The following is a 141,323-nucleotide window of genomic DNA, read 5'->3' as shown; positions in this document are numbered from 1 at the left end:
CACTTCACGTCCATCTTGTACAACTACTCCTTATGTGCCAAAACAATAAAAACATCCATCAATGTCCTCCCTTGTCTATGTAGGGCGGGTATGACTGATGATGTGTACGGCACATTGATGCACTTGAGGGGCAGGGGACTGTGTGAATGTTTGTTTATGTCAAGTGAGGATTTGTCAAAAGGTTTATGTCATTGCTGGCATCAGTCTCCTCGAGCTTGTACTGGGTGGTCTTTGTCTGTTTGCATCCGTAAAAAGCTTCGTTCTCACTCTCATTTGTCCCCTATTGATTCTCCAAATTAGGTTGATGAGAGGCCCTCCTATCAGGTGGCATATTAATTGGGTCAGGCTGGATCTTATATGACATCCAAATAATGGCAACCCGGACCCCAACACTAAACCGTTGTCCTCTGAACGCTCTCTTTCACCAATTAGCCTCGCGGTGAATCTGCTTCCTGCCACCTCTGCTGCCTGTTACTGTTTTCCAAGAATCGGGATGCCACCGGTGGTTTAATTGTGTGTAGGCTGTGCATGTGTGCTTCTTAAGGTATGAAATCAACCTGGGGCGAGTTTACATTCTCAAAATAAAAACTTGATTGTATTTCAGTGACTCAACACGTTTAAATGTTACATCCTCCTTGAGAAATTGATTTGCTGTTTTAAAACACTAATAAAGTTGATTGATTATAGAGCATAACCGCACATTTGATAGACAAAAACAAAAAAAACCTAATAAATTTCTTTCGATACTTCTGGCTTCATGTTCATTTCTTTGAGTGGCGGATTCTAAAATCCTCACTATGGCCGGTTAGACTACAACCTGATCACCAAACACATCACCAAATTACATTGGATTGCACTTCACAATCTAGTTCTTACAAAATCACTATGACAAAATCTTAACACTCAATAATTTCCAGGTGTAACTGGGCCTGGTTTGCACCTGGTATTTGTAAATCCATTGCTAAATGTGTACATAAAATCCAAATTAATAGTTGTTACTAGTTGTTTGTTTAAAACGACCAGTCACACAATTAAAACTTAAGTAAGTCTTGAAGCATAAAGACTTTTAAAAACGTAATTTAGATGCCAGTTTACATCAAATACTTGGGTCAGATTTGTCGAAGATATATTATGAATCTTCATTTTAAAGAAGTCATATGTAGCAGGCTAATTTTAGCTTATCAGTTGGTTCACTTAGCTTTGCAGCCTGTAGCCTACAGCTAGCAAGTAGTAGGAGCAAATAATTAAAAATTATCAATAACATTATGTCGGAAATGATTTAACAATAATTTTGGTATCCATTCTAAACTCATTATAATAAAACTATGTTTGGCCTGAAAGAGCCGAAGCTAGCTAAACTGGTAAAGCTAACCGTAGCTTGCTAACCTGCTCAAACCAAAGAGTAAAGCATTTGCTAGCATTGAACACTTTATCAAAAATAATTGCAATTATATTTCACAAAAATAAAAATAGACCTTAATTAGAAAATGTCATACCAATAACTAATAGGATCTAATAAGATCTGGGCTATAAGAGCAAAATGACATCAGGTTAGGTTGGGTTAGCGTAAGATAGAAGAAGAAGTGTCACCTCATTCTGCTGCATGTCTGGTTGCTTTTGACCAGAGAACTACAGACATTTCCTACCAGTCTGTACTTGCTAAGACTTTCCTTAAACCATTAGTAACTGAATGAATTTTTCGGCCACTTGAGAGTATCAGAGCCAAGCTGTGAACACACACATACTCACATTTTAAGTTGATATGGCAAAAACTTCCAGCAGAGTAGCATGTATTCTGGCTTGTGTCTCTGGCCTTCTGTCGACCCTTCTCGTACTGAAGCTTGTTTTTTCACTTACCCCTAATGGGACATTTCTCTTTGGCCTGCTCCACGTTGGTCACTAGCTGATCGCTAACTTTGTCAATCAACCGTTTGTGGCAGTCGGCAGGTGGTGAACAAAGAGTTCATAATTACTTTTTTGCTGAAAAATCTGATTGAGGATCTGAAAAAGCATCACAGTCTTCAGAGTTTTGGCAGAGGCAGTTCACAATTCACTCTGTTCATTCCCAGGAGCAACCGCTTTGACGTACAAGCAGTGAAGCGATTCATTGTAGTTACTAGGAACTTAAAGCAACATTGTGTAGAAATTGGCATTTTGTTCGACTTAGCGCCCTCCACAGTTTGAGTGCAACACCGCGGTTGTCAATGATAATCCCAGGTCTGTAACAAGTTGTCAGACGTAATGTAGGTGTACACTACAAACAGAACTCTTTGCGCCATAACAGTGTTGTGTGTCGATCTTGCAGTAAACATGTATGTAACACTGATTGTGTGCAGAAACAAGTGACACAGACACCACTCGTCCGATCACAAGACACTGTACCATCAACATGATTTTTAAGCTGTTCTTATAAGGTAAAACAGTTACATAATGTTGCTTTGGGAAGGACTTTACACACAAACATTTGGATTCAATGAACAGCTGGAGCAACTCGGGTTGAGTTAAACATGTGCACTACATGCAGCAAACAAACAACAACTCCTTTAAGCTAAATAAATGATTTATTGTACAAAAGAAAAATGACAGTAAATAAACAACAAAAAGGCAAAAATAACAATTGAACAGTTATTCATATGCACAACCATTAAACTACAAAGTTGGGGTGATTTTTCTTTTTAAACTACACAAAGAACGGAGGAATGAAGGGGGAAAGTGAGAAAAACATGAGAAGCGGTGAACCTGTCCAAAACATCATAAAGGTCAACATTTGGGTAGGTATTTACATAGAGATTTCTTACTCTCATATATTTATATGAAAACACTCTCACACATACCAGTATACAAACACTAAAATTCAAAATGCAACTTCTCAACAAGCCATAGCAGTGGGCACAGCTAATTATTTCTTTTTGACCACACATTACCAGAGCCGCTACCATCAGTCACTCTGTCAATAAGTCAATCTGAACCTGAGAGCAAGGGGACCCTGTGGTTTTCATCTACATTTTTTGGGGGGTTGGGTGGGGTTCTTATGGGTTAAATGTTTGCACAGATTAATCGATGACAATTGTTTTTTAAAAAAGCAAGGTTTTTAGAAGGCTAAAGTGAGGTAGACAGACTTTGAAATGCATTGTAATTAATATTAATAAATAGACAATTGACCAGTTGTATTATTTCCAACCACTGCCCCTAAACCAGCTTATTCCTCCCTTTGAAATGTTCTAGCATAATTTCCTGCGATCACAAAAGTTACAGCACACAACATGTCATCCTCTACTTTGGCTAACAATCCCTGGATACTCCTCCCATACTTACATGGGTGCTTTCACTTAAAATACACATAAAGGCAAAAACATGTCTACGCAAGACAGTCGACACATTGTTTAAGTCAAAAGGACGTAGTCTCTCTCTAACATGGTAACAGATTAAAGTTGGTGGGCGGGCCATTTCCAGTTAAAGCATTCTATGTTTATTGATCCAGACACTTATTATACACATGACTTATCACCCAAAGTGGGAAAGGAGGCCTTTCAGGCCGCTGGTACAGCACGTCCAGGTTCCAGATTGGATACAAGTGTGTGAGTGTATGGACAGGCCCCCGCTTCGGACAAAAGTCAGGAAAGCGTGATGGTAACAAAACGAGGTGATAACCTCTCTAGTTTATGGTTGCTCACCAGAAGCTTGAATAGTTTTTTTTTTTTTTTTTTTTATCCTATACTGTACAAGCTCTCTTGTGCTTGGTAAAACACAAACAACACTTTACCTCCTCACGCCATGAACGTCCCATAGTGCAAAATTTATTGTTGGTAAGGTAGAGTGCCCCAAAAAAAGGTTTTTGTACCCCTTTTTTTTAATATATACATATATCATTTATATATAATGTCAGAAGGCTCTTCCTTTATCCAACAGCATAGTGCTTTCGTTTACAACAAAAGGATATCTTTGCTTTGACATCCAGGAGACAAAGACAGACTTCAAGCGAACTAATCTACTCTGTGTTCAAGCACTAACAATATTTTCTCCGTTACGATGATGACGATATGAGGTGGAGGTGGATGGGGGGCATTTCAAAACGCAATCAAACATGTTCTCTACACTAAAGTCAGTGGTTGAGTTACATTCTCTTGATTTACTCTGCATGTTACGTGGTTTGTTGTGATGTATAAAAGCTATTCATTCTGAGCACAGTACTGCATTTAAAAAAAATCTTTCCTGAAACTAGCTTTGAGAAAAGACGAATGAACTGTCCTGACACGAGTTCTGAAGCTACTGCTCTTTAACTTACACGTGTTTTTCAACACAGACGTGAACACTGTATGTGTTAGTGTGTCGACTTATAGTGTTAATACTGTAATCATGTTTTGTGCTGCGGGTGAGCGTTTGAGCCACCCTTGAGTGTTTTTATTTCAGGGCATGGATTCTGCTTTCTGTTTGCTCATTCCCAGGCCTCTTCAAGTTATGAAACAGTGCATCTTCTGCTAATGCAAAGGTTGAAGGAGTCAAAGTGTATCTTCCTTTGTTACACAGAAGAAAGGAAATCTGTCAGGTTCTCGTCATCCCGCAGGACCCTCCTCCTCCTCCTCCTCCTCCTCCTCCTCCGCCTCCTCCGCCTCCTCCTCCTCCTCTGACAGCTGAATGACTTCAGAGTGCATCTACTTTACAGTACTGTTTTAGACTTTAGTGTGCAACTGAAACCTAAATCTGTATTATCTACTTTTTGCAGAATGGCAGAAACAGCTATACTGGCTTTATATATGCGCTCTTAACACTGGAGTTAAAATAGTATAACCTCTTCTCTCCCTTTTTACATTTTTGAGTTTTACAGGACTACAAATAAAAAAAGATCAAAGTAGCTGTGAAAGGTTTCGTAGATACTCGAGAATGTCACACTGGGGTGTTATACATTAATAGAGGGTACAGGTTTGGTTTTGGATCTCCTCAACACTTTACATCTCTAGAGCACATCTCTAAACATCTGTAAACAAGATTTTGGATTTATACTAACAGTCTTCCTAACAGTAAACCCTCCTTACATTAGCATGGATTTTGTTCTGTTTTTGTTAAAGTGAAAGATTGCAGAATAGTTCTGATTATGCCCCCTTGCAAACCTTTTTTCTTTCCGTGGATCAAATCTCACCCGTAAGTAAGTATATCTGTGACTTTCCAAACTCACCTTAGGACTGAAAATGCTTTTTAAAAAATATTGTAAATGCTCATGTCTCCTGTCATCTCAATCCACTAACCCGGACATTTCACAAAGATGCCATTTAAAAAACAAAATCTTTAAAAACCCACAAAACTAACACGCACTCTATAACATAGTTTTGTCTCATTTACCGTTTTTCTTCTGAAGCTGCTCCACCAGGACAAGCTCTTTAAATCATTCATAATGTACTGTATTCCCATCAGTCACTCCTTTTAGTCTTTTTTTTTGATTCATGTTTCATTTATAACTTTTTCTTTTACAGTTAGAATCAGTTTAATTACTGGAAATATGGAAACCCAGTGGGGTGATTTTTGTGGCTGAGCAAAAGTGAAATCTGGTGCAGAGGAGTGGGTTCTGGTGCCAGGGGAGAGCTCCGTAAGGGTTTTGGGTGGTTCGATGCGATGGTGGCTGTACACAAGTGTGCGTCTCCCCTGCAGCCTAAGAGCAGCCACATCTGTCCACCACCATCCCAGGGATTTTGCCGTGAATGATCTGCTGCTTGTCATTGAAGTAGAGCATGTTAATGGGGGACATCTTGGTTGGTGTACAGCAGGGCCCTGCAGAGCCACGGGGGTTGGCGTGCTGCACCAAGTGGGTGTGCGGGTATTTCTGCATGAACATGTACTCGCACTGGCCAGAGCAATAGTTGGCTTTGTAGCGTTTGGGAGCAATGATCCAGTCCCAGCCGAACGCCTCGAAATCCACAGTCAGAGGGTAGCGACAGCAGCGAGACTCGGTGGAGTGCTCGTCGCAGTCCAGGCCGAGGTTTCTCCGAGAACGTTTGGTCGTCTCAAGAACCTTCACTTCCAGGAACGGCTGCTGGAATCAGGGGGAGGAGGGGCAGGACAGAGAGAAAGAGGTGGTTATAAGAGAACAACAGCAGCAACATGGCTGACACATCAGAAACACAAATATTTGAAGGAGCAAATTCATTTTTTTTGGTCATTCTGTCATCACTTAATGTCACTAGTGTTTTAAAGGGCATCAACTTTTTGGGGTATGCGCTTTTTTTGCAGAGAGTTGATGTGATAAATGTGATCATACTGTTTGTAAGGGTTCGTATGTTGCTTAACCTTATGGTCCACAGTACTGTATTGAAAAACGAAAAGAAAAAGGAAATAGACATTTTGTGTGTTTTTACATGGCTTACTATATCTTGTCTTATTTGAAGCCAAACTAATATCCAGACTTTTCACACACTGTTGTTTTGAATTAGTATTATCTGAAGTAGACAAAAGCTCCTTGAAAAAACAAAGTCCTAATAGAGCTAAACTCTTTGGCGTCACGCCAACAACAACAACTATCAATTCCAGCATGTTGAGTCATTTTGTAAAATTTGTACTGTAACATTTAAAGATATGTAGTTAAACAAGGTGGTCCGACGTATCTGACGGATTAGCTGCTTATTTCATGAACTGTGTTGATTTGCTAGCACCTTTGATATCTCAGACATAAGACAAACCTTCTTCTCAATATTAGGCTGCTTCTGATAATATATATTCAACCATACCAACTTGGTGCGTTGAGACTGTTCTTTAAACATACCTCCTGGGAAATTACACACAACTGATGACACAACTAACACAAACTGATGATCCACTATGAACAGTCACAACAGCGGCCCAGTGAGCCTCAAAGACATTCTCACAGTCACAGCAGCAAGAGCACAGGTGAAAATAATAACAGTATTGATGGCTGAATTCTACTGAGTTGCTTCAGTTTCACTAGTGTTCACGGTGGCTCACTGTCACACTGTCATGTCTGAACCATCCGTAATGTTATCAGTCTCACCTGTGCTTCTCCTGCTGGGAAAAATATCTGCTTTGAAAAAGGCTCTTTCAAAAATCAAGCAGTAGTTACACGAGCACAGTTTAGTTTTCAGTCCCGGGTCATCAGCGCCTGTCTGACACACCACATGTTAATTAAATCTAGATTACATTTAAAGCACTTTACTACTCCTGAGACCAGAACTAATAATCCTAACCTGCTTCATGCAGTTTGTCACACACACAGTTATGTTTTTTATCTTACAGAAAATAGCCATTCGGTCAGCTCCACCGCTGAGCGCTTTGTAATGCCCGAACTTGATTTGATCTGTAACCATGACAACAGTATGGACCTTTTTTCGAGGCGGACATTTTGGCCCGTCATAGCAGGAAGATCACAGGCGTAATTGATTACATTATTGCATTTATGTGAGCCAGGCATAGAAGGCCTGGCTTTCTGGCTTTCACTAATGTAAAGGTAAATACGTCATGTACACTTTCATTTCTATTCATTGGTATATCTCTGTGCCCCAAGTTTTTCAATATCTAATCTCCTAAATCAGGTCTTGTTATTATTTCCACTAAGTGAATCTGAGGTCCAGCAAAAGCTCAGTTTAGAGAATATATCATGTTGATGAAACAAAAAACAAAAGGAATGAAAAGCAGAGCAACTCTCGGCATAACTAACAGTTGCTAATAGCTACCAATTTTTTCTCCAAACCAATACATTGACACCTGGACGACCTGAAAGGACCCAAGGTGACAACTGAAATTTCACAAAAAATATGAATTGTCATTTCTTAAAGCAGCAACACAATTTGGTATCCAAGCACCGGTCAAAGAGCGCTGATAGAAACTGGGCTTTTCTGACGTCGCTGGCGGACTCTGTTTGCTCGGTTTGATCCCTGACCCACGAGGTCATCTGCAGGCTACCATAACCTTGACCTTTGGGCAAGGCAAGCGGATCAAATATTTTACTCCATCATGTTTGTTTTACAAAGCCTTCCTCTCCCCACAGTGATTCCAGCTGGGCTCGAGCACAGTTTTTTGTGACGCATTCAAAAGAGGAAATAAGCTGAAAGGCCGTCGGGGTGAGACCATGTCAGCTTGGGCTTTAGGGCTTTTGTTGTAGAAAAAAAGACACAGAGGATCAGGGAGAAGCGGAGTTTGACTCTTTCTTTGCTTGTTGTGTTTTGTTTTATTTTGCTACACTTGCCTGTGTTTTTGATCTTTTCCCAATTTTGTTCAAGAATAATACTGCACACTGCTGTGTGCTCAGAGGGCAGCGATTTATTGGCCAAGACACCAGAGCTGACCTCTGATATGGGTTGTGAAGATCTGACCCAAATGACCACTTTGTAAATATTTGGTGTTGCTTAACTGGGATGAGTGACCTACATAATTCAGAATCAGAATCAGAATCAGAATCCTTTTTATTATCATTGCACAAGTGTACAACGAAATTCTAGCATCATCCGAGTATACACACAACATAAATAAGGTAAAAATTCAACATAGATGTGGTGTGTTTACTGTCAGAGGCGGTGACTCTCAGCTTTCTAACTAGATCGATGGTTCACAGATGGTTTTGCTTTCCCACTGAAGTTTGAATTCATCCGTGCAAAGCCATCCATGACATTAGACACAAACGCAGCACATTTTTCAACTCCTGTTCGCAGAGGCGAGGCCCAGGAGCGTCCATCAGGCTAAAAAACTCAGGGACTACTCAGAGGAACATAAGGTTAGGAACCATTCACATTTGGCAAAAGTACTACGTTATCTTTGAAGGAATAATTTCAGTTTGTGTGCACAGAAGGCGGACATTGTCTCTGGAAGAATGTGTGACATCACACATATGATGCAGATACTTTTTGGTAGTATTGGTAAGCACCGGACTTGAAGATGAGGATTTGGCTAGTAGCAGAGGATGTGGTGGTGAAGACTGGTCCAAACAAAGCAGCTGTGTTGTCTCTGGTCTGAACTAAATATAGTGGGGTCAAGGCTGACATTGTTCAAACAGAGAGCTGCACTGACGGTATTGAAGGTCAAATACATACAAATACATGTGGTGCATCAATGCGTGACTGGTTGTATTTTATCTTTTCTTCCAAATCTACAATTTGGTTAAAATAAAGGACAGAGCTACAACTTAAAGGACACAGAATAAAGCGCTTCTTGTGTTCCTACATGTTTAAAACACTGCTGTTTCATATCACCTGTCTGTGCCGAGATATACAATAAGTCTCTTTAAACAAATAAAACTTACAGTTAGTGTTTAAGGCGAGAAAAGTCAGATGGAAGCTGCTCTCTTTACAGTGTGACTATGTGACTTAAGCTGTTAGAATAAAGGCAGATTTACAAAAACATTGTGTTGGCTGCAGGTTTGTGCTGTAAGCACGATATTACCTATCACTATTATTGTTAACACTCACAAAAAATGCTATTCTTAGCATTCATAATGCAGAATGATCCACTGAAAATCTGTTTCACATTTTTTAGTTCAGCTGTGAATGTGTTTCCTTTCCTTCCCTGCTGCCGCTGATTCAGATTAATTTCACTGCAATATGACAACTTTAACTTGCTCGATCATTTACTGTGAAAATTTCAAAAGAAAAAAAATGTTCTAATCACTAAAACTCAAATTAATGATCCACTATAAACAGCTACAACAGAAGCCTCTTCCACTGAAGACATTTTGACATGCCACAGTAGGAAAAGCACAGATGTAAATGACAACATCGGTAATGGTTCCTTCAGTTTCAGGGTGCTGCTGTGCGTGACGACTCACTGTCACAGTGTCCTGACTTACTGATACACTTGAATAGAAAAAAGTCATAGTTCAAATTATGAGTAACACCTGTGTTACAAACGTAGTGGAAAAAAATGCACCAAAAATAATTAAATGAAAATGAAATAACAATGGCTGCCCAGAGGGTAGAACACACTATTCAGAAATCTAAAACAACAGCATGCTTAAGAATGTTTTTTAAAATCTGCACTGAAAAAGATATATAAAATATAAAGGACTCAAGATAAAATATTGTTGGACAACATCCAGTCTGAAAACTTTGATGAAAACAGAAGACCTCTTATGCATCAGTTCAGCAGCCTGTGATGCGGTCACACTAAATAGCAACTAGTGAGAATGTTGTTCCAATATTTAATTTGTCTAAGTTAACATCATTTCTCCTCGAATCACGTTTTATTCCACTAATACGATTTGTCTGCTCTCCTTTGATTGATTTTGTATTTGCATATCTCTGAGCTATAATGAAAGTGATCCCCCCCTGCCCCAGGGACAGGTCTGAGGGTCCTTACCAGCCCCTCCTCCCCGGGTCGCAGTGAGGTAACAGCCAGGTCATTGCCGCTCTCATCAAAGGCGTTAATGTCGATCCCCCAGTTGGTGTGGGGCTGCTTGAACCAGTTCTGCAACACGTGCTTAAAGTCAATACTTTGCCAGTGGCCAACCCTGGAGTTGAGCTCTATCTTCAGGGAGCGGATGCGGATGTGGCGGCTGCCCTGCTCTGTGACGGGCTTCAGCCGGAGGATCTGCAGGTAGACGGTGGAGGTCTGCTGCAGCGGTCGTAGGTACACCCACAGCTGGGCCTTCAGCACCTTTGTGAACATCAGTTTGGGGCTGAACTTGAAGAAGCAGCAGCTCGGCTTCCCATTCACCTGCACCAGGGGCTCCGCTGTGGAAAACAGGACAGTTACATTTATATGCAGTGGACATTATACATATAAACAGTGTTTGATGACCCACAACATTAAAAATGTGTTGCGTATTATTCTCATCTTCTTCATTCATCGAACAAATAAAAGCATCACAAATACCATTAACACCTCTACCCCAACATGCATTGTACCTCAATCAATTTGCCTAACAGTTTTTTTTTGTCTCGATCTTTGGTGATAAACATGTTTTTTTTAAACCTCAATTAATGACATTTTGGGTTCTGCAGGTGGTGCCCCGTTCTGTATTAGTTCCTGCGTCACCGGCTCCAAACACATCTCTTTCTGTGCAGCTGATCTGATTTTATCAGCAAAGTCCAGTTGAAAACAGAATATTTGGACAAGGAAATGTCTCCAAACTTTAAATGAAAAAAGGAACAAGGAGGGATTCAAAAACACACACACAAATAAAGTAATCCAGCAAAGAATCATTCAGTGACAACAGTTAAATGTATTATTTACCTCAATAACAATGATTACAGTGGTCCATCAGCTGGAGGAGATCTTCTCTCTCTCAGCAGTTCCCTGAGTCACTACGCTTAGTTTAGTTTATTATATTCATGTTTGTATTCATGTATTATTGAAGTGCAAAGTTTTTCCTCTGTAATACCCACAAAAGCTATACAGGGCTCCAGGGTGCAACTATTTGGTTGCCCCCAAAAATCTGTTTACAATCATTTATGTAATGTGTTAAGACTGTAAGTTAAAATGCATTGTCGGGTGCAACAGTGCAACCAGTGTGAGAAAATTAGTCAGCATATATTGCTATATTCATATATGCCTGTAGCATCATTGGTCATCGCAGGTGCAGTTATTATAAGTCAGGACAGTCACACTGACTCCTCATCATCAATCATCAACCTCATCACAGTGATGGACAGCTGCAGATGATGATCTTTTTGTGATGTAAGTTTTAAAGGGAGTAGATAAAAGTGCCGAAATCAAAGTTGCAGTTGTTTTGAAGCAGAGCCTCCACTCATCAAAGGAGTTGATCAAGAAGCCAGAGATGACCACAGATCTTGATGTCAGTGAGAAACGTTGGCACATTTGTTTGTAGCTCATTAAAACACTGCTGTCAACACACAGGATGTTGCTTGCTTTCGAAATGCAATCCAATGCTCCGCGATGAATATTAAAATTGAACACACACCCTGAGTGCATGTAATTCTCAGAAACAGCACAATGCTAATTCAGAGAAGATATCAGTATTTCCTTCTTGATATGATATTATGAAACAGTCGTACCTACACAGACTCACTGCTTTTATTTTGGTAAACTGCCTTTCTCTGTCCGATTGCTCCTTTTAGTCGCATCTGCATGAAGGCTGTCCATTATCAAATGCACATGGTCCTGTTGTTTGGTCCCTTCAGTCAGGTTACATTTGTGATTACATCAAGGTTGGACAAACAGACACATTTGCATATTAAAACAAAGATCAGTAATGGTGGCCAGTGGCCAGATGGTAACCTTAGATTCCCCTGGGTCAATCATAATGAAATGGTCTGTCCCTACATTACAACTAGCAAAATTAAAACAACTCAAGTTTTTTTTTTAGTGGCTTGCCCCGGTTGGAAATATATTTGGGGTGTGGATTAAGGGTTACGTCAAACAACACCAGCCGTCTCCTAAAATAGGCAGATTTATTCCTGTCATGATCCTTCGGCTCTGGTGTTTCTGTGATTTGCACCACATGTCAAATCTGCACATGGTTCATTTACATAGACCTCCATCTGATATAATGACATCCATCCATTGCATTCATACATTCATTTCCATGTAAAGCGTTCATTTATTAAGGGAAATTTATTCTGAATCTATCTGGCATAATAATGTGCCAACTGAGTACAATAGAATATCTAATCTGCCCATTTTCTCTGAGCATATTTGACATATTAAATCTCAAGATTGTAGCAAATAAACCGTTGTATTCTCTCATTCATCTCGCAGAGGAGGGTTGTTGTTCCTTCGTGTGAAAAAGAAGAAGGCAGATAAAAAAAAACTGTATGCAGCTGTCAATCACTGCTAAATCTGAGGTTGCTCAGGCAACCTGAAAATGCTTCCTGGGTCAAAAGGTTATTTGGCACCTCAGCCTAGTTAAGAAATGGGATCAGGGGTCAAAACCGTCAGCCTCTTTACATCTCAGGGGTGCTGGGGAGGGGCTGCCCTAATAGCCAGATTGAGTTTGAAGGTCAAGGTCGACCCTATGGCAATGGTAATATGTCTTTATTCACAACAGAAACCGAGAGAATCATTTAAAATCTCAGAGACACAACAGCGCCGAATCAGCCACAGTTTGTTTTTGTTTTGATTAGGGTGGAGACTCTCCAGCCAATAGTGAACTGTTTATCAAACCTCAACTGACCAGGAGAACACTGCAGCAGGCTGTTTTTCTTTTTTTACACCAAACAAGTGTTGTAATTGAATTACGGGCATGCATTGAGGGATATGAATTCACCGAGGTACAGATGGACTATCCATTAGACCAGTCCAGGGCGAAAAATTGAATTAGGGCCAAGCGAGGGACAGACGTGGTCCTTCAGCCTGTATTTCCATGGACAGTCATTAGTGAGTGTAAATTATACAGTGTCTCACGCTGGACAAACAATATGTCAATGTTCCTTTTGGTGGGTTGCTGGGGTCACAGCAATTAACGTGGGTGGTGTTGTGTTTGCTCATCAGCACAAAACTGGGAATGAATGATTCTGCAGTTTGCTTGGGGTTTACTTGTGATTACTACTTTTTGTTGTTTTTAATCACTGCAGATGGGCGCCGACACACAACCAGCTCTTCCTTTGCAAACAGTTTTTGTTGAGCTCTTGGGAGAGAGAGAGAGAGAGAGAGAGAGAGAGAGAGAGAGAGAGAGACGAAGAAGAAGCAAACCATCAAACACTGCAGAGCAGAAATGGTTCAGTTTATGGAGCAGAGGCCTTTCTTGAGGAGGAGTAATCCGAGAAGCAGAGCCCATGCGTACACAGTGATCCAGTTAGGACCCCGCTTATTAAACACACATGCACAACACATGAGCTACGTCATGTTAAACAATGACTGCATTGATAGGTGAAATCAATTTGTGCCTTTATAGATCCTGTATGTGCACGAGCACGAAGGATGAATGCCTGCAGCTTAATTACACCCAACATCTTGGCAGAGCGTTCCACGAGTGCAGGGCTAGCTTGTAAAGATCAGAAAACCAATGAGACATTTAATCCTCTACCTGCACTAACATTGCTCATGCTGCCATAACACATTAATGTTATTAGGAGAGCCCATAATGTTACTGCAGGACTATTTTATGGCTTAATTTCCTGATTTGCTCAGTTATAGCTCATTCTCTGATTTGCTGTAGTAAGGGTATGAATTCTTATTTTGCATTCAGCACCACCTACTGGAGCAATAACACCTCACTGCTGAAAGATGAAGAGAATCCGTATTCAATCATAACACTGCTTATTTTACTTTAAAAAGTCAAACTTACACAAGTAAGTATGGACAGAGGCTGTGTTTTTCCAGAGGAAACAGGCTTGTTTGCTTTCCCTCCTCATGTTTCCAGCCTACTTCATTATTACAGCAGCTTATTTCCCTGTGGTATAATTGCAGCATATGCAACGCATGAATTTTACTGCCAGCACACAGCAGGCCTGCAGGTGAGCCTATCAAACATCTGGCGGACTCCCCGGGTACCTGTGTCCCATACATAGCCCACAGCCTCCTATACGTGCATGTTAGGGGAGACGTATAGAATATAAGGGTTTATTCACCATGCCATCTGTCCTATTTAATACGACCGTAGCCTGTTTCAAAGTTAAATGCTTTTAATAACCAAATGCTGTACAGGAGCAGGAGCCAGTTAAACTGTTGAAAACAGATGGAGAGGAGACGTTAAGGTGCCCTTACACAATGAATAGTTAACATGTGTTTGCAGTGAGAGGGATTAAATGTTGGTAGTATGGCTAAAATTGTAGATTCTTAATCAGTCAAACTATCTTTGATTTCCACAAGGAAAATAGGAAAAATAAAAATGGCAGAGGGATCCCCAAGATCTCTACTTTTTTGATAAACATTAAAGCCTGACGATACTGGGTTTTTTAGGGCTTTTATCAATAATAAGGTGTCGAAAATTTAGATTTATCAGCAGAATTTAGTAGAAGCAAGATATTGTACAGTTTAACAATAAACATCATTGTCCAAAATGTCATCATTGCTCTGAATCAAGAAACTTCACTCGGGATTTAATAGTTATAAACTACCCCGAGCATCTTTTTCTGCATTAAGTTCTGTCAAAAGAAGTTATTGAACACATAAGCCGACTGTGACAGGCCAATATTAGCCAGCTGTTATATTGGTCGAGGTCAAAGTCCCAGATTAGCGTCCAACTTTAGCAATGAAGAGTAACCTCACTATGTTTACTGTGTTTATAAGATCCCCAGCCAATGATCTTGACAGGATAAATCACATAACAAAGCATATTGTGTTAGTTTTGGAGTTAAAAACCAATTACTGTTTCATGTCCAAATCTATTTTAGATTTCTTTGTTAAATATCAGGTATCAAAGTATAAAGTAAACAACAAAATGCTCTCCACGTTTCAGTTTTACATCACAACTTTTGAAAGGCGATAGCGAGCATATCGTGTACACGTGCCGTAACTCGTCCCAATCAGGTGAAAATCTGCAGCTGAAGCGGTGTGGCGAGAGAAATGGTCACTTATTGTTAAAGTCCAAATGGATAATGCATAATGGCATAAACCTAGATAGGAGTTTCATTTGCATATATATCTATATTTTCTTTTCTTAATGGGAAATGCAAATGTGCCATTTTGTGGTGAGTGTGTGTTTGGGAGCCTTCATGTTGAATAAATGTGACTCTAGGGTATCCCCACGCACCTCGGCATATTAATCATCGTGACACGTTCACGACCCTTCTAATAAGACAGGGGCCACAGTGCACCCCCTCAAACATCCCATCCCACCCCAGCCGCACTCCCTCTTTGTCTCTCGGCCAGTCCCAAGGGACGGGAGAGGGTGGTGGGGGAGGCCAGGCTCGAGCTGGGGATGGAGGAGGAAGGGGGGTGTGTGTGAAGTTAGACCCCCTCATTCAGAAGCCCTCCCCTGGGACAACGGCAGGCACAAGACTCCTATTAGGACTGAGCACAGTAGCCCCCCAGGAGCAACAAAAGACACCTCCTAATGCTCCCTGTTCTAGCTCAGTGAACACACACACACACGCACGCAAAAATGCACGCATGCACACACACACACACACACACACACACACACACACACAAACACAAACACACACACACAGAAACATGCAACCACACATAAACACACAAGCTCCAAACTGACCATCTCCAGCAAACAGCTCATTGTTTTTAGTGTTGGAGTTATATATGTTTGTATCATAAGGGGAACAACTCCAGCAGGACAGAGGATGAAAAGAGCGAGCGTGCAGTGAAGTGCAATAAGGTGGACAGCTGGACAGCAGGAAGCATGCTGGGGTCTCAGCGCTTGTGTCTGTGTGCATCCACACATGCATGCAAGACGTTAACGTCAGAGGACAATGTTCGGCTGCTGTTTTCAAAAGTTAAACACAAAACTTTTGACATGACCAGATATCTGAGCAAAATCATGAATGAATACTGAAGATATATTAATTCAGTGCGCCCATCAGATTATTTTCTTTAAAGGAGAAAACACTGCAAGATGACTCACTTTTAATTGCATCAGTCCTCTAAAATATCCTCAAATATCTGTCAGCTACATCTTCAGCCATTTGAAAGGCAGCATCCAAAAAAGGATTGCATGATTTGTCAACATCATAACCGATATCATTAAAAGTATGTTCTAGACCTGCTCTTTAAAGAATTGCCATTTGATAACTTCTATTTGGCACTATTTTCACAAATAAAATTGACCTTACAGCCAAAACTTACCACAAACTACAATTCAGTTGTTGGGAAGTTTAATTTCTTAGTCTGGGACTCTGATCTGAAATGTGCTGCAGTGTGTTAGTTTACCAAAGTGTCTCTGGCATTCAATTTGGCAGTGACCCTCTTGTGAGATAATCGCTGGCTGAAGCCTCGAGGCAAAGGCTTCAGCAGGGGTGTAGCACGGAGGTGACTGATGGAAAACAGAAGGAAGAGAATAAACACTTGAGAGGCGATTGAGTAATTAAATGGCTAGAATTCCAGCCATTATTTAGATGATAGAAATGTAAAACTCATACAGATGTATCATCTCTTGATTTGCAGGCTGACCATATGTCACTGAATAAGGTGATAATGTGATACATCTCTATAAAACTTACACCATTATCAAATTGCACTCTACTGTTGGTCATCAGTTCACTGGACTGTAGAATAATGCGACCAGGTTACATACAAAAACATGCCAACGGACACCTGGTTGGTCTATGGGATGACAAAAGCCATGATTTAATCATCAAATGTAATGATTTATCGTCTGTCTTTTATGGACTGTTGCTCAGTGTAACAAGCAAATCTAACCTAACAAACTGACTCAGAGAGAAACATCTCCACAATACAAAACAATGACAGAGTTTTAGTTTTTACTGGACGCAGAACACCAAAAAGTTGTTTGATTTTGATATCGCCTGTTTGAACAAGCACATTTCCAATCCTGCTGCCTACCTATATGCCCGTTCCACATGCTACAAGTGACCTACAACAACACGAACTGTACAACCAGTGCCAAGAAAAAAAATTGTTTTTCTGCAATGAGACATGGTCACTGATATTTTTTTACATTATCGGTGCAAAACAACAGTTTATTCAAAATTAATTTTTAATGCAAGATTTCATGAACAAAATCATTTATTAAAAGAGAGACTCACACTAATGCAGATCAATGAAACCAGGAACAGGAATAAGATCTGACTCTCCAACAACCATCTGACATCTGCCAGCTCTATCAATTTAAATGACAGTGTATCTGTGACACTGAGCCTGCTGTAATAAATGAAATTACAATTTACTATGATGAAAATTAAATATCTTTAACCTTATGATTAATTTACCAGTGACACCTAATATCTATTTGTCAAATGTTTAACATCATTTACTTAATTTCCTCATATTGCACGCTGCCTCAGTCTGTTGTACATGACCATTAAGTTGTTTTTTATTAGTGGTGCATGTAGACTGGATAAAATATTGACAGAGCTTTCAGGGTCTGAAAAGTGAAGCCAATATGGAAGTCCCTTAAACCTTAATTTTTCTTATGGCCAGCAGTCAGATTGTATGTAAGCTTATGAAAACATGACCCTACTTTTCACTTGATTTGTTACCTCTGTGAACGGTTTCCTGGTGAGTTTATGGTCTCAATCACTAGTTAAGTCTTCTTCAATAAAACATGGCGTTCATTTTAAAAGTTATGGTTTCATTTAGATTCAAATAGATCATAAAGCGGGGTATGCTTCAGGGCTTCTCATTGAAATCCACCCTCACATTCAGATATGGTCACGTCTGTCTCCAGAAAAAAGATGTTAAGTATTTAAGTGCAAAACTGGTGATGTCACAGTGGCTTGGTCCACTGTGACATCATACAGTCTGTGATAGTTCATAGACAAGGGCATGATCCCTCACTGGCTTCCCAGCCAACTCTGTTAAAAACACCTATCCTAATTAGTTTTTTTAAGTGATAGTGCTTGCTAAGTCCAGTTTATTCACCAAATAAACAAATCAGATTATACAAATACAAACAAAACTTTTATCATTCTCTCCTCTCTGTCTCATGTCTCTCTGGTAGGAGTCTGATAGCTGGAACAAACTTCCAGTACACAGTAAGACGACGATGATCTCTTCTAAAGGCAGCTCAAAAACTAAACTCAAAATCCCTGTTATTCAATGTCTCTTATTCATTAACTGTGTTAATTGTGTCTAAGTAAACACACATGAACTTCTAACCTGCTCCCATGGCATTACAAACATACATGTCATGAAAGCATGGGGAGACTGATCCACACTGATGTACTTTTAGTCACACACACCATTTCATCACCTTCAAGCTACATTATGTAACTGTTTTAACTGATAATCATTTGGGTGGTACACTATTGTAAGAGAGAAAATGGAACCTGTGGCAGTCTCTCTTAGCACCCCAATTGCTGATAAATCAGGAGTACGATCTCCAGTGAGAAGTGCATGAAGCTTTATGGCACTACATAATTTACCACCATTGGATAATATTTTATGCAGAAAATGTTTTCTGGTTTTCTTTCTGATGTCTTTCGGCTGCTCGGCCCTTAACTCTTTTATGGTCTTACAGACTCTCCTGCCAAATACAGCTGCTGTTAGCAAGTTAGCTCGTTTAGCCATGCAGCTAGCTGATTCTGCCCAGACCAGACAGGGAACTCAGAGCACCAGGTGACTGTTGGGTGTTAAACAGGTTTTCAGGCTGGGAATGCAGGAGAGGGGTGGCAATGGATTGGGCCAGAACCGTAGCAGGGCGAGTGGGCAACCGAACCAGGAAAAGACAGAAGAGGACCTTGGAGCAATGAGCTATGAAGAGAAAAGGACAAAGTGACAGAGCAAGGTAAACCTTGGACTGGCTATTCGGCATTAGCGTGAGCTTCATGAAATAAAAGTCTGCAAAACAGCCATCGAGCTGTCCTTCTTGCTATTGCACTGGTAAGTAATGCTAGCGTATTATGTCTTGTGTTGTTGCACCTGCTCAGTGTTTGGCTGGGTTAGCAAAGCTATCAGCTAGCGTGTTTTGGATCAAAACAAATGCACATATTCAGTTTCATCTGTATTTACAATCCTGGTGTTTAAGTGAACTCAGCCGAATTGCAGAAACACCAGTTCTTATAAAACGTTGCTTTGAAGGCTCAAAAATGTGGTATATTTCTCTTTCTGTCTGAGCGCACTCAGCTACGAAAAACAATCCCTGAAGCCACCCAAATCTGTCAGAGTCTCAGCCAAGAGTTTTCTCTACAGACAAAGTTAGTGTGACCAGACCGTGCCAACCCTCCCTCCAGGCAGCATTTTCTGCGTATGCAGTTTCCCCGAGAATTTCAAAAGCAACATAAAAGTTCCCTTTATGAGAATCTCTTCATCCATCCGTGCTGTACATTAAAATCAACTGTGGCTCTCATCCCTAAAGAAATCACTTCAACTGTGCATTTTCATAACCCCCATAATGAACTTCCTGGGGGTGGTGTGGGTATGGCAAGCAGAAATACAACCACAGGTGATAAATACAGCGAGAAGCTGCTCTCCTTTGCAGCAGAAAGGAGGCTAATTAAATTTTCATGTAGATAATCGTGAGGTAATCCACCGTTAATTGTGCTTCTTTCCAACACAGTGGCTCCCTCATGGGATCCAGCATTATGCACATGCAGCATTTCCCTTGCTTAAACGCCTCTTAGATTTAATGGACTCTTCCATAAACTGACCCTTAGCAGCTCCTCGCACACGACCACACAGAGCCTGAACGCATCCATCAACAATAATCCCCTCAATGATCTCCATTTTATCTTTTCACTCTCCTCCTCCTCCTCCTCCTCCTCCTCCTCACTCATGTCCCTACACAGGGCTTAATTACTGGTGTGAAGTAATTATTTCCTTTATTAGTGAAACGTAACATCTGTTTCAGGTCTTTTTAATTGTACCTATAAAACCCTTCCATGATTTCTGTCCCTTTAGGATAGGACTGGGCTGCTTGTTGCTCCCCGTGGACTCACTCCCTTCTTCCCTCCACCCCCCTTCATACCCACGACATGAGCCGCGGCGCACCTAACTCAATCATGCTCTCTGAAATCCTTCAAAGATGCAACAAGGAGCTCACCACAAGCAGAGCTCATCTTTATTTATAAGGGAGACAACAGATGCCGCTGCATTGACATAAACGCCGTCTTACATCCATTCTCACAACTTCTCACTGTTGTATTTTTGGGAAAGCATGCATTAAATTCCAAAGCAACATATTCCCAAATGCCAATAGGAAAGAGCGTCTGCAGGGCCTGGTACACGGGAGCGTGGGAAGAGGGGAAGGAGGGTGGAAGGAGTGAGATTCCTGAGGTCCGGGGGAAATTTTGTCCCCGTATTAATAGACTTTGGTCCCTTTGAAATTTTATTACCCATAAAGTTGACAGTATGTTGTGCAATTTCTACAGTCCCACAGACCTTTCTTTCTTAGGTTTTTACTTCTTTTCAAACAAACCGGTCGTGCCCCCCGGCGTCCAAACAATTCAACACCAAAGTTTATCTTTCCCTTAACTGATGCCAGCAACTACACAGGGAGAACAGGTGTCATCGTCAAACTGAGACCTCCATGGAATAAATAAATCTATAAAAACCTCACATAGTCATCAAATTCCAGCAAACACTGGCCAGTGAGCTGAAGACAGTCCGACTTCTGCTGCTCTGTCCTTTTAGCGCTCTCCCTCTTAATTTTTATGGTTCCTGCACCTTCAGGAAATGACCCTTTTATAGGGTCAACACTATAAAAGACTTGTTTTTTTGTGGGAGTGGTTAGTAGATGAGTGTGTGTGTGTGTGAGCGTGTGTGTGTGTGTGTGTGTGTGTGTGGTGGGGGATAAGTGTTCAAGTTACTACCGGTTCGTCTTTGCTGCCAAAGAAAGAGACCCGATGAGGTTAATAGTCTCCTCTTCCAATATATCACATAGCTGTGAACTCTGTGACCCTTTTTGTCAATAGGAGAACTTTTCTCTGGAGTGTGTGTGTGACTGTGTGAGTGTGTGTGGGTGTGTGTGCGTGAGCATCCTCATGTGTCTACACAAGTGTGCACATGTGGAAAATTTGTATAGATTTGTGCACGTGTGTGGATGGTCATTTGTATGTACTGTATGAGTTGTGTAAGCCTGTGCTTGAATTGAATGTGCCTCATCTTAACAGGATTACATAATAATACCAATAGCATTTTACTAACATTAGCCTACTGTACACACAATCGTGACGGATGGGACAAAATGCGGGTATAGAATAGTTTAACAAAGTGAAGTGTCTCGAGAGTGGCTTAGTGGTAATCAGAGTTGTTTAAAATTTGATCTAAATCTCCGTTTTCAATTTTAAAGATGATGATTTTCCGTGATGGTTAGAAGTCAATCTCTGTTCATTGGAATAAACATTGAATCAATGTGAAGGGAGAGACAGCAAGTGATGCTTGCTGCTGGAGTCTTGGCGGCAGGACAATATTAAAATTACTCAAAATTTCACAGCAAAGAAAAATTGTTTAAAGACAGAAGGCAATTCAAGCACTCCAAACAAAAAGCATCAAAACAAGGAAGGAAATATTTGAAAGCATTCACTATAGTGGCTAAAGCATTAAACAAAAGTCAAAATATTTGGACTGTGGCTGTCCTGAACACCATTTTTTGGGCTCCGGCGCTTCGGTGGTAATCAACAACGGATATAGGAAGCTCCAGTTGAGGGAGTGTTGAGCATGACTTGTGAAGAGCTAAGCAGAACATGTCGCTGTCTTTCAATTTGATTAAAGGGATTACTTTATTTCCTGCATGTTGATAGCCTACAATTAACAGAAAAACAATTATGCAAATATCTGAATTCCAAAATTGAAAATATTGTTGTCTTAAGGGGGAAGATGACTAGAAATACTAAAAGCTTTTCACAAACAACCTGAACTAAGTTGTTGTGCAACAATACACACTACAACCATGAGTATTCTTGGTCTACAGAGGTGCCACTTCTCTTTGAATCCTTTTGCCTGATGCTCTCGAGCAGAATAGTTAGTTTTTTTAGTGCATTATCCAACAATGACTGAATGAATAGTGTGGGGTTAATCAGCATCACAACGTCCAAACAGACACACGGAGAGAAAGAATGATTGAAAGAAAGAAAAAGAGGAGAGGGTCAGTGACGGCCGAGGAAGGTCTGGCCTAAATGTCTTGGACAGGTGACAAATGGGTTACTAGTGGGGTCAAATCCTCACCCCACCTCGGGCAAAACAAACTGAGCTCCAAAATACACACTTTGCACGCACGCTCGCGCACAATTACACACATAAATCAATCAATATACCAACAGATCAGCTCTCGTGTGAATGCGGATGGATTTGTTGATAGGAGCTCATTCACAGTGCTGCACGGAGAAATGACCCTGATAAAACCCAAAAATGTTCCTTTTGCATGAACAGCGAGCGGAGCGGTTACCTACACAACACACTGTATGGAGGGAGATGTTTTAGTGCCGCACTATGATATAAATAGATGTACTTTTCCATGAAATTTCATAGTAATTAGAGACCAGGAAGCATGGACCCTCTCAACCCCCACTGCGGCACCCACGTACCTTGAGTGAATACTAAGAAGCAACTCTGGCACGGGTCCAGTTCAGTATGTACTGTGTGAACCCACATGGCCCATCAAAGGCAGTGTGCACGACCGTGAAAGGGTGATTGGGTTCGAGGTGCGCAGGGAATAGTGTTTGAAGTCCTCCTTCTATCAGAGAGACAGAAAAAGGCACTTTTAATCCTGTGGGATCACTAAGGCGCCACAGGCGAAAAAGAGATGCACTCATTCTCTCAACTCTTCCATGAGTACCGGAGAGAAGAAGAGGAAGGAGAGAGGGGGCTAACAGGGAGGAAGGTGGGGGGTAGGAGGGGGTGAGGGAGGGGGTGAGGGGTGGGAGAGAGAGAGAGAGAGAGAGAGAGAGAGAGAGAGAGAGAAGGAGCAGATGATAAAAACTGCAGCTGACGTAAAGAGATGAGGCAAACAGAACGGAGAGGAAGTGCTGTAACATGACAGATAGAGCAGTAATGTCAGTCATTAGATCCTCTGGCTGGCATGAGGCCGGTAGAGAGACGCAATTATCCAGCGTCATGCACAATGCCTTCTTCTTCTGGCCCGAGAAGGTATCGGATCGCTTTGCATTGTGTGAACGTGCGTGTGGCAGTGCGAATGACGGGAGGAAAACAGTCAGGAATATAGTTTGAGGATTTTGTTCATGTGCAGATGAGGGGGGATTCATCTGGTTCGTACAAACAGGTGGAGAGGGGATAATCCAATAGTGTCAGATTAGATTGTCAGCAAGTATCGCCTACTTTCTATTCGCGTTTGTGTGACACAAATAGAAACACAGGGAGGCAGAGAGATAGGGCACACAGGGATCAGCACTCGAAATGTCCCAAAAATAACGGCCACAAAACGCAAAAAAAACGCTCGACAGATGACACATCAAATGCTCGATGACGCCTCCTTAAAATTAACCTGTGAGATACAAGATATCAGCTGTGCAGCGTTTCTCCTTTAGGACGAACCGAGCTGCATCGCTCACGTCAGTCCTGAGCAGAAACAACAGTCAGAGGAAACTATTTTTAACAGACGCGCAGAGGGAGATGTTTGCGAGAAGTCATTGGAAAGAAGAAGAAAAAAAAAGGTTAATACATTTGTGCCTATGACATGTCAAGTGAAGGCTGATTTGTTATCATCAATCTATCAATCAATCTATAATCAGGACAGGTGAGGAAGAAGTGTTTTTAAACTACAAGATATTAAAATATACACCAACTTGTTTGTTCAAAAGAGAAGATAGATAGATAGATAGATAGATAGATAGATAGATAGATAGATAGATAGATAGATAGATAGATAGATAGATAGACAGATAGATCTCCTGCACACAGGCCTATCTTTGTTCCCTCTGATTATCTGGAGTGTGTTTTATCCGCCTTGTGCAGAATATATTACGTGTGTAAATGTTGTTGAACCCCGCGATTCGCCAGGAAAAGGTCACACACTCCCCTCGACCCCAAGTGATTCTCTGTCTTTGTGTACTCGTGGTGGAAAAAAAAACGAGCTGCGCCCATAAACTTCGCATTTAAAAGGCAAGTGCGGCCGAGGGGGGCCGCTGCATGAGGGGAACAATAGCAGCTTTTTGGACACACTTTTTCTCACTGCGATGAACAGCAGGGAGACCGGTAGAGCCTCCTATAAAAGACCGATAGAGCACAGCTGCCAGGGTTCAACAGTAATTTTATAAAATGTCTCCGAGGGGCCTGCCTGCGGTTTATCCGTGGATTTATGGGAAACTATAAGAGAGCCGAGCAAATTGTTAGGGGGGCAATAATCAGAGGGCCCCACGGCGCGATCATAACTCCAGATTTTTTTTTTTTAGGGGCCTTTTATGCAAAAGAATAAGACATAAATGATATAGTGGTGCGACTGCCGGCCGAATGCAGTTCGCATTATCATTAATAATGCACTTGACATTCACGCGGCTCTGTCATGCGTTTACTTCCTGTCAGACACATACACACACACACAAAAAAAAAACATCTGAAAGTTTGAGCGTGACAGCAGGTGGACCGGGGGAGTCTAAAAGCTGCTCCGCCAGGCCTCGGCCCTCCATCCTCATCATCATAATCATCATCACCATGAAAACAAAAGTTCATCGGACCATATTGGAGCTGTCTGCCTCCGAGTGACGAGGCTCTTTCTTCTGATGATTATCGATTTATCAGCTTCACGCGTAATCCCTAGCCTATTTTGACAGCCTTGGCCAGCAGCTGACCACAGACGTTTGTCCGATTTATTATTATTTTTTCTTTATCAGTCAGACGCATAGAGAGGACCCCCAAATCTGACTGTCAAAAAAAAAAACACAAAGTAGGTTAGGTCAGTGGCTTTAATGAGCCTCGGCGGCTCCACTGTCCACGCAGCAGGGCCCGAGCCGCTGGAACCTTTTCTGCTCCGCAATTACGCGCATGACGCATTTGGAGACAATATTGTTGGGTTGTAAACTATTACTCACGCTCAGAGGCCATGGTGATCACGGACTCCGTGGTGGCGTGGTACTCATCCTCCTCCATAAACTCATCCTGGGACGACGCGTCTCCCTGGAAGTCGTGATGGTCCAGGAGCTGCTGGAGCGGAGGCGCCTTGGGCAGCAGCTGATTGACCACTTCCCGGCTGATGTTGGGCGCCTGCTTCAGACGCAACTTGCTCAGGATCTGGGACTTGATGGTCTCCAGTCTCAGCACTTTGCTCTGCTCCCTCCAAACACAGGCGGAGCACTCGTGGGAACCGGCGTCCTCGTCCAGCAGGGACAGCCCGGCATCCGTGGGCGTCTCGCTGGCAGAAGGCAGCAGCAGATTGGGCTCATCGCTCCCCGACTGTCCCAGGGAGATGAGCACCATCAAGCACAGTAAGAAGTTGTACCTCGGCATGACGACGCGTGGACACCAAGCAATGCAACTTTTTTTTTTTTTTTTTGCTTTCTTTCTCTTGTCTTTTTACTCGTTTTATCCCGTTATAACCCCTCTCTCGGATGTGCGCCGCTCCTTGCCTTATCCTACAACAGGCAGGGAATCAGTGACATGCATCTAATCCACAACGATCACCCCGAAGTTGCCTCTTTTTGGAGCAGCAGCAGCAGCAGTAACAGCAGGAGCTTTTGCAATAAATTGTCAAAAAGAAAAAGTACGTTCCAGTGTGTCTCGGTACGGGCTGCTGTGATTGAAAGTTAAATTATCTGTCTGATGCATGCATAGCCCGCTCACGTGTAGTACAATGGTTGTTTTTGGGGCTCTTCTGTACAATTTAGTCCATGGAGGTGTGTGAATGTTCAGAAGTGTCACTGAAAAATGTGCAAGTGCGGTCAAAAAGGGGCTCTTTATATATCTCAGCTGCCCGGTGTCGTAATCCGTCTCCATTGGCTAAGATTGCAACAAAAGGCTTTTAGGTCTGTCACCAAGTCAAGAGGGACAGAGCGAAGGGAGGGTGCGCGCACTGTTATGAGACTATAAATGTTTTTACAGTGCACACACAACGTCTCACATTAGAGATACAGCCCAATTGGGTTATTATGATGATGACATAAACCGTGGCCGCTGTTAGAAATAGTTTATTATGGTTTAAATTGAAAAAAAAAAAAAAAAAAAAAAAAAAACGCTTAATGGATTCCTAACGAATCCTCCACGCCACCTCCAAAAACCACACACATCTGAGTGTCTGTGGTGCATTTTATCAAGAAAACACACTGATTGGGGAAATGTTCGTGATTTGATGCAGATTATTTAGAAGTTGCACGAGCGTGCCCGACGAAGAAGAAATGAGCGTCAAAGTGTCCAAAGTGCTGGCCTCTGCATTTCAAATCAAACCAAGGGTTCTCACTAAATGCACTCATGCTCTTTAAAGAGACTGCATCCTATAGTAACACTTTACATTTACAATACTAAACATTGTTAAGTTAATAGCCTATATTAATAGATTAAGTGAAATCATGCAGTATAGCAGCAGGTCTATTCTGTTATTTATAGTGTATGTGGGCCTGCTTGTGATTTGAATCCTTACTAATTAAACTATAAGCACGAGCCTTATGGAAATGCAACACATTTTTAAACAATCTTTCCATTAATTTATAAGAATTCTCTAATTTCAAAGTCCTCACATTTGATCCATGAGCCCACACTTCGTCAAAAAAAAAAAATGTCACAGGATCTGTCCTAACTGTAGCCCCGATCACACACCACGGTCAGCTGCTGCATTTATGACTCTACTCTATGTGCTCAATAAAAAAAGTTGTCATATTTTCTGGAGCAGATTTCTTCATGTACAAACAATGAGTCGCCTGCTCTCAGTCAGTTCATCACTGACTCACTGGTGACATCTGCTGGAGGAAAACACAGCTGCAGAACAGTTCTCAGTTTTCATGTGTACTCTCACTTCTCTCAGACCCCATATTAAAAACAACAGGGCTGTCAGTCATTATATATATATATATATATATATATATATATATATATATATATATATATATATATATATATATATATATATATATATATATATATATGTATATATACACACACACACACACATATATATGACAAAAGAGTTAGTGATCCAGGGGTTTTGTAAACATATGAGCTTTGGACCTGTTTCCCTTCAGTGTGTCATCCAGGACAGTCACAGTCCAGAGCACCTGGTCCACACTGTGAAATAGATGCTTTTTTAAAAATATATATTTATGACCTTTATTTATTCATGGTTTGTGCTATAAATGCTGAACAGATCCAGGAGCACTATATAGTTTTGTAGAAAAAAATTCAACTCAGAATTTCAATATTTACAGAATTAATGAGGTATACAAATGAACAAGCTGTTCTCAGAGATAAATGAGGCCTCTAGAACACTCTTTGAAGCTAGAAATGTGGCAGGGTCCACCAGATATAAACAAAGTAAAACCGTATGAAATTGTTTGTCCTTTAAGGTCAGTATGTTTATTAATCTTACATGATAAGAAAGAGAGCTTGGATTTAGTTTGTTTAGGCATAAAACATCTTTCTCCTAATCTCCCAACTACATAGTGCACCTTAAATTGTGTGCAAAGAAATCTGAACCCTAAATCAAGATGTAACAGTGTGATGAGTGTTTCTCTCAGCATTTAAAGGACACACCCTTTCAGCTAATCACCCTATAGGAGCACTCCAGAGACTAAATATATCTGTAATATGCTGTAATGATGTGTGATTAATGGACCGAACACTCACCACAGTCTCTTCAGCACATAAACAAGTCCTGAGTCTGCAGCATTAACACCTTTTTCCCAGAAAGGAGAGTCCCACTTTTGAGTCTGAGATAAAGGATTTAGGACTTTTGGCTGGACTTTTTGACCTTCAATCCAAACTTCTGACGCTAAGCTTTTATCCTCCATGATTATCAGGAAAGTCAGAGTGCTTCAGCAATCCACCGGCTTCAGGTGGTGATAACACTATATGGAAGAAGCCAGGGTAGAGCTGTAAAGGTGGCTTATCTGCACTCCTTCATGAACAAAATGTCCAATGCACACTAAAATATTTAAATTGGGGCGGCTGTGGCTCAGGGGGTAGAGCCAGCATCTCTTTATTGGAAGGTCACTGGTTTTATTCCCCTGGTCTGCATGTCTTAGTGTCCTTGGGCAAGATACTGAACCCCAAACTGCTCCTGATGTGCTGGTCAGCACCTCACATGGCAGTCACCACCATCAATGTTTGAATTACTGTAAGTTGCTATGGACTTTAGCATCTGCTAAATGTGAATCAGATGAATTTGACTTGTTGTTTTGGCCTCAGTACAGACAGTTCTTTACACAAACACCTGTAGCAAATATCTAATAAAAAGTCAACTTCAGATTAAACCTTGGATGAAACTGTGAGTAAAAGGACTTTAAAGAATCCTGGATAGTTTATGTTTCCCCAATGAAAGAGGAAGAGGATGTGGTCGAAACAATTCAATCTGCTGACCGATTATTACCATGTTTAAGGAAGTTCAAAGTAGTTTTGCATTGTTCACGCGTTATCCCATTGCTGACAATGCCGCTTTCAAAATTAATGTTTTATTTTTTTTTTTTCTTAAAAGTGTCCCACACTGACAGCAGTACATAGCCTGTATATTTGCATCTGCTTCTACCAAATCGTCTTAGCAGCTATACGATGCTGAAAGTAAAATACAAATCCACAGTGGGGACAGGACAAAATATTGGTGCAGCAATGTATTGTGTCACTTCTCTTGGGATGTGATTCTTGATATACTGGTGCCAAATCCTGATATTTTTATTCAAACATGCAGGCGCTCTGAAGAGATTCCCCCGACAGTTTGACTTACGGTAATAAGTAATTCAGGATAGTTGTATCCTTCCTTTAAACATGTTTTACCTCCTGGACCATTCTGCTCTCTGCCAGAGGCCAGTCTGTTTATTTTACATTGTAATGGTGACACACGTGGACATGGACAAGTTGTACTCTGTGTGTGTGATAAAAAGCCACACAGCTAAGACTTCATGCATTTTTTTTATACTTTGTTTCATATGGTTCATTTCAAATTCTGCCAAACCAGTGGCGGTTCTAGACCAGTTTTAATAGGGGGGCCAGGTTGGGGCTGGCTTTTTTGTTAGGGGGCACATACAACCCGGAAAAAAGGATAAATCCCTCATTCAGACAAAGCAGTGTTTACAATTTCAGCAATTGTGATTGGGTAGTAAACTGCTGAGACACTTTATTTCTGCCTTTCCCTTCAGAACAAAATCATTGCAAGAAATCTGTCATTGTATTATTGATGCAGACTCCCTGTCAGGGGGGCCACAGGGGGGTCCAGACTCAGAGTTACGGGGGCACTGGCCCCTGTTGCGCCCCCCCCCCAGAACCGCCACTGTGCCAAACTGACACCAAGGTGCATTGAATAAATACATAATTCCTGCACTTTGTCATTTTAGGAGGCGTTGTATTCTTCAGATAGATACTGTGATGTTAGATGATTGAATTGCAATGTATCAGTTATCACATAATTGGGACATTATTGTCATCAAGGGAAGCATAAGCTATCGTAAATCTTATTGTGAGTTACTTTGTGACTTCACAGTAAGTTTCTACCATTATATCAAAAAGCAAAGTTAACAAATCGTGTGTTTAATTTTTGAGTCACTTCCCCCTTATTAAGCCTTTGGTATCTCTGGGATTGTGGCCAAAACAACTAGTTTTTCGGGGTTTGAACAGTTCCTTTCTGTCTCACATCCTTGTGTGACATTTTGTGTATTTGTCTTTTGTAGTTTAGTGTATTAAGAAGCTTTCCATTACACTCCAACAGACACAGAAACCATCATGCTCACCTGAACATACCTGGCAGGCCTTGTTGTCATCGACGAGTTTTGCCACGTGGGACATGATTCGTTATCTTTATCTTAACTTTATACACACACGAATTCATTTATTTTTGACTCTCCACGAGGCAGAATTGACTGTAAAGGGCTGATCTTTGACTCCTCTCCGTGAGTGTGGGTGGAGTGAGGGCGGTGTAAAAGGCAGTTTGGTCCCCGTGGCTTTCCGTAGATCACGGCCTGGGCGTCGACAGTTCACTCACTGCTGCTGGTACAGCTGCGTAGGAAACAAACACCAAACACTTCACACTGAGGGCTCGGAGGTGTCTCTTACGTAAACAAAAGCTTAATATAAAACATTTAAAAAAATGCATTCAGTCACTCTGGACAGCAGTGGTTCGCCCAAGAAACGGACGTTATCTCGGGGAGTTAGCGAGGACGAGTCCCTCCGCAGCCTTATAAAAGAGGTGAGAGGAGGAATCACAGCGTCATTAGTCAGTGGGTGTTTGGGGCTAAAGCTAAAGCTAACGTTACGTGTATGTTACCTTTAATAATCGGATTTTTAAACCGCTAACGCTAGAAAATGTTGTCAGTTTTAAGTTCCGCCATTGTGTTAATTGTTTTAAGAATTAACAACGGCTCAGATCAGCTGGTTTCATCAGGCGTGTAGCTTCAGCTCAGTGCACTTCCCTGTTTTTGTAGCTAGCTTGTTGTGTTTGTGCTCTTGACTGTGTGTGATGCTAGGCTCTCTACCTGAGCTGTGGTTTTGTCTCCCCATCAGAGCGAGACTGCGTCCAGGCGTCCGGCACGAAGCGACAGCCGAACAGGAACCCTGAAAAGGAGGACTGACAGTCAGGTAGGAGCCAGGGCTGGACAGAAACATTTAAACCTCTGTAAGATAGCAAATAAAACCTGTCAAATGTCTCTCATTTCATTACATTGCAGCATAATGACAATACATTATACGTATATTTAGTAAGTAGTTACTAAGTATCGTTTTGAGGTACGTATTTCCATTTTATGCCACTTTATTCTCCTATTCTACATTATTTCAGAGAAGATATTATACCTGTGACTTTACTAACCACACTAAACTGACTTGCATGAAAAGATAAGTGATGAGTTTGCAAAATACAGTGCATTATAACAAATAATAAGCAGGGATTCCCAAACATTTGGGCCTGTGACTTATGAGATTTTTATGGCATAACATAAAATATCATGGTGTATAGGGGTACTATGTAGTTCCAGAGAAGATTTTAAACCCTGAAATTTGATATTTACATCATTAATGATGTACAATACAGACTCAGATATATTAATTGCTTCCATAACTTGATAAACAAGCTGTTCTCAAATTAAATCAAGGTCCCCAGAACAATGTTTGAAGCTAGAAAAGTGGCAGAGCCGAATATAAACAAAGTAAATATCTCCTTTAAGGTCAGTTTGTTTTTTTTTTCAATCAGGAAAACAAAGAGAGTTTGTTTATATAGTTTATTTAGGCATAAAGGGTCAGTCAATGAAGATCTTTCTCTTCTGTTATAATATCTTCCCCAAAACAACGTGCACCTTTAAAGGTATCATGATAGAAATACTGCATTATTTTTTATTATTATCAATTACAATGACCTTTAAAGTAAAGAAAACAGAAGGTTTTCATCAGACTGATTTCAGTCTGATCATTTTGTTTGAATAACAAAGAGATCAAATTATTATATCACTGACAAGGTGTAAAGCAGAGCTTTGTTCTTCGTTCTTTCTTCCCTCAATTATCATGTCACATCCCTCAGGTTTATCTTATAACTCTTTGGAGGGACCCATAGGTTTGGAACCACTGGTCTAAACTAGCAAAAAGCTTCACCAGTCCAGCTAAAACAGTAAAATGTTGTAGTCATAGGGTTGCACAGTGAATCGAAACGTAAGCACAAATCATAATATGGCTAAGTCCAATATCCAAACACAAACAGTGAACTTGTTATGTTGGAAAGGATGATACCCAGATTCATACCTGCTTGGTCTCCCATATCACAAAGACTGTTTTTAAAGGTTTATTTACAGAAAATCCAAACTTACATTCTGTCAACTTGTGGGGACAAAGTGTGTTTCTATCCGGATGTTGGATCAAAAGCTTGAAAATGGATTTCCTATCCTATCCTTGTGTTTAATTGATGTAATGCTACTTGCTGTATTACATTCTTTTTTTCTCAATGTGAAACTAGTGACTGATGTAAAAAAGGGAAAAATGTGGAAGGGCAGAAAGACTGGTGAAAAGAAAGCTTCGTAAGCTCGTGTTGCACCAATTCATTCATACATGACCTAATAGAATGTGACCTCAGAATGTCAGCGATACCGCCACTGCTAATGCGTTTATCATACTTAAACACAACTGTGTTTTGAGAGCTGTTATCAAACATGGTGCCTGCATGGTACAGTATTTAGACAAGGTCACGCATTTTGATAGCTGCGATTTCGGTGTACCTACATCTGTGATGCATCAACAGTTCTTTGGTCATACACAGACTTACACATCACAGTTCCTGCTACTTCAGTTGTCAAATTCTTGGTCATTTTTTTTTTTTTTAATGGTACACTTTTCCTGTAATGTGTTGTTCAAAAGTTAGTCTTATATTTACTCTGTGTAAATGAAAGACCAAATGCAAAAGACTTTTATGGCCTTTTAGGACATGTTTTCATCTTGATTTAAGTATTCTTTACAAAAAAATTTTTCTCCTCATCAGTCTGAGCAGGACCTCTTCATGGGACTTCCAGAGATGGTGAGTATTTCTTACTGTTTTGATAATTATGACTATTATTACTATTGAAAGTCTTGCTCACAGTCCTGTCAGTAGATCACTGCAGTGATAGCTTCCTTTACATATGGAGGGATTGTCATGGTTCCAGATGAAGCCTCCCACTGATGCCTCTGAGAGCTTACTAAACACGTGCCCACCCACTGACTGGCATGCGTTCCTCTGAAGTTGCCCACGCTGATTTGTATCTGTGTTTATGGTGTAGCTGGAGCTGCAGGCCAGCTATGACGAGGTGGTGCAGGAGCTGCGTGGGCTGGAGGTCGAGCGAGAGGCTCTGTTGTTCCAGGTGGACGTCCTGCAGGACACGCTGGAGGGTGTAGAGGAGCTGCTGGCGGAGGCCCAGAGGGAAGCTGGACAAGCTAGTTTGGTACGTCAAAGCCTTATCATCACTTTACATCAGCCACATATGGAATAACGAGAGATTTGTTCTAATAAATTATTTCACTAACAAGCTGTTAGTTCTGTCATTATGTCAACGTTTTTTCTGCGTTTGTAGGAGTTGGAGCGAGAGAGGCAGGACAAGAGGAAACTGGAGAGCATGGTTTCCTCTCTGATGCAAGAGGTGGAGAGATTAAGAGAGGTAATGTGACAACTGGGATGAGAGCATAACATAATACGAGAGAGTCACCAGGATTTAGAATTAATGTAAAAAAAAAAAAAAAAAAAGGAAAAAAGTCTTATGGAAGATGTTATGTAACAGTAATGTTATCACTCCTTATTGAGGGTGAATAATAGACATGGGGTATGTTTTTTTCTAATCCTAACCTCTCTCTTCCAATTTATACTAATAAGTAACTATCACTAGATGTGGCAGTACATCTTGTACTGAAAAATTACTTTCACTTCCTTGTGGTGTATTGCTAGTCTGTTGACTGTATGTAACTAGATTTTGTTTGATCTAAAAAAAAATAATAATAATTATAATTTCCTTATGGTCAATTTTATTTATCTCTGCAGGAAAGGAACAACAAACCAACGAACGCACATGAAAGTGTGGACGAGGTAACAAAACAGGGACACCAAATGAAAAATGCCACACGCAGAGAAGAGCAAGATTTGTTGATGTGTGAAAGCAGAGGCACAGCGTCAGAGAAAGTGGGACAGAGTGAAGAGGAAGAAGGAGGTGTCCTGACGAAGCTGCGGAAGTTCGTCAGTAAGCCCCAGAACCAAGTGCCCTCTCTTGCACTGGACAACCCAATCTCTGAAGATGGGGTCCTGCGGAGGCCTTATGAAAACTGTGTCGTGGATGGACGAGATCCTTCTCCGGACAGGAACGACTCAGACAGCATAAGTGCCTACGAGGATGCATCTGCTGAGACTCCAGAGCAGGACAGGCTGTTTGCAGGTGACGCAGACAGTTTGGAGCTGCCATATGATTCGGAGAATAAAGAGAAAAGTTCAGCTAACAACGGCCAGGTCAACAATGGTGATAGCCAGGATCCCAAAAACCCAGAAGGGTGTGTTGTGTCTTAACTAAGCTGTTTTAACTACATGTGGGGAAAAGGTCAAAGATAATTATTGCTCATTTGGTTAATTGCATAGCTTTTTGATTTGCAGTTTACACGCATCTGATGTTTATGTTCTTAGAAAACTAGGAGGCTGACAAAAACACTCAGAGGTTTAGTCAGCGGTCCAAAAAGTAGCTAGAAGTTAATTGAATAATGGATTGATAGAAAAATGTTTTGTTTTATACATTTTCAAGCAAAAATACCAAAAGATAGTTTCAGCTTCTCAAATGTGAGCATTTTAGACTGCTGTTGTGACACAGCAAATAACTTGACAATGTCACTTTGGGCGCTAGGAAATAGGATAATGATCGCCTACATTAATTGACTTTTTATACGTAAATGATTTGAGATAATTATCAGCAGCTTAATTGATAATGAAGTTAATGGCTAGTTTCAGATCTAGTTGTAATACACTGTAGCAGAGTTGTAAGTTTCAGTTTTAAATTCACAGCAAAGGAACTCAGGATCCAGATGGTTACCTGCTGGAATTCCACTAATGACTACTTAATATTGATGCCAATCATTTCTTTTTAATATCTTAAATTGTTTGATTTTTTTTAAATACGTGGTTTTGACATGGAACATACTCCATGCTGCTTTGACTGCTTACCTCTTTGGTAATCTTTTAAGAAGTCAGGATTTACCTGTAGTCAAAACAGAGTGGCTCTGAAAGTATTCAGACTGTTGATGTTTTGGCTATACATGTTAGAAAGTCAGGAATTTAGAGAGGCAGGCTGAAGATTTCAGACATTCAACACTGTACAAAAGGACATGTTGGACTTCAGTCTTCAGAGGATTAAATTAGATAATCGATGGCAGTTAAGGTTATTAGATACAGTTTTTTAAATAAGGGACAATGCCAACTATTTACTGCCTTGCTTACCTTCAAATGAACATTTATCTTTTTTAATATTTCATATCGGCCCTTTATCCTGTTTTATTTTTAATTGAGGAGAAAGGATTCAGCTGCATTTGCACTTTTTAAAAGTTCTTGTATTGTGGCATAAATTTGTCAGATTACATTAGAAACAACATTCCCTTTACGACCAAACACGTCGGAGAGAAACAATCAGCTGACCTGCTGCAGGCTGTCTTCTCTCCGCCCGCATGGTGATACTGTATGTTTGCACATTTGCAGTGAAACTTGCTCAAGTTAGTCTCTTTGGATGTGTCTGATTGCTTTATACAGTTTGTATTTAATCGCAATTTTTAATGTTTATTTTTTACAATGTTACAATTCTTTTTTATGCTTCAGGCAAGAATAGATCCTTTCACCTTATTTAAGATGGTTTGCATGAGCACATAAGAATGTATATTGATTTCCAAACTGCACACAAACTGATCTCTCATTCATGAGTACTTTTGCACGCAGTACTTTTAAACATATATTAAACAATACTTTAATCAAAGTTATTTACTGAGAAAATTTGTTTCAAGGGACTTTCAATTGTAGCTTTCTTTTGCAAATGATGTGCCACTCTGTCGATCCATGTTTTAAAGAAGGATCTTTAAGCTAAATCAACTATTTCAGTTTTGAGGGAACATATCATGTGACACTAACATTTTCTCAAAATGAAAATAAGTTTTGACAACTAAAATGGACCAATTTGAATACATGTATTAGTTATTTCTTGTTTAGGGGTTAAATGCAACATATTAATGTTTGTTTTGACTTATTTGTCTTTTATCACACAGTCGTCCTGTTTCAACGTCATGCTGGCTCACATGCAAATACTTGCTTATCTGGTGTGCTGTTTGTCATTGATGCACAAGCAGTTCACATGACATGCTTTCCCTCCACAAAATGAGCTGATAGGAGTGCTCTTACTGTAGTAATGCTACTTTAGTGCTGTTACCGTAGTACTGCTACTGTAGTATTGTTACTGTAGTACTGCTACTGTTGTGCTGTTACTGTCTCTCCTGCTGTGTGGTGGTACTGTGGTCAGTTCTTGAACAATCAGGTCATTTCTACGTGGCACAATCAGTTGCTTATGTTGTTGTCATCAACATTTCTTTATAGTTTCTGGTCGGGTCAAAGGGTTTGGTTTGTTGTAACGAACCAGTAAAGTTATGACAGTCTTTGACATCAAAAGTTTATCCGATTAAACATCAAATTTGAGTGCACATCAGTGACTTATTGAGCAATTTGATTGTTGTTCTGTTTTATTTTTTACACAACAATGCAAAAAATATGTTCATACTGTAATCTGGTGCGTTTTATGGGTCTTAAACTTTTTGACTTGTCCTGAGATTTGTATTAAATGTTCAGATGTAACAGTAAATTACATGAATTTATACTTGTAACTGAAAATACATTCCATACATATCAAAATAAAAGGAGTGACTATTGCTTGTTTCTTGATCAGTGTTCTGACTTACTGTATATTTCAAAATGTCATGGCTGTCATATTAAAAGATCACCCTCAGATGCAGATTTACTTTAGCACCACATTTAAAACTAATTATCTGTACTGTGTACAGTGCAGCTACACTGCAGTCCTCAATGAACTTTGAAATCAGCTCAAAGTTTTCATTTTATGACTTGAGAAGTGTTGTGACCTGACATGTTACATTATTTGTCCAGCAGATGGCAACGTTGATCCCTATAGTGTGCTGAATTAATTAAGTTAATGCATTTTACCTATTTAGTTTTTAAATGATGGTCATTTGTTTTGATGTGTTTGTATCTTATTTGATTTTGTATTCACTTTTGTGTCATGTCATCCATGATGTGATGCCTCAGTAAAAATAAGATGCGTTACCATTTCAGTAGAGAGAAGAAGAAATGCCTTGAAAACAAACAAACCAAAAAAGGAATGCACTTTATAATTTTCTTCATACACAGTTTTAAATATTGGTTTCATAAGTGTTACTTGTACAAAATTAGCACAGGTTAAAAAATAAAGTGTTACAATGATTTGAAACACTGAAAACCAGGGGATGGAAAGGTACATGATCTAAAAAGGTTCACAAAACGATTGAGCTAAAGAGAAAAGTCAATTATCGTAGGAAAAGAAAATCCTCCTTTTAAAAAAAAAGAAGTTAGAGCTTATTTCAAATACAGAAAAAATCTGATCAAAACATCCCCTTCTCTTTCTTCAACTTCAGTTGTTTCCACTGCGAAAGGCTCACAAAGTCGTCTTTGGTGATCCCAAATACGTCATTAAAGTCAGAGTCGGAGAGGTGTTTCTGAAAACAAGTGTAAACAAATTAAGTCCTAACAAGAGAGAAAAAACTTGAGAAAAATAATGATAAAGTTTTATTTTATGGTTTTGTAATTTCCAAATCATCTCCCATTAATTTCCCAGGTAGTTTCTTAGAAAGAAACTATGAAACTCATGATAATTTTAGCGGAAAAAGGGACAGCAGGTCAGCTAACCTCACAAAAAAGTGACATTTTATCTCACAATCCAACATATCCACATAATCCAGAAAGTCATTTCAATATACAATGACATCATTACTAATTAAAGTGGCATTTGGAGGCACTTGCGTTGTATTTTTTAATTGCTTGTAAATCACATAGTAAAGATGTAAAACTGCCACATAAAGCTTCAGTTTTAATAAGACTGCGTCCTCTCTAAGATGTGTAATGTATCACTCTCTGATATCACTTTCTGCAGATTCCCTCTATAAAATAATGTCAATGGTTTATAAGGCAGTTGTTTGGCACACACACACACACACACACACACACACAGGTTACCTCTTTCTCAGTTGGGTCAACACCTTCAGGCAGCTCGCTGGCGAGCTTGTTGACCAGATCATCTGGTGGAAAACACTGATAGCTTTTCACACTTTCAACACAGTTCTGCACCTAAAAAGTCACATCAAGGTTCAGGTCAAGATTATAATTCTCAGTGTCTTAATCAATGTGTAATAAATCAGTACTGCTGTTGTTTTAATTACACATTTGAAATGTTTGGAAAGATGATGGTATATAAGATTAATGACTCCAGTCCCTGACTTTTTGTTACAACTTCTATGTCTTACACATATTGAATGTTAGCAAGCCAGAAATAAATAGGTTAAAAAAACATCCTATAGGTTTTTTGTCATGGTACAGGATGTTGACCATGTAATTGTCATCCCCAATGTCTTGCCCCTCATGTCCTCTCACCTTTACATGTCGACTATCAAGAAAAAGGAAAAAATCCGGAAAACGTTGTCGTTTGTAGTCCAAAAGTTACCCTGAATACCATTCTTAGAAACTTAATCAAAAATGTAACACATGCATATAGAATGTTAACATTCTGGTAACCATTATATCAGATAAATATTCATTTCTGCTGCCTAAACAGCTTGAAAAGGATATTTTTAAAAAAGATTTTACATACAGATGTAACAGTAACAGGTGATGCTAAGTCTCCCAGCTCCTTTTTCAACTCCTCGTAGCTCTTTCCTCCCTTGAAGAAAAAATGTTTGTCAACATTTATTTATTTTTCACATCAATATAAATGGTGATGCTCTATTTGGAAAACAAACCACTCACGCTCCACTTGGACGGGTCCCAGGCTGTGAACCACCCAGTGAAGGTAGGTGGCTCAAATCCCTGCTTGATCAAGACGGTGGGGGTGTCGGGGTCCCTGTCGCCTGGGTGGGTGCGCAGGTACTCGTGGCTCGTGACCATGGCTTCCTTGCGCTCCACCTCATTGGCCTCTTTACCGATCCAGAGAAACACCTGAGGGAAACAACGAGAAAAGGCAGAATGGGATCGAACTGATTTAAGATTTAAGTAACGTGACAGTTTCTCAGCTTTGTTTGGTCATGCTGACAAAAACATTTTATCAAGTGTAGCTTCTTACCTGGTCCCACGTGTCCAGCAGCATGACATCATCCTCATTGAGGTCGTCCTGTGTGAACTGAGTCACCTCGGTCACGATGAAGCGACCGGTCTTATTGGAGCATTCGAACAGGCGTGGCTGGTGGTCTGAAACCGTCTGCTGTAACCTGTCAGTCAACAGGTGTGTTACCTTCGCTGCGACACTCAGGAAGCTCATTCGCAAATACTGGTATTACATTTGTGTCATCACCTCTTGTCACTGGCATAGGGAGCTTTCCCTCCGAGCATATCCCAGAATTCAACAGACTCTTGACCCTCAGCCACAATCTCCTCAGAGTCTTTCTTGCCAATCACAGAGACGACCTCCTTCGCCATGGCTCTCTCATCCCCACTCGACCCCTGGGGACATAAAGTCAGAGACAACCTTTTAATATTTGAACTATACTATCAGGGATCATTTGACATTATGATTTAATTTGATCAAGTGCAATCTGGAGCAAAAGTGTGTAGAGGCCTCATTCAGACTAAATCAGACAGCGCAGTGATAAGTGCGCGGTTGTACAGCGGTGTGGGATATTGTGACAGCTCTAATGTGAACATATATACAAAATACATACAAGTATTACAAGAGCAAGTATGATAAGTAATGCGTTAAAAAAGTATCACATTGTATCTTGACTGGTGCTGCAGTTCTGCGGATTATCAGTATCTGATTTGACCACCATCGTATTTACCTTTCCACACCACAGGTAAATTCCTGCTTGGCTCTTTAGTAAAAACACATCATTTGAGTTGAGAGAGGAGGCCAGGGCTGTAACCTCAACGGCTTTAGTGTTGAATGGGTCAGAACCACGGACCTGGAACAACCTTATCGGTGGTTCTGGGTCAGAGGATCCTTTTCTAGACGTGCCTCCCTGACAGAAGGAAGAGACATATTCTGTATTGCAATAAAAACAAAAGCACAACTGCCAGAAATAAAATAAGCAGAGATGAAACATCCACTTGATGATGACCTTGAAAAAAATATAATGAGCAGAATGTTTCCAAAAAAGATTATAAATCCAGTCAACAGTCGTACCTCATAGATGACCATTTTACCCTTGAACATTGCCATAAAGTGTCTCGGTTCTTTGCCCATTGTTACTCTCACTTGAACCGGCTCACCACCGTACCTCTGATCCAAGTCCACAGCCTGAAACGCTGAGGCTGCCAGTTCGTCCTGTGTGGCATGACGCCCCTGGAATAATAAGTGATGAAGTAGTTTAATTTAATCCGATAATACATTTAAAGTCAAAACAGTTAAGTATACATGTTTGTCTAAACAATGTACTACTCACCTGCCACATGTAGAGCAGGTAACACTTCTTGCTGTTAACAAAGTAAGTGTAGAGGATCAGGTAGCAGTCTCCCCCGTAGAAGTATCCATAACACCCAGGGTCCACAGGGACAAGCTCCAGATTCTCAATTCTCCACACCTGGATATTTTTAAAACGTAAATTAAATACATGGCATGTAATTTCTGCTGCAAGGGGTGTATTCTGTGTGAAAATCTGTGTTCTAGTGGGCAATATAAACAGCGGTGAACAACAGTGACGAGCAAGGAAGAACTACCGAGCTACTTTTGGGTGTTTACATATCTTTAAGACTGAACCACAGTGGCTGCTGTAGTGCAGTTGGACGTTTGGATGCAGGCCAGTGATGTCAGAATGTGGCCTCGCTAGCGTTAGCATGTTAACATAAACACAGTTAGCATGTTGAAAGTTATTTGGGATGTTTGACATGTCCCCGTTAACTTGTTATCGTAATCACATTTTACACTTTAGTGTCACATTCTTAAATTTAACATGTTAGCATGCTGACATATCAGCACACTGAGTTAGCAAGATATTGTAGTCAAGTATTGAGTCATTAGCTTTTAAAGTAAATTCAAATTGCTGTTCACGGTTACCTCCACTTGACCTGTGCCATCGTCCACCATTCGCTCCTGTGCAGCGACCTCTGGCATCATGTGCATCAGAGAGGCATCAAACTTTTCCTGAGTGATGTGAGCTGAAGCAGAATATAGTCACAAAACAACCAAAATAACAAAGTGAGGGTTTTTTTTAAATTGAGAAAATATGTCCTTTTTATTTTTTAAATCAGAAGAAATACGTACTTCTGGCCTGTGTTTGTTGTGAGCATACCTACCTACTTTCCCTCTTGTGTGCACTTTGCCCAGACCTTGAGTCTGATCCTTAACCGTCCACCTCTGGAACAGCTGCTTGAAGAGAGCTGACTCTGCCCCGTCATTCACCGTCTCCACATTTGTAGTAATTGGGTACTTTTTCGCTTTGATAAACTCCTATGACAGCCAGTCAGAAAAAACAGGAAATACACCAAGTTGCCATTTCAAAACAACAATCCTGCAATATTACCTTTCTGTACGGAGAAAATACGGAGTGTTAATAGCAGCACGCAAGAGCGATCGAACACAAGCTAAGGTTACATGTGGAGGTCTGATGTAGAGTCACTCACCAAAGCTCTGGTCATAGCAGCTTGTCTTTCAGCTTTGTTTGCCTTCTTTCCCTTCCACACAAAGATTTTAGTCCCTCCCTGATCCAGGAAGTAGCAGTCCTAAATAGATGTTCACATTAAAATACATGACTATATCATTTCCTATCATCAGTAAATAAACTGTTTTATTGAGTCCAAACAGCCGTGACAAGAGTTTGAGACTTTAAGCAGTACAAACTCATTCAAGTTTTATGGTGACATTGGCATCCGTCATTGAAGCGGCCACGATAAAAATTGTATCAAACACTCACATCATGGTTGAGAAGATCCTGAATCAGTGGTCTGGTGGCAACTTCTGTGACCTTCATCTGACCATCATTATCTGACACACTGGGAAAATAAGGCACCAACAAGTAAGAAGAAACATGCAACACTCAAACTGGACATGAATGAATCCTCATCACGGCAGTGGCTCACTGGTAAAGTGTGAGATTTGACTTCTGTTGCTGGTCAACAGTTGCATCTGGAGGTCCATCGGTCAGCCTGGAGGTCCTTTCACCGAGGACCCCGTTCAGGATCTCCATGTTGTGGGGAGAGTTGCTCTCTGCTTCGCCCTCGACCACTCTGATCTCTGCCCGACCTCCTCTCTCTCTGTCTCGGATGTCTTTGGCCAACAACATGCCCTGAGATCAGAGGCACACAAAAAATCTCAGACTCCAAAATATAAATTACTAATATGTTATGAATATTACTTGTAAACTTGTCACAAGCACATTTTTATAAAGATATATGTGCAGTTTTTAATATCCAATACATTTGAATACATGTATAAATACATAAGCAGTGAATCAGAGACGTAAAATTACATTTTAGGATCATTTCATCTCAGCCCCACCTTCAGTCAAACACACACACACACACACACACACACACACACACACACACACACACACACACACACACACAGCAATGGTTGCTAAATTTGTGCTGTTATAGGAAAACATTGCATAGTTTAACACTAAATGGTGGCTAATGTTGTTCAGTCCTCACTTTATTGCTGTTATTTAGTTTTGGACTGTGCGTGACGGGATAATGAATCATTCAGAGCCTCCAGCCTTTTTGCAGGAAGAAGGAAATGAGCTTCGACTGTACGCCCACAACTTTCCATCAAGGTTTAATGATGATATTTAGATCCCGTGAGGGCAGGAAGAGAAGGGGCCAAACTTAGTGTCAGACTTTTTTTTTAGAGTCTGCAGTTCAAACGTATATCATGTACATTGGGGGAGGAAGACTAGATGTGACAAGATATCAGGGTCTTTTGTTGCAAATACATTCACTGATAAGATGATTATCTATCATCCTACTGCACATCCTGTTGATAAGATTGAACAAAATGTGGAGTGATTAAGATGAACACACAATGACTTACTAAGAAATAAATAGTACTCATTGTTTTCTAGTTTTCTGCTCATTTATGTTTATATGTTTCCACATAAATCCTACAATAAATACAAGCACCACATCAGTCTTACTTTAAGCTTTTCCTGTCTGTTACACTTGGGTCCATTCCACTGAACGATGGTCTTGCCCATGTCCAACAAAAACACATCGCCGAGGTTGAAGCTCTTCCAGCTCATCTCCACCTGAAACAAATTCAAACATAAAGCACTCTTTCTGCACGACTTCCTCTCCTCCAGAATGTTACATAACCACGGGGAAGTGTGGCTCACCTCCTTTGCAATCACTCTTTTCCTCCCTTTGACATGAAGCAGTCTCTTCACATCATAGGTGTTGGTTTCAGTGTGCCTCATGCCTGATGCCACTCCACCTTTTTTATAGCTAAGCAAGAGAGGGTGATGATTTTTATTATTTCTTTTAAATGTCCATAAATGATGGCCAGCTGTGACAACATTTTCACTCACATTATTCCCTGTTTGAAGTATCCTCTAAAGGTGTCAGACTCGTGGTTCTGAACCTCACGGTGCTGGACCGGAGTGGAGCCCAAGAACTCATCGAGCTGGATGGTGTAAACGGCAGCTGCACCCTGTTCATCCTGAGTGGACTCTGAGCCGATCCAGTAGTGGATATCATAGCTCACAGCGCTGCCCGCCTTCTGAGTCTGGAGTCACAGAGAACACATTTTGTTCCTGCTTCATTAGCACATATCCAAAGAGCAAAGTCTATAAATGCAACTGTGTGTTTTAACGAACAAACAAGCAGCTGTGGCGTCCAAAACCACAATGATTCATGAGCCACCTTCTCAGACTTACAGACAGAAGTACGTAGCAGTCACCCTCATAAAAGTTTCCATAAGACTTCTCTGGGACTTGTACCAGCTCCATTTTCTGTGCACAGAGAGAACAAGGTGGTCATTTTACTTTAAGTCCACCAAATAAATCTGCAGCTCAGGTCTGATACCCAGAGCGCTTTTCATTTCTTTTTTTTAACATCATCGCAGCTGTTTAAGTCATTTCCTTGAGGAACAGACTTTTTTCTCTTTTAACCATGAATCCGAAAGAGCTGATATGTGGAAACTTCAGTCCACAGGCACTATTGCAGCAACAACCGTGAAATCAAAGTACCTCGATTCTCCAGATTATAATCCCAGGGCTGTGCGTTACTGCTTTGAAGGTGTACTCCATGTTGCTTGGATGATTCGGTGACACCCTTGTTGCCTTGGTTTCTTTTTCTGGATGAGGAAATCATTCTTAATTATCTCTGAGGCAAAACTCCATCATCAATTTTTTATGAGCATTAGCTACATTTTCCTTCTGTTCAGATTGACACACAAACGTTGAGATTTGTTTTAAAAACGCTTCATCTTTAGTCTCTTTTCTCTTGATGAATTGCACAAAATAAGATTAACAGAAAGAAGGTAAAAAGAAATCCAACATGATCAAATCTCATCAGACAGAACATACAGACAGAGCATACCTGATATTCTTGTTTGAAGACTTTCCTGTGAGCCTCTATGATCATCCAACAGCTGATTTTTCTCTCTGATAACAAGAAGCCCTGACTCCTCTTCCCCTCAGAGCCCCTAAAAGATTTGCCTGTGTTTGCATGTTTCAGGACCTGTCACAGAGTTCTGCCCAATCACTGAGGAAGACACAAACACCTGTAGGCAAATGTGCTGAAAAAAAGGATTGACTCATATTCAAATGCACACACGCACACATGTACACATACATTGTGTACGCACATGCACATTCATTTTCCACCCCGCCTGGCCCTGTACCACCACACCGCACCATATATGGACAGCTTGGGTAGACTTGATGACTAATTACACAGTGATAACGCTATCTATGAGGTTTCACATGACACATTAATCATTATAGTCACTGATAACCATAGAGACAATGATTTTTGTTTAATCTTTATTATTATTATGATTATCATCAGTTGAAGTCTTACCAGTAGCGGTAGCAATAGTAATCAAGCATTGTTTTCAGTGTTATCAGACACCTTACATGTCCACTGGGCATGCTATGAGTATAAAAATGAACACCGATGAGTTTGTTTGAGGACATGTAGGAGACAAAACAACAACGAGCGAAAACAAAGTGTGGATCCATCCTGGCTGTGCTTCTGCTTGAGTGTCTGGACACTGCTCCAAAATGTCTGCACCATGCTCAAATAAAAATAACAATAATTAAGAATGAATACAAAACGACATGCATTTCTTTTAAACTCATTACACATTAAAGCTTGTCGCCAGGTCTTGGGGAGTACTGATAAATAGCCTCAAATGATGTCATCTGAGTCTGAAGACTGAAGTTTGAAACTGAAAATAATATTTGGGGGAGTTGAGCCGACCACCCTTCTGTAATCCTCTCCTCAGGCTAGCAGCTCGAGGGGAGCTGCCACTACCATCACACATCCAAATCTCCAACTAAAATGTTTTTGATCCGATGTATTGTGAGTCATGAAGGCACATGGTTGTGACAAAGAAGTGGAACAGGGGTGAAAAAAGACAATCTCATCGATGTTGCTGCACAATTTTTTATCCTTTTCTTAAAAGAAATGTTCATCGTGAATCCGCACTTTATACAGAGGTGCACTGAGAAATCAGCAGAGTACTCTTATGTCACATACCACAACATTTGGATGATACCACGAAATTTGGCTGATGTGCCGCCATGTAATCATGTATGGAGAGGTGAATGCAGACACTACCAAACACATCTACATAATCTCTTTGAGTTGAGTTATTTGGGACTTTCTTTGTCAGTTATGTTAGCCACATGCAAGTGAAAACACAAGATCATGTTTCATGGTAAATAACAAATGTCTGTCGTGTGAATACTGTGAACTAACAAATGAGCCCTTTGCAAGTTCAGCCTCCCTCCCCTCCCCATTTACTGATTTGTTAACATATTAACATGTCTACCTTGCTAAACACGTCATTTAATAATCAGCTCATCCTGTTTTTACCTATAAATATCCTGGTTGTTATGGCGACTTGTATGCCCTGTTTGATTCAGTTTCAGTTTTTATTATTTGTAAGCTCGCCTTTTTTTTTAAACACATCCTTACACAAACAAAACTGAACCAGTGATGGTTCATAGTGAGATAAAGAACAGTCATAAACTTGCCTCGCACTAACATGAATTACAGTGACCATATTGTAAAAAATAAACAGAGGACCTTCAGTTGGAGCGGTGATACACAGAAACAGCATCAGTGTATTTCATGTGTGTTATGATGACATTTACAAATCAGTTACATTGCAGTAGAACAGAGAACTGTTGTTACTTCCTGGGCTTAGTGATCACTCAGTTAAAACAATAACTTTTTAAGTGCAGAAATATATGATAAATAAATATACTGCTCATAAATAATGAGCAGAAGTGCCCTCTAGGGTGCTGTTCCAGTGGAGAAAATGATGCAGCGCCACATAGGCTGCCCTCAATGCTTGAAAAGGGTTTCTCAATTAATGCATCTCAACTTTACGCCAAATTTTCTGCATTACACAACTAGCTAGACTTTTATATTCTTTTAGGAATGTGTTTCTTGGCACAAAGAGAGTTCAGGATAGGACTGAGTGGTGCAGAGTATATGTCATCTTTCACAGTTCCTGGTTTGATTGCATCAGTTAGTGTTTATTACAAGGACAAAAGCCCCCATGCTGTCTGTGGTGAATGTACCAATGGACTGCATAAGCAGACATATATACTATATACATCAGATGCACCGGGTGTAATTTACCTAAAATCATCCAAGAGAGAGCACAAATGACAGATAGACTGCAGTATTTAAAGCAAACAGGCTTAATACTTCATATGTGTTATCCACAAACGTGTCGCTACTGGAAATGATGTCACATTGTTCAAAACAGCCAAAATTAAATGACTCATTAACCTGTCAAACTCAAGGTTAGTTTGCTATTAATTATAGCTGCTTGGCTCAGAGTGAATTCTGTAACTATTTAAATAAACGCTGTAAAAATAAATTGAACGAGAGGTGTGCAGGGATGTCATTCCTGACTTTTGTATACCGAGGTGCTCCTTTAATAATACAACATTTTATAATAGTAATTCACCACTAGCCAAACTAACTACTGTTTTTGCTTTGCTATAGGTGTAAGCCCATTATTACAAGTGTTCCTGTGCACAGAGGCAGCTGGGAAACACTGCAGACAGACACTGCCCTGACCTCACCCAAAAACATTAAGCTAATGCATGTTACAAAACTAATGAATGAAGTTCAAAAATAAACTTCTTACATGTGCTTCACATATTATGATTATTAATAGTTTATTCCAAGTCAACAACGCTATCCAAGCACTGTCTTTAATATTTTGTCATTTTGAGACATTTTGTTTCTGTTGTGACTCTTGTCTGACTCGTGGCAATTGTATGTAACATTTATTTAATCTAATGTAATCCAGCAAAACAATAAGACGCTGAACTTCTAGAGGTGTCAAAATGTCCATGTCCTGTCTAATTAGACACATCAGATGTCATCTTTTACCTATTAAAACTAAGATACCGGTTTGGATCAGAGCGGAGAAAGACACCTAAGAACTTCATCTGTAAGTATAGCTCATAATGTGTTCCTCAGAAGTTGGTTACAGAATATCAAACATATCTTATTTTTTGAAATTGGTTCAAATCCACAGTCTACGGTCTTCTCCGTAGTGCAGGAGTACAGTGCCTCACTGGCTCCTGACTCCCACTGGCATTATCCTTCCTCCTACGTAACTTGTGGTCCTGCGCCACATTAACGTTAATGTGCCGCAGGACCACATTATATAACACCACCTACCACATCAAAGCCATACATACATTTAACCATCAGGCCATATATTTTTGGGTTCTTTCAGTTTGTCAGCAGGTAAAACGCTAAAGTAAAGATAAAAACCACTGTCTGTCTTACAGACGATATCCTTCCATCTGCACCAGATGTTGTTGGCTCCTCCCAGACAGCTCAGTAAAACATTCCAGCCCACCTCTGGGAATCTGCTGGCTCGTCCACACTCTCTCACCGAGCTCCAGTCAAAGTTTAACAGGAGCTGAAAAAGACTGAGCCGACACAAAATGAGAGGACTTGTTGTCTTGGTTACTTTGGCCTGCTTTGCCAGCGCTCAGCACCAAGCACTGATTGACTACTTGGAGAGGAGGTTGCTCGCTATTGAGGTAAGACTCACTTTACCTTCCTGCCGAGCCCTGCGCTCCAGCAGAGTCCCTCTGAGAGGAAACTTCCAGGGAAGAGGGCAAAGGCAATGGAATGCAGATGTGGGCAAATCCTGAGGAAAATGCTGAAAAATGCAGCTCTCTGAAATGTATAGGGATTATGGGCTTCTTGTCTGGGTAAGGAGACTGGGAAAAAAATGTAGTTTAAAAGAGTGACTAGATGAGATATAAAATTATGATGTCAGAAATGACATGATTCATTCAAAAACTGCAGTTTATACAAGTTAGACTGAGGAAAATTCTTAAATGACAGGAAATCTGGTTTGTTTGAAAGGATTTGTGCAATATTAGCATCCAAAAATTGGGTTTATCACTATAATCAAGATTAAACCCAATTCAGATCATAGTCTTATTAAACAAACTTATTTTTTGTGGTGGATAAAAATGTATTTGACTTGAGTACCTCAAACGTATTTCAAGCACAGGTCTGCTGAGACTGGTAGTTCCCTTTCTTCCACTCAGACATTGTATCTTATTGTATTTTTTGTACAAAGATAAAAATATAAAACATGTTTGCTTTTAGAGAGCTTAATAAACAGACCTCAGTTTCTGGGTTGCTTTGTAATGAATGTATTCTCAGACTTTTACTCCACTTTTTTCTCCATCACCTGTGGAGAAAATCTCTTTTCATTTCTCTCCTCGACGGCGGGGTCAAAGGTCAGCTGCCACAGAGCGAGCTGGCAGGATTAAGTGTTTTGCTAAAGGACATTTGAGCAGGGTGTATACTTGCCACGTGTGGGCTGAACCTGGTTGTTTTCAGGATGAGTTTCCTACTTATTACGTCCTTCCGTCCCCATCTATTTACTGAGCCTGAAAAGAACATGCAATTATGGCTTTTTTAGGGATTTCGAGAACTGCATTTAAGGTTCCTGTAAAACAAATATGTGTTGCTCATATTACTAAAGTACAAACAGGTAAGATTGAGTGTGAACCTTGTATAAAGATTTACACAGCACTAACCCCTTTGTCACCTTCTCTGAAAACAGGACCGGATCTCTTTGTGGCATGAACAGACCACCCGTTACGCCTCAGAGCTGCGGGAGCTGAAGCAACAGATGGTTTCCCAGCTGGAGAACCTGGATAAAGAGAAAGAGGCACTGAGGACGAATCTGGATGGCGTGGGGACACGGGTGGACCGGGTCGAGCGTGAGCTGGACTACCTGGAAACTCAGAACGGAGCTCAGCCATGTGTGGATGTGGACGACAAGCTGATTGAGCAGCAGGTGACGCTGGTGCAGGAGAAGCAGAAGGAAAAGTATTTAAAACTATCAGGTGAGATAAAGATGTGCTGCATGTGGACAGTTAGATGAGCTGTTTATCAGAATAAGTACTATACTTTATTGAGGATGAACATGAACGTACTTAATGAATGCTTACTTACACTGATCAAAAACTAAAACACAAAGTAATCCACTTAGAAATTTGGCGAGATTTGTTCACACAAAGGGGTGTTTATATAAAAATATTTTTAATTGGCACCAAATCCCATGAAAAGAAATAAAACAAACAACACCTTAGTCCTTCCTATTGAATTCTTGTCAACTTCCCACCCTGTGACAATTCACTCCAAGCCTGTTGTTTCCCACAAAAGACAAAAATATTGAAAAACCACTCGGTTCAAAGTATTGTCCCCAAACAGCATGATACTGTTGCTTTAAACAGTTTTATCTCAAACAGGAGTAGACAGTGCATTTGTTGACTATTTTTCAATGGTGGATTGATACACATTTTATGGGCAGAGTTGATGACTTGAGTCATTGGTACTTGGACTTATGTCACTCTTTTGATGAATTGCACCTTATACTCGACTTGCTCTTGGAAGTTAAAGACTTGTGATGTGATTTGAGCTATAATGACTCCAGTGACTTATCCATGTTCATTCTGTGTTTGGGGATTTTATTCATTTCCACGGATAGTTATACAAAATGATGAGGGGGAACAAGAAATCAACAGATATTCTGCAAACAGGCAGACGGACGGACAAAATGTAACAACAGGTTTGATGGTGTTGTCTGGCTGTCATTGGCTGACTTGACTCTGGACTTGACAATAACTAAGGACTCGACTTGACCTGACACAACCTGTGACTTGACTCACCCAAGAAAAACTGACTTGAGACTTGAACCAAATAACTTGAGCCACATGTCTGGCTAGTGGGCATTTTGAGCAGTTTATGTCCATGTATGTGGGATTAATTTGCCACAGGAAGCTAATCCATGTGTAACATGTGGTGACTACAGAGCAACCACATGTTCATCACCATAATAGAACAGCTAGCTTTTGAGCCTTATCAGCTTTTGGCTTCACAGCCAGTTATACTTGGCAGAAGGATCAATTCGTTGTTGGTTTGGCTGTTTGTGATTTATTGACAAAAAGAAAATACAGCCAGCCTCATTCTTTAAACAACAATTGTACGACACATGCAGTACATAGTGTTCTCTAAGAGATCAGAGACTTTTTGAGAATCTTTGACAACGATCATTGGAGCTGTTCATTGTGGTTCAAGGCCAGACTAAGACACCTGAGGCTGGCCTTTTCTTTTACTTAGAAAAACATGAACAAACTATTCTCCATCAGACATGAGACTTGGATTTGACCTCAAGGACCTGATGGAAACTTATAAACCAATTTGAGTTTTTGCTTGCACTCTACCTGTCTGGAAAATATGAAGCTGGAACCAGCAGCCCGTTATCTTAGATTAGGTACCGTATAGACTGGACACAGGGGTAAACAGCTAGCTAACATCTGTGCAAAGGTAATAAGATCTGCCTGCCGCCACCTAAATCTCACTAAGTTTTATGTGCCACACTAATTGTTGGCTGGAGGCAGTGAACTCAGGGCAAGACATATTTCCTAAGATGTGGAGCTATTCCTTTAAAAACTGTTCTGACATATTTAAATGATTGATAACATGTAGGAGAAGTGTCAGCCACCATGTGAATCCCATGTCTCTCTTTCGATTTCAGACTGCAGTGATATGATCTCCAGCATAAAAGCCATGAAGATCTTGAAGCGAGTTGGAGGGCCAAAGGGCATGTGGACCAAAGACACCAGCAGAGGCTCTGGGAAGGTCTACATCTTTAATGGGACGGATGACGACACCATCCATGAGTTTGCCTCTGTGCAGGACTTCACCCGCTCGGTGGGAATGTCTCTGTCCAAGGATCTGAAGCTGCCGTCTGCCTGGAGGGGAACAGGACATGTGGTCTACAGAAATCACGCATATTATATAAACCAGGCTGAGGAGATAAAGGTGGTTAAATATGATATGAGGAACAACTCTGAGACAGACAGCACAGTGTTTCCATTGCAGGACCACGTCCCAGTGTTCGGCCTGACCCCAGAAACACTGATGGACCTGGCAGTGGATGAGGAAGGCCTGTGGGCCATTTACGCTACACGGCAGAACGAGAGGCACATCTCTGTGGCTAAGATGGACGCCAACTCGCTGGACATCGAGCAGATGTGGGACACAAACTGTCCGAGAGAGAATGCAGAGGCGGCTTTTATCATCTGTGGCACTTTGTATGTGGTGTACAACACCAAGCAGCCCGGTCGCTCTCGCATCCAGTGTGTGTTTGACGTCAACGGTATGGTGACCAACGAAGACGCACCACTGATTTACTTTCCAAAGCGTTACGGAGCCCACTCCAGTCTGAAGTACAACCCGCAGGAGCAGCTGCTGTACGCCTGGGATGATGGCTACCAGATCCTGTACAAGCTGATCATGAAAAAGAAACTTGAAATTTAAGTTAAATACACCGCACTTTCCTCCCAAATCTCCCACAAACAAACCCAAACCACCTAATAGAAGAAGTCTGAGTACTTGATGTCACTGCTGACCATTTTTAAATGCTGTAGAATTTCAGATTTGAATGTGTGTTAACCGATCAGGCTCGTCTCCCAACCCAATAGATGGAATAAATGTTGGCAATGTATATTTCTGCAAACCACAGATATGTTGAAACTTTACGTTTCTTTGGGTTTCTTTGGTCTCTTGACAATGCTTATGGTCTATAAATATCGCCACCAAAAAACACTTGCAGCATGTCTCCTCTTCTCTCTAAGCTGTCCTGTGTAATAAAGCCAAAAAAGAAAATATATAGTACAGAAAAGATCATATTTTGGGTTAAAATACCTGTTCTCTATCTGCCACAAACATAGCTGGATGTCTCATCAGAAATATCCAGCTGTTTCATGCTCACAAATGTTAAAACACTGTCTTCAACAGTGGTCTCCAGCATGCCAGCCATGTTGCCTGTCACACCGCCATACCCTCATCCTCCTGACATGAAACACGTATGCAGGTGGTCTGAATGGGATACAACAGCTATTGAAGAAATAATGTAATGACACGTCTGAAATGTAAAGATTTAATGTACCACGTGGGTACAGACACGTGCAGTGCCAAAAGTTTCTTCTGCTAATGATTCTGCTGGGATTCTGTAAGGTACAATAAATAACGAGGTGAACCGTCCATAACAGTGACCATCGATTCCATTTTTCAAATTTAAGCCTGATTTTACACAATATTCTAGAAAAAAAATTGAGCAGTCCTGGTGTTGAGTTTGACACATTAAACAACTTGCGCTATAGTTTACCACATAATTTTCATATCATATGGAAATGAGTGGACAACAACAGAGGGTAGGAAAACTACATTCAAAGATCGCTGACACTCCGACATCGCTATTCAAAATAGACAGCAGTATTAATTATTTGTGACGTGTGATAATCCTGGTATAATGATCTTCAAGTCTGAATCTTTAAAAAACCTAATAAAGATGCAAACGTTCTGGATTGTAGAACTATACCTCACACACTAGACATAATTCCAAATTGTGAGAGGTTTTGAGTGATTTCTCATCGCCCCCAAACATTTATTTCTATGTCTAATCAGACTACACTGTACTTCTGTTTTAACAATAATGTTTGTGTCCACTTGTATGTCAGCTTACTGTACTTACCTGTGATCTTCTGTGCTACTGTCTGTTTAGGTTTCTTAAGCTGTCTTACAAGTATATTTGTCTAATTTCTGGTCTAAATATCTTATTACAGCCAGTAGGAGACACGATCACCTGGAAGGCAACATTTCAGTGAGATATAGTGACTTGTTTAGAGACAATGTTCACTTTATTTTTAACTAACAAACAAGAAACATTGTTTCCCCTTTAGCATTTGTTTCTTTTTTTCGTGCTACACATACAGGAACACCATACTTTTAAATTAGAGTACAAAGGCAATTGAGGATTATGAGGATAGTATTAAAAATTAAGTTTGCTGTTTGAGCGAATTATCTTTAAAATGTCTAGTGGACACATTGATTAACAAAACAAATGTCATGATCAAATATACATGATGTTGTCACTAAAAATGCCATCACAACAATGTTGTCACAGTGGCAGCCGACCTCAAAGCAGCAAGAAAAATAACTGGGATATCAGGAAACGTGTCATGATCTGCTAGCCGGCTAGCACTGTTATATTCCTCTTTTTATCCAGTATGTGTACTTTTTCAGGTTGAGCACATACATATCTTGTGGATTCAATGAAATCACCCAAATGAACACCACTATTTGATTTATGCCTCTCACGTAACACTATTTTCTATTAATTTATATCTGAATATAACATGTCTGATTCTTACACTTTGCTTATCATACGCTCATTTTCCCACAGACATTTTTTTCCTATTTGTGCCTCTAATTATTGTTCAGTATGAAAATAAACTACACATGTTAACACAAGGAGTCTGGCAGTTTTCTGTGCACAGTTCCTAACATATGAATGTCACTGAGTGAAGGCCTTTGGATTTACACATCTGGTGCCCCCCAGTGGTTGCATCAAGGAAACACTGTGGCAGACAGCAGTGTATGCCATTTTCTGTCTCTGTTCATTATTATTGAATGTAATATGCAGTATGATCTAAAGAGCTGTAGTCAGCGCAACATGTTTACAGGTGTCATAGATGATGGTATTCAAGATGAGGTGAGAAAAAAAAGTTCACACATTCCTCATATCACTCTGTACATGTTATTAGTGTTGTGTTTAATGTGAAACACGCTGAGGTATTTGAGCACAGGGAAAACTTTGAGCCTGACCTACAGACAGTGAGTGCTGAACGTGAGATAAGTGTCAGGCTCTTAAGGTGCTATCACTGATCCACTGAATTGACTTCCTGTTGTTATCTTGTTATGATGCCACTTGCAATATCATCTGTCATTGGTACCTTCTTCTGACGAGTGTCCAGTGACAGTAGGCTTACGTTTAAGTCACTTAAAGCATCTGCATTGACACAAATAAAAGACTGGAAAACTCTTTTTGTCCAATCAAGAAGAAAGCTATGGTGCCAATTGGCAAGATGATATAACCCATCGGGCCATGATTTGAGCCATCTTTCGATCAATCAAGCCATGGCTGAGTGTGTACTCAACGCCAGCCGAGGTAAGCCCTAGTCCGAAACCAAGCTGTCTCCAGCTGGAATCGAACCACAAACCTCCGAAGGTCGAGACCAATGCGCAAGCGCATATAGTTCGTTTCGATTTGCACTTGAATTATCCACTCAGCCATTGCCACCCTCCGAAGACAATACGTCGTGTATACGAGTTTTATATGTTACAGTGCTGGTCTTTGTGTATCTGTCAAACGGCTACACTGATTTCCTGATCAAGTTTAGTCGCGTAAAATATCAATTAGCAGTTAACAAAACACTGGATCACTACGAGGAAACAGAAGCCAAGTCGACCTCTGTGTGAAAGTGTAACCAGTCTGACAACTGAACACATCTTTTACTTCTCAAAGGAAAAGAGAAATGTCCCACACTTCAACCCACTGAAGCACCCTTACAGCAACAAACTACAGCAGTGTGGTAGCAGCTTGTGTTTTTAGCATCTTATATGGGGAAATAATGCTGAACGAGTACGTGGAGAAGTTGCCGTCACCCTGTCTGTCCTACATGTAACCAATATGTCCTAAACAAAACCAAATGTTTGTTGGTGCGTGCTCTCACACTGCTTCACCTTCAGTGCTTTCCTCTGAGTTGACGTCACTGTAGTTATCCCTTTTAGTCGACTACACAATATTCATTTCACTTGACGTCACTATATTCATTCCTCCTACGTCACTGTATTCGTTCCTCTAAGTGCCTTCAGTGTGTTAATTTCTATTGGTCGACTTAACTGTCTTAATCTCATTCAGTGTATTCATGTCTGATGATCAACATCACTGTCTCTCTCTTAGTTAACATCTGTGTATTGATCTTTGTACTGGGAATCTCACTTTGTAAGCCATCACAGCGCCACCTCACTTTTCAGCTTCCTAATTGTAGCTTGCCATACCCGAGCAGGGCCGAGTCGAGCCGAACGGAGCCTCCGGTTCAGTGTGTTCGCGCCCACACTGACTCGGGTTCGATGTGTCGGTCTCGTGGCAGGGGAGCAGTCACCGTGCCCTCGTGACTCCTGAATGTAAATTAAAATTCCAACCTATATCTCGTTTAGTCGTTAGCTCCGAGTCTTATTTTCTTTATTTATGGATGTGTGGGTATGTGGTGTGCTGTTGGTCTCTGTTTATCCATCCATTTCCTCAAGTACTATTCACATCATGGACGATTTTCATTTTTTTTCACCAAAGTTATAGTTTAACTTGATATCTTTACTTTTACCCAGGCAGGAGTTTGGGGTACTTTATACAACACTGTTCAAAACAGAACTGTTGTTACAACCAACAATCACGGGTATTTCTATAATTTCAGCATGGGCAAAAAATAAATGAATTATAATTGATTAAATACTGTTAACTGATGGCTGCTGCAACATTTTCACATGTTAAAATGAATGCTTTTGTTTGAGTGTATGCACTCTCACAGTGACTCAAGTTCTGTGAGAAATGGATGTTGCCTGGAAAGACTTCAAGACATATCCGCACAATATGCTTTTTTAAAATTAATACTTTAAATGTCTTAAGTTGTGGATCTTATTTACTTTTATTCCATGTTTATCAAAGCAGTAGTAGTAACCAGCAATGTGCTGATTGCTGAGGCTGGCTATAAACAAAACAGTCAATTATGCCTTAGCTGCCATGTTTTTTTGTTCCAAAGTCACAAAAGTGACAGCGACATGGACAAAAAATATAACAACAATTGCAAATGTTCAAGAACTCATTTAAAAACTAAGCCAAACTTAAGACCACAATAATATTCACATGAACAAACAGTAACAATTATTTAAACAAGTTTATTTTTTCAAACTCTAAATAAACAATATCCATAAAAACGGTTCAATAACTTTGAATAAAATCAAGAGTAAGAAAGATGAAACAGCACATTCTGTAAAATTGAATTACAACAGGGACCATTTGTAGAAGTATATGTACAAAGCTGAGAGACTCAGTTTGGTGAGTAATCCTGCCAGCAAACCTAAATGACAAACTAACAGTTCTGCTTGTTCAACAACCAAAAAGTGCCGCTTTAAAATCACTTCAAGATAAACTAGACCCAAATTTTGAATTTCACTGTAAGAAAATTAACCTAAAAGAACACAATTGCAATTTCCTGTTCTTTCAGTATGCCCTGTTTTACATCAGCAGATGATGCTTGTTGTGTGACAACTTGTGCTGAGAGCCACCACTCCTTCTTTTATCTTGTTATTTGCACTATCCCAAAAACTTCTTCAATTATATTTAATTCCAACTACTATACTATCTGAATTTGGACATCCTAAAGCTGCAATCATATTTAAATTGGGAAATTCAAGGGCAGATAACTTCAACGTGTCTATCTGACCTGCAATGAGTCAGACGACCATCCCAATCACAAATAACATTTACATCAAAATTGGCAGCTGTACATAAATATGCAAAATAATGTTGTGGAAAATTACAGTTAAACATTCATAACTATTATAACACCATGGCTGAAATAACAGCAAGTATCTCGGGACATCTATTGTCTAGAAAGCTGGTTTTAGGTATTAACAAATATCCCCTAAAAGATCCAACATATCCTGTAGGGTCCACTTTTTCTGTCCATTCCGATGGTGGACATGGAGCGAGGCAAGGAGGTCCTTATTGCTTTGACAATGCTGACATTAAAAAAAGCCTGATATTTTTCTCCACTCACAGTCTCAGATGAGGTATAGGCATGGTGACATCGCGAAAGAATCGATGCACAAGGGCGTTTTTGGCAGATAACCTTTTGTTTGGGTCATAATTCAGCATTTCCTGCGAGGACAACAAAAGAAACGCAGAGATACAGTCAAACAATTTATTTTGAGTAGGTCTAAAACCAAGGATTATTTTTTGTTCATGACTAACCTGCCTTTTGGTTTTTCATGTAAATGATCATTTAGTCTATAAAATCTAAAAAAATATTGAAGATTGCTTTTTTAATTGAACAAGTCCAAAACTTAAATATAATCAGGTAATAAATCATATACAATGAAAAAAGCGTAAAATCCCCACACTTAACATGCAGCATTTTAGCTTGAAACTAATTCTATTTGCAGGTTATTTGTCTGCAATTCTGCCTCATAGCCTCAGTGGGAAAAGTACCACATTAAAAGCTAAAGTAAAACAGTAGTTTTAGTCATTCCTAATAACTAACATGCCTGACTCTTAAAACAGAAGTTTAAAATTTGACTCATCGAATAGTGTAAAAGTAAGGAAACACACAAAATATTGTGTACATGTTAATCTATAAGGTTAAAGAGATATTACATAATTTGTTTATTACATCTTCAATGTTAAAGCAAACTGCAATTTCAACATAATATGATGGATGTTTTATTCATCAATTCATCAACCCTTGACTCTTAAGATGTGACATTTCAGTGCAAATTATGACAATATATGATCTAAATGTGTACATTTAGTTTACGTGTACATTGACAGTTTAGAGTCAACATTTAATCATCTAATTGACTAATAGTGAACATCCCAATAAAGCACCTTTATTACATACTACTGTCTGGGCTGCAAAGTTTTTACATTTATAATCTGGACCTCCTCAAAACAGAAGAGAGGCAGACAATCATGGGATGTGTGTGTCTGATTTATTTAATTTCAAATTAAGTGTTTCATGAAAACATAGAGAAATCCATTTCATCTTGCAGACTGACAAACAAACAGTTAAACTTATGAGACATTAAATGAATGCTAAATGAAATGATAAATAAAAGACAGATAAATGTTCTTACCCCAAGCAGTTCTCTTCCATCCTCATCCAGGAGCGGAACCACTTTGGATAAGTCCTGCCGAGCCCACTTGGGGAAGGATGGTTTGTAGTCTGGCATTGATGTGACTCCTGGCCAGACAGTTTCATCAGGTGTGCCCAAGGTGCGGAAGATTCGGAACAACTGATCGATTTCAGAGTCGCCGGGGAACAAGGCCCTCCTTGTGATCTGTGCATGAGTGGATGGTGAGGCAAGTCTGCTGGTTAGATGCTGTGTTTGATCCACTGTGCATCACAAGCAGGCCTCGTTCAATCACACTGAAGATTACTCTTAAAGATTAAACTGAGTACATTACCATTTCAGCAAAGATGCACCCCAGACTCCAGATGTCGACAGCTGTGGAGTAGTATTTACAGCCCAGGAGAATTTCTGGTGCTCTGTACCAAAGTGTTACCACCTAAGAAACATTGCAGAGGCAACATTGTGAGTGGGAAAACACAAATATGAAGGTAAAAAATGTACCAAAAGAAGTTTTTACAAAACCCTTCAGAAAGAGCTTTGTTAGGTGACATATAGCGTGAGAAATACAAACAGTAGCTGGTGTTGACAATACTGCAGCATTTAATTCACTTTGAGGAATCATGATGCAGTGTATTTTGTTATTGCGCACCACATTAAATTACATCACTCCATATTTTTTTTTAAGAGGCTTGTTGACAGGGATGAAGAAGGTGGCTGTACACGTTACCTCATGCGTGTATGTGCGAACGGGCACCCCAAAGGCTCTTGCCAGGCCAAAGTCAGCGAGCTTGATCTCCCCCTGGGCATTGATGAGGAGGTTTTGGGGCTTCAGGTCTCGATGAAGAACCCTGTGAGAATGGCAGAAGGCCAGGCCCTGCAGCAGCTGGAAAAGATAACTCTACAAAAACAAAAAACATGTATCCAGATTTATTTCTGAGTTCTTAAACATCAAGGCATCCATGTTTTGCAAATTTATGTGAGTTTTACCTTAACCAGCGGCAGTGGGATACCAGTGACTGAGGAGGAGTCCATGAACTTTTTTAGATCCTGATGAAGGAACTCAAAAACAAGGTAGAGCTTGTTCTCTGTGTGGATGACATCCCGCAATCTGAAACATATCAACGGGCATGTCAAAAACTGACAGAAACAAGTAACACAAGAAAGCAGCAAGCAGAATTTAGCTCAGAGTTTTAACATGGCACTTACTTGACAATGTTTGGGTGGCTGAGTTCTTTGAGAAGTGAAATCTCTCTGATGGCAGTGCTTGGTACACCCTCAGTTTCCCTGTGTATGAAACACACTGTAATTAACTCCGATCCATTTTATAATCATCCCGTGTGTATCAGCCTTTGTGTTATTTCCTTGAGGTTGGTTAATGATTTCATATGATTTGCTGGTTTCACTGCGTGTTTATTTCATTTTAAGTATCTTTTGTTTATCTTCATAGGGCAAAAGCTGAAAGCATTCACAACAAACATAGCGTGAGAGACACATGACAAAAATCCACCAGCAATTATATCAGCTTACAAAAGATCAGCACAGTAATGTTTTTACTTTCTGTGATCGGACAATAGACTGAGAGTTATCAATTTCTTTTTTCTTTTTTTAACAGTAATGGTTACAGACACTTTCCACCTCCCTACACTATTTTTTTAAGGCAATTTATTTGCAAAAAAATAAACAAACTACACAGTAAACAAAATTAATGATAGATGTGGTTATTAGCATTTCCCCCCAGATCTCTTTAAATATCAGGATAATGTCGTTGTTAAGGATTTGGCTGGCCACAATACTCGTGTTGTGTAAACCTGGTGTTGTGATAGCCCTATAGCCTACACAGCGTACACTTAGATGTTAATATGATACACTTTTTCTTGTACTCTTGATATTTGAGGTCAGTTACTGCCATTCAGTTACTTCTAATACTTATAAACATTTAATGTCAGATAGATAGATAGATAGATAGATAGTAGGGTGACTTTCAATTTTACTAAAGTAATAATTCAGCAAGATGCCTGCACTTTCAGAAGTATGAGCTCTGGGTACTTTTAAAAACACTGAACTTACTGTGTAATCAGATTTTTGTGGGTCAACAGGAGTGAGGGGAGGAGACGCTACAAACTAGATGCTTGGACATATCGTCTAGCTGTCACACCCTGATGAAGTCATAAGCAGGCCAGAACTGTTTAATGACATTTAGAAGCTACACAGAAGCAACAATTAGCTCCAGCATCTTCGTCTTGGCTGCTCATTGTGCCCAGATGTTACCCGACAACAATCATATGTTAACTTACGTCTCCAGCCTGATTTTCTTGAGAGCAACAGTTTCTCCGGTGACCTTGTTCTTGGCTTTGTAAACCACTCCATACGTCCCTTCGCCAATCTTTTCCACCTTCTGAAACGTATCCATTGTTATTTGGAGAAAGTAGGAACAGGAGGTTTGCTGATTGTTTAGCTAGTTAGCAAGACTCGGCTCTTTGTGTGTGAGCTAACGACTGTTCGGTGGCAGACAGACGTTGACGAGCAGCGTGCACACCGACATATAATTAACTGCTCCTCCGGGCTGGTTCAACCCGTCCGGGCACAGCCGTAGGGCCGCGGTCCTGCCGAGGATGAGCTTTCTCAGGTCGAAACAGCTACCGCCTCTGGGCTCAGGTCATTTGTTAGCCTTGGTACTGATACTATCCGTTGATTTGTGGATTAGCGTGGCGCCTGCTCCTCTGTGGAAAACACTGAACCGACACAGCAGCGTTTCCCGCGTTAGCCTGGGAGCGTTCGTTTGTTTTGTTCAAGATACACCGACTGTTGTAGCCGGGCGGTGTTTCGCTGTTTTTTGTATTAGCTCCGCAAAAGCGTTCTCATCGAGAAATGTTGTTTTTGACATTGGTGACGACAATTCAGTAAAGTGTTATTTAAAAAATGCTTCAGCTTGAATGGCTACTTTTAATGCCAGTGGGTTCGAGCCCAAAGACGATGGTCTGCTGTCGGGATGACAAACACAATACAACAAACCAACCTCTCGGGTCACATAGCGAGATGACAGTGACGTTTTACGTAACTCGACGTCGGAGACGGAAGCGGTAGCATGACATAAGATACATTTTTATGTAGGTTTTAGTTTTTATTGAGTAAAAGAGCAAAATTACGAACTTCTTATACAAACAAAAAGTGCATTCTGTAAAGTGCACGTTCATTTTAGGTTATCAACATTGGTTATAAAAAAAGTTATATTTATTTAATTCAAATTTACAAACTGTAAGGCAACAATTAATACATTCCCAGGGTGAACAGAAACACTAACACATACACAATAATAAAACATTTTTTAAAAATTCACTTTAAAAAAGACACATTCATTGCTTTCAAAGCCAAATCTTAATCTTAAAAAAATCACTGGAGGAATAGAAATCCTTCCTTACTGTGTAGTGAAATTAGTTTGTTTCAGGTGGAACTGTGTTTGAAGAACTTCTTTCTCAATTTGGATGCTGTTGATTTGTCAAAAATATTTGAAATGTTGTTTCTACTAGACTAGGTAGGGTGTAAATCATTTTTTGGAATAGATGTGAAATTGTTTGAGCACCTTTATCAAGAAAATTAATTCCATTTGTAGAAAAGTAACTAAGCACATTTACTCAAGATGTCTGCTCTACTTAAACATATTTTAGAGGCCCTTTAGTTGCCGGTTACTTTGCCAATTCAGATTTATGATACAAACTATAATCAACAAATGCCTTATTAGGGAAAGATACAACATAATTGATCCCCAGGGCTTCTTTACCAGATGCAGCATTAGAGTGGTGTGTACATTAATGCACTTATTAAATTTTAATAATTATAATTCAGTAATATAATAGCCTATACATTAATCTGAAATGGACCACACTGCACAATAGCACTTAGGCTATACTGTTGGCACTTAAGGTACATTTTGATGCTAATGCCATCATTTTACTTGAGTAAAAGTTTGAATGCAGGACTTTTTCTAAAAAGAAACTTCCTATGGTTTTAAGCAGAAGATCTGAGTCCTTCTTCCACCATTGAAGGTTAGAGGTCATTTACATGCTATTTATCAAACATGTGAAACAAAATGCATGTCTTTACATTTTTAACAGCCTTTGGATTTGTACAAAAATAAATGATTCCATAAAACAATGCCTTGTAAATGTCATCTTTTATCCTGTCAAAATGTTTTCCAAAGGTAAACGCAACCTTTGAAATACCTCAATGTTTATAAAGGCTGGCAGTTTTACTCATGTTTGAATGCTTTTTGTTCCGAAATCATAGGATATGGTATGTTAGTAGCTGTCAATGTAGTTAATGGCCTCATATTTCACATTGTACCAAGCAGGATGAAAGGAGAAACACAGCTGCTCCCTCTAGTGGCAGTAGTTGACAACCCTCACTAGTTGACAACAAGGGTTTCTAATCTATTATGGCACTTGTTTCTATATTTTTTGCATAAACTACATTCGCAGACATTTTGCCTTGTCATAGCAGTAAAAGCACATTGTGTTGTTTTCAGTAACAATGTTATTAGACCCACTTGTGTTTGACAAGTTAAACTGATCCTTTCATCTTTAGCTGCCCTTCCCACTGATCATATGTGTCCCCTCTTGTGATGGCTTTGTGTGGCTCCAGCAGTATGGCCGGATTATCCAGTTGGGGGACCCTGGAGCTGCTGGGCCCCTTAACCCCCTGTGCCACATGCAACAAAGGTCCCAAGTCAGCCTCAAATTGGGAACAATGATGTTATCTAGTAACCATCTTATCCAAGTAAATCGAGCACTCATAAACGACCCATGTCATTATCATCGTCATTACCATCGTTATGAGTTATATTACTGCTTATCCTTTGAGGACAAAAATGACAAAAATGATACCCTTTAAGAGGACTTTAACACCAGAAATGTAATCAGATGCTTTTTCCCCTTCTATTTAGGTAAATCTTTTCTCTGACTTGTGAGTGCTGGTGCTCTTGGTAATGATGAGATCAAATGACCAACAATCTAAAGAACTTAGTGTCACTGGTGAAAAGGGAGTTAAGTTTGTTCATGTAGCTGTGTGAATGCACTGAGTGACTTTTATTCCCTCTGTACCCATGAACTGATTTGACTGTCTGGTCTGATTTTGTACTGGCATTTCACTCACCGGATGGCCTTATTGATCTACCTTTGGGCCAATGGTAAAACACAGTCCATGTTTTCTGTGAGTTAGTGTTTGAAAACTAAAAGCGTATTAGTGTGTGTGACCGCAGGGAGCTGGCTCTTTCTTAGTGTCTGTTTTTATGTTTTTATGTGTGCTTAATTCTGCCCTCTCATACACACTACCTTTAGGTATTCCTCTCTCTGATTTAATTCAGTGGAATTTATCATTTCAAATACATTTTTTTAGGCTTGCTGTGAAGAAAACTACAAATAAACTGCTAATACAAGACTTCTGTGCGACACATTATATAAATCCGGGAATATTCCTGGAAAGCGAGCAGCTGTAAAATTCACAGATGTTTGACCGTTTCCAGTGACTGCCCTGTCTAAATACAACTCCCTTAATTCTTTGTTAATTCCAGAGATTCTCTAAACTTCAGGAACCGTGTTATTAAGATAGAGCACATTGCAGACTAATGAGGAGAAACTAATGATCGACTATTTGTGGTATGTTAAGTCAGGTGCTCTGTGGGAAGGATTTATTTCCTCCTGAACTCTGCTGTTAGCACATGAGGGGTCACATGCAGTGCAGCCTGAGCAGCCTCACGGGCATGAGACAACACCACTTGGAAAACCACCAATCACCGTGGTAACACAGCCCATAATGACTAGGTCTTTACAGTCTAGATGTTTAATCACTTAATGTGTTCTCTGTCAAACTTCATTTATACATGTTATTTAAAGTTATTCAGTTAATGCCGTTTCACATATATTTTACAGAAATGAGAAAATAAGCCCAAAGGAAAGGGAAGAAAGTCAAGCACAAAAGTTGGTTAACAAAGACAGAAATTAATGTGAGTAAATATAAAAAGCTGTAATGAACCAATCCACTTTGTTTTATTTGTATTGCCTTTTGTAACCCTATATTTTGCCCTAAAAGAAAAGTTTATTATATTATTATTATCATATCTTATATACTTATCATATAAGTATATACATTTTTGAAAGATATGCAACAAACAAAACTTGGCTTTATGACAGAGGTTGCTACTGTAATATATTTAAACGCTGCCTTCCACTTCTACTTTTCTAGAACATGAGCTCAGGGAATCCAAATAACATAAATTATTCATTGAGAAGAATCAATGATATCATGTTCCAGGATTTACAGAAGTCATTTGGTCTGTGTTACTTGAAGATGCTAAATGCTTAATTAGACTACATGTGACTCACATTTGCTGAGAAAACACAGTGTGAAAGTGAGCGTAAAGCAACAGCTGTGAAAACGCATGTAAAGTTTTATTTAGAAAATGAATCTGATCTTTATTTAAACAGCAGTGAAGTCTCATTGAGATTAAAAATCTCTTTTCAAGAGAGTCCCGGACAGCAGCACAGTTCAACCCAAAATCAAAAACACATTTTTCTTATTACCAGTAGTGCCTTTTATTGATCTAGATGGTTTGGGTGCAACACCTTCTCTGGACTACAGTGGAACTAGATAGCACTTGGCTTGTGGTGCTTAAAAAAACAAAAGAAATCATGACTTGCTGGCCTCATGACTCAGATGTGTGCTAACTGCACAAACTAAGCTAGCCAACAATACAACTAAGGGGTCGCCATTAATGTTTACATGCTGTGCTCTCATGTTTCCTTACACAGTGATATGGTGTGGTTCAACAAAAATAAATAGATCCTACGTGAGACGGCTCTCAACAAGTTCTGTGGATTATCTTGAGCCGCTGGGTTATGATTTCTGTAAGGAGACATTGCTGTTGAGTATTTCAAATGTGTTCTTCAGAGTGCTATTTTGGTCTATTATATTCAAAAGAAGGGAGACGTCTCTACAACCAATATATCTCCCAAACTGGGCAACTTGCACCAAAATAATCAAGATGGATAAATAGTATACAGTTAAAGGCTTATTTATGTTCCCTTTACATAATGATATGTAAAGGATTTTTAAATGATTTTTAAATGAGCAGCGTAAAAAATACGTCTTTTTGATTTTGGGGTGAACTGTTCCTTTAAAGTGAAGACAAGGAACAAATTACTGAGGCATAAAAATTCAAGAGCATTCATCAACATTCAAAACATCTACAACCAGATGTTGTTCCAAGTCACATAGAGTCAGTTTTAAGTCATCCAGTGAGACCAGCTCAAACTATTTTGTTACTCATTCCAAAGAAAGCAGAATACTGAAACACCTTTTTTACTACTTCAGTACAGACTTTTAGGGACAGTAAGTATAAATAAATACATTTAAGAAACACAGCTTCACAGTCAATAATGGGACGCTTATTACATACACTACTATACACTATATACAATACTTATTATACACTAATTGGAAAGAAATCTGAGTTTTATATTCACTTCCAGTATCAGCTCCCTCCTCTGAATGCCTTCCTGTCTTTATCTAAATGAAACTTTGGATCACGAAGGAGGAAGTGCCTCATAAACTGACCACGGGTGTGTCTGCATTGCTGCAAGCACAGATTCTTAGAGCTGCCGCAGCCTGAGGTGTACAGCAGGATGCAGGGGGAATGGCCAAGGAAACAAAAGGATGCTATTGATTTTCCATCCACACACGCATCTTGTGACGCCCATGCACACATAGCTCTAAGGTCATACGTCAAAATGCAGTCATGACTTGAGCTTTGCTCACAGTTCTCACTGCTCTAAAGCAGGAGTCACGTACAACCTTTTCATTTTACACTGTTCAGAAAGCTTTCATTGATTTTACAACGATGCACTTAGAGAACATTGTCCTACTTGAGGGATGTCTGTGTTTGTGTTTATTTGAATTATTAACATGCATTAAAAACATCTCTAGAAGCTTCAGCATTAAATTACCGTACGAATTCCCAAGCTCTTTATGGGAGATACTGCATTTCTGATAAAAGGTAAATATTTAGACCTGAATGTTGTTCTTCAAACATAGCAAAATCATTGTGAGCTCAGATGAGAATATAAAATATAATACAATTATGATAACAAGGTAAAAAGCTGCTAGTTAACAGTCACAGTTTATGTAAAATGTAACAATAGTGAACAAACAGTACTCATGTCTGTTCTTACAGTTCCAGAGGGGGTGGTGCCAGTTTCCAGACTCCCAGTGATGTCAGAGGTGAGAAGAAACTTTATGGTAATTCATGTCCGAGGCCCTCTTAAAGAGAGTGAGGAGACATTTCTGAAGTCTTTCTGGAAGTTGTGTTGGGGTTCGGGACTGCTGGGTGAGGATCGGGGCTCAGAGAGAGGAAACACACAAACAAACACAGGATGGCCACTCTGTCACTGGTGCTGCTGGTTTTGGCTTTGACATCTGTCACTGCGATAAGTGAGTACATCAACAATACAATTTAGTCCCCAGGTGGTTTTATTTTTTTTCCAGCAAGAAAATCAGATCAGTGGAGTAACACAGCAAAAATAGCTATATGTTTTACTTCCTTGGTAGTGCCAAGTTTGTTTTTTATTTTATTTTTTGTTATCACAGGTCTGCAATCAATTAACAACAAAAGATCTAAAGCCAGAGATACTGCAAATTATTGAAGTGAAATTATTCAAACTCAATTGCACAATTGTTTGTTTAAGAAAAAACATTTTTGAAAGTTGAGCATGAGTATTATTTATTAGTTCAATTAGTTTTTATTGTGTGTGGTGTAAGGCCTTTGTAGCAACACAATTCAGCAGCAGGGAAAGTGATTAATTTTAATTTCTATGACTAATGTAGATCAACACTTTTCTGTGTTCCCACCAATTAAGGGCTTATGTCTGAATCTTTGTTTGGACTACAAATTGAACAGCAAATAGACTGATGTGTGATTTTACGCTTATTTAATGTGGACACACTCCACACTTACTTTTACACAAACTTTTACACGCCTATATTTCACGCTGTGACTCCGATTCTTATGCTAATTTGCATCTACAACTAAGAACTTAAATGTTTCCAGGGTTGTGTGCTTAATTTCAGAAGGCTGTAACCCCCAAACTTTTCTTTTCATACTTGGGAATTTGAAAATAATCTGTCACGTTAGTGTGAGCAGATTAAATGCAATAACATTTTCACACACACTTATCACAAGCTAAGAGAAAACCCAGTGAGTCAGTTAGCTGGCATCCCTCATTCCTCTCACTGGGATTACTGATGCTGCCGCTCAGCTGATAGTCACATGAAAGGGATTGAGGGGGATTGCAGGTCGTGTGACTCCCACCGCCAAGAACCCCGACACTCCTCACCCCTCCCCGACACAACAAATATAAACCTGCTCTCATTTACATAAGCATTTCTAACATTATGTGCTTGATTTTCAGGACTTTCAAGTTGTGCCTCTCTTAAAAAGCCTACATAAGTTTAGCTCTCCTGAAATATGTAGTCAAGGCTAACCCTAACCCACAAAAATTTATCTTTCCAGCTGTTTCACTGGAAACTGGTGGATTTTGTTGGTTGTTGATGAGAATAACATCAGTTTCATGATTTGGCTTCTTTTCCTGAAGAGTCTGTGATATTTCTTTCAGAGCCAAGAAGTCAGTTCACACGTTACCGCTCGTGGAACTCACGGATGTATCCGGTGTGGAAAGATGGAGACTCCAGATTCAGGAACTGTTGGTCTGGTGAGGCTCGTTTCCTCTATTTCCAAAAAAAAGCCCAAAACAGAAAAGTTATAAGATGTTTCCTACCAATAGTTCTAATGATGTCGAATTGTGTGTCATCGTCATTTCAGGTGGTGAAGTAAGTTTTGATCTGAAAAATGATGGACCCACCCTGACCGGAGCGAGAGCAACCTTCTCCATCAATCTGAATTTCCCACCAAACCAGACAGTGCTCTCTGATGGGCAGGTGGTCTGGTCCCAAAACTGCACCGTCAACGGTAAGATGAACTTTCGAGTAGTAGAAAAAACACTGTGGGGGCACTAAAAGTTCATGTGCAATGGTTCTTTGTGTCTCTATTTAACTTTCAAAAGCATCAACAAACAGCTGAACATATGTTGCTGCTGTTAGTTACCAGATAAGCACATTGACAATTTATTATAATTAATGAACTCCTTCTAGTTTCATTATGTTAGGACAAAGTTCAAATTATTCTCAATTTCTTTCCACTGTGTTGCCTCATATTGATATACAGAGTGACATTTTTGTGGTGGTACTGGCGGAGAACCAGTTTCAAATCCATAAAAATGTAATACAAATATTTATTGGGAATCCCAAATTCTCACAAATGCCTCTTTGGTGATAATGCCTCATGATCTCAATCTACTCTCATCTATCCAGAGGGATTTTGACATTGTGCCAAAATTAAAAGATAGCAACTACCAAGTAATGGGACTGCTACAGTTTAATTGATCACATATCTATCATAGCTATTGATGTATGATCTCTTTTCTAGGTCGGCAGTACCAGGAAGGTCAGGCTGTGTATCCCGACCAGGGCACTGAGCGGACCGGAGTCTTCCCTGACGGCACACCATTCACCAGGAACCAGAGCAAGAAGTCCCACTATGTGTTTGTGTGGAAGACATGGGGTAAAGATTTAATAATAATCAGTGTGTAGTAGCGTTGTGCTTCAGTGCTCTGTAATTGTTACAGAAAACGCCCAGTGATCACAAAAGGGATCAATGAATGGGTCGTAAAAGAATAAAGGGGAGTTTTGTCCTCGAGCCAGGGACATTTAAGTTAAACATTCACCATTCACATCTAAAGACACTGTAACAGAAAACACATGTTGGATTTTAAGGGGGAATTTCCGCGTGCCAACCAGCTAGCTGCGGCCCATCCCGTCTTGTAATCCCACTTTGTACCGCAAGAGGTGATAGTCTGATAGGCCCCAGTAGTTTCATCTGAGGCGTGTAATAGCAGTATATTAACAACTTAGTCTGATAAGAAAAACAAAACAAGCTCACAAAATGCCATGAAAGGAGATCTATTTTCCTCATTAAACAGAGAAATAAAAGTGTATATCGTATAAATTCAAGTGTCTCTCTTTTAACAAACTAAGACAAGTTTAAATGCCTTGTAAACTCATGGTGAAACACACTTTGCTCAAAATCTAAATAAAAATCCAAACAGTCTTGGATTGTCTTTCCATAATCATCTCTGGTTTGGCTGAAATAAATCAACAATTCACAGAGTAAGATTTGAAAACATCCGGGCTTGACACGCCACTTAAACCGCTGCTGATGCCTGACTCTCTCACTCTTCTGCTGCTTCATGTGTCTCCTGTCCCCACCTCTCAGTGAGACTTCAGTCAGCTAAGAGGGCCATTTAGTTAAAAGCAACCAACCGGCTCAGAGTTGATTATCACAGACTCACACATATCCAAAATATGTGAAAAAATTAAATGTTGCTGTGATTAAACCACTCTAAGTAATCACAATGGTGCTCTATTGAAGGACGTTACTGGCAGGTGGCAGACGGACCCTCCTCCTCCCTCTCTATTGGTACAGACAACGTCCCACTGGGCTCCTACAGCATGGAGCTGGTCATCTATCACTGCCGTGGCAAAGACAAGTTCATCCCTCTTGGCTACGCTTCCACAGTCTTCGCCATCACAGGTGACCGATCAAATTTCAGGAAGATTATTCTACAGTATTTCCATTTCTAAAACAGCTGTCATCCTAACCGCTCCTCATCTTTTGCTCCGTCATCATCAGACCAGGTTCCCTTCACCATATCCCTCGCCCAAGTCAATGATGTAAACCAGGATGACCAGAACTTCATCCAGAACCGAGCCATTGCTTTTAGTGTCAAGCTCCATGATCCCAGCCAGTATCTTAACAACGCCGACATCAGCTACAGCTGGGACTTTGGTGACAGCACTGGTACTCTGATCTCCAGAGACCTCTCTGTCACACACACATACCTCGCCATCGGGACCTTCAAACCTCAGGTGGTCGTCATGGCTAGCATCCCCAACGGCTGTGGGAACCCCACTGCTGGTGAGATTTGAACTAATCATTGTCTTGTCTTTACTTTTATACATATATATTGTCCTATAAGATTTCGAAACTAAGTCGAGCTGAGCTGTTTTAAACTTTTCTTTCAGTTGTTCCTATCGATGCCTCTGCTGCTCCAGCAGTAGTTGTGATTGACTCGACCCCAGCAGCTGCACCAGCTGAGGGAGGAGACGCAATTGCTCTGGATGTTCCTGCTTCTGATGCTACTCCAGCTGAAGAAGCCACAAACACAGAAGATGGAGAAGCAGTTGTTGATACAGACACAGATGCAGTTGAGGTTGCTTCAGTAGCACCTGCAGTAGTCGATGCGGCTGTTGTTCCAGAGGAGGATACTGCTGCCCCAGCTGTAGAAGCAGATGTTGCTGCAGAAGATGCAGATGCAGCAGCAGGTGAGGTGGCCGCTGCCGCTTCTGTCGCACCTGCGGCTGAAGATGCTGCAGATGCTGATGCAGCTGCTGCAGATGAGACCACAGTGGTTACAGATGCAGCAGAAGAAAATGTGCCCGTGATTGACGCTGCTGCTTCCGTTGCCCCTGTTGCAGAGGGAGAAGAAGCTGCAGGTGAGGTCACTGACACCGCCACTGTTGCTCCTGTAGCAGAAGTAGCTGCAGAGGAAGAAGCTGATGTTGTGGCTGCTGATGTTGCTGCTGATGCTGTTGAAGCTACTGCTGCTGCGGGGGCTGCTGCTGAGGCTGCTGATGCTGCTGAAGCTGTTGAAGCTACTGTTGCTGCTGAGGCTGCTGATGCTGTTGAAGCTGTTGAAGCTACTGCTGCTGCTGAGGCTGCTGATGCTGTTGAAGCTGTTGAAGCTACTGCTGCTGCGGAGGCTGCTGCTGATGCTGTTGAAGTTGTTGAAGCTACTGCTGCTGCTGAGGCTGCTGATGCTGTTGAAGCTGTTGAAGCTACTGCTGCTGCCGATAATGCTGTAGCTGATAATGTTGCCGCCGCTGTTGATGCTGCTGCAGAGGTAGTCCAAGCTGTAACAGAAGCCCCTGCTGAAAACGTTGTAGCCCCCGCTGCTACTGAGACCACAACTGTTGAAGAGGCAGCCGCAGCTGATACCGAGGCTGAAGTTCAGGCAACTGAGAATGAAGTTGCAGCTCCTGCAGGTGAGTATTTATTGTCAACTGAAATATTCATACACACAATTAAGATAGCTCTTGAAAATGTCTCTTATTTTTTGTAGAGCAACCAGCAGGTGAAGAGGAGGTTGTTCCAGCTGAAGGTGAAGTTCAAGCAGAGGTGGAAACAGATCCAGCACAGGTTCCCCTCATTGTGGCCAAAAGACAGGCACCAGAGCTGACGACTGATTGCATGGTTTACCGTTACGGCTCCCTCGCCACCTCTGTGGATGTTGTTCGTGAGTCGATAAAGCTATTTTGATTCCAGCAATTAAAACCTAAACGGTTATTTTATGCTTCAACTGAAACAGTATGATTTGTATTGTTAAAATCTGTCTTTCTGCCTCTTTAAATCTTGCAGAGGGTATTGAAAGTGTAGAGATTGTGCAGGTGGCCAACGTTGTTTCAATGGCTACAGAGTTGGATCAGAATGCCGTGGACGTCACCATTAGCTGTCAGGGAAGGTGAGTAGTAACAATCATCAATAACACAAGCTATTTGGAAGTTACTACAGTTTATCCTAATTATCTCAGTTTAGAAAACACAATTCAAGTTAATTGTCCTCCTTCAATCTTTAGTCTAATCAGTATTGTGTCTGAATTTTGTGAGGTTGCACTATAACTATCAGCCTGATGAAGAAAACTGTATAAAAGTCAAAACTATTGGTTATTGATTGTTAAGGCTTCTTCAATAATCAAACTACTGACTACAAAACAACCTAAAAAAAGATACAAAACCTGATGCAACCCTTTTTTGATTTCACCTCTTCAAAAGATGTACAGCAGTTGCCATCTCTGGTGTCACCAAAGGGGTCTTAACTTTGTGCTAGTTCATCTATTCAGCATTATCATCCTAGTGCACATGTAAAGACATAAAGAAAAAAACCCGACTCAGGGTCAAGAGGTTCGCTGACTGTTCAGCACAACACTGGGAGTGTATTGATTTGGGCTTGGGTTTATGACAAGAACTTATCCACTTATGGTTGTTCTCTTTATAACTCCGTCTCTGGATCTTCCCTATCCTCCCTTCAGTCTGCCCAGTGAGGTCTGCACAGTCATTTCTGATGCTGACTGTATCACACCCGTGGAAACCGTCTGTACCGTCGCCACACCTTCTCCAGACTGTCAAATGATCCTTCGTCAGTTCTTCAATGACTCCGGAGTGTTTTGCATCAATGTCTCACTGACCAATGATGTCAGTCTTGCTGTGGCAAGTGCTAGAGTCAGTGTGACAGTAGGTGGGTGAAAAAAATAATTAATAACCACTAAAGTATTCAATGTATAGACTAGTATCTCATCTCTATATTGTGCTACAATTTCAGCCTCCGGTGGTACCCCAGCTGGAACCGCAGCCACAGTCCTGGGTGTTATGGTCCTCGCCTGTGTTGTCTGTTGTATTGGTTTGATGTACAGGTGAGTTCCTAATATATTATTCTGGTTTAATTTGGGACCAAAATGACTAAAACATTAGAAAAAAAATGATGCACAAAACTAATAGATAAAATAAAAGTTGCCAGTAATATTGTAATTATGGCAAATGTTTATCATGGTTTAGTTTCGTAAAAGATTCCTCCTATTATATTTTGACCTCATTTTAATGCAGGTCTTTTAGACATTATTCACATGAGATTGTTTCACCTATAGGCTAAAAGCAGGAAAAGCACATGTGATAACATTGATGATGGCTAAATTCACTGTAGGTGTGTCAGTAAGCCAGCATGCACAATATCAGAAAGATATAGAAAGAGTTAGGGTCCCAGGAATGATCCCTGTCGAATGCGGAAACAGCCTGCTCAATCATTAGCATCTGCTCAACTGTGCTTTGAACTAACATCAGGATGCTATGACAATGACAATGTTCACATGCTGATGTTTAGCAGGTAATATTTACCATGTTTAGGAGGATTATTATAGGTTGTTAGCATGCTAACATTTTTGAATAGTTGCTACAAACGAAAAGTACAACACACAATACATTTTAATGGGGACTTGGAGGGGGGTATCAAAGTTAATTTAATACAATCCAACTATTGTTAACGAACTACAATCCACAATCCTCATGGTGGCCCCAGAGGAGATGTCAGGAGATCATCAAAGTCAGTAGGATTCCCCCTCTGGGCAACATGGATGTCTGTGCAAAAGTTAGTGACAATCCATCCAATTGTTGACATATTTCAGTCTGCGCTAAAGTAGTGTGCACTTAACAACAGACCACATTGTCAATGATCACTTCTGGCTCTACAAACCAACATGGCTATAATGCCACAAAACACAAGGCTTCAAAGCGGTAATCCATAACCCACTTGATGACGAGAGCAGGTGTGTGTCTATAACATTACCTCACTCTTTTAGGACCATAGAGAAATATTATGTAACTGAGAGTGACCCTATCTTCCCTCTTGTTTACAGTTTTGTGTATTTCTCTTTATGTTTTTGTTGGTTGTTGACAGATGTTTTGGCTTTTATTTCATGCCTTATAAAAAAACATACGTAAATCTATCGTCCTCACCTGTCTCCCCTGTTGCATGTTTCTTATTAGGCGCTTCAAGCAGTACCAGCCACTAAGAGAAGACGGTGTCGACAGTAATGGAGGTGGCTCAGCGGTAACATCAGTGCCTTTGTTGTTGTGGAACTTGCTGAGCCGACAGTCACCAGGAGAAAGTCGTCCATTGCTTCAGGGGAGGATTGTGTGAATATCATCATCAGCTCAACATGTACAGCACCCGCTATAATAATGCCTTTATACACACACAATAATTTAACTGTAGCAATATTGTAACTCCCAGTAAATGTTTGGGAACAGAACTAAGTGTACCAAGTTAAGTGTACCAGCCCCATGTACAACAACATTTGTAGAAATGGAAAGGAGTCAAGTGTAAAAATGTTAAAGCATTTGTAGAGGAAAGTGATATTTATTTTGACCTACAGTATTTTTTATTAATTGGAACTAATGCTTATTCTTTTTTTTTCTTTTGTGGCCTTCTTACACTAAACTAATTGGAAAATTAATGTAAGCACATTTTCATTCAAATTCTTTACAATGTAATGTAAATCACATATGTCACATAAGATTATTTTGTTTGCTACCCCAAAATGAATAAAACGAAACTTTATCACCATCACTTTTGTTTTTCCCTGTTTATCTCCTTTTCATTTGCATGTGATGCTTATTTGATTTCATGCCCTGAAAAATTAAAGACTGCATGGAAGTGGAGATTTTCATTCTCATCATCATCAAGAACTGATATATTTTTAAAATCATATGGTAATACTTAATCAGCTCACATAAAAACAAAATTCATTTTATTTGTATATACAGTATTTTACTTCATTTTGGCCCCAAGAATTATCACCTGACTCTGCAATTCCCCTCCACTCTTGTTCAGATAATTGCATGGGTCTTACTGTCAGCAAATTCACTGTTTTGCCTCATTTTCACCACTCTCATTACCATAGTTTTTTGCCGACACAGATATAAAAAGCCAGATATTTCTGACAGGAGGTGGTGGAGACCAAACCTTAGTTTAAAGGAGAGTGAATACTGGATTTACGTTCATCATATGACCAGAAATACAGCTTCAAATGAATGTCAATGTTGCTTCCTATCTGTAGAATGTGTAAATATTCAACTGAATGCTGAGATATTTTCGATATGTTTAAGGTAATGTCAGTGCATTGCCCCATAGTAGCCAAAAAAAACAACTAACTTATGTAACTAAATTAGTCACACCTTAAATCATTACCACTAAACACCCATTAGAGCTAATCTACTTCAGTTAACTGGAATTTTTTAGAGGGACCTAATCATCTTGTAATTACTTGCTGGCCTTCAAAGCAAAGAATAAATAAATAGACTACTGAAATAGGATTTGAAATGTACTTAAGCTATGATTTGAGAGAGAGAACATTCAGATAAACAGCAATACATCCCAATACAACATTCTGTCCTACATACAGTATAAAGTTGACTACTACACTATACCACTACGAACAACAGACATATTCCCTTATTATCCCATAACATACAGGCATATCATGAACATGCTCTCCGCAGGCATGTAGAACGGGGTGGAGACACGGTCACAAAGTGGTGCAGTTAAACCAACACTGCAGCTGAGTGTGCTGAAAAAATATTACCATCACGTTCCGCTCTCTGCACAATTAAAATGATTTATCAAGACGCTGCAGTCTACCCTAATGCATTGAGCTGACAAAGAGTGGCTGTTGCATGTACATCATATGACACACTGCAGTGCAGGAAAAAAGGCTGACGTCACTGCAGCAAAATCTTTAATGGAAGAAACTATGGTCTGGCCTACACAGGGGAAATAAAGGTGGGACGTAAAGGAAGAGATGGCTCTGGATAAAATGGTTTTTATTTCTAATTCAGATTGAAGTTCAAAAAAGAATTGTTGCATTATGTCTTAATGTCTGTCTTTGCCGTTTTGAAAATTCAGTGGATTGTATTATTGCACTAATCTCAGCAGTAAATAGGAGATTAAATATGTACATTTTGTGCACCTTTCTCAAAAAAACTTTTTAGGACATTAATGCAAATTTGTATCAGTGTGGTTTTACTAATGTACGCGGTGCTAAGCAATGTCCGCCTCTCTCTTTACTTACATACATAAGTTTTCCAAATTAAAATCCTTCCAATAGACTTGTGTAACACTGCAGTGCTCCATTACAGTAATCACCTAACACAGCCATTAATCATCCTGGACCGTTAACATGTCTCTCTGTCGCATGTGCTAAGTGCTGCCAAGATAAAACCCTGCAGCGCCACTGGAGGGCCTCCATTTTTTCTCTATCTTGGACCTGACAAACCTCTCAGATCTTACCAGGCCTACAGTTCTAACAGGTGACAGCATCATCACCACTTGTCAAAGCAAAAAAGCAATACGGGCTGAAATCTAACTAAGGTCCAGAAATTGGCTTCTCTTCTCCAGATAAGGCAGGCGGTGAACCTGGAGATGAGTGAGCCTCGTGACACCACCCGAGCAGCTTCACGGCTCTGATTAATTTGAAAGACTCTTTATAGCTCACAACTCCCCAGCAACTGATCTTAAAAAGGATACAGTTTCCGTCATCTGTCCTCTATGCTGCAGAAACCTACCACAGTCAAGGTTGTAGTGGTATTTCACTGCAGTCCACAATCAGCATCAGCAGCATTTGTCACCCGTAGTTATTCTGTACCTCAAACTAAAGCCACACACAAAATAGGTCCATACAGCTCGTATGGTGTAATCCAACTCTTTGGAAGCCCAAAGACCCCAAATTAATTTGAACAACATTTTTTCATTTTGGTGCACACTAACACAATGTCAAATACATTTCTTTTCATATCAATTTGGGATCTCGGGGCTTCCGGAGACTTGGATCATGCCTGACAAGCTGTATGAAGTCATATTCTGTTTGATTTTTTGCTGTGAAATACAAAGGACTGAATGTTCATATTTGGGTGAACTTACCCTTTAAAGGATTACTACTGTGAAAGATATAAAATGACGGCTGTAGATGCCATTGTAAGCTCTCTGCAGCTCTCACAGCTGATTTCTGTTTAGGACACAGATTTGATTAAATTTCTCATCAGATACCACACCCAAATCATTAGCTTCATATGAGAAAATGCAGTAAACATTTGTTTCCTTACTTACCCATGAGACTGAGATATTTAAATGCCTGTTCAGATGTGAAACATGACACACACTGTGGGTTCAATATGTGCCATTGGTAACAGATATTCTAGCCTGATACTGATGAAGAAGCATTATTGAATTTATGGCCCTTTCGGGAATTCTCTGAGAAACCAGAAGGGTCAATAGCTAATGGTAACATCTGGCTGAGGTTAGTATTACTGACACAGTCTACTTCAAAATCATTCAACTGTGTGTTTTTTGCATGTGTGATGCATGCCTGATGTGTATGTTGATAACTAAGGTGTAGAAATGCAGATATAGTCTCTGCACACCGATAAGAAACTTGGACTTATCAGGGCAGAATGGATCAAGATCTGGTGGAAGAATAAAGAGTGAGATGTGCTCTGAGCAGAGAGAGGGTGAGACAGAGGGGGCAGGGAGGGGGGTGGAGAGAGTTACTGACCATAAAGCAGGTTGATTAGATTACAGAGCTAAGACTAACATGGGCCATTTATTACACAGAAAGCCAGAGCTCTGCAGCAGCCATGCAGACATAGAATGGAGAAAATCAAGTGTGTGTGTTTGTGAATGACAGACAGTAAAAGCGATTACTTTATTTTGTTACCACACTGTGCACCAAATCTCCATTAGGCAGAGGAACCCAAAGTTAAATTTAATCAGGAAAAGTGCTGAGAACAGATTAAAATAAAGGCTGCTTATTGGTGTGTAACAACGTGTATATGTGTGTGTGAAGAGAAACAAATACGGAACCATATGTTATATTTAGCTGTGTATCATCTCCGATATTAGAGAGCATAAATGGAGAGGATTAAAGGTAACGAGCATCACAGGGGACACAATGGGAACAAAGTGCCACACCCAGTCGCCACGGAGCATGCTCAGAATTACGTCAACTTCATATGAGATTGCTGCTTGTCTGCAGACCTCAATTAAAATGACTTTAGACCTTACACACACATGCACACACACACACACACACACACACACACACACACATGCACACACACACACACACACGCACACACAGTCTGCAGAAAGATCTGAAGGCGCTTTTATGCTTGCCATGTCAATCTGATTTAAGGCATAATATCCCCTCAGTAGCTGTGTGTGTAATGTAAAAGTGTATAACCCAATCGTATCATAACTTAACAGTAAAGCTTTTAGTCATTGTGCATCAAAGTTTATCTGCCTTGAAGGAAAGAAAAATAAACTAATACATTATTGATGGTTTTATGGCAAAGTCGTTGGCTGAAGCAACTTAAACTGAAAAACAAAAAGTAACTTAAAGGTGCCATAAAGTTGTGGATTTGGTACTGTGAATACTGCCTATTCAAAACAATACATTTTTTTGACGATTTCTTCATAAACAGGCAATGATTTGTGCTGGGTACCTCCCTGAACCTGCTCTAACAAATGTCACTATACTTTGACCTCTGTCATCAATTTACCAAAAATCCACTATTTACCCGAAATACCAAAAAAGTTACTTGACAAAACTTACTATAAAAGGGATTAGTGCATTTCAAAAGGATGAAATTACTGCAGAGTCATGCCTCTGCCCCAGACGCCCAGAATATCAATAAAGTATTCCATTACAGTAAAAGGAAAGAGAGACAGAGAGGGGAAGGGAGACAGATGGAGGGGGGGAAGAATCAAATCAATGTATCCATGTGATTCAATTAAAACCACAATCTCACAGTTTCTTATTGAGAACCAGGTAACAGGATCCTTGGTGCACACATTTAATAGTTAAATTACGAAAATAACTCTAAGTGAAGTCATTTGAAAAGAAATCACACGGACAGATAATCAAAACTGACCGAATCTGACTGTAAGAATCATTGCAAAGTGTCAACGAGGGCATGAATCAGGGTGAGGAGGGGTGGGCGTGCGAAGACATCTTTAGCAATCGAAGCAGTAATGTGGAAGCGAGTCTGGCCTTGTGCCAAGTGCTCTGGTTAAAAGGGTGGACTTTTCGAGACAGACAGTAAGGTAGAGAACACACACACACACACAGAAAGAGAGGCAGGGTCTATCTATGAAGAGTAGGGAGTGGCCAAAGCTTGTATACTGATGAGTGATTGAGAAAGGAAGTGTTCATGTGGGTGGGGTGAGGAGAAGTGAGGGAGGGGCGGGGGGGAGAGGGCGTGAGGATGATGGGATAGCCAGCTTGTGTGCATAAAAACCCCTGGCACTCTACAGTCGGATGTCCTGTTGCCTCAAGAGCATCTCCAAGCCTCCAGCTCTCGATCTTTCCACAGCGATAAAGAACAGAACAAGACCAACCATGAGCCACTCAATGCATACCTCCACCTCCTACAGGCGCACCTTTGGAAGCCCACACCCAATCTCCATGTCCTCTTACTCTAATGTGTCCTCCCGCATGCCCGTTTCTGGAGGGCGCTACATGCGTTCAATGTCACCTGTGGTTGCATCCCACGGGACCACCTACCAACAGCAGCGTTCCCGGTCCAGCACCAAGCCCCCTCGCCTCTCCTATGACAAGGTGGATTTCACCCTGTCTGAAGCCATTAACCAGGAGTTCCTCACCACCCGAAGCAATGAGAAGGCCGAGCTGCAGGAGCTCAACGACCGCTTCGCCAGCTTCATCGAGAAGGTGCGCTACCTGGAGCAGCAGAATGGTGCACTGCAGCAGGAGCTCAACCAGTTCAAGGGCCAACAGCAGCATGGTCAGCCCAACCGCGCAACCGACATCTTCCAGGAGGAGCTGAGGGAGCTGCGGCGCCAGATGGACGGCATCGGCAAGGAGAGGGACCAGTACCTAATGGAGAGGGACAACCTTGCTGAGGACCTGACCCTGATGAAGCAGAGGTTTGTACCGACATGAAAAGACAGAAAAAGTAAAGTGTGATGCATGAATTAACGAGATCAGTTAAACAACCAGTGATGGGACTGAGATAGACTGACAGACAGATAGATCGATGGTTTGTGTGAGGGTGATGATGTGACATATTTAGTCTGAAAGGTAGGTCATTGGAAGATCTATTGAAAAAAGTTTGAGAAAATGGTAAGGCCAGACTTGTCCAAGGGAAACAGACCTATTAATGAACATGTGGCGACAGAAGTTGCATCTTATTCAAACAAACCATACTGTCCCAACAAGGTCCAGGGTTTTCTCTCCTCTTCATTCAAATATTTCCCTGTTGTGAGTTTGTTGATCGCATCTATTGAGCCAACTTAGCACCAATGCCTCCAAACATGAATCATGACTGTTATAACATTCTATACGTGATCCACTTTAAGCACAGAGAAGGTAGAGAGTCCCTGGGAGGCTGCAACTTGACGCCAGTAGTGATGGTGGTGTAGGGCGTGGCACATCAGTACACATGGACACCACAGAGCAGCAGCATGATACAGCACACCGCCCCACGTCTTACACAGGGGAGTGTTTCAATGTATGGGCAGGACATAAATCAAAGGAGAAGAGCCCCAGTACCTGACAAGGAAATATTACAAGGTTACTAATGCCAAATTAAAAAGGAAGTGTTCGGTGATAGTGATGTTCAACCGTCAACGATCCGAAAACTGTTACTTGATGAGATCTTTTAATTGCCGCCTTAAATCAGCTCCCTGGTATGCAAACAGTGATAATATCAAATGCATTCAAGACAAGACAACTTAAATTACATCACACATTTCATACAGAGGTAGTAGTAAATTCACTGACAAAGCAAAGGGATATTGTGTCACCTTGTGCAATGTTTACAGTGCAGATCAGTGACGCTGTTTGTGGCCGTAAGAGTAATTTAGTGCTGCTAAACCGACTCCAACTTTTTCCCTATCATCATATAATCATATCATTATGGTAGTGATTATTTTGTAAATAAACTAGTAAACCTGTCCACTAAAAGAAAAAAAAAAATCAGATGAGCCATTTGTTCGAATGGATTTCGGAAAATGAACAAAGCCATAAATCCTCTCAAAGAGCCCCCATCACTATTTCGTGATCAACGATTCCCCCTTAAACGCAAAGTTATTGACTTTTAAAAACATGCACAATTATGCATGCACCCATTGACATGTGCAAAGAAAGGAGGAGGATGGATGGAGCAGACAAAGGGTGGGGCTGACTGAGGAGCAGGGAGGGGAGAGAGAGGGAGAGGAAATGGGTCCAGAGGAAGAGAGGTTAGATATCAGGCCTGGTGAGAACAGCGTCAGGAAAAATCAATGTTACTCAATGACTCCATTAGGTGTGTTTTCAGTGTCCCTGTGTGCTGATGGGATGGTGCCAGAGACCCCATTAGGACAAAAGGACCCCTGTAACAAAGCATGAATTAAAGATGAGGAAGCAGGGCCCACTATGTGATGCTTTCCCCACTAATCTACTTTATGTCCAGTCCGGGCATGACTTCTATCTAACAGGACGGAAGGACCTGGATTCACATTCACATCCAGACATCATCGACCACACAGACAGCCCATCAGACAGAAACTTCTGGCAGAATGAGCAAATGCATTGCACAACATTGTTATATAATTTGTGATGACTCACCACAGTGACTCATGAATTTTAACTGAGTTTCATTTTCATTTTGCTTATTTTTACAGGAGCATCAAATGACATTTCAGCTGAGGGCAGTCTCCAAATGTCTCTGTCTGCTAAATTAAATCCCGAATAGCACAGATTCTACATAGCTGCCCTGTAAATGTCACTCCCAGCTTTTGTCCCATCATATACACCAGCTAAATGATCCTTGGAAATCCTTAAAGAGAAGGGAAGTGTGTGTATATAACCTTATTGAGTGAATGCAGATGACCTTATTGAACTCTAGAGAAACCACATTAGTTGAAAGGAGCAGCTGCTGATCCCACTGGGCACTCTCCCAAACCCTTTTTACAGGACAGTGAATTAACAAATTGATCCAGAAAGCTTTTTGCCAGCTGGTGCCCCAGTGTAGCCTCAGACAGGAAGGGTGTTCTTGGACAAATTCATCATCTCTCTTTTGTAAAGAGGGGATTCCTTGCTGCCTCAAAAAGATCTGTGCATTATTTGAATTATTGTATCATGTTTTTGTCCTCAAGGTTGGATGAAGAAACCCAGAAGAGGGCAGATGCTGAGAATAACCTGGTGGCCTTCCGCAAGGTAAACAGTCGACTCACGGGACCATGATTACCATATTGGTTACAGTGTCCTCAGGCTTGTATAACAGGTCAAACTGGAAAGCTTGGTTCCATCTCCAACGCTTCCACAATAGTGTCAGAGTAGCTAGTATAACAGAACACATTTCTTTAATGCTACCGCTCCCAATTGCAGCACAATAATGGGACTTTAAATAAAATTTAAATAAAAAAGCTGCAAATAATTTATACAAGTGAAACACTTACTTATGACTACATTTATAATAATTGTATTTTGTGAATTGTGAATTAAAAGATTGGGTTTCCATTTTCAAACTCTATATAGAAAGTCTTTGTACCACATCATAACCCAACATTTCTATACACTAAAGGGAACTCTTCATGGGCTTTTTAAAACATAAAACACAGAGGAAATTTAGAATGAATCTGTCAATTGTTATCATAATCTAATAATCGTTACAAATTATGGAAAACTTATCTCAGAGGTACTCTTATATAATTATACAATTATGTTTATGATAATGAGGTTTTCAGTTATGGATGACATTTTGCAACCATGGCAACATAACAATTCATTATGTTTGTTTCAAAAATAGGATGTGGATGATGCCACACTGTCCCGTCTGGAGCTGGAGAGGAAGATAGAGTCTCTGATGGATGAGATTGAATTCCTTAAGAAGCTCCATGATGAGGTAAGTGATGCTACCTCCTCTGCACTGTGCCTGTATAAATAGAGAAGTCTTTCCATAGTGGAGTCATGTATCTCAGTATGTTATCTAGAGACCTTTTATGGTAATACTCAACCTTTGAATGCATATATATCCCAAGCAACTGACTCCTAATTGATGTAGATTAAATGATAGTAGACATTTGAATGTATGAGGTTCACCCAATGATTAGCTGAGCAACAGTACAATCAGTTATGCAAGAGTACATTTTATGTGCTGGATTAACAAGCTTCAACATATTCTCTACAGATGAATGACATTTAAATTGTATGTTTAGGTTAAAAACACGAGTATGTGGATACCACTGCAATTTTAACCACTAAGCAACATGATGCAGGCTGCTGAATTCTACTGTTTGCAAAATCGGATTCAATTTAATTTCATTCAGTTTCAGGAGGAGGGAATAAACAGTAAAGTGTCATCTGCAAATAAGTTCAGAGAAATCTGATTCAGTGTTGTAAAACTGAACACCTACAAAAACGTTTCAGCATGGAGAAATGGTTATATTCTTTCATAGCAGTTTTGTGTTTCTGACATATTTGTTTAAATCTTGGAATCATCAGGAAATCCAGGAGGTACAAGTGAGTGTCCAGACCCAGCAGCTAAAGATGGAGGTGGACAGCACTGCCAGGCCCGACCTGACTGGTGCGCTGAGGGACATCAGGGCCCAGTATGAGACCATTGCCCTGAAGAACATGCAAGAATCTGAGGATTGGTACAAGTCCAAGGTGGGTTGACACACACCGAAAACCACATATGAACTTTCAGAAACTTTCAGAAACGTATTGTGTCATTGTGTGCTTCCACTTTTGTTCCCACAGTTTGCTGACCTGACTGAATCTGCAAAGCGCAGCACTGATTCTCTGAGGCAGGCCAAGCAGGAGGCCAATGAGTCCAGGAGGCAGATTCAGTCTCTCAACTGTGAAATTGATGCACTGAAGAACACGGTGAGGCAAAACACCACCGGTCATTAGTCTGAAATAAATCTACATCATTATACACATTGCATTCTCTAATTGCATTGTATGTTTTCAGAACGAAGCTCTGCTGAGGCAGATGCGTGACATGGAGGACCAATTTGGCAATGAGATTGGCAACTACCAAGACAACGTAACCAGGCTGGAGGATGAGATCCGCCACCTGAAGGAGGAGATGGCTCGCCACCTTCGGGAGTACCAGGACCTCCTCAATGTCAAAATGGCTCTAGACATTGAGATTGCTACTTACCGTAAACTGCTGGAGGGGGAGGAGAGCAGGTGAGGGTAAACCTTACATTGTAAAACAAATGTTTGCTGTTATTACAGGATTTTGTTTTGTTTTATCACTTTACGCTTCTCTCATGATTAGAGGCCAGATGGGCAGTAAGTGGAAATTCTGTCACCTCACAGCTAAATCAACCAAAACATGTTCCAAAAGCCTCTTCATATGGCATTGATGTTAAGGTTCAGTGTTTAACAAACTTAGAAAACAAGCATTAAAGGTGCACACAAATTGCTAATAGTACAATAGTTGCCCTCCATTCTTCACCTGTACTTGTTCGATGTTTGTTGCCCTCGTTCTTAGCTTTTATGTCTATTCCTGTAAATACACTGAGAGTAATGGAAAACTGGAGTCATATTCCTTGCATGTATACTCGGCGAATCAAGCCAGCTCTAATTTTGGTTAAAGTTTTTCTGTGACATTAAACAAAAAGTTACTTGTTGAACCTCAAGCAAAGCAAATTACTTTTTGATACACATACCTTTATAACACGCATTTTTTTTATTCCCTGTTTAGGATTACTGTTCCAATCATGAATCTTGGCATGAGCAACCACTTTGGTGACCGAGGTAAGTTATACAGAGTTATGAAGTATGAGAACCATTGGTTCTGGAAGTGTTTTTTTACCGTTCTGCACTCCGATTTTACATTTTTCCACGTGGAACAATCCTGAATGATTTAACATTCCGTAGGTTCTTGTTGCAGCCTTCAATTTTTATTATTCCAACTAAGCGTTTGTGAAATAAGTTTTTTGTCAATTTGGTATGGGAGGTGGCTCAAAATACTTAAATATTCATGAGACTCTGCTGCCGTTGCTATGGAGAAGCAAGTAGGAGATGCAAGTCAGAGTTGTAACAAATTTAAAACACTTCATGGTTGCAGTTGCAATTAAACTCGTCTGCAAAATTGACTTAGAATCTAAATGTAAATTTATAAAGATGTGGATGGTATTGGCAGGTATATTAACAGTCCAATCTTTAGCATAACAAGTCTTTACAATTCAGCTGTTGAAATTAATTATCCTAATATCATATCTGAATGTAAAAGTCTTACAAGCATTTAATGTGACTTTTCACAGACTACGAACAGAACCCTGGCACCCAGACCAAGAAGACTGTGGTGATTAAGACTGTTGAGACTAGAGATGGAGAGGTACAATGATTTATACAAAAATGGCATGACATAGCGCAAAATAACAAGAATAATATTATTTTCATTATTGAAAGTGTGAGGAACATAACAGCTGTGTTTACTTACACCATAAAAAGTGAATTTGAATGATTTGAACTTTGTTTTCCAACAGGTGGTGAAGGAATCCAGGAGGGAGAAGGAGAGAGACTCTGATAGAACCGACAAGGATGACGAGTAAATAAGGAAAATCAAAAATGTGAAGGCCAGAACAACAAGGGGGAACAAAAACAGAAAAAAAGTCTGATCTATATAGTCTTCATTCCCACTAGTTATGTGTTTTATTGTCTAGCAGACAGTCTCTCAGTATAGATGTGATGTTGAATGAATCCCTTTAGACAGTGTCACTTTGGTGCTATTTTAGCTTCCCAACTTTTGCTAAACACCTGTGTCACCTGTAGAACTCAGCAAGACCACTTTATTAACACACCACTTGAGGCCTTGATTTACAGTGCAATTCCCGTTAAAACCTTAGAAGACCATGCGTTTGTAGCAGAGTTTTCCAATACAGGCTAAAACAGGTAGTTTAAATGCAGAATTTTAGTGGTTTGTGTCGTAGACATGACTTACTAACAAAACTCTAGACACTGCCCTTCAGCCGACCTACCTTAAAAGACAGACTGAGAATAAATTAACCTTTTTGCATTTGTTTTAAAAGCTTCGCTATCCTCTTATTGTGCAAACCAACAGATTTCCAGAGACATGGATCATTAATAAACATGTGACGCACAGGAAGTGTTGACACTTAAAATAAGACAGTAACCAACTGAAAAGACTTGCTGAATGTGCTTTGCAATGCTGTGTGTAACGGGCACGACTGATGAATGAATATGTAAGTGCAAATAAACTTAATTAGAGCCAATCTGCATTATCTTGTCATTGTTTTCTCTAAGCCATCTATAGTCTGTACTTTATGTCCAACAGCACCTTGTACTTGTAAAGAAACAAGTTAATATCAATGGTTTGCATGAAATATCAAGTTTACATTACGAAGCAGGGAAGGGGGTGAGGGAAAATTCCTATAATATGTTGTCTTTGAACAAAGAATCAATGCAAAGTATGAGGCGAAAACATTCCCTTTCAACCCAGCAGTGAAAAACTTGTATTGAAATGTGTTTTTAAATACAACACATGGTCAATATGGAAAAGTAGGTACGCTAAAATGTATTTCCTACCTTTGAAGTGCTTCTTTTCTCCTTGTCCAGTGGTCTGCCCAAGGTGTTCACCTCCTGTCCACCTGTTTTTGATGCTTTCTTCAAGTGAATTAAGGAGAATTATTAAGTATGGTGTCATAACATGGACACATAACATGAATGAAAAACTTTTTTCAATGAACCGTATCAGAAATATATGGACAGTAGTACAAATAATTTGCCAAGGAGACAAATTAGCTTCTCACAGGTTCTTCATGGTTTTTAGTATTAGGAGGGACTTCTTCAGTTCTCTGCTTATTGCCCTAAATACAACCTCTCAGGCGACACAACTGCAAGTGTATTCCTCTATATATCTTCTCCAGGTCTGGCAAATCCAAGCTCTTAACCATGGCTAGAGTTTAACTCCGTAGCCTCAACCTGACGCACCAATTGTATGTATTCGGATTAATTTCGAGTTAGTTTGGTAAGGTTGCTAAAACCGGGAAGGTGCTGCCTTAAACGCAAAGCTGAGGGCAAAAAGGACCCTCATGACGTCATTCTACATCCGCTCTGAGTGTTCGCTCGCTGTCTTGGCGCGATACTCGTCCGCTTTGACAGCAGACTGTAACCGTCGTACTCACAACTTAACTTAACTTTATAAACCATCGCTTACTGAACACGACACCTCGATGGTAACACGATTTCAACAGTTAGGTAAGTCAGTCTATGATGTTATTGTTTGTTTGGACCGAAGCTGAAGTCATTTCGCGGTCGGTCTGAAGCAGAGTGAAGCTAACTGTCCCGGCTACATAACATTAGCAATGTGTGGAGGAGAACCGTCCTTTGTGGGTCAGCTACTTAACCGGACACCGTGGCTGATATAAACCCTTGAAAACGCCTCCTAAATTTGATATTATCACCTTACTTTAGGTAAGATTCACATGTTATGTTGATAGTCTGGTGAGTGACAATAGTGTAATCCCAACAGTAATTTACCCCTGAACTGTATGAGCTGCTTCTAAGTTTACATGTCATGTGTAGGTCCACCTTCATCAGTAAATAACTTTGCACTGATATTGTCCTAAAGAAAAAACACACATTTGAAGTTCATAATGAATTCAAATGGCTCCAGACTAAGCTTTCACACGGGTTGCACTGAGAGGCTTTATTTAACGTTACTCATATTTAGTTGCACCAGCATAACAAGGTGCACCCAGTGATTTTATTTGATTTCTTAACACACAATGTATATGACTGTACACAGCAATAAAGCTGCAGATAACTGTTTTATTTGTTTAAATCACTGCACATGCAGAGAAAATGTGATAACCTCAATTGTTTTAAAAACAGTGTTTCAAAGTGCTGATGTTTGTGTACATCAGTGCATGACTGATAAATGTATCGATCTCCAATATTACTGGGATATCATGAAAAACATTGATTGATACAAAAGTTAAAATCCAGTGTTAGAACTAGATATGATAGAGCTGGATCTAAGATATGGAGGCCTGGCAGAGTATTCATTTACTAATGTTTAAACGTACTTCACAAATCTTCACCAGAGAAAACACTGAGATTAGGCATCGATATTCAGGGGCATCAGTACAACCAGTGAAAATGCTTGAAAGCACCTGACAGATTTTTTGGCGTATGTTTGACCAAAACACCCTGGAGCCCTGACACAACTTTTCAGATGCTTCGATGATCTCTTAGTCTTTCTATATCCTTCTGCGTGACTGATTAGACTGAAACCCCATCTTCAGGTTGGCTGATAGTCTAAGGACTTTTTCAAGATGAATTGTGAGCTTTTGGCAACGTGCAGCGCTCTTGGCTATCTAGAGGGAGAAATCTACCACAAGGAAGTTGACTGCTTAGGTGAGTGTTTTTTAACAATGACATTAATGTTTTTTTCAGTCCTAATACATGGATGAATTTCCTGCTGTGACGGGAGAAGGAGAAATATATAATTGTCATGGATTAAGAACAGAGAACCATCTGTCTTGTCCTCTGTGTCTGTGTTGCAGAGAGCGTGAAAGACTTGATCAGGTATTTACGACATGAAGATGACACCCGTGACGTCCGCCAGCAGCTGGGTGCTGGACAGATTGTGCAGAATGACCTTCTTCCTATTATCATTCAGCATGGACAGGACAAGCCCTTATTTGATGCCTGCATCAGGTATAAACCCTATAATGAAATTTCCCACTTGAACTTAAAATGTGTCCTTAAAATATTTATAATATGGGTTTGCCTAATAATAAGTTTGTTAATGCATCATAATATGATGTTAAGAAGTGGATTGTTGATACACACATTTGAATATTGTGATACATTATTAATATGTCTGGTACTAAGTATTATGTCATTAAATTATAGATGAATGATAGAAATGAAACATAGAAATGTACTATTATAAACTTGACTCTTATCTGTTTTTGTCTCAGGCTCATGGTCAACCTCACTCAGCCTGCCATGCTTTGCTTTGGTAAAGTCCCTGATGACCCCGTGTTTAGACATCACTTTTTGGAAGTGACCGCTCATTTACAAGCTTATAAAGAGGTATCACAATCTTAATCTTAATACAAACACAATTCCATTTTTCAGTTTACATTTTATATTTGTAATCATGGTGAATTTAGTGAACATTTATAGTTTGAAAGTACTTCTATCACTGTAATATCAGCTGTATTTCATGTTCAATCAGTATTTTACAATAATGAGTTCTTTTATTTTCAGGCATTCGCCAGTGAGAGGGTGTTTGGCATTTTAAGCGAGATATTATACAACCTTCTACAGCTGGTGAGTGTTTCAAACCAACAGCTCAAATCACCTGTTTCCCATATTATTAAAATAAAATTGTTGTGCTTATTTGTATGTTTCCTATCTGTCAGGACTGGGAGCAGAGACAGGAGGAGGATACCCTTCTGATAGAGAGGATCCTGCTGCTGGTCAGGAATGTGCTTCATGTACCTGCAGACCCCTGTGAAGAGAAGGTCTGATTTTAACATGAATGTGTTCACATAAGAGACAAAGCAACTTCTGGCCTATATAACAAAAGCTCTTTCATTTACTCTTAACTCTGTACTTCTCCCTTCGTCTCTGTCTCTCCTTTAGAAAGTGGATGATGATGCCAGCGTCCATGATAGGCTGCTATGGGCCATTCACATGAGCGGCTTCGATGACCTGGTTAAGTTTTTGGCATCAGCGCAGAGTGAGCAGCAGTGGAGCATGCATGTATTGGAAATAATCTCCCTCATGTTCAGAGACCAGGTTAGACTGAAGAATCCTTTGCAGGTGTAACATATATATGTATAGATGTCCAAAAATTCCGTGTTTGAGCTCCTCTTCTTTCTTTACAGACACCTGAAGCTTTGGTAAGCGCCGGTCATGCTCGATCAGCAGAAGAGAAGCAGAAAGACTCTCAGGAGCTGGAGGCACTGAGGGAGAAGGAGCATGCAGCGAAACGTTCTCGCACATTTCAGAGAGGAACCAGGTACAATAGAGCTGATATACAGCCATTATCATAGCTGCCAGACATGTACTTGAGCCTCATTAGCGCCTGAAGGGATGGACTTTTCAGCACTTTCAACACGCTCACATTATATTCTCAACTCATTTGTATATATAACTTACTTGCTGAGTTAGCTTGATTTAATCTGGGTTTGGTTTTCAGCAGAGGAAACTCAACCTGTACATGGCTTGTTGGAATATCTTGAGCTTGAAAAATAAATGTTTTTTCTGTTCTGATCAGTTTGTTTGTTTGTATGTGCTAATGTTTTTCTTCCAGACACTCTCGCTTTGGAGGGTCCTTTGTTGTTCAAGGCCTCAAGTCCATTGGAGACAAAGATGTGATTTATCACAGAAAAGTCAATAATGTGAGTAATGAACTTCTGCAGCTCACCTGAAATACAAAGCAAGCACACAGTGCTTGAAAAAATTATTTTAATCCAAATTTCTGATCTTTTTTTAGTTCAAAAATTACACTCATGACACAGGAAAAGCAGTGAGACGTGTTCCCAAGAGGAATCGACAGGCTCAGGAGTGTAAGGACAAACGCCGCTCAGCCTTAAATGTTCGACTCTTCCTGCGAGAGTTTTGTGTGGACTTCCTGGAGAACTGCTATAATCGCCTCATGTACCTTGTCAAGGTCAGCTGCTGTCACATTGATGACTCATGTTTTGTTGCATAGACTCACAAAACCAATATAAAATATACCCTTTTAACTCTTGATGAGTAGAATACACACCAGATCATCAATCCGTAATTACTACGTCGACTTAATCATAACACCTTTTAATAAGAACATGAATAAACAACGAGAGATATAGTCAAGTTAAGCAAACTCATATAAAGAGGATGTCTGATTAATTTATGTGGAATAGGTGACTCTTAAAATAAACGGTTCTTAAGTTTTATGAGGCTCAAAATTCTACTCGTCTTCTCTACAGGAAAGTCTAATTCGAGAACAAACTCAGCAGCATGATGAGACGTACTACCTCTGGGCGCTCAGCTTCTTCATGGCCTTCAACCGGGGCAACGGTTTCCGTGCTGACTTAGTTTCTGAGACCATGTCCATCCGTGCTTTCCATTTTATTGAGCGCAACATCACCAACTACTATGAGATGATCCTCACAGACCGCAAAGAGGCCACGTCCTGGTCACGCAGGTACGAAGATCATTAGAAAGCAGCTTAATATATAAAAAACCTGTCAAATCCCTCTGTTTGTCCCTGACTGATTATCACATTTTCTATTTAGGATGCATCTGGCTCTGAAGGCATATCAGGAACTGCTGCTAACTGTGAACGAGATGGACAACTCACAGGATGAAAGCATCCGTCAGAGTTCCAGTGTCATTAAAAGTAAGATGCCAACAGCTCTTGTTCAGACAGGCCTTTTGTTTCAAATGTAGAATTTAAAATATGTATTTGTATTATAAGTTTAAATGGAGCACAAGCATGCATATTCTCTCAACATTGCTTAATGTATGCAAGTTTGTATATATACTATTAAGACAATAATGATGGTGGTGAATCTTGTTTTGAAGTTGAAAATATGAAAAGGCATTGAGTGTAGTTGCAGTGCTAGTTGTCCCATCTTCTGTATTTACCTTCACTTTTTAGGTAACATATTTTACCTGATGGAGTACAGAGAGATTTTCCTTACATTGCTGAGGAAGTATGATGAAACCAGCCAGCCTCAGTCCTACCTCAAAGACCTGGTGGAGTCAACTCATCTCTTTTTGCGCATGTTGGAACACTTCTGCAAAGGTCGCAAAAACTTGATGGTTCAGGTAAGTTCATGGGCTCAATTTGTAGTGCTTTTAAATTCTTATCATTAGTGTCTGCTCAATATGTATATCTTGTTCTGTTAACTTTACAGAAGAAGAAGGTGAAACGGAAAAGGTCTCGAGGTGAAAGAAAATCCTCGGCCCCAGACACTACTCCAGAGGCCCTGGAAGAGACCTGGAAGATTGTGGAGGAAGAGCTGAAGGCCTCAGGGTTTCAGGTCAGTGTGAGAATCAACCTCAAGGGGGCAACAGGAAGCATGCATTGTCAGAGAGCAGAACTGTGTTGCACAAGGGCATGTGGCTTCAAAGAGCTTCTTCGCAATGAGGATGCTCTCTAAAGGCCACATTTTCACACTGAACACCACCTCTCTGTCTTCTGTGTTTAGCTGTCAGAGACTTTAACTGAAAGCATTGTGCCATTTGATGCCACATCTGAAACTCCACTTGAGGAGCAACGGACTGAGGCCATGGTGCGTGTGCAGGATGCCCTGCTGGCTCGACTTGGACCAGAAGCACTGGGGCTGTTGCGTGCTGCCAGGTCAGCAAAACTCAGCCGCTCACACTAATGACTCATGTTTAGTTATTCAAGTATTCACCATTTTCTTGTCCTTCTCAGGGAGGTGTGGCCAGAGGGGGATGTGTTTGGTTCAGCTGACGTGGAACCTGAAGAAGAACTGGAACTCCTCAAGCAGATCCTGAAAGCCAACCTGCCAAGTACGCTTTTAAACTGTATTCTTATGTTCCCCCTAGTATCAGAGCATCTGTGAAGCGTCTGATCATCATCGGAACTTTTAATTTCAGGGTCATCTCCTCCTGAGCCTGTGATAGAGGATGAGGATGATGGAGTGGAGTTAGAAGAGGAAGAGTTGGAGTCTGTCCAGGTTTCTGAAAGCGAGTTCGACTTTCTTGACTTTATCAAGAGGTGATGAAAACAGTTCATTTCAACATTCAATAGTGTAACCTGCCACAACATACCAAAAAGTTATAGCAATATTAGAAATAGTGCCAAATTTGTGACATTCCTAAAGAGACATATTACTTTTATCTTACCCCCTTGCAGGTTTGCCACCCCCAGTATTGTGCGCCCGTACCTCTTGCTACTGAACTCATACTCCAAAAACGCACCTCACACTAACCACTGCATCGCTCGAATGCTGCACCGTTTGGCTGTCAACCTCAAAATGGACGCCTTGCTTTACCAGCTGTCAGTCTTCAACCTCTTCAACAAGATCCTGAGTGACCCTGCCGCAGCTGCTTACAAGGTACAGTCAAGAAATGAGAAAGAACATTATTAAGTGCAAGCATGGTGATTGTGAAGGTCAGCTGCAGATTAGACACAGGAACTTACCTTTATTTTCTCCTTTTCCAGGAACTGGTGACCTTTGCCAAGTATGTGCTGAACCGTTTCTTTGCAGTGGCAGCAAAAAACAATAAGGCATATATTGAACTGCTCTTCTGGAAAAATGTGGGGGCTGCACGTGAGATGACCGAAGGCTACACCAAAGACGGGTTTGTGCTCTTTGTTTTTTATTGGTGATACACCTTAAAGTATGTGTAAAGGTGACTAATGTTAACAAGTTACAGGGGAAAAAAGGAGCACTGATTCAAATTTGTAAGACATTATAATTGAATAAAAAAATGGCGTTTACAGTACATGTGTTATATAAGCAAATTGAGTTATGCAATTTGAAAGATTACATCTATTTATTTTTAATATGGCAGAGAGGGAAAGAAACCAACATGGACTGAAGAGGAGGAAGAGGAGCTGCGCAAGCTCTTTGAGGATCATCGTCATTCTGAGGGTCTGCTTTGTTTTGTTTGTTTGCAAATCTTTTCTGTTTGTTGTCTTATAAGTAACACGATGCAGTTGCACACTATTTAATATTATCTAGTTTATTTTATTGACTGTTAGTGCTGAACAAATAATGGAAATATCATGTCAATAACAATATGATTAAGAGAAATATCCAGATTGCAGAAGCTGTTTTGGATGAAAGTAAAACGTGTAACTTGATAGAATTATAATGAGGCATTGTGGTGCTGCAGAAATGCCCTAGCCAACAGATCTTTTTATCCAAATTTAAGAAAATATGTTTGATTGGTACAGATGCCAACAAGTTGCATCATCATGATAGTTCTTGAGTTAGAATTGCGATGCAAAAACGGTCATTGCCATTCATTGGGAATAATATCACAATTTTGCAGAGGTAATGAGTGTTGACTTCTTTTATCTAGTGCCAGATATCGTGGAGACTCTGCTGCCATTACTCAGCAACAGCAACTGCACTCGGCGCCAGGTTGTGACGCAACTGGTGCATATGGGTCTGGTGGATAATGCTAAGGAACTGAAGAAGCAGAAGTATGTACTCCAGACAGAATTTTGTTTAATACATTAATGTTGATATAAAGAGGGATACAGTGGTGGTCAAAAGTTTACATGCACTGCCTGGCCAAAAAAAAAAAGGCAACACCTGGATTTAACTAAGCAAATAGGTAAGAGCCTTCTTTTGGATAATTACTGCAGTGATTAATATGTTTCAACTGGCAACAAGTTATTTGACCCCAACTGATGCAGTGAGTAGTGTCTCATTTATTAAACAGCCATGTGGGAAGACATGTCCTGTGGAAAAGATGTTGCTCTGTTTCAGAACGGTCAAATTATTGTAATTATTATAAATAAAACAACTAAGGAGATTGCTGAATATACCAAAATTTTATGAAGAACTGTCCAACGCATTATTAAACCTGGGAGGATAGTTGTGAACCATCATCTTCAAAGAAGAAATATATTCAGAAAAAAATCTTGAATGATCGTGATCAGAGATCACTTAAACATTTGGTGAAATCAGATCATAAAATATCAACAGTAGAGCTGACAGCTATGTTTAAAGTGAAAATAAGAGCGTTTCCACACTCGCACTGTGAAGAGAACTCAAGGGATTGGGATTAAACGGTTGTTTAGCCTTAAGAAAACCCCTTATCTGTGAGGCTAATCGGGGGAAAAAAGGCTTCAGTTTGCTAGGGAGCATAAAAATTGGACTCTGGAGCGATGGAAAAAGGTCATGTGGTCTGTTGAGTACAAATTTACCCTGTTGCAGACTGATGGCCACATCAGGGTAAGAAGAGAGGCAGATAAGGTGATCAGGGTTCGTACGGGTGCTTGAAATCCTTGAAAGTGCTTGAATTTCAAGGTTGTGTTTTCAAGGTCTGAAAAGTGCTTGGATTTTCGTTTAAGTGCTTGAAAGTGCTTGACATTATAAATCTGTCTTTCACAAAATTGGGATCAGACTGGATAATTGATTTCTGAAGTTTTTGCTATTATGAAACATAATTTTAGATGTTTACAGCATAATACAATGTACATAATTGTGATAAGAAAAAATCATGAGTATATATATTCCTGTAGATACGTATTTTACCCCAGCAAAAAGGTGCTGGAAAATCTTGAAAATAACCCTTAAAAGTGCTTGAAAAGTGCTTGAATTTGACCTTGAAAAATGTGTACGAACCTTGGGTGATGCACTAGTCATGACAGTGCCTACCATACAAGCCTGTGGGTGCAGTGACATGACCTTGGGTTGCTTCAGGTCTAGGTTCAGCAACATTTTGTACCAAAAAAATAGGTCAGCTGACTACCCGAATATACTGAATGACCAGTTTTTCCATCAATGGATTTTTTCTTCCCTGATGGCACAGGCATATTCCAAGATGACAATGCCACGATTCATCAGGCTCAAATCATGAAAGTGTGGTTAAGGGAGCATGAGATATTATTTTCACACATGGATTGGCCACCAGAGAGTCCAGAGCTGAACATTGTTGAAAATCATTGAGAGGTGCTAGAGAAGTATTTACGCAGCTCAAAAATATGCATACAGCAGCAACACCCATTAGACTGGGCCACAAACACTACAATGTGAAAGTCTTCAGCATTGACCTAAAAGACCTTTGCATCACCATGGGCTGAGAGGCTGCCCTGCTAGAAAGAAGCCCTCGCTCCAGAAACGGCACCTTAAAGCTCGACTTCTGCTGATCACATGGGCAAAGAGGGAAAAAAAGTCTGGTGATAAGTTCTGTGGTTTGATGAAACAAAAGTTGAGTTGTTTGGCCACAATGACCAGCAATATGTTTTGAGGTGAGAAGATGAGGCCCCAAGAACACCGTACCGACTGTGAAGCATGGTGGTGGTAATGTTATGTTTTGCTGTCAGTGGATCTGGTGCTCTGAAGGAAGTAAATGAAGTAGGAAGACAATCCCTTTTGACCACAACTGTATATTGCAGATAGCTTTTTAAACTTTATATCTTCAGAAAATCCCGTTGAAATGTTTTTTCTTTTCCAAAAGGATAGGAACCCGGATTGTACTTTGGACTGAGGAGCAGGAGCAGGAGTTGGAGATGCTCTTTGAGGAGTACAAAGACTCTGACGGTACCTGACACCCTATTAATATTGTGTGTTCTTTTCACCTCTGTCCTCAGCTACCATCCTTGTACAACAGTAGTATAAGGGACACTTTGTGGTTTGTATGATTACTCTGTTTTGTGATTAACTGTATTTTATTACAGATGTGCTGGGTAACATCCTGAAGAAGCTCACAGCCAAACGGTCCCGTGCACGCGTTGTGGACAAGATGCTCAGTATGGGCTTGGTGTCGGAGAGACGAGAGCTTTATAAGAAAAGGAGTCGCAGCACTCAGGGGAAGAGAGCTGGAAAGGGAATGGTAAAAATGATTAATCTAAATAAAAAATAAAAATAGTATACATCATAAAAAAATAAATGTATAATATATTATATTTTAAGAAATGGTGCCTACAATAAAGGGAACTCTTTTTCTGTCACAGACTGAAGAAGAGTTCCTAGAAGAACTAACACAGGGATTCCCAGATAATCCCGTGGACAGAGATGATGAAGAAGAGGGAGAGGATGAGTCTGATGAGAGCGAGGAAGATGAGGAGGAGGAGGAAGAGGAAGAAGAGCAAGAAAGGGAGAAATCACAAAATAGAGGAAGGAGGAGCCAAAGCCTGCACTTCCCAGTAGAGAGGAGAGCTGATGTAGGCTCCATGGTGTATGCTCTGCAACAGGAAGGTTAGAAAGTTTCAAAGTATTATCAGTCTGTTTTTGTTGAATGAAGTCAAAGACATAAAGGCACTGATGCTATATGAGTTTCCATTATGAACCTTTAGGATTACTTTCATGTTTTGTTTTTTTTTAATAACAGGCTTCTCTGGACCAATGTTGTGGCTACAGAATTGTCTAAACAGAACAGCAGAGGACCGTGAAGACGATGGTAAGATTATAACCACTTAATTTAAATCATTTTTATTTCTTTATTCTATTGCTTATGGTTTAGCCTATGTGAAAAACATATTATATTAGTGTTGTTAGGTCTGTTAATGAAACTTGTGGTCCATTCACCAGGTGTCTCCCAGGCAGTGCCACTTGTTCCCCTGACAGAGGCAAATGAGGAAGCCATGGAGAACAAGAGCTTCCGGAAACTGTTGCGCAAACTGGGAATACGACCACCTGCAAATGAACAGGTGTGGTTCTTTTTTGAGATATTTTACTACCGAATGTTTTCACGTCAGTCTAATTACAACACATAGTTTTGCTCTTTTGTGCATTTGTTTGAGAACATGTTGGAGTTTTAAAGTATGCAAAAAATGAAATAAAATACTAAACATACATACAATGTTACACACCAAGCAGCAGACACTTTCATATACATTAATTGCATTTATTACTGTTCTGTGACCAGGAGACATTTTGGAGGATCCCAGCAAAGATCAGTGCATCCCAGCTCCAGAGTGCAGCTGCTGCTCTTAGTCCACGAGAGGAAGAACCTAAAGGAGACGAGGAGCAAGACAGCTCCAGGAGTCCAACTGTAGAGTCTCAGGAGGAGGAGCAGCAGCAGCAACAGGAGGAGAAGGAGGAGGAGGAGGTCTCCAGTGAACAGAGAACTCATGCTCTGAGAGCTTTGCTGCTTGCACGCAAGAGGAAACAGCACACCTCAGAACAAACAGGTACAGTGTATGAGGGAGTTTCATGTTCTGTCTCAGATGACGGCTGTTAATTACAGCTTTTGTCATGTAGGTATGTGTTCAGTTACACGTGCCACTTTTATAGCCTTTTTTGGCTAATCTAGTAGCAAAGAATGTAATATTGAATATTTAAATGTTGAAAGTCAATGTTTTTGCATCACTTTCATCAGACTAGAACATTAATCCTCTGCAAAGGAAATGTTCTCAGTTGAGTGTTGTTTTCACGTTGAAATGGAACAGCAGCAATGTTATTTTGATTGTCAATCTCAAATTGTGTACATAAGAAACATAAAAGGTGAAAATCAAATGCATACAAATCAAGTAATACGATTCTTTTGTTATGCCAGTTTAAAAAAAATAATAAATTAGTTCAACTGCTTTAGAAGTGAGATGGGAAGCCACTGCAGGGCTGGTAAAAAGTAGTGGGACACTTCAGGTTAGCATTTTAAGATGCACCATTTTCTACCTTTAAGCTTAAATCTACTGCTAATCAAAGATGAGTCTAGAAATAAGATTACCTTGTTCATATTTTTCAACTTCTGTTTTTGTTTTCAGCTCCTGTGTCAGATTTCACTCCTGTTGAGGACTTGGACAATACAACTGAGAGGTGAGGTATTGTTTGTTGCTAATCCGTTCAGCCTGACCACACCTGAGAAATCTGTGTAATTCTACATACTCTTAATTTTTCGTCTTTTCCTGTTAATATCAGGTCTCAGGAGAAGACTTCAACTAAAAGAAGCAGAAGCAGAGTGCTGGACGATGATGAGGACAATGGTATTTTACAGTTTCAATGTGTTAGTTTGATCATATCTAACTGGGAACTAAGCCATAAAACTTGTAAAAGTAAAAAGTAGGGTCTAGGTTGTCATTCGTTATTTCATGCCAAGTTTAACAACAGCAGTCAAGAATCAGTAATGGTGTCCATTTGACAATGGTGTAAGCATGACTGTACTGTCTTTACAGAGGAAGACTCCACCCCTGCAGTGAAAATGGACCCCAGCGGCGATGCAGATTCCGACAGAGAGGATATCTCTGCACCTGTGAAGCGTAGACGGAAGATGGTCTTAATTGACGAAGAGGAAGATGAGGATTAGTGACTTTCTTTAATGGACTGTAAAATAAACTGCAGACTAGCGAGGGACATTAAAGTCCCTCACTTTGCTCAGAGGTGGATGCAGCCCCCCTGGAGGTCTGCAGTCCAGACAGCGGAAACTCTATTATTGGAATACCAAACAACACAAAGAAAAGGGCCCTTAGACCGCCCCCCCCCCCCCCCCCCCCCGTGGAGACAGAGATCCTGCTGAGCAATTTTATTTTGTCATATCATTTGTACGCTTGATTGGTGCCTTTTATGTAGTTATGGTTAATAAGTTGTGCCGGTCTCCTGTGTTTTGAGTTCTTGTTTTTCTCTTATCAATCCCAGCAGGAACATCATGCTTATATTGTTGTCTGGAATAAGTGTTGTTTATAACTCAAAACTGCATCTGAACAAATACTTTTGTAGTTTTGGTCATTTCCAATGTTGATTGAATGTTGAGTAATATTCCTGCCTACTTAATAAAAAAGCACTGTTGTCAAAATAGCCCCTTTGTTGCACTACATCCTTTTAAACACAAGAGGGCATGTGTTGAACTATTCCATAGGTAAATGAATTTCAGTAAAATATTGAACATGTAGAATATGTTATTGGAACTCTTGATTACGATGTATATGCCTTCAAATTGACTTTTGAAGCACGTTTGGTTTTGTACCTCCTGTGAGCAAGTACAGGGACAAGTCAAAGTCTCAGTCTGTCCATATTTGTCTTAAAAGTCACAGAAACAAATGTCTTTGTTAAACTTTCTTCAACAGAGGGACCCTGTTTGTTTCTGCAGTTGCTGCCTGCAGTCGCCCATGTTTTGCAGCTGTGTCGGAGGTGGTCTCTCGTCCTTACATCTGGACCATGTTAGTAACTTCCTGTCGCAGCATCTGCTCTGCCCCCATCCCACAGAGCCAGAGGCAGACCTGACAATCCACAGATACTCCTGTGAGTTAAGCATGTGAGCAGTAAGCTAAGATTTTTAGAGTAGTCTAATATTTCTCCATGTATCAACCTGTGCCATGCTTGGGCGTTGTATATTTTAAATATACTGGGATGACTACTTGTTTTGTAAGTTGAACATAAAACACCCGGAGGCTTAATTGTGTAAATGTTGGTAACATGCATTTAACAGTCTTTCAATCATTCAAACTTTAGGTTAATACAGTCAATGCTTTTGTCTGTGAAAATAAACACTCCCCTTGAATGTTCAATCGACACACTTTAGAGTTCACTTCAAAAAGATTACTCCGGTTGAAAGTATGGGTATTATTCATGCTTATCTAAACATCACAGAAACTCGACCACAGTCAAACTTATCTCTTTGCTTATCAGAAAATGGCTTATTAGTTGTCAAATCCTGTGAAGGATTTAGACTTGTGATTTGATTCTCCTGCTGTATGTCACCTCAGGGCGCACAGTCTAATGCTCAGGTAAATTCTTAGGGAAATTCTCAGGGAAATTCTCGTGCACGTCTGTTCAGTTCGTCAGGAGTAGCAAGAAAAGAAAATTAGCTGATTTGTTTTTTCACCTTATTTCCCAGGAATATCTTGGAATGGAACTGACATTTAATGTCGCAACACAAACACAAAAAGATAATGAAAGTGACTTTTCAGAAATGTAGGTTAACTGCAAAGAAGACGGCATCTTTAGTTTGCAGTACTTTACAGTACTTGTTGCCTTTCCACTAGAATAATTTGAAAAGATGATATCTGTCTTGTCAATACTGACTTAATTTCCTTGCTAGGAAGAGCAAAAGAAACAAAGAATGCTTCAGTTGCTCACCTGTGATCAATTTATTTTACTCTCAGAAGTATAGCCAAACATTTGTCTTTTACTAAATCTCTCTGGAAATGCACTGGAAAGATTTTCATCTAGACTAACGTGCCAATAACTGATCAAGTTTCTGGGGTATTTCGAAACCCTGGAACCTAAAATTCACATTAAAGTAATAAACTGCCAGTTGAGTCAGACCTGACTGCACAGATCGTTAAATGTTCTCTATATGCAAATGTAGACTGTAAACACCTCCCGGCGAGGGTGTTCAACTGTTCGCGTGGTGGCCATACAGTCTATGGTCGTGGCTATAAATAGGAAAACCCCTTTATCTGGCGCACACACACACACAACCACCACCCCCTCTTCCGGGAGACTCTGTGGTGAGAATGAAGTGCTCCTACACTCTTAGCACACACAGCTGTAGCCCATTCTCTCTGCATGTACCAACACACTCCACAGGGTCCTGTGTCACCAGTTGTTGCTTTCTGGACGCCACAAATTCCCAAAGCCTTCTCAGTGTGCAACAGGGTAAACACAAAAAGTAGGAGAGAATGAGAGAATGAATAAGCCTGAAATATAAGACTGCCTTCATGTTCAAACACTGGTCTCAACATGTGGAGCTCATTATTGGCCTTGTATAGACAGTTTTATGTTAGTTGACCCTCTACCACTTTCCAAAAAGGCACCTTTTAAAAAATAAACTTCAAGCCATCAATAAGGACAGGTTTCGGGTTGCCTGCTTGTAAAAAAACGTAATAATCGTTGTATCTTTATTACGGGATAATGAGTCATAAAATCAGAATTTTATGAATTTCAATAAGTGATTCCAATGAGTTTCAATTGTTTTTGCTTGTTTGTTAGAATACTAGGTGGATTATCCAGGCAATATAAAGTAAATTGAGTTAATTCACTAGTTGTAAATTTTGATAAGTTGTTTGCTAAATTAATTTTGACTTGGGTTGTCTGCAGCTGTTTTCCAGAAGGTCAGATGTCATAGGTCCCCGGTATTGAAAGAGCTAAAAGGACAAAGAGTGTCCTACTGGAGCAGGCTAAATACCAACTAGAGACAACCTGGCAACCCAAAATGAGTCTTTATGTTGGCCTTTGATGGTGGCAAACTCGGAACAAACATGTATTATTACTTTACACTGACTTGATGAGCTCTATAGAGCATTGGTATTAAGTCATGATGTATTAGTTATTGATAAGTAATTAATAACATCTCAACAAACCTTTACAAAGAGTGCCTTATCAGAAAGTGGTACTGGTATAAGAAGCTAGCAGGGGGAAATTGGAATATCTCACATTGCTCATAGCAAATGTGATGCAGAACCATGAAATTCATAATGCACTGGTCTGTGATGATCCCACTCAGCCTGGCAAAGTGATGTGATGCTAAAACTCTTTTTTGATGTTTAAATTCGATTTTATTATCGATTATATCATCCTCTGAAATTAGCTACTGACCTGTGGGCTTCCATTAGCGTAAAACATTAGCTAGCCTCTTCTGTGCTCTCATATATGATGCATGGGGGGAACTACCAAATTATATTATAATGTTTGGTTTAAATGGGCTGCTGTGATTCTTCTCGGTTCATTATTTACTTTAAAACTTAAAGTTACTCTGCATTAAATGAATGCGTTTATAGGAGCTCAGCGGCCCCATCTGTTGCTTGGCCCCCACACTTCCCCCCTCCCTCCCGGCCCTGCCAACGGACCAACTGACGACGCCGCCTGGATGGAGATAGCGAGGGGGATCGCCTCCGGGGAGAGAGAGGGAAAAACTTTTCCTCCTTTGTGTTTTTAAGTGGCGTTTACTTCAGGGCAGGAGAAGGGGAGGCATGTGAGGGAGGACCGTTCAGTTTTTCCACAGTTTTTTTTTCAGTGACGGGGACTCCAACGGTTAATCCATTCTCCAAGTTGAGAGAGTGAGTGAGGCACCGCGGAGAATGGAAACTAGCTAACCTTCCTCACGTCTGTGGTCGGAGCTCGTCTCTCGTTTTCAAACATTTGCATGAGGCAGGGGGTAGGAACAGAACCATGCCGCTGTCGTCGGTTTAGTTAGGTCAGCCCGTGAGTTTAAACAAAAAGTTTACAGGGAGAAAACCGGCTCTCCCCTTGTGCTCTACCGCCGCTTTTGTGTGGGTGAATGCTGGGCTGTTTTTCCTGTTTGACAGGGCCGATTGTCAAGGAGAAGTTACCGATACAGCTGCCGAACACAGGCTCATCGGTAAGTATTTATAAATCACTTTTACTAAAGCTTCAAGTTCATTTTTGTGTGTGCTGGCAGATGTCAATAGCCTACTCTTCGTTTTAACGCCAGAGGTTTGGTTGGCTGTCTCATTATTATTCCCTGCCAGTGGACTTTTGAGTTCACTGAACTGTCATGGGAAACAATAGCCTCATACCCCATTGCCGATGATGATTGATTGTAGCCGAGCGATCCCACCTCAGATCATAAACCGATCAGTGCCAAACTCTACAGCTGGAATTGTTTCTAATAACACGTAAGCAAGCCAGGCTGCTCCCAGAGCTGCTCCCAGAGCTGCTCCCCCTTTACAGCGTTTTAAACTTAAGTCACATACTGCAACTTATCCTTCAGCGTTTGGGGACAAAGTCGTCATGATCCAGGGTGATTTTAGGCTTTATTTGTGTGCACTGAACCAAGCATTTAGACCAGAAACCCCTCAGTGCTGTGTTTGAGTCAGTACTGGCTAACAACTCCAGGTACTTGGGTTGTACTCGGGGAAGATGGTTAAGTAGCTCTTAAACAATTTCAGCACTGATCCGTTTAATTAACATCAAATGATATGTCAACTCAACAGATCACTTGGAGAAACAAAAACTTTGTTTTTCCAAGTGATCAACGAAAGAAATTGTGTTTCTTTATTACCACCTAATTCGTAAGCATAACTATATGGTATCATCCTATCATATAAGCATTTCATCGCCATTTCTGGCCCACATAGCGTGCGGGAAGACCTGGCCCTGTGGTTCTGCTGTGTGATCCAGACTAGGAGTGCCTCTTTGGCTTTTTGACCAGTGTGATGACAGTCTACAGGTCCTGTCTTTACTGAGGAGTGGAGTCTGTAGTTACACCCCCTCACTGAGCCCCCCCTCATCTACTTGACCTATACTCTGTCAGCCTGCACCAGATGGTTTTGCCCCTTTTTTAAACAGCAGAGAGGAAGCCCTTCCCTGCTTTGGGGGGAAAAGAGAGGACAGGAAAGGGAGCTTTAAGAGCAGGGTTTGATGAAAGTTGGACTGCACATGTTGTTTGCGTGGTACCTTTTAATTAGCAGGGACGGGAGGCTCTCGTTTTTGTCTAGTCTCGCGATTATGCTCACACCATGCAGACTGCGCAGTTGTTGTTTTTTTTTTTTTTTACAATTTAACAGAAAAAGTAAGATTGAACCCTGATCTTTATTGAAAGTATTCTAAGCAGCTTCTAGAAGAGCGTTGTTGGAGAGAGAGTGAGCACAGTAAGAGCAGCTGACCAGCACGGCAAAGCAGGAATTTCCATAGGACAAGCTTTCATTTGAAGTTAGGTAATTACTGTGTTTGGATCAGCTTTCTTCTTTAAACATGAGCAGTCTTTTTTTCCTCTTAAAACAACAGGGCCATAAGCTAAGGTTTGTTCTTTTGATGAAGTTATTGGCTTATTATCTATAGTTCCAAACTAATTCTATATTTTGTAACACAAAGTAAAAATAATATACACAATTCTTTCTTTTTAGATGACATTTAAGAACAAAACTTTGTGGAAATTCAGGGAATTTGTCGTTTCACTTTCAGCCTTTGTACATGTGAGAAGAAGAAACATTTATTTGCCATCTGTGGTTAGTTTATAATGTGATCTAGTCATTATTGAATATTTAATTTAAACCAGTGACGGAGCATGTATACTCAGCGTCTCCTCTGCCATTAGTTGCTGACATATGTTGGGACATTGTTTAAAATTGTTCGTTGTTCAAACGGTCACAAAAGCACAGTTCAGTTTCACAATGACACTGTCGCATAATGATTATTTTGTGGACGTTAACTTTGAAGTCGTCACAGTTGTTGCATTAGCATACTTCAGCTCAGTCAGGCCACAGGCTCAGGCCTCCTGCATCAGTCCATATGCGCCGCACATGGCTAGGTCTCTGAGGAGTGACTCAAAGCTTGTCATTATGAGTAAGAGCTGTACAGTACGATCTGTTCAAGATTGTTGCTGTGGTCTATCTAATAAGAAGACTACATTGCTCTGTACCTGTGACGTTCTCCACTTATCAGGAAGTGCATCATGGGTGTATTTTTAAAAGATACCTCAAGGAGTAGCCTACTTGATTTAAGGGAGCTTCTTAAAAGTGAATAAACGGGAATCTACAACACTAATCTTAATCTCTTTGAGGTAGGGATGTACGTTATGGATTTTTACCATGTCAGATATCAATAAGATAACTGATCATTTCAATTTTTTTTATATTTGTATCAATGAAACCAATTTGGCTACATATTAATGTCTTATTTATCAGCTTTAATTTTACAGATACCAATAATAAGCACTTCATATAAGTGTCCTTATAAACTGTCAGACCGATATATATATCATGCTAGGTTGTGGACAAAACAAGACATTTGAGGACGGCATGTTGGGTTCTGAGAAAAACTGATCGTAATTTTTCAACATTTTCTAACATTTCATAGATCAAAAAACTAATTGATTAATTAAGAAAATATACACAGTCATTGACAATTAAAGTAAAAATTAATTGCAGCCATAATCTAACTAAAAGATGAACTGACATGACCGAGGAGTAGCTTTGACTTGTTAGGCTCAGAGAGGGAAGGATCTGAAATCTTTTGGGTGCAAGGCAAAAAAAATCCATTGTCACATGGAAACCACATAAAAACTGATACCAGTCATTTTGCAACATCCATCCATAGGCTACTTATAGCACTTTAAACATTGGTTATAGTTATGACATGAGAGCAGTGTTGGAAAATGAAGGACATGCGTGATATTTTAGGATCATGAGATCGCAGTAGGAGGTACAATTATTGTCGAGTGGAATTTGACAAAGAGGGTTAAATGTCGGCTCTAAATGATAGAGCTGCAGTGGAAGAGCTGCAGACATATATAGGCACTGCACGGAGGTCTGAACCACTACTGACTCCTCTTCTGCCGCTATAGCAGACCTATCTACAAATTATCACACTTCAATCTGTGGCCTATTCGAACTTGGTTTGACATTCTGCCTGAGCAACTCTTCTTTCTTGCACAACAGTTTGATAAAAGCGCTATTATAGTAACAACACGCCCCAGTCTTCAGCTCTACTTCATACAGAGGTCAGTACACCCCTGGAACTTGCGTTGGCGTCTTGCTCAAGGATACATATGCGCAATGGGTGGTAACATTTAGGTTCTCTGTGCCAACCTAGTGTTCATCAGCAGCATATATTATCTGTCACACAGCACTATACTGTCATGCTCTCACTGACATATGGACATCAGACTCCACCACACCGCCTACTAAATGCTGCTCTCCACCACAAACCCTAATAGAGTGTTGTGGAACTGCCCCTCCTTGCTGCACACACTGTACGCTCCTACTAACTCCATATTAGTGCAGCATGGAGAGTTAACAGTGATTAGTCCTCACCATGGATTTTAGCATGTTAACGACCATGTGTATTTCTGATGTACAGTCCACACGCATGATTCATTGACATGTGACTCTTTTCAAAAGGCTCCTCATTGTGTTTCTGATCTTTTCTTCATGCCTCTCTATAAGTAGCTCACTGCAGTCTTAAATTGAAAGGCCTCTATTGTTTAGACTAAATTCAGGCAGGCGTGAGATTGAGGGATTAAGAGGGGAAAAGACTAATAAAATATTGCCACAAATGACCATTATTGGGGTTTGTCAAAAAATGGTTTGGCAGTGATAGTTATAAACTTGACTCGTTTGAATGATCTTTATTTGGAAATTGGAGACTTCAATAAAGTCCCATTATTACCAGTGAGATTACGACTAAAATATGATCACTTCACCTGCTGCCAATTGTGTCTTTTAAAAAAACCTATTGAGTGCAACCAAATATTGCAAAATAAAAATGAACTGTTCTAACTTTGTGTAGTGACCAAAATCCAGGAACTCCCAACTGTGCTATGTGCAAAATAAAGTTGTTTGGGTGAATTAAAGCAGCTTTGGAATTGGGAGACAAATATTTTTGCAGAAAATTGACAATTTTAGAGAGTTTGAGGTCACAAATATGTGAAGACATTTCAGGTCTGCGCAGGGGAAAAACAGCCCTGTTAATGTTTCTGTCTCTGCTGTCTTGACAATGCAATGAGGATGCACTGGGATACAATCGCTTGAACACACATACAAAGAATGAGTGAGAGACATATGAAGATTGAGCATGCAAAATTATCCCATGACTCACATATAGTGAATTTTTTTGGTGTGCACAATAGAGCTTTTAAAACAGTCACCTATGCCTATGCCACGCACTCTGGTGAGGTTTTGAAGCAAGGGAAGTGGATGTGCGTGTTTGGCGAAGGATAAATCAGGATTAAAAAAATAAAATGAGAGGAATATAACTGGTATGTGACTGCTGAATGTGACGGTAGAGACCTGTGGCCCTTGCAGGTGGTGACTTGTCGATATAAAGTCTGTATAGAAGTAAACAACAATTGCAGTAAAGCAGCCTTTTATTGAGCAGTTGTTGTTCTCATGCTCCCTCCAACAATGCTCGTAAAAAATTTACAAAAGAATTGCACGAGTGAATTGGGAGATGAAAAAAGAGAAACCAAACCAAGGACATAGATTGTGCAGAAGTTAAAATATAGGAATAAATATATATATATATATATAGAAAAGAATAAGATATACTCGGGTAGACTGGTGTACAGTGGTGGTGAAAATAAAGGCACATAAACATCATCATCATCATTGTGGTGGAGTATGGCTGCATGGAGCTTCCCAGAGTATATTGACAGGAATTACAAAACCTCCAAGCATTCAAAGTCTGCAAAAAGTGTATACTGAATATCATGTGGTGCTTTGTTCATTATGCAAGTTTTTGTTCCCCTCCGTGACACAATAGCAAGGGTTATTTGTAGATTAGCCTACGAGCCAGACAGATTACAAGCTTGTTTGTAGTTGACAATGCTAACTTTTCTTAGTCCCAGTAGTTGCCTTGTGTTTTCCAATCTCAGATTTTCAGTTGAAATCAGGAGAGAGGTGTTGTTGATGTAAAATGATGTTTTAGTGTTGATGATCCAGCTTTTTGTCCCTGTCTCTGCTCCGTGTCACTAACACAAAGGTCAGTTCCTGCTGAAACCTGATGTTCCACTTCCTCTTCTGGTCCTGAGCTTCCTGCTGTGGAAAGACAGGAAGCTCAGTAGTGCCCATATGATGTCTTGTTTAATATGATCTGGAGTGAAAGCAGATGGCACTGAGATGATGAGCATACATTTATCCACGTTTATCCAGTGTTAGGCTTAGCACAATATGGCATCCGTTTTAATAAACCCCACTGTGACGGCGTTATTCCCATGGTGCCTGTTGTCCGGACACGATCAGTCTGTCAGCTAGTCCGGGTGCCCAGCATAAGGTGGCATGATTTACGGCTGCAACTGCATAGCGCAGACCCCAGCGCATCTCACATTCTTGGTCGCGTCTTCCAAGTGACAGGCAGCCAAGTCATAACACTGCAGGTTTTCAGCTTCTCAGCTGGCCCTGGCCGTCAAGTCAGAGTAGCTCTTGCAGAATCCTTGGCTCTGATCACACACACACCCAACCCCTTTACCAAACACACCCAAATTAGCTATGTGGGGAACTTTTGGTCAGCTCTGCCCGTTCCTCAGCAGCTGAGCACTGCTCAGCCCCCCTGTAGTATTTGTTCAGGGGGAGTATACTTTGTTTCAAGGGCAACATAATGTTCTAAGAGCTCATCTCATAAGCTAAGTGACTAGCTAATGTCACTATTGTTTATCCAAGACACCGAGGTGATCATCAAAAAGATCAGAAACACTATATACTATCAGGGTTCTCCCCAGACGGTGGAACAGCGGCGCTGCGCCGCTATACCGCTAGGTCAGCGCCGCTATACTCCGCGTGACAGTGACAAGCGTCCGTCCGTCCGTCCCCCGGACTGACGTTGACGAGCGTTCGCACCCCCCCGGACAGATGGTGCGCCGCTACACTAAAAATTTCTGGGGAGAACCCTGACTATATAGACCTCTTCGGTCTACACTGAAATATCTCAACTACTGTCAGTTAAATTCCCTTAGAAATGTGTCTGGAGACATTTAAAGTCTCCAGACTTTGAACCTTCATGACTTTCTTTATCCTCTGACTTTTCAAGCATCATCACAAGGTAGACATGCTTCTTTGCAAATGAAATATTTTGACAACTTTTTGAGGAATTGCTGTAAAATATACCACCGATTCAAATGAGAGACTAAACTTAGATGGTGGACCTAGTAAAAATACATGCAAAACTGTAGCATGTTAGTGTTGTCGCTGTGCATGTTAGCATGACAATATTAGCATTTAGATCTATCAGCAGCTAGAGCCTCACAGAGCTGCTACTCTTTTTCTTGTTGACTTGTATTGAATTAGTTGCCAGGCGACTTTAGCTCGTAGAAAATTCAGTGTGGAAGCATTGGCAGGTTTGGGGGCCCTCTGGAGAGCTCAGTCAGTAAGATAGATAACTCTGTTTCGAGTTAGGACCCCCTCCCTCCATCACTCACCAGCCGTCTAAAGGCACATACTTGGCACCCATCTTAAACCAAACACTCGGGACCTACCAGTTTCCTTGGTGCTCTCAGCCATCTTTATGCAGTCTCCCTTTTCGTCCGCATGGTTTCCTCTGAGTGCCACTAGAGGTCACAGCATGGGCCTCAGAGTCTTTGTTTTGCCCCATAATGGCTCTATTCTCCCTCAGCAGCAAGGACTTCCAAGCCTGCTAGACATAGGACACCATTGTGACTCACAGAGGGGTAACATGAGGCAGACGCACAGAGATGTGGGAGTATACATGCGTGAGTTTATTAAATTACTTTTAAAATGGTGTTGAAATATTAACTAGTTCACACTCATAGTGTTAGTGTTACTGGCAGACAACCCCCCCCCCCCCCCCGGCCAAAGGGGAAAAAAAACACGTTTTAACAATCGGAATATAACATTTAACAGTAAATGAAGATGTTTTGAGGTCGAAAAGACAGTAGATTTTATCACTTGGTATTAGCATTGATGATTATCTAAATTTGATAAGCTGACCACAAAACAGTCATTCAGAGTCATGGCCCATGACAAGCAACAGAGGTCGATGCCAGTGTCCAATTACAGTAATTACTATAAGAATGAGCTACTGTGTAATGTGATGTGTCACTATTTTATCTACCCACATGATTTAGTACAAAGCTGTATTCAGATTTGATGTGCTGTATGTTAAGTACAAGAGACATCAAACAACTTTTTGTCTTAGTCCTTTGGAAGATAAATGGGCTCTAAACAGACATCTTTTATACTTTAGTGGTGTAGATTTAGTTAAATATCTTTATAAACCCAGTGATAAGTACACGATGCAGCATGTTGTGTAGCAGAAGATGAGCTCAATCACTCATTGTTAAAGTTTTACATGTCTCACCAGGCACAAAAACCAAGAATTGCACACAGAAAATGGTCACAGCAGGTAAAAAGGGGAAGGCTTTCAGAGCTGAGTCAGACAAAAACGAGTTCTACAAATGACAGCTGGCAGGTGCAGGTGTTTCATATCCAAACCAACCAGGTGGCTCTGTTCTACATTCATGTCATATAGAAGAAAGGCCAACTGGGGCAAAAGGATCTGGGCCAAACCAAATGCACTCAACATCAAGTTTAACTTGAAGCCCGAAGTAAAGTGTATCTACTGAAGCCTGTTGGTAAATTTTTTTTTGGAGGTACACATTAACCTTTGGACAGTTCCACATTATAAAATAAAAAAAAAGTTTTCTCTCATGTGACCGAGACCAAAGAGCGAAACAAAAGCCCATCACAGTGATGTTACTGTCTCTGTCAATCCATTTTCTAACCTCTTATCCTGTTTAGGGGTCACATGGTGGTTTAGTCACTGGTTAATGGGCAAGGGAAGCCAGTCCTATCACAAAGACAAAAACATTGACACTCATATTCACATTGACTTGAAGTTTCAAATATGTTGACGATACAAATATAGAGAGCTGTCATACTCAGACTCTTCTTGCTTTAAGATGAAGGTGCTTACATTATCCACCGTAGAGTTTAGTTCTTCATTTGAAGTTGGCTGATGTTGATGTGAGACTATAGTCTTGACTGTCTACAAAGATCAGTCTCAAGCTGTCCTCAGTTTGTTAGAAAAGTTACTGTATTGTATGTCTGTCTTAGTCTATCCAGTTTGCTCTTTTTACAGAAAATAAACTATCCTAACCTTGTTGATTGCTACGTTTCTATTGGCAAATGAGATTACATTTACTGATAGCAGTGGCTGATTTATCTGTCGTGTCACATCATATTCGTACTGGCACATTTATGAGCTTTGGGCCCGTTTGTCACACTTTAAGTACTGACATTTTTTTATTTAAACATCGGTGTCCGCAAAGAATTTTGATGACCAGTCCTTAGTTCAGGCATTTCTTCAACCTTTAGGTGATATCTGTATAGATTGCACTGTAGTCCATCTATTAGATCCACAAGTAATTTTATAAGCAAAAATATTGTTTATTACAGAGTACTGAAAATGACTGATGAAGGACTAGTTTTAGCAGTTTGGGACATTTTCATTAGCTCTTTGTTACCACATTGCAGCAGGTATATTAAGTCATAGGCCTACTTCTAAACTATTCTACATATTATCTCAATTTCAGCTCAACTGGCCACATATACATATAGTACACATTTCCCCTAAATTCATCTAAAAATAAAAGAAGACAACGCATTGTCACTGATGGAAAGCAGAGGAGAGAAATAGGTACTGGAGAGCTGCGAGTGACTAAAGAAGAAAAGAAAACTTTCCAGTGGACTCTCATTTTTTCCACGTAAAATCATTCATAGGCACGACATACAAATTACACAGCCTTGTGTATAAGAGAAGTCGAAACAAATGAGAAAATAGATTTGAGTTGAGTAAATTTCCAGGTAAAAAACGAGACTTGGTGGACAGACAGGGCAGAAAGGGAAAGACCTGGCAGGGAGCAATGAATAAAAGCAGGGCAGACTGTTCCTGACTGTTTGTCTCAAGTCGAAAACGTGAGTTAGCTGTAATATGATCTCAGCTGTGGTGAGATCATACAGGAGGCCTGCCAGCAGCAGTCCACCCATAAGCCTTTAGCCCCACTGCAGCCCTCTGTGGCGCTCTACAGGCCTGCCAGCTTAAATATCATTTATAATTTTTTCAAGTACTAGTCGGTTAGCTTCCTATAAATTACAAAGCAGTTGGAAGTGAAATATAAACCCTAGAAAAAATTGTTTTTAAGCTATATCTTGCGTTTAGATTATACTTGAGCTTGTTTTTAGCTTGCATAAAGGGGCACTAGCGATTGTTTTGTTGAAGGAAACTTTCCAGTTTTCACATCAACAAAACTGATAATAAATAAAAATGGAATTAATTAAAGCAAGACAAAGACAAAAATAGAAACATAGAATTTAATATTAAAGCTTTTATACATTGTATTCAACTCCCACATATACAGATATGACCAAGATGTAGAACTGCACTTGATTATTGCAACCATTACTGTAGCCCACACAAGTATAACACTGTTCAATATTGCGATGACGATATAACTTGCGATTTAAAAAAAAAATATATTGAAGTTTGCATATTATTTACTATACTGTTAATGATGGCTAACGTTAGTTTTGAATCGTTCATGTAGGTCTTTATGGTTGTATTGCAGGTGGTGAACGAGATTGGTCGTGTTTCCTCTAGAAGTTGCAACAACTGCTCGCATGTTTTAGACAGTACCTGTGTTTGTAACACGTCGTCTCTCCTGAATCCAAAATAAGTCCATATAGCAGAAGTGCTGTTTATTTTCACCACCAGGTCTTTGTTGACCACATATTCATGGCCTTTCTCTCCTCCCTCAGCCATCATAACCTGGCAAACACCACCAAACTGATGCCGATTAATTTTGTCAGGGTAGCTAACGGCTAGCTGGGGCTTCATCTGATTGGCCCTTGTATCCGTCTGATAGGCTAAATGTTGGCATGCTCAAGGTGCATGCATGGCACATGTAAACAAAATGATTTTTCTTATTCATCTGATAGGCAGTCTTTTGCAATGTGTTAATCGCACATGTTCATATTGCGATGATGATGAACACTTGATGTATCGGGCAGCCCTAGTATAGTGTAGTAATACACACAAAAAAAGTTGAAATTTTGTGTAAATGTAATTGCACAGAGTCTTGGACTGCACAGGATACAAACAGAAATCGCACAGGATAGTTGCTTTGTGTAAATATGAAGGATATACTGTTTAAAGCGTGCATATATACTGTATATAGCGATATGTATGCTGATTATATATATAAAACAATTGAATATTGTATATACATCTATAATGACAATATGAATGTGTAATATGCATCTATAATGTAATACTATGTATTTATTATATTATAAATGTGTATATAATAAATCTAGATTATTTTTCAATCTAAGCCCATTACTCTTCTCAGGTGACCCACCACAGATGTGTCATGATAATAAAGATTCAGGGAGAGCACAGGAGAGTATTTTCTGTCTGCCTACACCACACCTACTCCACGTTACACCCTTGGAGAGGTTAAGCACCAAAACTACAGGGTTAGGAAAATATCTCAGGGGGAGTGTGTCTTGTAGTGAAGGGGGTGTGATGTGTTGACTGTTAAACTGCAGCTGGATCCCTGCTTAGAGGCGCCATTATGGATCCAATTGTATTTTTTTCCATAACCCTGCTTCTGATTGATTTAACCTAGTCTGACCCTTTCCCTAACCAATCTCATTCCTCATATCTGAATGCAGCCAAGGGAGGCAACCGCTCAGAGGCAGAGTAAGCTGGTTCTGGCGGGGGACGCAGTGGGTTCAAGCAGATCCCCACAGGGTCCTGGCCCATGAGTTACAGTGGGCGAATGTTTGTTTAGTGCCTGACAGGAACGCGCGGGTAGATGTTCCACACGCAGACCCTATGGATATCTAACTGCGGATTGGTCGGTCCGGGTCTTACAAATACAGATCAACGGCTGGTGGTTGCGAGCAAATGAAAGCATACACCATTAAAGTGGAAAAAGTGATACCTTAAGGGTTCACTTTCCATCAGGCACGGACGAGCAGGGTCCAGTTGTCTTCAGCAGAAGCTTGACACAATAGAGGCATTCAAGATCGGAGAGAAAACTAAAAAAGAAGTAAAACACAGTCGTGTTCGGGAAGTTGCAGTAACACGCAGAAAACAGAATTTTGATTTATATTTTATCACAAAATAACTTTTACTTTTAATAAATGTTTTCTTATTCAAAACCAGCGAACTTCAGTGTAATTTGTTACCATGTCATCATGCAAGTATAATCCAGTGTTCATAGCCACAGTAACATAATTTGAATTGCAGGTATTGACTGTTCACACCCCTTCTTTGTTCTTTCACTCACCCAAAAAGGTCAAACATACAGTCCAGGTTCATACAGTGAAAATGTTTGGCATAAAGCAGCCGTCCTTCTAATAAATCCTGAGCTCCATCAGAGCTTTCTGACCAAATTTGCTTCAGAAGATAGAAGTTTAATTCTGCTTCCTCTGTCCTGTCAAGTTTATAACTAGTGTTTAGTTTTGCTGCTTTAATGTGCCTTGATACCCACTGCAGTGAAATCACTGTGCATATGGGAACATTTAAAATAACTGGAACCAGCCTATAATAAAGTAAATTGTTAACTGTAGTTTAAAAGGCAGTACAGGGACTGGGGGGGGTGAAGTGAAACGTGTTGGTGGGGACCGCTACATTGGAACAAATTATTTACAGAGGGACATCAGAGCCAATCCAATACTTGACTAATGCCACAGCATGCAGTATTGCGCTGAGTTGCTTAGCTTTGTGTGTTGAGTTTGTGACAGCTGCAGACATACACAGCCGCCAGGAAGAAGTCATAGTTGACTTGAATATTTTCACTCTTCCCGGTTCCCTCAGGGGTACTCAGCTTTTCTGTGTTGATCAGGTTAAAACTTGTTTTTTACTGGACTGATATCCAGCCACACTCTTGCTTTCCTTTTCCACAGTTCATCACATTTTCTGTTCTCTTACAGTCGCCAAAGCTGCTCAGATGGACTTGAGATAACGCCAAAAGAAGTTCTGCCCTTTTCCTGAACATCAGCCTACCACATTCACCCAGAATGGCAGATCCCACTGGGCTGAGCTCCGAAGGGGCCGGTGCAGGCATGGCTGAGGTAGACGCCTGCAGTCTGGAGATAGAGAGAAAGTATGATGTCATCCCTGCCGTCATCTGCTCCATGTGTTGCCTGTTTGGCATCATCTACTGCTTCTTTGGTGAGAATCCCCAGCGGCTCACAGACCTTGACATCAAGCGAGCTGAAAGTTGTCTTATGTAACTGTAAACTTATCTCCATTGTGCATCCTTCAAATATATCTGATTGAGTTGGATAAACCTGTGCGGTCACTTGATGTTACTGATTTTTTCTTCAGTTATAGAAGGCATATTCTGTTACTTGTTAAAGATCTGACATTGTTGTTCTCTCTTCGTGCAGGTTACCGCTGTTTCAAGGCCGTAATGTTCCTGTCTGGTCTGATGTTCGGCTCCGTCATCATCTTCTTGCTTTGCCACAAGGAGCACGTGCTGGACACTCAGCTGAGCGTGGAGGCCAGCGCTGGTATAGGCCTTGGTATAGGCCTGCTGTGCGGTTTGGTCACTATGCTGGTGCGAAGCGTTGGCCTCTTCATGACTGGCCTGCTGCTGGGCCTCCTCCTGGCCCTTGCTGCCCTGCTGGTCACTCACCAGTTCTACACTCCAACCACAGTCTGGGTCCCACTGGGTGCACTCCTGGGAACAGGCATGCTGTTTGCCGTGCTGACACTGCAGTGGCAGAAGCTCTTCACCATGCTCTCCACAGCTGTGTTCGGGGCAGCCATCATGACAGTGTGTGCTGATTACTTTGTGGAGATGCTGGTTTTGGCCACACATGTGTATGAGTGCTTGCGCCTCACACCGGGGCCACCTCTCTGCTGGTACAGCTGGGTCATTCTGGGCATCTGGCCCGCCCTCAGCATCATAGGAGTACTGGTCCAGTGGAAACTGACGGACGACAGCTTCTCGCACACTGAGGGTAAGCTTTATTTCAGACCTGTTTATTGGGTCAGAGCACCTGTTGATATGGAAATGTGACGCTGGTGCAGGTACAAAAAGCTATCAATTATCTTAATGCATATTACTGTATGTATGAAGTGACTGAGAATTCCCACTGCTTAACTGGTGATCTATTAATTCTGAACTGATCACATAAAGATATAGTGACTTGATAATTTGTTAATTAGGAGAAACAGGAATTCATGATACATCCTGCATTAATTCAATTCAGCATTAAATCATCTTGAGTCATATATTAGTTACAAGGATACAAAAGTAAATTCATTATTTTTTTAAAACACAAGGCTTTTAAAAAACAGAGGGATTTACCTTACATCTGCCCTTTGTTAATTCTTCTTAAAAAATAAGAATAAAAATTGGAAAATGCTCTCACTGTTATGAAATTCAGAAAAAAGATTAAGTTATTTACATTTTTAAGAAACAGATATATTTTACTGGATTCTTTAGTATCTCCACTTGCAAATATGTGAGATTAACAACAGTGTAATTTGTTTGTAATTTTTAAATATATCCAAACTGAAAGCCAAAGTCAGTTCTGCTGCTGGGAGAGAACGTCCATCAGAGTAAACATATAAGGAGACGTTAGTAAAAGTAAAAAAAAGAAGATGCATTAAGAAGTCATTAACAGAAAACAAAAAAAAATGCTTTCAACCCTGAACCCAAATGCAAAAACAATTACACACACAAAAAATAAAAGAAGGTGCAACATCCTAGTAAATTCAAATTCAATGCAAATAAAAGGCTGTGGTTATACTGTTGTGAAAGTTATGTTATATTAAAAGACATCACTGTAGCTATCTTTCATTAAGTCAATGAATGTGAAGGATCTTTACTTTTATCCTTCACTTAGAGCAACAAAATATAACTCCCTGGAGAAGGATAGTTGATTGCTGAGTCTCATCCCAGAACAACCTGACCTGCCAGCACAAAGCATCAACTACACGTCCTATTCCCACTGCATCTCTATAGTCTGTCCAGAAGGAGTGTGACTTGATAGATGATGAGTGATGTTAAAAAGCTGACTTTGAGTCTTCTTCTCCTTATAGTCGTCATCAGTCGGAGACAGAAGAGAGTCCAGCTGATGCGGATTCGAGAAAAGGACGCCAAGAAGCGACAGCAGGCAGGTGGGCAGGAAGGCACGTACCGCCGTAAACCCACCCCAGTGAAACGTTACGCTGGGGACCTACTGGCACCGGTCAGTGTCACCCAACACGGCGTGTGCTGTAGATACTGATGCCATTAAATACTTGTCAAGTTGACTCCACTATATTTGTGCACCTTGCTTATCTCTCCCTGTGTTGTTCTTCTCAGAGTTACCTGCAAAGTCTGCGGGACAGACAGATGGGCACCGGCACTTCCCTTAGCAGCCTGGGCACCGCCAACCACACCATGATTGACCTGGACTACGACACCGGGTCCACCGCGCCCCTTACAGCGACAACTCCGGTCGTCAGGGTCTGAGCAAAGCAGAGATAAAGAAGGGACTACGTAGTGCTCTCTGGTTCACCAACTGTGTCTTCCTAATGTAGAGTAGAACCAATAAACTGCTCCCCTCAGCTGAGGGTTCGTTCTGCCCTTGAACAGTTCTGGAGCAAAGATGGATTTCTTCCTGTCAGGATGCCCCTGAGAAACAGAATGCTGCTTTATAGGGAGAAGTGTCACGCTATAACCACTGCAACCACTGTGTTTCTCAGAGAAACACTAAAAATAACAGATACTAACAGAGTAAGGTCCTTCATTTCCTCTCATCATGTATTGAATACATAAATGGCAAGTATGAGCCTCAAAAACCAGACATTTTCCTGTTTTGGTAGTGAACATGACAAAACAGTGTGTTTGACATTACATGTACTGTACTTCAAAAGTTAGTCATTGCCATGAAGTGTTGTGTTATTACCTGTCTTACTGTTTAACTGTGTGGACGTAGGAAAGTTTTAACAGTGTATCAACTTTCATTTTCTGTATTTTTGTAGATGCCGTGTGGCGAGAAAGTAAGATATTACATGTAGTTGGAATCATGGAATATGAAGCAAAAAACTAAATAATGCAAATAAACTACAGTTTGTATTGTTTAAAGCTCTTTACATGAGTTTTTAGGGGGATCTCTTCTAGCAGCGATCTTTTAATTCTGTGACTTTTCTGTGTTTTATTGTTGCTCCTTCTCAGAAGTTAGACTGTCGTGTATGCTTGTGGAGTAAACTTTTTATAATTTAATTTATATATTGACCAAGTACATGTTAGTGTTGACGAAAAGGACAAAAAACAAAGCATGTTTGTTGTTAATTTGTAGATTTTTAAATAACTATCCTATTTTTCTTGTCTGTTTGAATTTTGCAGGGACAAGGGCACTTGTTACCTGAATCTGTACATACTTGTTGATAGAAAATTCAAAATGAATAAATGTGTTTGATACAAATACATTTTTCTTCTCATTGGCTGTGTCAGATAAATAGCACTGTTTGTTTCTCTGGGATCTTAGCAACACTGGCGGCATTACTCACCAGATTTTTCATGGGCGAGAAAGAGGTCATGGGGAGGATTTCCTACTCTGCAACCGGTCGGACTTACTTTTTTTTCCCAGACAACACAATGAAGGACAGAGTGGCCTTTCATCATAGCAAACATTCAATATTTTTCTTTCCTTTTTGTGGGAATGTTGAGCCACTTTTCTGGCGACAGAAAAAATTGCAATCAGAAAAAAAACATCTCCTCTGCTGACATTTTGTCTCATTTAATTGTAGAAAAGGTTACATTTTCACTTAAAACAATAAGGACACAGATCTATTTCACATGATTTCTAACAGACCAGTGTGAGTCATGCGATAATTGACATGTTTAGTAACATTTTAAGAGGACTGAACACACTCAGAAAGATGACTAGTTCAACAAAATGTCCTCACAGAAAGTGCACACTCCCATCATCGTATTACATCTCACTGAAAGTATTAAGACAATAATCTGACACACATGTTGGAGAGAAAAACTGAAGGCCCCCCCTTGATTTCTCCCTGAGATCATACAAAAGCTTACATAATTCTCAGCGTCACAAAAACACACGTTTGTGCTCAAGAACTAAGCCTCGTTAAAATCAGCCTGCTGCGGAGGGCAGGGCTAGCTTGGTTAAAATCCAGTGAAATAAAATCAGTTACCACTCTAGTTTTTCTTTTTGATGTCTATGATAGTTCACAATCAGTCACTGCTGTTGAGGTTGCCTGGTTGTCAATGCCCCTGGAGTGGAACCAGCACCCCCCTGCCTCAGACCTCGTGGGCGCCTGCTGCCCCCTGATGGTTGACTCCTAGCACCGCATCCAGCGCTCCTTCTTGCTCAGTGGGTAGCCTCTGTCTACTGTCAGCAGCTTGTTCACACGCCAGTACTCATCTCCCTTAAAGAAGAAGATGTTGCCGTTGGTCCAGGTGAAGGCGGCGTCTGGACTGGAGGGCACCCCGGTGAAGAGCATGGACAGCGGTTTGGGGTAAGCAGTTAAGTCCGTGTACTTCAGCTCATCAAATTGCCAGTGCTCTGAACCCTGCACCGAGAAAGAGTCATGGGATAAGAAGAGAGGACTTTTGAAAGAGGAGTCATCAATAAAGTCATGTTTTCACCATAGATACCTTGATAAAGACCAGCTTCTTGTTCCTCTCCAGGTACAAGGCTGCATCGATGTTAGGAGGGATGCGTTTGACTGATTTTGGGTAACCGTAATCCAGCACGAGCATGGTGTACCTCCACACTTTGTTGCCTGAAACAGTGCAAACTTTAAGTTCTGGACTGGACCGCTGAAGAACACATACATACACATGACCAGAGGTACTGGACAACATCTGTACCTTTAAAAAAGTATGTCTTGTTGGTTCTTTGAGAGTGAACAGCTGCGTTCAGGTTGCCGGGGAGCTCCCTCCACAGGCTGTCAATCCTAATAGGTGTGTTATGTCCCAGGTCGGAGATCGTCCACACGTAGTCACCACTGAAAGCAAAGGTTTTCCTCCATGGACCTGGTTAAACAAACCGTGAGCTTTTAAACTGTTTGTGACGCATTTTGTGGTCCTACAAAAACACCGTCTTCATATAATGCGACATCAGATATTGATTTGTTGAGGTTGATTGATTTAGAAAGATCAACATCATCACAGTACCCTAACACAAACAGGAGCTGGACAAAATAATCAAAACCTGTCATGAAAATGAACCTGGAACAAATTGCAATTGCAAAAACCCAAATTTCTCAAACTGTTTTACTGGACAACTGCAATGATGCTGCTTTTTTTGACTGATGCACATGCCAAAGATGATTTGTTCTCTGTGAAGCAGATATATTTGCTGTCTCATTCACATGCAGGAAATAGACAAAATGTTATCTCAAATTAGAGGCATTTGTGGTTGCGTTGGTATCAAGGTCTGAAATTTTGTTTTTTTAAGACCTTTATCAAAACATCATTTTGGCTATTCCCTGTGAATCCAGTTTGTTTTGACTGCAATGAACACAGTTGGGGCTTTTCCAACAACAGTGAATCTATAACTTACCCAACATGATGGCATCCAGGTTGGCAGTGCAGGGGTTGGGGACGTTCTGATGGCTGCTTTCTGTGGGAAACAGACTCTCGGGGGTTGTTGAGCTGGCCGAAGTGCTGGTGGCACGTTTGCCTGTAAATCAGAGAAGTTACAGGTGGCATAATAAATAGATGTGTTGCTTATTTTTGAAATCCATAAACAATGTACGTACAGTTTAAATTGACTATGAGGAACTTTTAGGTGTTTATGAAACAGTCTCATGATGACTATAAACGACCTGGAACAGCATATGAGACCATCAGCAAAAAGACTGCTATTTTTATACAGTTATTAATGTTCTTGCTGGGGTCCGATCATATACATCACATATAAAATCACACATTACCTCATGGAGACCAATCCTGCGGTCTCAGTTGGTTTTCTATCAACTCATCGATTCATCGACAAGTCATAACAGTTCTAATCTTTACCTTACTGTGAACGGCCGATCGTCACACATCCTACCCATAACCCTCACAACAATTAATAATACTGAAAAATGACATGATGTTTACTGAATTCAAATAGTGGAAAGAGGACAAGATAAAATAAACTGCGTAATGACTTCAAAGTCATAAAACTTCAGATTAATGTATCTTTGGCGTATCAGTACTACAGAGACAGATATATCTGAAATAAGCAAAAATCAGCCTTAAGATTTATCCTTCAGCCTCTTATCTGGAATTAACAAACAGGTTTGTATAATTCCCCTAAAAACTCTTTTAAGAGAACCTCTTAAGTATTTTCTACGATGCCATGAGACTTAAGCCTCATTAGGAGGTTAATATGTCATTAAATCTGCGTCTTAACAGCCGCATGAAGACACAAGTCACAGGCACTGATTTATGCAAATTCACAATCAATATTAGTCTGTCAGCTCTGATCCGGTGCAGTGGGCCTCCTTGATGCACTCACCATATAACGCCTGGATTCCTTTGATATCGTCCGAGTGCAGCCTGAAGTTGGCACGGTAACCAGCGTAGACCGGAGCCATCAGAGCGCTCCTGTACTGAGAGTGACCCAGGCCGAGGGCGTGGCCGATTTCATGGGCAGCTACAATGCGCAGATTAGTGCCATAATATGACCCCTCAGTCCAGAGCTCATCCTCATCGAAATGGACAATACCAGACTCTGGTGACTCAGCATGGGCCAGGACGTGACCTGCAGGTGGTACAAACAAACAGTTCAAGTGAGAGTTTCAGGAGACTATGGCAAGCCGTTTTAACATTTAATGGAACCACACTCCTATCTGTAATTGCATTTTAGATAGTCATAATAGCATTTCTCCTAGTCAAAATTGTATTCTTACTAGTCAGAATGGTAATTAAAGATATCTGTAATAATGTTCTTACTAGTAGAAATGTTATTTTAAGATATCTACAACTTTGATTGTACTAGTCAAAACTGAATTTAAGATATCTAAAAATCCTTAAAAAGTATAAGTGGCCGTTTTAACATTTAATAGCTAGACTGGATATGTATTACAGATATCTGTAATTCAATTCTTCTTAGCCAAAAAGAACATTTCAGATATCCACAATGACATTCTTCCTAGGACAAATGACATCACTTTTGCCATTCATGTGTATTGGGCTTTCAATTTCAGATATCCATAATTACATTCTGGATATCTAGAATGAACATTCTGGATATCTGCAATTGAATTCTTACTAGGAAAAACTGCCATTTCAGACATCTTCAATCCAATTGTTACTAGACATAATTTTCATTTTCGGATATCCAAAATGAATAACTATGTAATTTTAAATATCCCAAACTACATTGTGACTAGTAAAAATGTCATTACGGATATCCACAATTCGTATTAAGACTAGTAAAAATTCAATTGTGGAAATCTGTATATATATAGTGGATATGCATAATGACATTTTTACTAGTCACAATGTATTTTTGGATATTCAAAATTACATTCTGGATATCTGGAATAGTTTTTCATTTTGGATATCTGAAATGAAAATTATGACAAGTAACAATTGGATTGAAGATGTCTGAAATGGCAGTTTTTCCTAGTAAGAATTCAATTGCAGATATCCAGAATGTTCATTCTAGATATCCAGAATGTCATTGTGGATATCTGAAATTGAAAGCCCAATACACATGAATGGCAAAAGTGACGTCATTTGTCCTAGGAAGAATGTTATTGTGGATAGCTGAAATGTTCTTTTTGACAAGGAAGAATTGAATTACAGATATCTGCAATACATATCCAGTCTAGCTATTAAATGTTAAAATGGCTTGCCATAGGAGACAGAAGCTGTAGCAGTTTGTGTTACACAGTGAAATAACATGTTTAACAAACTAACCACGGCCGTCAAATGGGACACTGCAGCCTTTTCTGTCATGGAAGGAGATCCTTATGTCTGCTCTGCCATGGTGGATCTCTCTGAAGGTCAGAGGAGTCACATCACTCCAGTACTTGAAGGCGGAGCGGATGGCCATGTTGACCAGTTTCTTCTTCATGTCCGGTGTGTAGTTGATGATGCGGTAGGTCAGACTCCTCTTTCTCCAGCGACCTGCAAGAGAACGATCCCCTTTTTTTTCTGAATCACCACAGCAAAACGGTGTGCCTCGACAAATGTCTCTTGATAAAGGTTTAGAAAGCATTGGCGTTCTCTTTCATAGCACTTTCAAATAAGGCGTATATATACTGCCACTTGAGTTGAGTTTGAACAAGTGGTTTTATTTCTTTAGCAGTAATTCTATTTGCGTGAATCATTTGAGCAGTCTCTCTTATATGAGTTAAAAGCTGCTGCCTTTAGAGACCAAGGGAAGTCTCACCCAACACTCTGTATCTGTGCTGTCGCTTGTTGAAGGGGTCCTCCATGCCACAGCGCGGCTGCCTCATCACATCCAGAGTAGGTTCGTCTACTTCTCCAGTAGGGGGCAGATCGTTCACCCTCTGGAACACCCTGGAGACAGAACAACACATCTGCACACTGACATGACAACACAAGGTGGACTGCCCGCGTCCTCCTCTGTGCTTCAACAGACCCTCAGCTAGATCTAACACGTGCTAATTTATTTTACCTGAGAGCGTCAATCACCTCCTCCAGGTAATGAGGGTCCTGTGGGTCAGCTGGCTCATTCAGGTAGCCATACTGCTTCAAATAGGCCTGTGAATGCAAAGACAGAAAACAGAGCTGTCACGCGCTTAAAAAGACACTGTGAACTTATGTTGACAGTGTATGTACAGACTGCTCAGATAGGCATCGTGTAAATGTATGTTAAAACAAATCAGAAAGCAAACTATCATCTTACCTTTGCTTCATCGAGTTCTGTCCACTGCACCACTGCACAGATTGCTCCACTGAGGCTGAGCAGCAGCAGCAGTCCTGTGTAGTCCATATTCAAGTTTTTGTTTTTTTTTTTTACAAAAGGGTTTCTGTCCCAAATATCCAGGGCTCAGATAGTCAGAGCCTGAGAAGTGCTCGGCGGAGCTGCAGACTCTGTTTGTTCTCTGAGCGCTCCAGCGGTTTTTAACCTAGCCCGGCGCATGAGTCAGCCCTGTGGCTGCGATGATCCACATCGGAAGAATGAGGATTGCAAGAGCAGCCAGTTGACCTCGAGCCAACATGTCTGCTGTTAAACTGTACAGCTGCTCAGAGAGGATGTGGAGCTGCAGCAGGGGTCTTCACACTCCCACAGTTTACGGGGTCGAGCCACCGTTTAACTCTCTGACAAAAGGAAGGTCTTCCTGAACAAACTACACATAATACTATTCCTTCAGGGTCAGTGCCATTTCGTTGATCCCTGGTATTACACAGTACTGTGACCGTGCAATGAGGAACCTAAACCACAGACAGTGTTTTTCCCCTTCACCTCCACATTCCTGTCATTCCCACACCTGTCCCATCTGAGACAAATATTTATGTTCACTACCCAATTAATCCACTATTGGACCCACCCTTGATGACAGGTAAAAAAGGATGGACCAGACATGGGGTTGGTTTGGCTATTGCATGTTTTCAACAACAATACCAACAACAGCTATATTTCCTTTTTTTGCAAAACAAATGTAATCCAAAAGGTATTAAGGGATAAAATCATGTTCAAATGCAAGCAAAATGTTAACCTAACCACCAGAAAAACAAAACAAAGGTTTGTGAATTCATTGACAAGTGTTTAAATGAGCCAAAACAGGACAAAAAACTAAAGGACAAAATGCTAATTTTTCATTAATAGCCACATTAATCAGAATCAAATAGGCTAACAATGACTGAAATCACTGAGGCATAATGATGGTAAGTGAATAATGAGTCACTGTCAGGGGAGCGATTGGGAATCATGCACTAACTGTGCAGCTCCTCTGAGCCTTTTAGCCTCTTTTAGCTCAGTCTTCCTTTTCGTCAACTCTAACAGCTGCTTCCACCAACAAAATTATAGGCTTGTACAGACAGGCGAGCAGTTAGCTGGCTAGTTTACCATCCAGCAAGATAAAATGTCAGACGGTGATAGAGAACAGAAGTGAGTAAAAATGGGTCTTAAATTCATCAAGGTGGCCAAATACATGACTTCAGTGTAAATATAACATTGCTATTGTCTGTTGGATGGGTGAAGAACATGAGGCCATTATAGCATGTGAGGATTGTGTGTTTGTCAGCTTTCTGGAGATCTCTCAGAACCAACGGGAGGCAACATCATCCGGCTAACGGTTTCTGTTTCTGCCTCGTCAGCCAAATTTAATTCCTTCTTGTATTTTGCTCATCAGAGGAAAGACTTTTCATAACATTTAGGAAATTAGTTTTCAGATGTATACATTTTAAACAAAACAATAATCCACAGACTTTATAGTTATTTAGTTCTGGATTTCACTGGGATATTTGTAGGGTATCTTTACAAAACTTGGTGCAAGACCACAACATACTGTAATGAATAAACTATATACAAATGTAACATTAGCATTAGCCGACAACACAGCTGGTCTCAAGGTGTAAGTGCATATAGGATGGTGGGCATCGTACAACTGTATGGTACCTTACAGACTTACAGACAACACACTGACACTAAAGGTTTGTGTTTATCTGCCAACTCTGTCTGATGGTCAAAATCCTAGCAACCGAATTACTCATGCAGGCATTGAGGTCAGGCTGTTTCTTGTATATTCCTTTGATAATTTTAGAAGAAGATGAGTCCACATGCTGCACATTCCTCATTGCATCACAATTTTCCACGGATAAATTAATCCAGAGCTTAAGTGCACTCGTTTGCATTTAACACCAAAGTGACACAATTCTCTGTCTTTGCTGACCTAGATAGAAGTGAAACTTACCCAAGTCAGCTCCATCTGCTTCCTGTCTATGACCATTGTCATTATGACCAATTATGAAAATAAAGGAACAGAAAAAAGGAAGTAGCAAGACACGGGAGTACAGTAAAAGCTAATTGGATTAGGCTGCAATAGACGATATTTGTCATTTCTTTTGCAGATTTTGCCTTCCTTCATTTTCTTTCACTTCTCCTAATAGACTTGGTGAGTAGTGTATACTCACAGCGGCGTCAGTCCTGTGAAATAACATCAGAATACGTCAGACTGGGTCAACTGCAGATCCATTAAGAACGTGTTTCTTAAGCTCTTCTACGCAATTCTGCTCAACCCAGTTTTAGACATTTATGACTCAGAGACAGATCACAATAAAAAAAGTTTACAACAAACATGATTTCCCAACAACTTCCTGGTCAGCAGCCGCAACACACTAAAAAAGAATCCCACCGTATTTATCATGCATGGAAAATCATGGAAAATATTGTGTTCAGGGAAAAGGGTCAGTTGTCAACATGACAACATCATGACTACCAGATCATATGTTCATTAAGAAATCACACACATAATGGACTTTGACTTAAAGGATAAATGAGTGTAGTTTTGTCATTGTTTGCCTTGAACATGACACCTCATCTTCTACACGAGTTGCTCTTGCCTTCTTTCCTGCTACTCATCTTCCCGCCAGCTGCAACATCTTTTGTCAGAATGCTGTCTGAGTCACTTCATATCCTGTTTCCTCTGTTACCACAATAAGGGAACACGAAGCAAACGTAGCAGGAGGAGATTCTGGAAATCTTCAGACACGTTTCACAGCTCAAATAAACTTTGGTGCCGAAGCCAAAATGACATGTTCCAGGAAAACCCCAACGCTTTCAGTTTCGACATAAAACTGTTCACAAACGCATTTTTGGACGGACAGTGTCTTTGGAGTTGAAACTGGATTTCTGCATAATTAACAAAGTGCTGTTGAAGAAAATGTTTTTATCTGATCCTACATCATATTGATTTTAGAGCTATCCTCAGCAATTACTGCTCAATTACCTCATCCCACTGTTGACAGTTACTGAATTTCAACCAAACTAACAAAAAGTATCACCCACAAGTGACATCATCTTGAAGATTACCTCATTTATGCTGCTCAGTTTTGTCAATCTTCCCTTTCACAAGAATCACAATTCCTTTATTTGTCCCTCAAATGGGTACATTTGTGAATAAGTGGGGCTTTCCAGAGTTTCCAGCGAGCCACAGTTTCTGTCAGTACTTTATATTCTAAACTTCAAGGAAAATCATTTGGTTTACATGTATATGGTAACTCCTGAAATATAAATGAGTGCATTTGTATCTGTTCCAGAAAAGATATAGTTTCAAACATTTTTTTTACCATAGCGGTGTGCAGAATGCATAATGATGAGGTAATGTGTAATGGTGGCAAAAAGATAAAAAACTGTCAGAAGACAGTGGTGAAGCAAAGTTTAAGTGCCATACCAGCAGAGTACAGAGCAGCGTCTTTTATCCGACCGTGAGGCTCCTCAATTCATTCTTAGGATGAATTTTAACAATGTTTTTTATACTAAGACTTATCCAACATGGATAACACAGAATCCAACTGTTTGACAGATACTAGGAATAACTGTAATGACTACACAGCAATAGCCAGTATTTCTGCTGATGACCTTATTTCCTCATATAGGTCATATAGAGGCATCATTAAAAAAAGTTGAGAGTTTCATAATCAGTTGAAAACTTCTTGCTGTACGTTTTAATAGAAATTAGAATCAATAGAAGTACTTTAGTGTAAAATTAGAGCTCATTATTCATTATCTTCAATGATAACGTACATTTTACACAAAGCATAGCGTATACAAATGTTGATCACTGAGCTGCATCACACGCATTCGGCAGCTTTAACAGATTCAACTGTTATTATGACTTCAGTGAATTCAAATGAACATTACTGAGCATTTCCATGACCCTGAAGAGCAGGGCTTCATTTGGAGAGGCAGTGCAGTCATTTCAGTCCAAACAAGTTCTAAAGATGGAGGATATTTAGGTTAACACACATTATTTATTCTCTCGCTCCTTGTATGGAGTCAACATTCAACCATCTTTCTCTAAATCCTAAAACCTGTGTGTCAGAGCGCAGAGGGTCACAACTGTGGTCAAGAAGCACCCAGACCTCTGTAATGTGCTGTAGTGTTGCGGCATAAACACAGCTAACTTTAGCTGAATCTCCACAGTGAGGTGTGGTCATTCCTACAGATTATAAAACAGTGCGGGACAGAAACTGAATGGCAGACAGAGGGTCACAGCTCACCTCTGATTTGCAGACTAAAAACAAGCGCGTATGATGTAAGCTGCTGACAGCTGCTCCTGGTCGTTTTATTCTTAGCTGCTCAAAAGTTTTCTAATCTTCTCATTTAACGAAGGTTATCAAACAGCAAAGTCACAACTGCAGATAAACAAATGATGTTTCCAATTTTCAAGTTGATTCCAGTCTTGGAAAACTCCAGTTTAGAGCTGCAACAATTCGCTGATTAATTGATTGAAAGAAAATTAATCACCAATTATTTTGATAATCACAGAATTGTTTTGGTCATTTTTTCAACCAAAAGGTGTCAAGCATTCGCTGGTTCCAGCTTCTTAAATGTAAATATTTGCTGTTTTCCTATATCTTATGCAAGTAAATGAACAGTTTGGGATTTGGACTGTTGGCTGTACAAAAGAAGCAATTTGAAGATCTGTCTTTATTCTCTGGGAAATTTTGATGAGTTTTTCTTAAAAATAATTTTCCAACATTTTATAGACTAAACGATTAATCATGGAAATAATCGGCAGATCAATCAATTAATCATTAGTTGCAGCCCTACTCCAGTTGTTCTCTCTAATATTAAGTAAACAATCCATGCAACTCTAGTAGCCTTTACTTAAAGTAATGATAAAATAGACTTAATATTTAAAATGAGGTTTTTAAATTATGAGGCATGATTGGTAATTCAACACTTGTTAAATTCTGTGCGTACACGTCAGCATAGACAAAGTCAACACTGATTACAAAAATATATGTTTTTCTTTCTTTCAGACAGACTGAATCACATGCTCACCTAAGATTAAAGTGTCAGTGAATCATCACTCAATAAAAACGGACATGTTTTGATTTGGTCATTCACAGCCTTTAGCTTTGTTCTAGCTATGTAGCACTGAAAATCCTTCAAATCTCACAGGCAACACGATTGCATAAATACTTCAAATGCTGCTGTACTTGTTACATAAAACTGTGCATTAACTCTGCGAAACTTCCCTTTTCCAGCTGAGTGACAGATGTAAAACAAAAAGTCCACTCTGATCAATCCGTTTCAGCTGTGAAACCTTTTGGAATCTGAACGTGGATCAAACCACTGAGTCTATTCTTCACTCTCATCCTCTCTGATCTTCACCTTCACTCTGTGCCAGGCGTTACTCAGGACGCCCCTCAGGTTCCAGATGGGAGGAACTGTGTCCGGCTGCATGTTATAGCTGTTGTCAACCGCCTTGCAGACTATCTCCAGCTCCTGAGCCTCGGCAGGAAGAGGAGCTGTTAACTCCCACAGCTTCCACGCCCAGGCCCGTCCCGGTGGGGGCGAGGGTCCTAGTTCTTGTCCCTTCTCGCTGCTCTTCAGCTCAGCCACCTGCCATGTCTTCCCTCCATCCACAGAGACGTCTACACGTACCACCTCTCGGCCCCCGCCACTCCAGGCGTAACCCTTCACAGTCACTTCTTCACTGCTGCGGTTGACCATAGCGCCGTCTGACGGTGTGGTGATCGCTGACTGAATGGGCAGCTCTTGGATGGCCGGTGCTGACTTGAAGTCCACTGTGTCCCAGTCCGTTCCGGGGGAGAAGCCCTTGTAATCATTCTGTTGCCAGTGGCTGCTGCTCTCATCTGCACTCACTATAATCTTCCCCAACCATTTGACATTGCGTGCACCCACTGTCCCTGGAACCACGACCCGGACCGGGTAGCCATGGTCAGCAGGGATATCCTCGCCGTTCATTTCATAAGCCAGCAGCACATCACCTTCCTCACTAATCGCCTTGTTTAGAGGGATGGAGGCGCCGTAGGTAGTCCCGGTCACGTCTTTGTCGAGTCCTTCAAACTGAACATGGCGAGCCCACTGGGCGTCATCAGGCCTGTAACCAGCAGCCAGCAGCACATCTCTGAGCTTTGCACCACTCCATGTAGCATTACTGATGGCAGCAATGCCCCAGTTCAGTCCTTTCACCTGCTTTACCTTATTCATCTCAGAGCGGCGGTTACCGGCACACTGCAGCGTGGCGGTGATGGTGTGTTTGGGAAATTGAGTTTTCAGCTCTTCCAGAGACAGTGTCAGCGATCCTCCAGGTAGTCCATCCACGTGCAGCTTATAAGAAGCTGGGTCAACCTGAGGAACCGGCAGGTGGTTTCTCTTGAAGAAGATAGCAGATGGAGTGATGTAGCTGTCGGTGAGGATTTCAGGAGGTGGCTCGGCGTTGAAAGGCTTGAGACTGTTGATGTGCAGGACGGGGTGACGCTTTGGGTCAGAGGAGTAGGGGTCAGATGATTCAACCTTCTGCTGCTTCTTCAGGTCTTCTGCACTCAGCTCACCAACCTTGTAGTAACCACATACACAAGGGTTTTATTAGGCCACATGGGACAAACTCAATGCAACAAGCTTTTGCATATTTTTAGATAAAATTGTGTTATGTTCTGTTCTCTCTATTCATTTTAGCCATTTCTGCGCAAATGGCTAAAATACAATACAAAGACAAATAACGACAAAACGAAGAAAACTCCACCAGAAAATATCTGCAAGCATTTTTCTCACTGACCACTTGAGGGAGTGCCAGTATTTAGCCCACAGTTGCTGGTTTTTCCTTAGTAAACACAAGCTAGTAGACCATTTCATGTGTGTCTGCCATGATCAGGTGCAAGAGTGGCAAAGTTAATTTAAGGATAAATTCAGCTGACATCCTTCTGCTAAAGCTGCAATAGGTTCATATTCATCTTTGTTTATATTCCTCAAACATACAGCAAACATTTTAATGAATTTTTACACTAAATCGATGTTCAAGGGGCAGTTTCTGCAAGCATGTCAAAGCATTAAAATGAAATTACTGTTTATAACTTTGGTTTTCTTTTTGTAGCTTTGGCCAAATGTTTTATCAGTTATGTTGAAACTTTACACACCTACAGCAATTAAGACAACTCTGATGGTGACATTGCTACAACTCTGTCGAAGGGGGGTAAAAATACACGTAGTGCACATGAAACTAAAGCAACTGCTGTAGGTCACAGCTGAACTAGAAAGTCTTAAACTGTAATGGATGTTTACAATGAACTGAACAAGCAATAATTTTCCCCCTCACTTTTTTTTCTCTTTTTAAACATTTTTGGAGGTTTTCTATTCATATTTCTGTTTTACTTTCCAGCCAGAGGAGTAACTCAAATGTCTACACATGGGCTTACAAACACTGGTTACAGTTACAACCAAGTCTTGTCTTAGATTTACATTGAACACCTGTTTGATCATACTTCTTCCACACTGTAAAAATCTGCTCAAAACCCTGTTCTTTTTCAAGGCACTCCATTGTTAATATTCTTCCTACAGTTCATTGGTTTCATTGAAAATTTTCTTCAGTAATGTACCTGTTGTCACTAGACATTTTATTTTTATTTTGTCATGGTTTTAGAGGTTACTCAGTTTGCCCACCTTGTATTCTGAGAGGATTTCCAGCACGTGTTCCTGGCTGTGCACAGCATACAGCGCCCAAAAGGGTTCAAGGTCTCCACCTGCTGCCAACAGAATTTTATCCCCACCAGGGTGCATGGCCACAAAGTCTGTGATGTCATAGACGCCACCTTTGTAAGTGACCCACACGCCATCTTCCAGAGACCGATGACTGGTGACCTCTTCCTGGGTGAAGATAGGAAAAGCCGGGGTCTTCTCTATGGGCTGCACTCTGACTAGGTCTGCCTGCTCAGCCTGCACAGGAGAAAAGAGATGAGAATGCAATTTTGTAACCATTCAAAAAGGACCAGAGAAGACAGAAAGACTTTAAACCAAGAGTTCAGCCTAGAAGACGGTAATTTATCGAGAATGGAGACTTAAAGGAAATTTAGATCCTTCTGTAATCAAGTATCAATGGTTATTATTTGTCACTATTAGGCTTCTGGTGGTAAAGTGGCTGTAACAGCAGTGGCAGTGTGTTCTCCCTTTGTTTGCACATGCCTACACCACTGGGCTGGCTGTGTCCATCCTGATGTTTGTATGTTACAAATCATATTATAAATGTATCATATAATATCAGCCTCTGGTTTGGACACACAGTGGTACCAGGGAGAAATATAAAAAAAAACAAGGCTGAGTGGCTCATATAATGTATGATGGGATATATTAAACTAGGATAAATATACATTACATCACAGGTTATGAATACAAAACTGATCAGAGAAACATTATGGGAATATGTCAGAAATATGATACTTATTTTAGAATTACATAAAGTAATGTTTATTATTTTGAGTCAGACAGCCCACTCATTGATATACAGTAGACATGCAGTCCTGCAGTAATCCTCATTCTCTGCTGCTTTAAGGCAGAACAATCAGTCAGGAACAAAATTTACAAAAAGTTTCAGCCTATCCACCAGCCAGTAACCGCCATACCAACCCACTGCGAAAAGCCTCAGCCTTTATTTGTGCAAACACCACATGTCGGTCAACACAGATGGCTTTGTTTGTCAAGCAGCAACATTTTCTTGAGCTGGTAATGATTGTTTTACCAGTCTTTGAACTTCCTTTTACAGGTAAAAGAAAAAAACACAGACGCGTTACAAGCTTCTGACTTAGGCAAATAGAGGATTCTGCTACTACAGCAGAACTAGTCGTACCACTGCTACCAATAAAAGCTGCTACAAAGTCTTGAAATTGGAATTTTGCAGCATCACCATGTTAATTATTCACACGTGTTGAGGAGAGCTGCACTGCTGCTATTTGGTTGGTAATGCTTTCTAACTGTACATGTGAGAGCTAAGTGGATCTTTAACCATCATTTACAAGCTCTTATTGATTTTTAAGAAACTAATTTGAGGTGCAACAAACTCCACAAATATGACAAACGACTCAATTAAGTATTTCAGGATGCTGCATTTCCATCATTGTCATCAGCAGTTTGGGAAGCAGATGTCATGATGTGTTCTGTAATTCTCCAGTCTAAATTTCCTTCTTTCTTTTCCCTGGAGAGATGAAGCAGTCTGCTGAGCTCAAGATGTGTGTGCATGTTGAGTCACATAAAACGTGGGAGTGAAAACTGACAAATGAGCTGACATTGCTAACTGGTCACTGCCCTCATTGTAAACAGCAAAAGACCATAAAGGGTGTGACCAAGAGTGAGTTCTCACTTCGTAAACATGATGTTATTAAACTGTTTAAATAATAAAACAATAATTTTAATCTTATCAGGATTGTAACATGTGCTGTACACTTACACTGTGATGCTCTAAATCAATATTTGATACATTTTAAGGAATCAACCTTTCAGCAAATACATCTGGCCTGTAGCCAATTCCAAGCCAAGTTGCAACTACATTTAATCCCAACTAATCTTTAAACGTTTAGTTCTGTAACGTGTCAAATGCCAATCACAACTTGTCACAATCCACATCTTCATATTGTTCTTTCATTGGACAACAGTGAAAAAAACATGTTTAACTGACATAATTAAGCTTTGGCACAGTGAAAAGCAAATTAAACATTGACTGTCTTGTCTGATCTTATCCCCTCCTGACCTTATGGTGGTGGAGGCCATAAGCCAGTACTGCCCCAGTACCAGCCAGCAGTCCTGCCAGGGCATGTCTCCATCTGGGACCACGCTGGTACGATCTGTGGTCCTCACTGCTGCTGCTACTCCAGAGACGAACTGCACACGATGTCACGGCAGGTGCCACCTGATGCCTATGATACGGGACAAATCTAAATGTAACTTTTATCATCAATCCAAGCTCGTTAGGTCTCAAGGAAAAGTGTTTTTAAGTGTAGCTACACAATTGTGGTGTATTCACAGTGAAATGACATAAAAAGGGGGATAAACAGCATTAGCCAGGTCATGTTGTTAATGAAAGAATTAAAAAAATCGTAAGTATTTCAAAAACACTGCAAGACTTGTAGGTGTCAGCATGCATCCATAAATTGAGACATTGACTGGGTGGAGCTCAGACTGGAAAAAACTTAATTACTCTGTCAGTGCCAGGTCGCGTAAATGCCATCAGCACATAAATTGGCAGGACTGAAACCTGCGTCAAATGGCTATTTTGTTACAGTGCCATACCTTTGAGTGTTGAGAGGAGCAAATCGAGTCAGGTTGTGGCAGCGTCTGAGAAGCAGCATTGCACTGATGTTCTGAGAAGAAAAGTAATGTCACGGTGACACAACACGTAGCATATTGCAAAGAAAGGTTCCCTCAATTTGAGACAGAAGACAAACCCACTGGTGACATATACTGCGGCGTTCAAATGACTGGTTCTGTCTTTTGCCAAGCAGAATGTGAATCAACATTTCATTCTAGCAGAAGGTGAACATTTTGAGGCACATGTGATACATTTTTGACACACTTCAAAACATCTGCAGCGATTTACTTCTATGTAAGCTCTCACACGTGTCTTTGTTTGCCAGCCAGTGAATTTAAGGACAGAAAAGTGCCTGGTTTATCTACTATCTACAGCAGCAGTTTCCAAATGTATTTATTTGTGCACTCCTGAAATAAAGTCGAGTACACAGCAGGTCTGGCAAGAGGAAAATGCAAATTGTACAAGATTGACTTGTAAACAGTGACAGTCCTTTTGGACACATCCCCTGTAAGTGATATGTTAGTAAACAGTGAATAAAGATTAGACAATTAGTCGTAATATTAGCGAAATCCTAGAAGCTGCAATTTGTTTTTTATAAAAAGGTAAGGTGTGTTGCTTTCTAGATGTAAGAAAACATGTTAGTTTGGTACAGACCCATACAAATGTAACATCATCATGATTTTAATATTTTTTTTGTAGTGAAAATAATTGCAATATGATATTTTCTTTACCATAGTGTGCAGCCCTAGCAGTAAGTGTAATATGGGACAGCTGATGAAAACAGCCCTGTATTATTTTTCTACTTGAACACGTGTACAATCTAATATAACGTTTTTAGATAACCAAAGCGTCTCTTTATGCCAGCATGTTTCTGTTAAAATGACCAACTGAACCTTTAATCTTCACCTCCTCTTGAACTGACCAACCAGGAGTTAATGCAACCTTCAAAAGGAGCCAACCAGCTAAGGGGGAGTGAACAGAGGAGAGGAGGAGGCTTCAGTTCACTCCTCTTGCCACAGAAATGTGTAGTTATAGTAAACACGAACAGTGTGTCCAGCATTTAGTAGCTAACTGAAGCATATTACCAGTGCAATAGAAAAATATAAATTAACAGGACTCATGTCATCTCCTGTTAGCAATACCCTGACATTTTGACATTGTGGAACAGAGCTATGACTTAATAAAGACCGAAATGTCTCCAACCTTTAGAAACCTTCTTTGGGTGGGGTTGCTTTATGAGGGAAACTCTGTGACAGACCAAAGTACACAGATCACACTGGAACATCTGAATAGAATTTCAAACTTTCCTTGGAAAAATGTAGCAACTGTGTTGCTACCTACAGGTCACACATAAAAAGGACAGATAGCACATGAAGGGGCTCTCTGTTATCAATCAATTACACCTGTCTTATCACTATCAGAAGTGGCCATTAAGATTAGACTGGGTTATCATTAGCCAGTCTTCACTATGACAGCATGCCTGCAAGCAGCCAGCAGAGTGCTACCTGAACTCAGAGGGGTCAGAGGGTGAAATGATAATCTCCTACTGTTAATAACGTCTCTCACAACATTTCTAGTAAGAAGAACTACTGCTCTTACATAGGATGTTAATACAGGTGGTGCATTCAAGGCTTTGCTTTAAACACAGTTAAGTGTAACACCAATGTCACAACTGAACACAAAAACATAGTACAACCGAAGAACAATCAGACAATATGTCTCAGTTTATCCTCTCAAAATTACATTTGCGTTATATATACCACTCAAAATTAGTAAGAGGTATTGGTTATTGATATTTGAGTGAAATTTGTTGCAAAAAAAAAAACCTAAAGCAGCACTATGTAACTTACACTGAAAAGCAGTTTGCAAGAACTAAAACGAGTTTTTGACTTACTTTAAAGCCTTACGTTAACATAAGCTTTTGTAAACAGGCTTGTATTTTGAGTTGGGTGAAAAATAAATAAAAGCACATTGCCCATCTGAAAGTCCTACGCCTGAAGAATGTAGGACTATATACTGTTGCTGAAAAAAAATGGCAGAGTGCATTTCTACATTGTCTTTGATAAACTATTTTTTGTTTACAGTGCAAGACAATGATTGTATGGCTGCAGCACTGCTCAGTGAGGCTCTGTTCCGACCTTTCTTCATCATAATATCTCCAGGTGTTGAGCAACTACTTTATTGACCACCTGCCATTTTTCCATAACAGACATATTTTTCTGACAACCTAAACTTGCTCTCCTGCCAACATACTTTAGACATATATATGTGTGTGTACACAACCCACAAGTTAACAGTGTGTCTAAAAATAAATATAGGTTAGAGTTAATTTCCTACGGATACTTAATGTTAGCTAAAATGACAGCGAGGGCAGCACCAAGGTAAACACAGTTAGCGGGCAAGATCGTTGACTCAAATGTATTATATTTACGTTAATTAACAGAACATTAATGTCAAAGTGTAGAGAAACTAACGCTGCTCGCTAACGTTAAATCCGACTTTATGGCGCTTCATCACCATCACCCTCCTCATCCTCACGGCTAACTTAGCTAACACTCAAGTTAGCAACTGGCAAAAAGCCAGCCGGTCAGACTTCACCCACTTAGTCAGAGACGTTCAGAAATATAAGAAACGTCATAATCTGCAACTTCCTCATGACACAAAGTAATTACTCACTTCTGTTGTGTCAGTCGCCTTGTTGTACCATATGCTCTCCACGTAGTTACAGCCGAACCATCAACGTTGCGCAGCTCTGCAACGTTACACAAACACACACCGAGTGGCGTTCAAGACAACTACTGTCGTCATGTGGCAGCCCAAAGCCTGCAGAATGGGCGAGGCGAGTGTACCAGCGCCTAAAATAATTAGGTGAAAGGGTCTTAACACTTTGCAAACAAGTGCCGGGATGAGGTGTGCTCCTGTGTTTAATTAAAATATGACGTAATAAATATTTTATTTACTGAGGCTTAGTTTGGGGACAACCTTTGGGTTGCCAGGTCGAGAAATCCCCTTGGTGAGTTTGACCACTCAAACGTGCACTTTGTAAAATTTAGTCAGAAGGGGGAGAACATTTTTCATGCTTAAACTAAATAAACAAACAATCTTCATTTTCGTGAGTGAATAAACAAACTGACCATAAAGGACAACACAATTTCATAGTTTTACTTTGTTTATATTTGGTGGACCATGCCACCTTTCCAGCCCTGGACAGTTTTCTGGGGACCTTATTTTCCTCTGAGAGCAGTGTGTTCATTCAGTCAGGAGAAAATGTGTTTTTCTGAGTCTGTATTATTAACTCCTTAATGTTGTAAATATTAAAAATAATTTAAAAAAATTCTGAGTTTGAGTTTGTTCTCCAAAACTTCATAGTGCCCATTTAATAATTATGATAATAATGATATAATACATTTATTTATATAACACAGGTGTCGCATAGTGCTTCACAAGACAATGAATACAACAAAAAAGCAAGAGAAAACAAAAGTGACAGGAGCAAGCAGACAACCAGCTAAAAACAAGAGGCACAACAAAAAACAAAACAAGTAAAAGCAAGTCTAAACAAATGAGTGTGCAGCAGCTTTTTATAGGCGTCAACAATGTCCGCAGAATGCAAGTCCAATGCAAGAGAGTTCCAGAGTTTAGGAGCTGCTACCTCAAAAGCACACTCTTCTTTGTCCTTAGCCTGGAGCAAGGATCAGATAACAAGCCCTGATATGAGGACCTCAGAGTTCAACTGGTGTTATATGCCAGCAGTGGCTCTGTAAGGTAGACAGGAGCTTGTCTGCAAGGAATCTAATGGGCCACTGCTGTCTAAAGGGATGTTTTTGACAACCTGAGTAGCAATCCGAAATGTGTTCATATTGGGTCACGCGATTAACAGAGATTTAATAAAATATGTGTCAACACTTAATATGCCACAAGTTACAATTTACAGACACCCAATAAAGGATGGCTTCCCTGAAAGTGCCAGTTATAATGTAAGTTGATTTATTTTGTCAGGGCCCCAGAGCCTCCAGCAGGTTAATACAGCCATGAACTAACACTCATTTATCAAGCTTGCTGTCTCTTAAACTCCCAAAGCAAACCCTGAATGCACCTGAGTTTACAAGGTAAACATGCAGAGGGGAAGTGCGCAGGAGGTTTGAATCAATATAAGGCGTTTTTTCTCCTTCGTGGTTCTTAAGTCTGAGTTGACTCAACAATAGGCTTTTTAACAACATCCTTGGCTTGGTGCAAGTGTGCCTAAAGTAAGTCAACACACTTCTCTTTCTTTGTTAAATAAATAAATGATTTGATTGACTTAAATCTCAACTCAAATCAGAAAACAACCAGATGATACCAGATAGAAAACTAATCAAATGAAAAAAATCAGCTGTGTGACAAATAAAAACAAGTTGTGTTGAAGGTGTATTCACATCAAAAGTAACATTTGTAAGTTTTTTCCCCCCCCTGGATTTATTTTATTTGTTAAAGTCAAAGCAGAACCTCCGTACTCTTCCTGGCTGGTCATGAAGGGTTAATGAGGAAATCTTTGTCAGGAAACGTTATTGTTCCAGTAGACTGCAGCCACGTAAAGTAGACAGGTGCTCGGAAATATTACCTGGAAAAGTAGGATAGCAGGAAGTTTATAAAAATATCAAATCAGCAGAGACAAATTAACTAATGAGACTTTAGTGCACGCATTTAGAATAATCAGATAACTTTCACTGTTACTGTGTTACATAACCACAATAAACTACACATTTATTTGTACAGTTAGTGAGTTTGGCGGCTTTGGGGTGGGGTCGATTAAGAAGACCAGTGTTCGAGACTCAGGAGATTAAAACAACCCCAGACATCCACTACTGTATATTAATGATGTTGGTGAGGTAAAGGTGTCTGTGTAGAGCCCAAAGGACACGAGGACAACAGCCGCCTCGGCCACAGACTTTTCTCCCTGCTGCCGCCTGGCAAGCAATACAGACGTGTCCTCTTATGCAGCACCAAACTTCAGAGCAGCCACTGCTCAACTCACTCTCCGCATTCTTCCATAAACAATTACATCATTCAATTGTCATTATTTATTAATCCATTTATTAAATTTTTATTTTGTGAGTGGTACAACTTGCATTCCATTATACAACCTTGTCCCCTGGACCTTGTACTTCGCACCTTGATGCATCATTATTAACAATCTAACAATGTCAGATAGAATATCAGTCACAGGGGACACTTTAGCATCACACTTGTACTTTTACTTTTCATAAATGAAGTACATTTGGATAATAATACTTCTGTAGTAATTTGATAGGACTTTAAATACAAGTATTTTCATATTAATGTATTGCTCCTTTATTTTCTCAGGATAAGAAAAATATCTGGATCCTTTCTCCACCACTGTTTTTTTACACAATTACAGTTAAGAAAAAAATCCACTAGTCATCTGAAGTGACACATATTTTAGAAACAGAATATTACAGAAGATGAAGAAGGTATAATGTTTGGATTTAATCACTGTTGTGTAAAATGTGGCTAGGGATGGACTGCTTCCCTCGTTTAAACTTTGCCACGGTGAGCCGTGCCATGTTTGGGGGGAAATCCAGTCAAAACATGACCTGTGGTGCATACTGAGTTTCTATAGTAACAACAGATTCACTGGACTGGACTGTACGTTCTGTCTTTTGTTGACAATATTTCCACAACTGGTATATTTCACACGTGCCTTCATGCATCTTGTCAGTAAAAGGTTTGTCTAATACAGCTACACAGAAGCAGTTTACATGGTTTTGTTAGGTTATCCAGGGCTCGACACCTTCACGGCAGTAAAGTACCCTGTGTGGACGGAGATTAGATTATCCTGTTGATCATTGCAACATTCAGCTGGCAAGATAATTCCTTGAACTCACAGGTTAGGGCCAGATCTGTCTGACATTTCAACACTTAAAGAAAGCCACCAACCACACTGCAGCTGAACTTTACTCACGCCTCAAATACATATTTGTTTAAGAGAAATGGTATGCAGTTGGATTCAGTCTGTGAATTTATTGGAGCTGTTAGCATTATGATTATGTGGAGTTTAGGCAAAGATACAAGTTTTCTGCCATTTATTTTTGAATGATTCAGTGTTGTTTATGAATCTTACATGGATTTAAACAAAATAAAAAAAAATGGTAGCTTTATGTGCATAATCAACTGCCCCGAGAAAGGTGAACAGTATTTCAGGCTGACTTTAGAAGTTGATTAAACCAGGAGAAATAAGACAGTCCCTTGCAGGGCGTATTTGCTACTACAGGGAAACACTTTCATTAATATGTGCACAGTCAGACAGAATATTACACCTACTGTCTGTCTCTAGCACTACCTACTGGCACTGTGCACATAATCACCACTGCAGCAACTCAATATTAAGATCTTGTTTCAAATTCTTCCCCATATTTGATTAAAATATTAAATGTTTGTTCAAATTATTATATTATCTTTTGAATATTTGTTCAGCCCAAACCTCTGAACAACCTCTAACAATGTCTGAACTTTACCTCAGTCATAGTGCATTACATTAATTATAGTGCAAAC

At 40.3% G+C, this 141,323-nt stretch overlaps 11 protein-coding genes across 19 annotated transcripts; 6 read left to right on the top strand and 5 right to left on the bottom strand.

The window, feature by feature from the left end:
• Nucleotides 1–2,542: 2,542 nt before the first annotated feature.
• On the bottom strand, nt 2,543–26,358 carry gdf11 (growth differentiation factor 11). Of its 2 annotated transcripts, none has more exons than XM_030421292.1 (3): nt 25,452–26,358; nt 10,291–10,664; nt 2,543–6,025 (listed from the first exon to the last, which is right to left on the bottom strand). In XM_030421292.1, the coding sequence occupies exons 1-3, from the start codon at nt 25,864–25,866 to the stop codon at nt 5,645–5,647; spliced, it is 1,170 nt and encodes a 389-aa protein (XP_030277152.1). In that variant the 5' UTR covers nt 25,867–26,358; the 3' UTR covers nt 2,543–5,644. The 2 variants fall into 2 exon arrangements, with proteins under 2 accessions (XP_030277152.1, XP_030277153.1); XM_030421293.1 differs by having other exon boundaries at nt 2,543–6,022; nt 25,452–26,356.
• Nucleotides 26,359–30,490: 4,132 nt separating this feature from the next.
• LOC115583732 (leucine-rich repeat flightless-interacting protein 1) lies at nt 30,491–36,952 on the top strand. Its single transcript, XM_030420881.1, has 6 exons — nt 30,491–30,739; nt 31,054–31,128; nt 33,011–33,046; nt 33,288–33,449; nt 33,579–33,662; nt 34,040–36,952. The coding sequence occupies exons 1-6, from the start codon at nt 30,641–30,643 to the stop codon at nt 34,553–34,555; spliced, it is 972 nt and encodes a 323-aa protein (XP_030276741.1). The 5' UTR covers nt 30,491–30,640; the 3' UTR covers nt 34,556–36,952.
• A 467-nt stretch (nt 36,953–37,419) lies between these two features.
• avil (advillin) lies at nt 37,420–44,891 on the bottom strand. The gene is made up of 21 exons (XM_030418910.1): nt 44,801–44,891; nt 44,449–44,555; nt 44,137–44,211; nt 43,789–43,985; nt 43,597–43,705; nt 43,399–43,509; nt 42,344–42,549; nt 42,178–42,256; nt 41,888–41,986; nt 41,561–41,714; nt 41,322–41,422; nt 40,711–40,848; nt 40,452–40,610; nt 40,108–40,287; nt 39,624–39,772; nt 39,396–39,540; nt 39,083–39,271; nt 38,928–38,996; nt 38,297–38,407; nt 37,634–37,779; nt 37,420–37,587 (listed from the first exon to the last, which is right to left on the bottom strand). Exons 2-20 carry the CDS (start codon nt 44,506–44,508, stop codon nt 37,666–37,668), a joined length of 2,445 nt encoding a protein of 814 aa, XP_030274770.1. The 5' UTR covers nt 44,509–44,555; nt 44,801–44,891; the 3' UTR covers nt 37,420–37,587; nt 37,634–37,665.
• A 3,410-nt stretch (nt 44,892–48,301) lies between these two features.
• olfml3b (olfactomedin-like 3b) lies at nt 48,302–54,310 on the top strand. Its single transcript, XM_030418628.1, has 3 exons — nt 48,302–48,507; nt 49,551–49,836; nt 51,531–54,310. Exons 1-3 carry the CDS (start codon nt 48,409–48,411, stop codon nt 52,313–52,315), a joined length of 1,170 nt encoding a protein of 389 aa, XP_030274488.1. The 5' UTR covers nt 48,302–48,408; the 3' UTR covers nt 52,316–54,310.
• A 2,464-nt stretch (nt 54,311–56,774) lies between these two features.
• cdk2 (cyclin dependent kinase 2) lies at nt 56,775–61,521 on the bottom strand. Its single transcript, XM_030421515.1, has 7 exons — nt 61,045–61,521; nt 59,957–60,034; nt 59,738–59,858; nt 59,478–59,648; nt 59,085–59,186; nt 58,754–58,957; nt 56,775–57,779 (listed from the first exon to the last, which is right to left on the bottom strand). The coding sequence occupies exons 1-7, from the start codon at nt 61,158–61,160 to the stop codon at nt 57,675–57,677; spliced, it is 897 nt and encodes a 298-aa protein (XP_030277375.1). The 5' UTR covers nt 61,161–61,521; the 3' UTR covers nt 56,775–57,674.
• A 5,561-nt stretch (nt 61,522–67,082) lies between these two features.
• Nucleotides 67,083–75,089, top strand: pmela (premelanosome protein a). 3 transcript variants are annotated; one of them, XM_030418680.1, is made up of 13 exons: nt 67,083–67,231; nt 68,413–68,508; nt 68,619–68,765; nt 69,282–69,416; nt 70,284–70,445; nt 70,545–70,829; nt 70,937–71,236; nt 71,813–71,956; nt 72,034–72,207; nt 72,330–72,432; nt 73,000–73,205; nt 73,290–73,380; nt 74,507–75,089. In XM_030418680.1, the coding sequence occupies exons 1-13, from the start codon at nt 67,174–67,176 to the stop codon at nt 74,658–74,660; spliced, it is 2,055 nt and encodes a 684-aa protein (XP_030274540.1). In that variant the 5' UTR covers nt 67,083–67,173; the 3' UTR covers nt 74,661–75,089. The 3 variants fall into 3 exon arrangements, with proteins under 3 accessions (XP_030274540.1, XP_030274538.1, XP_030274537.1); XM_030418678.1 differs by having other exon boundaries at nt 70,937–71,407; nt 71,858–71,956; XM_030418677.1 differs by having other exon boundaries at nt 70,937–71,407.
• A 4,723-nt stretch (nt 75,090–79,812) lies between these two features.
• On the top strand, nt 79,813–86,769 carry prph (peripherin). 2 transcript variants are annotated; one of them, XM_030420837.1, is made up of 9 exons: nt 79,814–80,459; nt 82,671–82,731; nt 83,324–83,419; nt 84,019–84,183; nt 84,277–84,402; nt 84,491–84,711; nt 85,232–85,284; nt 85,794–85,867; nt 86,019–86,769. In XM_030420837.1, exons 1-9 carry the CDS (start codon nt 79,834–79,836, stop codon nt 86,082–86,084), a joined length of 1,488 nt encoding a protein of 495 aa, XP_030276697.1. In that variant the 5' UTR covers nt 79,814–79,833; the 3' UTR covers nt 86,085–86,769. The 2 variants fall into 2 exon arrangements, with proteins under 2 accessions (XP_030276698.1, XP_030276697.1); XM_030420838.1 differs by lacking the exon at nt 85,794–85,867 and having other exon boundaries at nt 79,813–80,459.
• Nucleotides 86,770–87,597: 828 nt separating this feature from the next.
• On the top strand, nt 87,598–99,944 carry timeless (timeless circadian clock). The gene is made up of 30 exons (XM_030420836.1): nt 87,598–87,750; nt 88,800–88,911; nt 89,061–89,214; nt 89,481–89,595; nt 89,773–89,835; nt 89,928–90,029; nt 90,151–90,306; nt 90,396–90,529; nt 90,824–90,911; nt 91,007–91,183; nt 91,485–91,702; nt 91,794–91,897; nt 92,159–92,328; nt 92,418–92,543; nt 92,712–92,863; nt 92,942–93,039; nt 93,127–93,247; nt 93,386–93,587; nt 93,695–93,834; nt 94,048–94,127; nt 94,561–94,684; nt 96,670–96,752; nt 96,890–97,044; nt 97,166–97,409; nt 97,543–97,611; nt 97,743–97,861; nt 98,080–98,344; nt 98,918–98,969; nt 99,072–99,136; nt 99,326–99,944. The coding sequence occupies exons 2-30, from the start codon at nt 88,830–88,832 to the stop codon at nt 99,454–99,456; spliced, it is 3,789 nt and encodes a 1,262-aa protein (XP_030276696.1). The 5' UTR covers nt 87,598–87,750; nt 88,800–88,829; the 3' UTR covers nt 99,457–99,944.
• A 2,980-nt stretch (nt 99,945–102,924) lies between these two features.
• On the top strand, nt 102,925–118,995 carry LOC115584065 (transmembrane protein 198-like). 5 transcript variants are annotated; one of them, XM_030421457.1, is made up of 5 exons: nt 102,925–103,449; nt 115,502–115,742; nt 115,961–116,536; nt 117,624–117,701; nt 117,889–118,995. In XM_030421457.1, exons 2-5 carry the CDS (start codon nt 115,589–115,591, stop codon nt 117,939–117,941), a joined length of 861 nt encoding a protein of 286 aa, XP_030277317.1. In that variant the 5' UTR covers nt 102,925–103,449; nt 115,502–115,588; the 3' UTR covers nt 117,942–118,995. The 5 variants fall into 5 exon arrangements, with proteins under 5 accessions (XP_030277317.1, XP_030277316.1, XP_030277312.1 ...); XM_030421456.1 differs by having other exon boundaries at nt 117,624–117,713; XM_030421452.1 differs by having other exon boundaries at nt 117,624–117,772.
• Nucleotides 118,996–119,284: 289 nt separating this feature from the next.
• On the bottom strand, nt 119,285–125,824 carry mmp19 (matrix metallopeptidase 19). Its single transcript, XM_030420173.1, has 9 exons — nt 124,406–125,824; nt 124,175–124,260; nt 123,926–124,056; nt 123,451–123,660; nt 122,042–122,287; nt 121,100–121,219; nt 120,406–120,570; nt 120,190–120,317; nt 119,285–120,104 (listed from the first exon to the last, which is right to left on the bottom strand). Exons 1-9 carry the CDS (start codon nt 124,490–124,492, stop codon nt 119,874–119,876), a joined length of 1,404 nt encoding a protein of 467 aa, XP_030276033.1. The 5' UTR covers nt 124,493–125,824; the 3' UTR covers nt 119,285–119,873.
• A 2,317-nt stretch (nt 125,825–128,141) lies between these two features.
• On the bottom strand, nt 128,142–137,623 carry suox (sulfite oxidase). Its single transcript, XM_030420168.1, has 5 exons — nt 137,448–137,623; nt 134,753–134,823; nt 134,214–134,379; nt 132,137–132,409; nt 128,142–131,035 (listed from the first exon to the last, which is right to left on the bottom strand). Exons 2-5 carry the CDS (start codon nt 134,809–134,811, stop codon nt 129,812–129,814), a joined length of 1,722 nt encoding a protein of 573 aa, XP_030276028.1. The 5' UTR covers nt 134,812–134,823; nt 137,448–137,623; the 3' UTR covers nt 128,142–129,811.
• Nucleotides 137,624–141,323: the final 3,700 nt, after the last annotated feature.

Source organism: Sparus aurata, chromosome 6 (genome assembly GCF_900880675.1).
Source record: "Sparus aurata chromosome 6, fSpaAur1.1, whole genome shotgun sequence".
Taxonomy (NCBI): domain Eukaryota; kingdom Metazoa; phylum Chordata; class Actinopteri; order Spariformes; family Sparidae; genus Sparus; species Sparus aurata.
Note: the sequence above shows the minus strand (reverse complement) of the source record. Positions and strands in the feature narration are given on the sequence as shown.

What these genes read in the sequence shown, in the direction of transcription:
- gdf11 (XM_030421292.1), bottom strand. Translation starts at nt 25,866, where the DNA reads ATGCCGAGGTACAACTTCTTACTGTGCTTGATGGTGCTCATCTCCCTG. An exon ending in GATCACCATGGCCTCTGAGC is followed by an intron (nt 10,665 to 25,451) that starts GTGAGTAATAGT and finishes TGTTTTCCACAG; the next exon opens with CGGAGCCCCTGGTGCAGGTG. An exon ending in GACCCGGGGAGGAGGGGCTG is followed by an intron (nt 6,026 to 10,290) that starts GTAAGGACCCTC and finishes CCCTGATTCCAG; the next exon opens with CAGCCGTTCCTGGAAGTGAA.
- LOC115583732 (XM_030420881.1), top strand. Translation starts at nt 30,641, where the DNA reads ATGCATTCAGTCACTCTGGACAGCAGTGGTTCGCCCAAGAAACGGACG. An exon ending in AAAGGAGGACTGACAGTCAG is followed by an intron (nt 31,129 to 33,010) that starts GTAGGAGCCAGG and finishes TCTCCTCATCAG; the next exon opens with TCTGAGCAGGACCTCTTCAT. An exon ending in AAGCTGGACAAGCTAGTTTG is followed by an intron (nt 33,450 to 33,578) that starts GTACGTCAAAGC and finishes CTGCGTTTGTAG; the next exon opens with GAGTTGGAGCGAGAGAGGCA.
- avil (XM_030418910.1), bottom strand. Translation starts at nt 44,508, where the DNA reads ATGGAGTACACCTTCAAAGCAGTAACGCACAGCCCTGGGATTATAATC. An exon ending in AAAGAGTGATTGCAAAGGAG is followed by an intron (nt 43,510 to 43,596) that starts GTGAGCCACACT and finishes AATTTGTTTCAG; the next exon opens with GTGGAGATGAGCTGGAAGAG. An exon ending in CACCTGTTACTGTTACATCT is followed by an intron (nt 38,408 to 38,927) that starts GTATGTAAAATC and finishes GTGACTTTTTAG; the next exon opens with GTGCAGAACTGTGTTGAAAG.
- olfml3b (XM_030418628.1), top strand. Translation starts at nt 48,409, where the DNA reads ATGAGAGGACTTGTTGTCTTGGTTACTTTGGCCTGCTTTGCCAGCGCT. An exon ending in GGAGGTTGCTCGCTATTGAG is followed by an intron (nt 48,508 to 49,550) that starts GTAAGACTCACT and finishes CTCTGAAAACAG; the next exon opens with GACCGGATCTCTTTGTGGCA. An exon ending in AAAGTATTTAAAACTATCAG is followed by an intron (nt 49,837 to 51,530) that starts GTGAGATAAAGA and finishes TTTCGATTTCAG; the next exon opens with ACTGCAGTGATATGATCTCC.
- cdk2 (XM_030421515.1), bottom strand. Translation starts at nt 61,160, where the DNA reads ATGGATACGTTTCAGAAGGTGGAAAAGATTGGCGAAGGGACGTATGGA. An exon ending in TCCCACTGCCGCTGGTTAAG is followed by an intron (nt 59,649 to 59,737) that starts GTAAAACTCACA and finishes TTGTTTTTGTAG; the next exon opens with AGTTATCTTTTCCAGCTGCT. An exon ending in ATGGAAGAGAACTGCTTGGG is followed by an intron (nt 57,780 to 58,753) that starts GTAAGAACATTT and finishes TTGTCCTCGCAG; the next exon opens with GAAATGCTGAATTATGACCC.
- pmela (XM_030418677.1), top strand. Translation starts at nt 67,174, where the DNA reads ATGGCCACTCTGTCACTGGTGCTGCTGGTTTTGGCTTTGACATCTGTC. An exon ending in ATTCAGGAACTGTTGGTCTG is followed by an intron (nt 68,509 to 68,618) that starts GTGAGGCTCGTT and finishes TCGTCATTTCAG; the next exon opens with GTGGTGAAGTAAGTTTTGAT. An exon ending in CTGTGGGAACCCCACTGCTG is followed by an intron (nt 70,830 to 70,936) that starts GTGAGATTTGAA and finishes CTTTTCTTTCAG; the next exon opens with TTGTTCCTATCGATGCCTCT.
- prph (XM_030420837.1), top strand. Translation starts at nt 79,834, where the DNA reads ATGTCCTGTTGCCTCAAGAGCATCTCCAAGCCTCCAGCTCTCGATCTT. An exon ending in TTGATGCACTGAAGAACACG is followed by an intron (nt 84,403 to 84,490) that starts GTGAGGCAAAAC and finishes GTATGTTTTCAG; the next exon opens with AACGAAGCTCTGCTGAGGCA. An exon ending in CTGGAGGGGGAGGAGAGCAG is followed by an intron (nt 84,712 to 85,231) that starts GTGAGGGTAAAC and finishes TTCCCTGTTTAG; the next exon opens with GATTACTGTTCCAATCATGA.
- timeless (XM_030420836.1), top strand. Translation starts at nt 88,830, where the DNA reads ATGAATTGTGAGCTTTTGGCAACGTGCAGCGCTCTTGGCTATCTAGAG. An exon ending in GAAGGCTACACCAAAGACGG is followed by an intron (nt 93,835 to 94,047) that starts GTTTGTGCTCTT and finishes TTAATATGGCAG; the next exon opens with AGAGGGAAAGAAACCAACAT. An exon ending in AAGGAACTGAAGAAGCAGAA is followed by an intron (nt 94,685 to 96,669) that starts GTATGTACTCCA and finishes CTTTTCCAAAAG; the next exon opens with GATAGGAACCCGGATTGTAC.
- LOC115584065 (XM_030421452.1), top strand. Translation starts at nt 115,589, where the DNA reads ATGGCAGATCCCACTGGGCTGAGCTCCGAAGGGGCCGGTGCAGGCATG. An exon ending in CAGCTTCTCGCACACTGAGG is followed by an intron (nt 116,537 to 117,623) that starts GTAAGCTTTATT and finishes TTCTCCTTATAG; the next exon opens with TCGTCATCAGTCGGAGACAG. An exon ending in CTGGGGACCTACTGGCACCG is followed by an intron (nt 117,773 to 117,888) that starts GTCAGTGTCACC and finishes TGTTCTTCTCAG; the next exon opens with AGTTACCTGCAAAGTCTGCG.
- mmp19 (XM_030420173.1), bottom strand. Translation starts at nt 124,492, where the DNA reads ATGGACTACACAGGACTGCTGCTGCTGCTCAGCCTCAGTGGAGCAATC. An exon ending in GCACAGATACAGAGTGTTGG is followed by an intron (nt 123,661 to 123,925) that starts GTGAGACTTCCC and finishes GTTCTCTTGCAG; the next exon opens with GTCGCTGGAGAAAGAGGAGT. An exon ending in TGTCCCATTTGACGGCCGTG is followed by an intron (nt 122,288 to 123,450) that starts GTTAGTTTGTTA and finishes TACCACCTGCAG; the next exon opens with GTCACGTCCTGGCCCATGCT.
- suox (XM_030420168.1), bottom strand. Translation starts at nt 134,811, where the DNA reads ATGCTGCTTCTCAGACGCTGCCACAACCTGACTCGATTTGCTCCTCTC. An exon ending in ATGGCCTCCACCACCATAAG is followed by an intron (nt 132,410 to 134,213) that starts GTCAGGAGGGGA and finishes TCTCCTGTGCAG; the next exon opens with GCTGAGCAGGCAGACCTAGT. An exon ending in AAATCCTCTCAGAATACAAG is followed by an intron (nt 131,036 to 132,136) that starts GTGGGCAAACTG and finishes GGTTACTACAAG; the next exon opens with GTTGGTGAGCTGAGTGCAGA.